At 42.4% G+C, this 126296-nt stretch overlaps 3 protein-coding genes and 1 non-coding gene across 10 annotated transcripts; 3 read left to right on the forward strand and 1 right to left on the reverse strand.

Moving 5' to 3' along the window:
• Positions 1–5211: 5211 nt before the first annotated feature.
• FABP3 (fatty acid binding protein 3) lies at positions 5212–13323 on the forward strand. Its single transcript, XM_025448359.3, has 4 exons — positions 5212–5537; positions 8779–8951; positions 10864–10965; positions 12358–13323. The coding sequence occupies exons 1-4, from the start codon at positions 5465–5467 to the stop codon at positions 12409–12411; spliced, it is 402 nt and encodes a 133-aa protein (XP_025304144.1). The 5' UTR covers positions 5212–5464; the 3' UTR covers positions 12412–13323.
• Positions 13324–13396: 73 nt separating this feature from the next.
• Positions 13397–76048, reverse strand: ZCCHC17 (zinc finger CCHC-type containing 17). 7 transcript variants are annotated; one of them, XM_035713251.2, is made up of 9 exons: positions 75913–76047; positions 64853–64973; positions 57519–57576; positions 43014–43114; positions 41177–41268; positions 33700–33800; positions 31808–31953; positions 23867–23900; positions 13397–14314 (listed from the first exon to the last, which is right to left on the reverse strand). In XM_035713251.2, exons 2-9 carry the CDS (start codon positions 64916–64918, stop codon positions 14292–14294), a joined length of 621 nt encoding a protein of 206 aa, XP_035569144.1. In that variant the 5' UTR covers positions 64919–64973; positions 75913–76047; the 3' UTR covers positions 13397–14291. The 7 variants fall into 7 exon arrangements, with proteins under 7 accessions (XP_035569144.1, XP_048961173.1, XP_035569143.2 ...); XM_049105216.1 differs by lacking the exon at positions 75913–76047 and adding an exon at positions 75273–75429; XM_049105188.1 differs by lacking the exon at positions 13397–14314 and adding an exon at positions 22616–22772 and having other exon boundaries at positions 75913–76048.
• On the forward strand, positions 75535–115510 carry SNRNP40 (small nuclear ribonucleoprotein U5 subunit 40). Its single transcript, XM_025448354.3, has 10 exons — positions 75535–75736; positions 77941–78070; positions 79946–80039; positions 81741–81906; positions 100143–100265; positions 106066–106186; positions 108282–108364; positions 109659–109720; positions 114156–114259; positions 114994–115510. The coding sequence occupies exons 1-10, from the start codon at positions 75593–75595 to the stop codon at positions 115041–115043; spliced, it is 1077 nt and encodes a 358-aa protein (XP_025304139.1). The 5' UTR covers positions 75535–75592; the 3' UTR covers positions 115044–115510.
• On the forward strand, positions 107409–107515 carry LOC112660705 (U6 spliceosomal RNA). Its single transcript, XR_003137145.1, has one exon. It is a non-coding gene; the product is annotated as a U6 spliceosomal RNA (small nuclear RNA).
• Positions 115511–126296: the final 10786 nt, after the last annotated feature.

Here is a 126296-nt window from a genome sequence, read left to right on the forward strand (position 1 = left end):
CGTGAATAAATACATTTTTAAAAATCTTAAAAAAAAAAAAGAAACTATTAAAAATAAATAAATAAAGAGAGCTACAGTTGAGATCCTGGCTACACCTATGCGCTAAGAAAGCCAATTCTCACCTGGGAGTACTTGGAGCCCCACCACCCACTGGAAATGACCCCGTCTCATTGGCCCTCAGGGATGGAATGAGAAAGCCAACACAAGACTGGATACTTCAGCAGGAGAAAAGTTAAGAGTCATAGGAAAGGGGGGCCAGGGGCAGAATTTTCAAACAGAACAGGAAGAGGACAGGTGGTTTTCTTCGCTCTAGAGAGACTATCTCCTCCACAGATCCATGGCCTGGCAGGCCCTGTACTAGGCTCCGTGGACACGGCGGACAGCCACAACAATGGGGTCCTGGCCCTCGCAGGGCTTCCAGTGTAACAGGAAAGGCGGACTCCAGGCCAAGCAAAGACACGGCTTCTGGCCAGCCCTTTCCTTTTCACTCATTGAACAACTAAACTCATTAAGCACTTGCTGTGTGTCCTAGCCATCATCCTGGGTGCTGCAAATACTGTGGTGAACAAGACACACAAAACCTCCCTGCCTCAGTGTCAGACTGCAAATTTTAAGCAATAGTAATAAAATATTACCTGTTTTTTTTGTGTGTGTGTGAAAAAAAATGACCACATGAAAGCAGCGTCAGTGCTCTGATAGGGAGGATGGGGCTTTTTAAGCTGAAGAGTGAGCAGGAGTAACTGCAGAGTGGCGGCAGTGTAGGGCTGGGAGAGGCGGGCGGGGCCGGAGCCTGGGGGTTGTGGAGGGCCGCAGCCTCAGGGGAAGGAGGCTGAGAAGAGGAACAATTAACCTTTGTAATGCATTCCCAAGCTCATCCTGCCTTATCTTCCCAGAGTCCTTGGGAGGTGGCTGGGTAGGAATTGTGATGTGCTTTTACTCAGATAAAGAACTATAGACCAGAGAGATGGTGACTTGCCCGAGGTCATACAGCTGGTCTGTAAGTAAGCACCGGGTTGGAAGTGAAATCCCACTCCAGAGCCCCTAAAGCTACAGGGGAGACAGATTTACTCTCTCACTCACACATTCATTTACTAGTTGTTCAATATTCCATATACTCATTCATTCATTCATTAATCCATATATTCATTCACTCATTCATTCACCCAATATTCCATATACTCATTCATTCATTCATTCAATATTCCTTCATTTACGCCTACTATCTGCCAGCCACTATTCTTGGAACAGGATTTCAGTAATAAATTCGACTAATCAAACAGATAGAGCAAGGCGGAACAGTTTGGCCTTTATTCTGCCAACAGGGAGGACAGCTGCTTTCTGGGAAAGCAGAGGTGACTGCCCCACAACTCTGAACTGGCCCCTCTCCTCCCTGGGCAGAGACAGCCATTGTGCTCCTTCCAGGGAGCATGTGCCACAGGCAGCAGTTTCTCAGAAGCAAACTGGTGTTGAGTAAATCCCTATCTTTTACCATCATTTGTTCTCTCAGCTCCGGAGTAGCTAGAACTCTTGGGGAACGAGGAAGTGATTTCCTAGTGGCAGAAAGAACACTGCATTCCTGCCACAGTGGCTGCAATCCCCCACCCAGCGAGCTCAGGGAGGGTGGGGGCTGTGGCTCTCCCCTAGACCCCCCACTGAGCCCAGCACAGTGTCTGGGCACAGGAGGTGCTTGATTAAGATTGGCAGAATGAATGGATGGATTATTGAAAGAGAGAAAGGGAGAGATGTGCAAACTTCTCTTTGGTATCTGAAGGCACTCAATTAAGTGAGGAGACAGATATACTTGGATCCTTTGCTGTTGATTCAATGTCTCAAAGAGCCTTGGCTAATTCATGTGTATCTCTGGGACAACTGCCCTGGGGAGACCCAGAGAGAGAAAGGAATCACCCTTCATTGAGTATTCATGTGTGTTAGACTTCCACATATCACCTCTTTTAATCCGCATGTCAACCCTGAGAGTAGATGGCCTTCCCCTTTTGGGAGGAAAGGAGAGGAAGGGGAAGTGAGAAGGGACTGGCTCCTAGTCTCTAGCTAGTAAGTGGCTGGCTTAGGATGTAGAACTAGGCTTCTTTCCAAAGATCCTGCTTCTGAACACATCCTGCACCAGGGGAGGCTGTGGAGGGTGTGTAGAGAAGGGTTAAAAGCTTGAGTCCATGGCAGAGAGCCGCACCACCACTACTATCCAAAGAAAAAATTCTCAGTTGCAGGTACTGGGGGTGGGGTGAGGCATGGGCAGTCAGCATTCACAGACTAGGCCCTGAAGGGGCGAAGGAGGGTCTCCATGTCCCTGGGTCAGTGGAGGCTCCAGCTCAGCCTCCTTGGCCTCTACCTCCCACATCTCTCCCCGTGCCAGCAGCACATCCCCTATTTGAGATGTCCAGATGGCAGGGAGGGTCCAGGAAAGAGCCAGAGATGCTGAGTAGGCCTCCCTGCGTTCCCCCGAGCCCCGCCCATGGCCCCATGGATCATCCGGTGCAGCTGGCCCATCTCATTGGCTCTCTCATGGTTACTCAGCTCTCCTCTTCTCCATCTTCCCAGCCGGTGGTTGCCATGGAAACACAGAACAGTGACATCATCATAAGGCGAGGGCTGGGGAGATGCTGCTCTTGGCAAGGACTGGTCCTGCTGCCTGCCAGATGTTGTATCTACATCTGGATCTGCCAAGGGCAAGAGAGAGGGGCAGGAAGAGGGAAGGGCTCGAATTCTTTCCCCTTGCCCCTCATTCCCCAAGGTGGTGAGTAGAACAGGGCAAGGAGGATGCAGGTAATGAGAGGAATGAGAAGGTGTGCAGTGCACACTTGGGAGGGAGAATGAAAGTCCAGTGGAAAACAGAGTGTGGCTTAGGAGTTCACTTCAGTGACCCAGATCGGGGTGTGGTGGGGGGTTGGGGGTGGCGCAGCAAGGCTAGTGGGTCTAGGCTTTGTCTCCATAGTGCTCGGCCAAGGCAGGACCCGAGAGAGGGGGCAAAGGACTTTCCAGCAGTGTCCCCCCGCCCAATCCATCCTTTAGATTTCTGCAGCCCCTTCCTCACCACTGCAGCAGGTTCTAATCCTGTCTCAGAAGCAAGAAAACTGAGGATTAGAGAAGCCAAGCCATCTGCTGTGGGTGGCCTGGCAGGTGAAGGGCAGGGCTGAGAGCAGGTCGGAGAATCCTGCACTGTCTGAGGACAATAGGAACAATAACAGCAGTGGCAGTGAGCATGAAGTCCACCATGCTCAGCATTTTAAATGCATTATCTCATTTGATCCCCAAATACCACTAAGGAGTAAATACTGTCATTACCTACATCTGCAAGATGAAACTGAGACTCACAGTGGCTTAAGTGAATTGCCCACAACCACACAGTGAGTATCCCAGGGAATCAGAACTGGCACACAGATCTACCTGCCCACAGCTACCTGCCCCCACTCTGGCTCTCCCCATCAGCAGTGGTGGCATAAGGACCATGTAGGGTGACAGCTCTGGCCACCGGGCCTCCAGCTACTCAGTCCTTGAGAGAGGAGGCTCAGTGTCTAAATGTTGTGACCTTGACTTAGAAACCATCCCACTCTCCCCCCTACCCTCCCTTGCACCTGTTCCAGCAATGAGGTCACCAGGGCTCCATGCCCAGCCCTAAGGCCTGTCCCTGTAGCTTTGGCAGAAACAAGCCCCTGTCTTCTGGCAAGTGGACATGTCCCAAAGAAACAAGACCTTGGGCAAGAGAGGGCTCTTCCTCCCTGGCTTCCCCAGAAAGTCAGAAGTAGGGGTGGATGCTCTCCACTTCCACCTGGAGAAACAGAGGCCAGGCAGGAGGGTCCACCACACTGTACCCAAGTGGCAGAGCTGGGGAACCCTGGGGCTAGTGTGCCTGCGGCTCTGTCAAGCCTCCCCCCGCCTCCTCTGGACCTCTGCTGGCTGAGGTTCAGCTGGGCACCACTTCCTTCTGCAGGGCCTCCTATCTGTTAGGCATCCGCTTACCCCTCACTTCCTCTGGGAAGTCTCCCCTGAACTCCTAGATCAGGACAGGTCTCCCCTCAAGAGTCACATTAGTTCTGTGCCTGTGTACACAGAAGTGAGCAATGGGAGTATGTCTCATTCATAGTTGTCTCTCCAGAGCCTAACCCCAGGCCGGGCAAAAAAGTAGGCAGTTATTAATAACCAACCGCTGGATTAAGAAATGAATGGACTCCTCCAGGCTTCAGTTTGCTCATCTGTAAAACAGGGGTAATTATAAAGCCTACTTTGTTCTGAAAACATGGACTTTGTTCTGAAAGTTCAATGAGAAAATGTACTTTAAGGCTCTCAGCATGAAATAAATATCAATACAAGGTGATCTTACTATTAAAAGCGCTTTGTAAAAAAAAAAAAAAAAAGCGCTTTGTAAAGTGTCCACCGCAAGGGAGGCTGTTTGAAGGAAGTGGGTGACATTTCGTGAAACTGCAAGAGGCCTGCCTGTGTGCAGAGGTCAGGGAAGGGAAGCAGGTGGGGAACTGCCCTGGGGCCTGTAAGAGCATCTGGAGGGACAGAATTTCTGCAGGAAGGTGTGGGGGGAAATTACCTGATGAAATGCTCGGCCCCACACTCTGGTCAGAGGACCCCAAGGTGAGGGGGAGGAGCATGGCAGGGCTGAAAGGCGCGCAGGCGGCCTTCCACAGCGAGGGGCGAGCACGTGCGGGCGGGAAGGGCAGGAAGGGCAGGGCGGGATGCGTCATGCCCTCTCCTCGGGCGGGCGGAGGGCACAGGGGCAGCTCAGCCGCGCACGGTGCCCCTGCCGACTTTTCCCGCCACCGGCGAGTGGGGAGTGGCGTGGGGAGTGGTGAGACAGCCACTGCTTCCGGGGCCAGCCAGACCGGGCTTGCAGGCTGGGTTCCAATGAACCCTCGCCTCATTTCCTGTGACCTTGCAAGCTCCCCGCTGCGCCTTGGACTCCTCACCTGCAACCTGAGGACCAAGATGCCTGCGCCACGGAGAGCCAGCCGAGCTGTCCCGGCGTGGGCATCAGCCCAAGGGCGTTTCCTTTCATCTCTAGTCTCCCATCTCTGCTCTGACCCCCAGCTCGGGGAGACACTGGGGGACGACGATGTCGGGGGCGCGCGCCCTAGCTCGCGGGCACTGTGCCCCCGGCTGCTTCCTTCTCGGATTGCGAGGAGCGCCTCGAGGCCAGGGAAGGGAGCAGGTCCTGCCAGCGCGGGGCAGGGACTCGGAGGCCGGGCCCCCGCGCTGACGCAGGCGAGCCAGGCGCCACTGGCTGCCCCCTCCCGCCTGGCGGGTCGGGGGATGGGCTGCCAGCTCCCGGCGGGTGAGCGCCAGCGGGAGGCTTCCTATTTCGGGAGCTGCGGGTGTGGGCCACGCCTCGCCACGTGACACCGGGGCTATTTAAGGCGGCAGCGCGGGCTGGGAACCGTGGGTCCTGGAGTCCTTGCACGCTTCTTTGTCGCCTGCTTTCTCGGCCTAGCCCAGCCTCACCATGGTGGACGCTTTCGTGGGCACCTGGAAGCTAGTGGACAGCAAGAATTTCGATGACTACATGAAGTCCATTGGTGAGCGTGACTCGGGACCCCGTGCGCGGCCCGGCGCAGCGTTCTGGCGCTGGCTAGTACCCTGCACGCCTGCTGCGTGCGCCCCTGCTGCTCACGGCTGGGGGGTAGGGGGACGCGGACCAGGCGGCAGCCTGGGTTAGGGCACGCGAGGCCGTTGGAAGGGGGGCTTTCTGGTCTGAATTCGGCCAGAGAGGGATTCCCAGGTAGGGAGGGGCAAGGCGGTAGATGTGCCTGCCGGTAGATGTTGGGGCGGGGAGGCGCTTTCGAGGAAGAGGATCTGGAGATAGATGGGTTTGTATAAGAGAGCATCCATCGCAGAAGGTGGGAGGCTAGCCGGAGGAGGAAAAAAAGAGGAGCACGGGTGGTTTTGGGATTGGAAAATGTGAATACAAAAAGGGAATGGGGTGGATGGGGAGTGTACTATGGCATAAAGAAGTGGAAACTCCTAGGAGGAGGGAGATGGAAATAGGGGAACAAGGGGTGAATGGGATATGAGGAGGCAGTGAGATAGGGGCTCCTCACGGTTAGCAACAACCCCTGCCCCTCATGTTGAACTAGAGAAAGGATGGTTGCTGGAGGATGCCCTCTCACCATCCAGTCTGTGACCTTGTGCTGCAGTGGTGTGTAACCAGGCTTTAATCACTGCCTAGTGGTAGGGCGCCGCAAGAGGACCCATCACCTGCTGGTTCAGCCACTTGTTGGGGCGGGGTCTGGTGGGGAAAACCACTGGGCTCCCAGGGTGCAGCAGGGTCTTGGAGGAAGGCCAAGATCTGCTAAAGACAAGGAGGGTCTTTGGTCTAGGAAGGTGTGGTTGTTTGGAATAAAGAATAAAGATTCAGACTCCTTAAACATGAGGTCCTTGGAGATCCCTCCTGTTTGCCTAGTTTGACAGATGGGGAGACTGAGACCCAGAGAGAGAAACTGGTCATATAAACCCCATGGCAGGGCAGATATGAAAACCTAGATTTCTAGATCTGCAGCCCAGAGTAGTTTCCACTATAGACCCTGGGGGTGGGAGTGGTAGGAACTGCTAAACTAATGATTGACCTCGGCCCTTCCCCTCCTCAAATGGGCTTAGATGAAAAAGGTGATACCCTTTCTCTTAATTCCCAGCTATGAGATTATCCTAGTGGCCCAGGCTGGGACAAGGAAACCAGAATATTGTTCATAGTTGAGCTACATTCCATGCCTTCCTACCAGGGAAGGGGGGCTGATTCTGGCAAACACCCAAATAAGGGGTTCCTAACCCTTTCCTGAAATAGGAACAAGTGTTGACTTTTGGGGTCACAGCTCTCATGCCCCCACCATAGCATGCTGGGTACTATGCCTACTGACTCCAGGAAAGTAGCCACTCTTGGAGCAGTGGGCCCTGGGCAGCTGTTGGGAAGTTGGGATGCCCCTCCTCCCAAAGCGGACATTCCAACTGAAGTCCTGTGTCCCTGAAGTGAGCTGCAACATCCTTATCACACTTGTTCCCTTATTTTGACCAAAGGGGCAAATTTGAGCTACAGGGCTGAGAATACATCCAGCCTGCTTTTCTCCATACACAGATGGAAAGGATGAGAGGTCCATGGAGGAGAAAAGATCATCCTCAGCTCTCTGTAAATAGCTTCCACTTCATTTCTAAGTAAAACCCACTCTTTCGGATCCCCCAAAATTATCAGCCCCATTTTTTGGTCTCATTTTCTCTTGACTCAGTCCCTCACTCACCCCCACAGTGGTTTCCTTTCTCAAACACACCACACCTCTGGGTAGGTCCTTAGCAAACAGAGCTCCTTGTATGGTGACAAGGCCGTCCGTACAGGGGAGTGGGATCAGCCTGACTCACTCTGATAGTTGGGGCTAAGGCCAAGTCCCTTACTGGCCAGGGCAGAAGCTGCCCTCGCCCCTCTAGTTTTAGACCAAGCTCCCTCAGGGGGCAGAGAGACCCAGCCTAGTTAGTACCAGTGATCACAGGCCCACCTGGTGGCCTCAGTGCCGGGAGGAAGCACATGCTGGAAGAATGGCCCCGGAGGAAGAATGAACAAGTTCTGGAGCCTAGATTCATACTAGGTCCATCACTCCCCCTCCTCCAAAATCAAAATCTTTGACTTTGGGCAAAATCACCTTTCTCCAAGCCTAATTTGTGAAGTGGGGAAAATAAAGCTTACTGTTCAGGGCTGTTATGTGTTCTAAGCATTAAGTGAAAGGACCCATGCGGGACATGGGCTAAGAACCTAGCTTCCAGCAAGTGCAGTGTATGTAGCCTGGCACGCCAGTTCGCCACACTGGGCTGCTTCTGCCTCACCTCTACCCTGTGACACAGCTAACCACAGCTGCTGGGGGCAGAATGGCAGGCAGTTGTGATGGGAGGTTGGAGGCAAAAGGCCAGATCACGAGGAAGCTATAACCTGAAGGGGTTAAGGCTTTGCTGTTCTTTCACTCTTGCAGGACACTGAAGGCTTTGCCCAGCAGCCAGGGAAGAGTGCTTTGTTCCGGGATGGGAGGGGGGAGTCCCCTGAGGGCCTCAGACTAGGAGCCAGGAGACCTGGATTCGAGTCCTAACTGCATAGCTCTCAGGCCTCTCCTAAAGCTGTACACGGAGACACACTTTCCCTTCTGCCTACCTCCTAAGTCCTAGAGAAGAGGACTTGGAAATATCCCGCTGCCATACATAGGGGACAAGTACACCAGTGCGTTTCAAGGCAAAAACTTCCAAAGGTGGGAAATGCTTGTCCCTCAGGTTTTGGAAGGCAAAGTCTGCATTTCTCTTTCCTTAGCCTGTGGCTGGAAAACTCGAGGGTCCGGGAAAGGAGCCCTGTGCTCCATCCTTGGGAGACAGTATAGCTAAGCAGTTGCATGAGTTTCTTCAGTCAAACAGTTCTGGGTTGGAATTCCAGACCTGTGACCCTGGGCTTGAGTGTGAAGTGGAGATAACTACATCGTGCCTTCAAGGGAGAATGAAGGGCTAAATGAGGTAACACAAAGAAAGTAGCCTGCTCTAATCTCAGATCTGCCATGACTTGCTGTGGTATGCCTGTCCCTTAAACTCCTTACACCTCTCATCTGCCCAGTGAAATCAAGTGTCTCTTTGCCACACAGAGCTAACAGGAAAGCCGAATTTAAAAAAGAGCCGGAGTCTCTGGAAGTTCTCGTACTCCACATCCCTATGCCCCACATCCAAGCCTGACAGTTGTGCAGAGATCCTCAACCCTGCCTTTCTGTTCCACTCATATGCTTATCCTCTTCCCCCTGCCCTCAGGTGTGGGTTTTGCTACCAGGCAGGTGGCCAACATGACCAAGCCTACCACAGTCATCGAAATGAATGGGGACACTATCATCATAAAAACACACAGCACCTTCAAGAACACAGAGATCAGCTTCAAGTTAGGGGTGGAATTCGATGAGACAACAGCAGATGACAGGAAGGTCAAGGTGAGTCATGAAAGGGGTGTAGAGATTGGAGACCTTAAGACTTGCCACCCTATTATTGTACCCTGAGGGGTAGGTGATTTGGGGGGATTGAAATGAACAAGGTGCATAAAGCATGTGTGGTGCTGGGATGCCCCAGCCCTGTCCTCCTGCATTGCTCCCCCCTTGAGGAGCATCTGGGGCCTTTGGGAGTGGGCAGCACAGAACCAGGATGTTCTTCTGACCTCTCAGTGTCAACTCCAGCTCCAGCCGGGTGACGTTGTGCATGGCATGCAAGAGCTCTGGGTTTCTTTCCAATCCATAGACGGGAGAGTTATGTGACCATGGCTGTGACCTCAAGTACTTTAGGAACAATGCCCAGGAGGATTCAGAGCTCTTCCCTCTGAGTGAGCAGGTCATTCTGGCCTCCAGCAGCAAAGGAGGCAGCTAGGGACAAGAGGTGGAGACTACTCAGATGCTTCCTTTTTGTCAACATCCACCTTGGAGGTCTCCTTCCAGGCTTGGCCAGGGAGCCTGAGGAATTATTTCTAATTCTGCCGGCCCGCAGGCAAGAAAAGCTATGTTCTGGAAAGAGCGTTGTCTAAGATGTGTTTCTGTGTCTTCCCACGAAGACTTAGCCCTCTCCTCCTAAGGAGGGAGGGGACATCGACTTCTAGTCTCAGGGCTTGTCACCCTGTGGTGATTCTGTCTTTGCTGCCCGCCTCAGGACTCCCAGCCCCTGGGCCAGGCATGGCAGAGAGAGAACTAAGGGACTTGACCTCTAAAGGGAGTCAGTCCCTATAGCAGTATCCTCCAGCAGACCCTATTAGTCAGCCCCTCAGCTGTTTTAGCTTCTTTACAACTGCCTCAAGAAAGACACGATAGGGGCTGGTCTCCTTGTGGAGGAAGCTGGAGCCCTGTCCAGAATCAGTAGGAAGCTGGCAGCAGAGTTGGGATGGTACCAAAGATATCATTCTACCTTAGAGAAAGGTATCGGCCCTATCACATGCGTCTGTGTCCTTGACTAGCCCACCTTTTTGAGGGACAAGAACCCTAATTAAACAGTAGTGCTCTGGGATGCCTAAGCTGAAAATAATCTGTTCTGAATAGACAAAAAGCTTGGGGGAAGGACATGAGTAAGGTGGTAGCAAGGATGAACACCCACTCCTCATGCAGCCCCAAACATATACACAGCCTTCTCAGATTCTCCTACTGAACCTTGCTCAGCCAGGGTCCCCTAGCCTGACCTAGAGCCCCCAAATTCCTAAAGAGACGAGACCCAGGAAAGCTGCCAAATGAGAACCAGCTGATGCAGGCTGGCAAAGTCCAGAAGACTAAGTGGGCATCTGACCAGGGCTTTGGAACACTCCAAGGGCATCCGGTCCCTGGACCTGGCAGTTGCTGTCTACTTGTCAGCTGAAAGGGCCACATGATGTGGACCAAGAAGAGGTAGGAATAAAACGTGGGAAGTCTCATTTTCCAATACTTTCCATCCCCAAGGTCTGTTAGATGATATGTGTGGTCACCACTAGGCAGGAGAGTCTCAGGACTCCTCCTCACTGATCTTCCCCAGGGATATAGGATGGTAGGGCTCTAGGGCTATGGGTATCATTTAGAGGATGAGGTAAGTACCCATTCTGAAGGTTGGTAGCACTTCTCAGAGCCAGGCTGTCTGGTTCCACCATATTGCCTGCCTCTCCCTACTTGCCCAATACCTGGAGGCCCCTGCTCCAGTCAGGCAATCCTGGAGCAGAGCTGGAGGTGAATAAGACAGCCTGTGGGGCCAGGTTGGAAATAGGCCACCTGAGCGCTGAGGCTGGCACCATCATTAGTTTGGGGCAGAGGCGGAGTCCTCTGTGGCTCCAATGACTAGACACCATCTTGTCCCTCAGTCCTGGCTCAGATCACAGCTCAGGTCTCTACCCTCTTTCCACAGTCCACCGTGACGCTGGATGGAGGCAAACTTGTCCATGTGCAGAAGTGGAACGGGCAAGAGACAACACTTGTGCGGGAGCTAGTTGATGGGAAACTCATCCTGGTAAGATGGACAACTCTGGAGCCTCACCCAGTTGGTTACCATTATTGCCCTTTCAGTCAAGCCTGTTGTGAAAGCCAGGGTCTTCCCCTGGGAGTAATCAAAGGTAGAGGCAGGGCTAGGGTGGGATTAGGTAGGAATTTTCTCTGCAGTAGCTTTGTACTCACACAGGCCCGGGTTCAGATCTCAGTTTACAGGCTACATGACTTTGGACAAGTCACCTTCTCCAAGTCCCACTGTAAAATGGGCATTAACACCACCAAGATTGTGGGCTGCTTGGGTGGCAGGAGACCATGGTGCAGAGCACAGGGCATCACAGAGATGGGACAGAGGGCTACCGCAGCTGCTCCACAGCCTTAGTGTCCTCTTGGGTTGCTACCCTGCCCCACCCCAGGAGAGGTAGAAAGCAAGGCCAAATTGGATCACAGGCCCCCTAGGAAAGGCTCCCGTCTCCTCCCTCAGACTATGCTGCCACATAGAAAGACTCTGGGCAAGGACAGGCTGGTGATGGTGGGGCAATGACAGTTCAGTCCTTTCCACCTCATTCCAGCCTCATTGCCTCTCAGTACCTTCCATGCCTGGCCTACTACAAGTACCCTGATTGCAGCCTGGGTAGGAAGGGACAACCAGGCTGGCACATTGGTCTGTTTAAGGACAAACTTGGGGACTTCACTAGAAGAATGTAGCCATGACTGAACCACCCCCAATCTGAGGCAAAGAGAGCAGCCCCTTCAGTCTCTGCCTCCTAATTCTGTAGGATCTCAGGTTTTCGCCCCAGCATCTTCGCTACAGACCTTCTTGGGCCGCTATAACCTGCTTTCTGCCTTCTTGCATCACCATGGGGGTAAGGAGCCCTGCAGACTTTAGAATGAGGTGTTTAGCTTTAGTGGGCCTGTGATATGCAGGACCAGCTACTCACTGGGCAGTCAGACTATGGTGAGACCATGAGCCTGGCTCTATGATGCTAGGCTGGATGATGGTGGCTCAAGGCTCTGGCACTACCCTAATTCAGGGAAGGAATGGAGAATTGGTAGCCTAGCACAGCACTTCCTGGACATTCTTATTCACCTATTTGTCTACGATGTACCAGGCACCATCTGAGGCACTAGAGGAAAGGTGCAAGAGAGAGACACCCTGAGATGCTGACCAAGTCAATTCACCTCTCACAGCTCCTTTTCCCAAATCTCTAACAGAGCAATTAAGTGCCCAATTAAACTAAAAGCTTGGTGTAAGTATTCGAAAAAAATACATGTAAAGTACCTGGCACGTAGTAGGTGGTTAATAAATGAATACTACTGGGATGAAGATAGAAGCTCTCTCCATCAGAATGGAGAGTGCCACAGTACCCTAGGAGCCCTCACCCCTGCCCTAACCTGGCTCTGTCTTTCCTTCCAGACACTTACCCATGGCAGTGCAGTTTGCACTCGTACTTACGAGAAAGAGGCATGACCTGCCCACTCCTTCACTGTCTGCTCCTCTGCCAATCGGCTAGCCCTGGACTCAGCACCGGATTGCCTCATTTTTTTCCTCTGGCATTTTGTATAAATCCGCCTTGGTTGGGTTGGGGAAATTCTTCTGCAGTCAGGTGGCACCAGCCTGGGTCCACTTCTGGCTCCTACTGTGTATGTTTGTTTTTTTAACTGCATCCGAAGGGTGCTCTAAGGTCAATAAAGCAGAGCCAAGGTCACCAAATTGCCTTTTTGCCTTTGGTGACATGACTCTGGGAATCTTGGGTTCCCTGGGTGTCGGAGAACAGGCAGAAATGACTGCCTGAAGGTCACTTAGACGCAGCCCTGCATGAGACTGAAATGGACAGTCTCCGGGACAGTGGTAGCTGGTCACTTAAGACACATAGTAATAAAACAGCTGTACCTACAATTTGCTTTTACACTGCCGCTCCGCATGGCCAAATGAGCTGGTCCAACCTGGAGTAATCAATCAGTGACAGGGTTTCCCCAGGCTCAGCTACTAAACTGTCACCTCAGGCCCATCCTGCATTGTATGCCCTTAGGTTTGGAAAGTTGCTCTTTGTAGGATGCCAGGATGCTGTGATCTCTCTTTCCAATTGAATGTAGGCTCAGGACACAGGATGCAGGCTTGTGCCTTAGAGGTGGGAACAAATGCCCACTGGCCAAGATGACTGCTAAGCTCCCATCTATGCCCTTGGCCATCCATGGTTACAAATTCTTACTGGTTCTCTAATCAGCTCTGGGGGAAGAGGTCATCTAATCATATGGAACGGAGGGCTTATAAGTGATCTCCTAAGAAGGCTATGACCTGTTGGTGCCTCTGGCTCTGTACCTCATCTGGGCCTCTCTCCAAGATCTGAAGTAACATATTAAATGTTTTTCTGTCAACTAATGCAGACTCAGTGACTTGTAAGTCTGTAAATTACCAAGGAAGAGGGATTATAGCAATATGAACATTCAGTAAATTTAAAACCAAACACACTTCCATTTATGCCAGGAATTTAAGCAGAGACCTGAAGTGGAACCAATTGACTCACACAGTAGTAAATACAAAGTAAAGCAATGATCTTGGCTTGAGCTATGTGGTTCAGGGGTCTGGCCGAGTGTCCCACATAAGCTCAGTCGCTGCAAACAATGGTTTTCGGGCTGTCCCTTGTAGCCTGGTAGAATCACACTGGGGGAATGGAGAAAGTGAGCACCACTTCTTACCATGTTCTCCCTCCGCCTGCTGGTCTCCCTCGGCCCCTGTGTCGGACGCCGCAGGGATCACTCACCAATCAGCCCAGGGCAGACCCGACGGCAGGGGGGCCCATCACTGTTCTCCCAACTACAGCCAGACTCGCCTCCACAGCAGTACCTGTGGCTGCAGCCTGGACTCCCTTGCAGGAGTCCCGTGAATCTGGCTCTGGCAGTGGCAGCTGGAGAGGGTAATAGGACCTCCTGCTGAATGAAGGAAGTTGAGTGAATGAATGGGTGAGCTGCAGGGGTCACTTGCAAAGGGACCAGGAACGATAAGTTAACAACAACTCATTCAGGCAGATGCTTTGACATCTAACTCCCAAACCTGCCTGCTGCGTAAGGGGAAGCCATCTCCCTCGGGTGAAAAGTCAGTGGGGTGGGAGGCCATATTCACACTACTGAGTCTTTCCCGGAGCCAGGGCTTCAAGGCACAAGGCTCCTGGTTCCTCCTCCTCTCACCACCCCCTCTACTCTTTCCACTCTCACTCCTTGTGTTTCTTCTTATGCTTCTTCTTCTTCTTCTTCTTCTTTGCTGCCTTGCTGTCTTTTGATGTGTGCCTTGCCCTCTTGCCTGTGTCACTCTCAGAGTCTGAGCTGTCAGAGTCAGATGACTTCCTGTCTCTATGTTTTTTTTTCTTCTTTTCCTGAAAAGAAAATTTAAAAGCAATGTTGCATGTATACATTTAAAGTATCATGGCGTAATCAATAGGAGACCATTTAATAAATTATAATGCATTAATTAAAAAGAATAAGTTAAGAGGCGCCTGGGGAACTCAGTTGGTTTGGTGTCTGCCTTTAGCTCGGATCATGATCCCGGAGTCCTGGGATCAAGCCCCGCATCAGGCTCCCCGCTTATTTTTTTTTTTAATTTTTATTTATTTATGATAGTCACAGAGAGAGAGAGAGAGGCAGAGACATAGGCAGAGGGAGAAGCAGGCTCCATGCACCAGGAGCCCGATGTGGGATTCGATCCTGGGTCTCCAGGATCGCGCCCTGGGCCAAAGGCAGGCGCCAAACCGCTGCACCACCCAGGGATCCCAGGCTCCCCGCTTATTGGGAAGTCTGCTACTCCCTCTGTCCCTCACCCCGCTCTCTCATTCACTCTCTCTCCCTCAAATAAGTAAATCTTAAAAAAAAAAAAAAAAGAGTAAGTTAAGTCTTCAGGTATTAACAAGACAATATGCCTCAAATGGGTGAAAGGACCAAGTCATGATACAGTATGTATTCTAGATTCTGGTGTGCTTACCATACTACATATGTGTATAATAATATATACACACATACACATTTACTCATACCTGTATATATTTAAAATACACAGAAAACAATAGAAAGGACACAAACTGGCAACAAGCTACCTCAAGAATGAATGAATGAATGAATGAATGAATGAAGGAAGGAAAGGATGGAGTCTTTTTTTTACTTCATATAATTCTGCCAGTTAGATTTAAAAAAAAAAAAGGCATTCCTACTTTTATTTTTAAAAAGCAGAGGATATTAAAAGGTGGAAGGAAAAAAAAAGTGGAAGGAGTCCTTAGAGGTCATCCAGTTTACCTGGAGACAGTGCCTCACATGCCCAGGGTCACAAAATAAGGGGGTGAGAGCTCCAGGACCCTGGACTTCCACTCTGGTTTCTAGCAGAGCCCGCTGCCAAGGAAAACAGCTGCCATCAATTAGTAAGGCTCCAGCTATGTATCATCTCCAACACAACAACCTTTTAAGATTATACTGATAAAGAGAAAAGCCCAGAAAGAACTTTCTCCAAACTATAACCACCATACTGTGCTGACAAAGTAATAACACAAACACACAAAAGAAGGGAGGCAGGTTCCTAGGCTTCTGTGTGGGGCTTCAGGCAGCTTTTAAGCAATGCATAACCTTTCTTTTAATTTCAAATATTTATACTGCCTCAATAAGGTTTCTAACAGAGAGAGATTAGGGGAGAAGAGAGAGACTAAGCTGAAGAGGCGTGGCTCCTGCTCCCCCTACAGGCTCCTAATCAACACACAGAGAGCTATTCGTTTGCCTGAGTGCTACACAAGGTCTTAGGAAACAGCCATAAGAAAGGAGGAACAGACCACCGAACTCGGCATTAGACCCAGACTTGAGTTCTGGCTCTGCCACTGCCAGTTACTATACTGTAACTTAGGGCAAGTCATTTTATCTCATGAGGCTCATGAGGCATACGTAGTCTCCTCAAATGTAAAATGGAGATGAGAACAGCACCTATGCCACATGTCTGTGGTGAAGATATAATGAGATGTTATCTGTGGCTCAAGAAATTGAAAGCCACTTGCCCCAGATCCCATGGGCAGGGTTGGGGTTTGCATGCACATTACTGGAAATCTCTTGAGTTTTCCTCTGTAGCATATGGCCCCTCCTCCTGTAGAGCAGTGGCAGGCCTTGTGGTACATTGGTCAGCGCCAACGATTTTGGAATAAGAATAAAGTTCAAATTCCAGCTGCCACTTAATAGCTGTGTCACTTGGAATACAGACTTAACTTTAACTTTTTTGTTGTTTCTTTTTTAAAATATTTTATTTATTTGAGAGAGAGCAAGTGAGCGAACACAAGCAGGGGGAGCAACAGGCAGAGGGGAGGAAGAAACAGGCTCCCAGCCAAGCAGGGAGCCCACTGTGGGGCTCAATCCCAGGACCCTGGGATCATTACCTAAGCAAAAGACAGACACTTAACCAACTCAGCCACCCAGGTGCCCCAAGACTTAACTTTTTTGAACCTCTGTTTTCAGTAAACTACAAATAATAAATATTTACTTCAAAGGATGCCATGAGGATTAAACAAGATAAGTATTAATTATCAGGCACTTGGCAGTAGCTTCAAGTATTATTCTATCATTTCAGAGAACTCCCAGAATGTTCTGACCGTCTACCAAATATCCACAGGAGATGAGTCAAAGGTTTGAGAGGAGATTAGACCACAATTCTTTCTTGAAGTCTCCAGTGGAGTAGGAAGAGGGGAACAAAGCTTCCCAGCCCCTATTACCAAGCTGTAGGAAGCACAGCTCGGGGGAGTTGAGAGCTAGCAAATCGCTGGTTTGGCTTATGGCACTATACCTTCCTAATGACAAGATCATGGAAGCCCATCACAGGATATAAGGCCTGGGGAGCCTCACCAGGTTCTGCCCCTGAGGTGTAGAGTCTGGCACATGGCCCCTCCAAGCTTGGCCCAGCTTGGATAAATAAATGAGGGAGGAGAGTAGGAATCTTTTTTACATCGAAATAGCACTTTAGTTTATCAAGCTTTCTGCATCCTTTATCTTGTAACAATAATCTGATAAGGCCAAAATCCAGGAATTATTATTCCCATTTTATAGATGAGAAAACTACAACTCAGAGAAGTAAACTGGGGTGATCAAGGCTCAGGTGACAAAACAGTGTGCTTCCTAACTCAGAGTCTGGCATTATTTCCACTTTCCTCCCTCTCAGAGATGCAGGTTCAAGAGGAGAAAAGAGGAAAACAAGTCCTAGGCTGTAATGTGGACTCCAGCTAGAAAGGAGGACTCAGTGAGGGGAGGAGAGGAAATGGCCTTCCAGACCTCAATCTCCATGCAGAAGCCCTTTCACAAGTTGAACAAAGAAAATCTAGTCCTCCAGCAGGTGGCGTTGGTCTCTTCAGCAACTGGGAGTTGGGAGGGGGAGAGATGGAGTAGGAGAGGTGATGACAGCTTCTGGTCCCCTGACTTCATTGGGGAGAAGTAAAACAGAAGATAAAGGGAAAAAAAAAAAAAAAAAAAACAATTCTGGGTGTGAGCCCCTGCCAGACAAACCAGGAGGGTAATGGGAAAGAAGTCACTACTCAAACTGCTCTCCAGGAAAAACCAATGTCTGGTGACAGCAGCTGGCCCACTCATTTTCTCTTATTCTGCAGCAGGTTAGCAGCAGCCCAGCATGAGAAACACACACACACACACACACACACACAGAACTAGGAAAGGGGAATAACAGCAGGTAACATTTATTAAGTACCTAATTTTCTAGATGCTGAACTGGGCACCTTGCACACATACCTCCTCTACCTTTCACAAAAATGCAGTGGATATAATTATCCCTTATCTCCAGGAAAGAAAATGGAACTTCAAAGAGGCTGACTGAGATGAAGTGACTTGCCCACGTGGTAGAACCTGGATCGGACTCAAGCTGGGCCCAAAGTAGATGTTCATTTTAGCCCGGTCTACATTACAGGTAGCACCTAACTTAGTATCTCCCAATCAAAAGGCACTGATCTTGGCCCAAAATCAATTAAGCAAGCATTTATTCATTTTTATTTATTCTTTTTTTTAAATTTTTATTTATTTATAATAGTCACAGAGAGAGAGAGAGAGAGAGGCAGAGACACAGGCAGAGGGAGAAGCAGGCTCCATGCACCGGGAGCCTGACGTGGGATTCGATCCTGGGTCTCCAGGATCGCGCCCTGGGCCAAAGGCAGGCGCTAAACCACTGCGCCACCCAGGGATCCCTGTTTATTCTTAAGAATTACTCTTCAGAGGCAGCCCAGGTGGCTGAACAGTTTAGCAACACCTTCAGCCCGGGGCCTGATCCTGGGGGCCCGGGATGTGTCAGGCTCCCTGCAGGGAGCCTGCTTCTCACTCTGCCTGTGTCTCTGCCTTCCTCTCTCTCTTTCTCTCATGAATAAATAAATAAAATATTTTTTACTCTTCAGAAATGACTGATTCTCAAACTGAGAGGTTCACTGGCGTAAACTTTCGGGAAGTAAAACAGAATGTGATTCCTGGATAGAATTTACCTATAATGTACTAGTTTACCATGGCTTGGAAAGGTAAGACCAGAAGAAAAAGGTTTATCAATCAACTCACAAACATTTAATTTTACTACCTACAAAGCACTTTAGAGAACCACAGTTGCATCCAGTGTTTCTTAGGAGACCAGGAAAACATACCAATTTTTAATAGAATTCAGAGTACCCACTATCCCAGTGAGTAGTGGAGCCTGACACCATTTCTCCAAACCTGAGCCAACCTCATCAAACCAGGGAAAGAGTAACTCCTTGTAACTATATAGTATATTCATTTAACAAATATTTATTGAGTACCTTTTAAGAGCCAGGAATATCTATTAATTAATCTCTCTTAAAATAGTTGAGTGAAGTCAGAAATCAAAAATAATGAGCCTTCAAGAAACCAATTATCTAATCAAAGATAAAAATTAGGGATGCCTGGGTGGCTCAGTGGTTGAGTGTCTGCCTTCAGCTCAGGGCATGATCCCGGGGTTCCAGGATCGAGTCCCACATTAGGCTCCCTGCAAGAAGCCTGCTTCTCCTTCTGCCTATGTCTTTGCCTCTCTCCCTGTGTCTCTCATGAATAAATAAATAAAATCTTTAAAAAAAAATAAAAACTTATTAAGATACTAGGGAGTCAATGGCAGTAATGTAAGAAAAGCACAAAAAAACATGCCATTAACACACAGGGAAAAATCCAAAAAAAAAAAAAAAAGAAAAATCCACCATGTCTGAGGAATCTGAGGCTGGCTTCATGAAAGATATGTAAAGCATTATACTTCTGAAGCATGAATATGGCTTTGGCAGGTAGAATGATGGTGGTAGTGCTGATGGAAGAAGAGAAGTGGGGTGGGGGCCTTCCAGCCAGAGGGAAGACAGAACAAGGCAAATTCTTGAAATATCTTTCAGGGAGTGAAAAATCACATTCAGTGTAGCTATTTACTATGCACTGGATCCCATCCTTTCTCTTGTACTAAAAAGCCATGGATCAGAGCCCTTCTCTCCTGTATCCCCTCTTCACTGGCTCACCCCCACCAATAAACAAATAGGCGGTAATAGTTCCCATTGGAAAAAAAAAAAAACCCTCTGAACAACTTTAATCACATTGTCACCCTACTAGTCTACTGAAATAGCTCTTGTCCAAGTTACCAATGACCTCTACGAGGCCAAATCTGTGGTCCTCATTTACTTGATCAAAGAGTCGCATCTTGACACAGTCTATCTTTCATAGAACACACTCCTTCCTAACTTCCACCACATTCTTGTACTTCTCTGCTGACTTCCCTGGCTGTTCCTTTTCAGTCTCCTTTGCTAGGTCGTCCTCACCTCCATAACCTCTATAAGCTGGGACCCTTTGGGGCTCAGGTCCCCCAAGCCCTGCCTTCTCCCTATACTTACTCTCCAGGTGATCTCATATATTTACTTAAATGCCATATGTATGCACTGACTCCCAAATGTGTATCTCTTACCGCTGAACTCCAAACTATACCTCCAACTGCTTACCCTGGGGAGGTGCACATGGATAACTGACAGGCATCTCTATCCCCTCCCACCTCTGCTCCCTTCCAGCTCTCTTTCCTGTCTTCACTTTCTTTCCTTGCCTTCTGACCACCTAGTTTCCACAAAGAGTAATTCTCCCAAAAGAGAATCCAGATCACATCGTCCCTCTGGTCAGACTTCTAAAGACATCCATCTCCCTTTATTTTTTTTTATTTTATTTTTTTCCATCTCCCTTTAATAGGAGGACAGCTGCAGTCCTTGTGTTCTCCAGAAGGCCCTCCATGATCTGGTTTCCCCCTAACTTCCTCTCTTGTTACTCGCTTCACTCCAGCTACTCTGGCCTCCTTACTGTTCCTTAAACACGTCAAGCTCATTCCCAGCATCTGGCTATTATACTTGCTGAAATAATCTCTTTTCACTTATAGAAAGAACTTGCTTCCTCTCTTCCTCCAAATATCCATCCCAATGACGCTTTGAGAAAGGCCTGCCCTCACCATTCTATCTCCCCTCTACTTTCATTCCAGCACTCCATAGCTCTCATAATCAAATTCATTTTTCCCCACAGCACTTATCACTAATTGGCGTATTATTATTATTTTGTATTTGCTTACCAGTTGATTGCCTGTGACCCACATTAGAGTGCAAGTGCCATGAAGATAGGGACTTTACCTGTTTTATTCACTACTGAGTTCACTACCTGCAGTGACTAGAACAGAGCTTGGCACATAAGATGCTCTTTTAATGAATAAGGTTAAAGAAGAGTTGTGTGTAGGAAGGAACTGGTCAAAGAGGATGCTGGGAAGTTGGGAGAGATTGTGGAGAGTTTTCAAGGAACTCAGACTTTATTCCATAGAAGGGGAATTATGCAAGGCTTTTGAGCAGACTACCCTGAACAACTCTGTGTTCTATCAGAACGGGCCCAGGTCTGACAATCTCTCTCTCAGACAGGCACCTGAGGAAGTTCTCTGGACAAGATAATAAAGCCAGCGCTGCAGCCAAGGGATGACATTCCTGTATCTGTCCTTTTATATATATAGTATAGCAGAGAGTAATTATAGTAGCCACATTAGAAGAAAATTATATTCTGGATTAAGTATAGCTATATATCACTATAATTAGTAGGCAGCCCAATCCTCAATGCATGCTTTCTCATAAATAGCACTGATTCAGAAAGATCCATGATGGCATACGATAAGTGAAAGAAGCCAGCAATGTACAGACCACAGACTCAAGGAAGATTACCCAGGGCTTCACTACAAAAATCTCTATTCCTATTTTACCAACCACTTCATATCCCACTTCCATTTTCAACACATAGTTTCTTCTTGTTCTAATTATGCCCAATAAAAATGACTTACAATTTTCAGACACTTGGACAAAAACTGTCATGATATTGAATGGGTATATAGGACCAGACCAAGGCATACTTGATGTCTGGACAATACGTGCATTCTATACATGTATGTTTGATAAAAAGAGGTGGGGGCCTCAGGGCTACGAGGATCCCATGCTCCTGCCTCTGTTCTTTTCATTATTACCTACCAGTAGTAACAGGAGTCAGTCTCTGTCACCCTCCAAATTGAGGGCAGGTCTCAATGAGTGAAGGATCCTAAGGAGCTACAAATGGTAGAGATTACGGACACTATCTCTTCAAAGACAGCTGGTGCAAGCCTATTATGTGCTAGACATTATGTGAAACAGGTGACATCCTTTCTTTGTCCTGGGCCATTTCCTGGGTTCCCAACATGCGTACTACCTTCTCCAGTCTTAGAAGCTTTATATTAGGGGTGCCTGGGTGGCTCAGTCAGTTAAGCATCTTGGTTTCAGCTCAGATCATGATCTCATGGTCCTGGGATTGAGCCCCACATCGGGCTCTGTGCTCAGTGCAGAGTCTGTTTCAGATTATTTCTCCCTCCCCTTCTGGCCTGCCCCGCTTATATACTCTCTCTTTCAGATAAATAAAAATCTTTAAATTACAAAAAAAAAAAAAAAAAGAAGCAGCTTTACATGAGACATTCTCTTCACCAGACTGCAAAAAGAAGTGGGACAATGAAGCAGTCTAATAAAGAATCAGAAGTGGAAACCCAGTAGCCCGTTTCTGACTTTCTGGTTCCAGTTCTTTCTGAGGGGCCCAACCACACTTCATTCCCTGTCGATGGATTTCTATGTGATCTAATAACCCCCTTGGAGTGGATGTCTGTCTTTTCCCCCCCAAGAAATAGATGGGGTGTTCATCTTTCTCCTCATGCTATTAGTTGCTTGAGTGTTATAGGTGTTGTGTATAACCTTTAATTCATGTGACTGGCCTATCACATACATAGGCCTTCCACACACTAGACATTTCTGCTACCCACTAATTTATTTGGCAACATGGACTGCTGAAGGCATTTCCCTTCAGATGAACCTACTCAGTTCCACTTATGGTTCCCAGAGCCAATTAGTTCTGGAACAGGTATCTGAATCTACCTACTCTCACATATCCCAAAACACCCATTTCAAGTACAAGTTCCCATTGGTAAGAAAAACTAATCTCTTGTTGGAATCAAAGATTCAGAGGACAGGTGGAGGAGCATGCGACGCTTGATCTTGGGTCAAGAGTTTGAGCCCCACATTGGTCTCAGAGATTACTTAAGGAAATTTTTAAAAATTATTTTACAAAAAAGATTTAGAGGGTAAAAGGAAACAGGAGGATCTTTATTTATGGAATCTTTATTTATGGTTGTGAGCAGAAATAGATCCACAGGAAAAAAAAAATATATCAATAGATAACATCAAATGGTCACTAAGGGTAGCTGGCAACGCAGAAAACTGGCAAAAAGGTGATCATGAGTCCTGATAAATCAAGTACCTACAATGCACAATAGATATGTATGAGGCACTCAATACATATTTGCTAAGTAAATAATTGGAGCACTAAATGAATTAATGGTTTAAGCACAGAAAAGAACACAAGGTTAGCAATCTGAAGCCTGAGTTCTTATTTTAGCTCTATCTCTGGTAGTTGTGTAGCTTTAGGTAAGACCATTTCTCTTCCTCTCCATTTTCCTAATGTGTAAAATAGAATAATAACACCTATTCTGCCTACTGCACAGGAGTGTATACAAGTATATACGAAACAAAATTAAAAAATATGAAGATAGTTTATAAACTGTCAGCACTAAACAAATATAAAGCATAAAAGATCAGAAGGGATTAACAATGAGGAGAAAAGACAATGATGCTAGATGCGATCTTGGTAGAAATGGGATGAGAAAAATCAAGGGAGATGTTTTAAATGTTTCAACTCCCTAGAGCACTTTTCAATCAAAGACAATTCCTGAGTTAGAAGTTCAAATACACAAAGGTACTTTAGGAAATAATAAGGTATGATTATTGCTGCCGTGGCTCATCAGACCATTCCTCTAAGTAAAGAGCAATGGGGAGGTAGGATAACAGGCTGACTAAGCAGCTCAGAAAAAGCCTCATATCTAGCAGACCCTCAGTAATTGTTCTGGTGAAAGGAAATACATATTTCAAAACAGCTTTAGAAATAAAGCAATAATTGGGGCACCTGGGTGGCTCAGTGGTTGAGTGCCTACCTTTGGCTCAGGTCGTGATCCCGGGGCCCTGGGACTGAGTCCCACATCAGGCTCCCCATAGGGAGCTTGCTTCTCCCTCTGCCTATGTTTCTGCCTCTCTCTCTGTGTCTCTAATGAATAAATAAATATTTTTTTAAAAATAGAAATAAAACAATAACTAATTGCACCAGATGCATTAAGCAGTGCAAACTAACTAACTAACTAAGAACCAGAAGTGAAATATCCACAGAACTACTTTAGGAATCTGAATCTGAATCTAAAATATTGTTTACTCACTAAAAAGGTTAAAAGAGAATGAACAATCTTCGGAACATATAAATAGAATCGCTGTTAAATATCTAGCTCTATTAAAAAGTCAAATTACCTGTTTGTAGACATGATCCTAAATGCAGAAAATCCTAAAAATTCCATAAAACAATTGTTAGAATTGATAAGTGAATTCAGCAAAATTGCAGGATACAAAATCAACACCCCCAAATCAGTTGCATTTCTATACACTAACAATGAGCAATCCAAAGAGAAAATAAAGAAAATAATTCCACTGACAAAGCATCAAAAAGAATAAACTTAACCAAGGAGGCAAAAAAACCTGTACACTGAACACTACAAAACACTGCTGGTGCCGGTGGCTCAGATGGTTAAGCGTCTGCCTTCAGCTCAGATCATGACCTTGGGGTCCTGGGATGGAGCCCCACATAAAGCTTCCTGCTCAGTGAGGAGGCTGCTTCTCCCTGTGCCTCTGCCCTTCTCCTCAACCTGTGCCCTCTCTCTCGGTCTCTCAAATAAATCTTTAAAAAAAACCAAAACACTAAACCCACAAAGGAAAAAGAAAAAAAAATGTCCAAAAATAATTAAAACAAAACAAACACTGATGGAAGAAACTAAGAAAAACACAAATAAATGGAAAAATATCCATGTTTGTGGACTGGGAGACTAATACAGCTAAGACGTCAATACCACACAAAGTAATCCATAGACCTGAGGCAATCCTATCAAAATCCCAATAGTATTTTTTGTAGAAATTAAAAAATCCATCCTAAAATTCATCTGGAATCTCAAGGGGCCACAAATAGTCAAAATAATCTTGAAAAAGAAGAACAAAGTTAGGGGACTGATATTTTCTGATTCTAAAACTTACTACAAAGGTAGAGTAATCAAAAGAGTGTGGTATGAGCATAAACACAGATGTACAGACCAATGGAATAGACAGCCAGAACTAAACCCTCACATATATCATCATTAAATGATTTCAACAATGCTGCAAGACCAGTAAGTAGGGAAAGGACAGTTCTTTTAAAAAACTGGTACTGGGAAAACTATAGAATCACATGCAAAAAAAAAAAAAAAAAAAAAATGAAGTTGGAGCCACATCATATACAAAAAAAAAAAAAAATTAAAATGGATCAAAGACCTAAATGTACAAGTTAAAACTATAAAGTCCGGGACACCTGGGTGGCTCAATAGCTGAGCGTCTGCCTTTGGCTCAGATCATGATCCCAAAGTCCCAGGATTGAGTCCTGTGTCTGGCTCCCCAGAGGAAGCCTGCTTCTCCCTCTGCCTATGTCTCTGCCTCTCTCTCTGTGTCTCTCATGAATAAATAAATAAACTCTTTAACAAAAAAAAAAACAAACAAAACTATAAAACTCTTAGAAGAAAACAGAGGGTGAAAGATTCATGACATTAAATTTGACAATGGTTTCTTGAGTATGACATTGAAAGCATAGGAAACAGGAAAAAATAGGTAAGTTGGACTTCAACAAAATTAACATTTTTGTGCATCAAAACACACAATCACAAGAATGTACTTAACACTACTGTGAAAAGCCACTTAAAAGTGGCTAACATGGTAAATTTCAGTGTATTTTTTAAAAATGTAAATCTGGGGATCCCTGGGTGGCGCAGCGGTTTGGCGCCTGTCTTTGGCCCAGGGCGCGATCCTGGAGACCCGGGATTGAATCCCACGTCGGGCTCCCGGTGCATGGGGCCTGCTCCTCCCTCTGCCTGTGTCTCTGCCTCTCTCTCTCTCTGTGTGTGTGTGACTATCATAAATAAATAAAAAAATTTAAAAAAAAAAAAAATGTAAATCTGGAATAAAAACAGGACACTACGGGGATCCCTGGGTGGCTCAGCGGTTTGGCACCTGCCTTTGGCCCAGGACCCAATCCTGGAGTCCCTAGATCGAGTCCCACGTTGGGCTCTCGGCCTGGAGCCTGCTTCTCCCTCCTCCTGTGTCTCTGACTCACTCTCTCTCTCTCTATCATAAATAAGTAATAAACAAACAAACAAACAAATAAATAAATCTTTAAAAAAAAACAAAAAACACAGGACACTATTGGGGCAGCCCAAGTGGCTCAGAGGTTTAGCGCCACCTTCAGCCTTGGGCCTGATCCTGGAGACCCGGAATTGAGTCCCACGTCGGGGTCCCCTGCATGGGGCCTGCTTCTCCCTCTGCCTGTGTCTCTGCCTCCCTCTCTCTGAGTCTCTCATGAATAAATAAAATCTTAAAAAAAAAAAAACAAAAACAAAAAAACAGGACACTATCAACAGAGTAAGGCAATTCACAGAATGGAAAAAAATATTTGCAAGAAGTCAGGTATCTAATCAAGGATTGGTACCTAGAATATACAGCAAACTTCTTGAACCTAGGGTCTACTCAGACCCAGTCTCTGACCACAAAGCCTCTGTTTTTAAGCATCAGCCCCTCGTAGCTGACATGCACTGGGCTGTACTGTATGTCACCCCGGTGCTCAGAGTTTTATATGCATCCTCATCTTAACAACCTTATGAGGTAGATGCTTATGATTCCTCTTTTACAAATAGGGAAACAGATTCAGAGAAGTTAGTAATTAGACTAAGTTCCACAGTGAGGAGGTGGCTGAGCTGAGATCAGAACCTGGGCAATATGTCTCACAGTCAGGTTCTTAACTCTACTGCCTCCCCAAATCCCTCTGTAACCACCTGACATAATACTATCTAGCACTACAAATGAGCATTATAAGATGGTGGCAAAAATGGAAAGATGCTTAAGACAAAGTAAAAAAAATAGGAGAAAAACATACATAGATTTTTATTGCATCTAGGTAAAACTGCATCTGAAAACAGCTGGTAGAAAATACGTGTCCCAACAGTACAGATCCTGGTAAAGTAGTGTGGTTATGGGTTACCTCTCTTTTGTACATTTCAATAACGAGGTTATAAATAGTGGAAACTTTCCTTTTCCCTCTTTAAATCAAGTCCTCAGACCTCTACGAAGAAGGCTCTAGAAACATTAGCATGAAAAGTAAAAGCATGTCCAAGCAATGTGTTCATAAATAAGCAATCCACTGCAGGATGGGTCTGGCACTGCCTCTGGGAGGGTGCTGGTCTAAATCTGGCAATGTTGAAGGTTTGCAGAGGTCTCTGGAAGCAATGCTTGAAGTAGGTAGGGGCTTTTGTAAATTTATATTTCTTTGGTTCACAGGAGAATAGTACCAAACTGAAATAATATCCCCACTATTCTAAATCAGTGTTTTCCACATGCCAATCATTCCTACAATATTGCCACAATTTTATTCCATGTGTTTACAACTGCTAACTTTTTACTTAAAAATTTTTTTAGACTTATGTATATATTTTGAGAAAGAGAGCATGCACAGGGGGAGGGGCAGGAGAGGGAGAAAGAATCTAGAGCAGACTCCCCACTGAGTGAGGAACCTGACACAGGGCTCAGTTCCAGGACCATGAGATCATGACCTGAGCTAAAATCAAGAGTCAATGCATAACTAACTGAGCCACCCAAGCACCTCGTAAAATTTTTCTTAAAATTTGATTTCTTTTTACTTTAAGAAGTTTTACTTAAAAAAAAAAAAGTTTTACTTAAAAGGGAACTTTATAACAACTATAAACAGAAAGCCTGCATCCCATGCTTTAAGTAGAAGGTAATGATAAAAATAAATATATAAAAAAGACAAAACAATGCTTTGGCTAGATATAATTTACTGCCTGCTAAAAGCAGTAGTTGGTGGGGTTAGACAGTTTGTTTTCACAGGAGGCAGTTTGAATTTTATTTTAAGTACAGTGGAAAATCACTGAAGGATTTTAAATAGGAAGACACGTGGTCTGATTGGATTTTAACAACCCTCTCTTGGAAATTTTTTTAAAAATGAGAAAAGACACAGAAGAACTGAACAACTAACTGAACAATACCATCATCCACTTTTACCTAAATAACAATCGCCAAACCCTACACCCTAATGGAATCCTTGTGCACTACTGACAGGAGTGTGAAATGATGTAGTCACTATGAAACACAGTACAGTGGTTCCTCAAAAAAAAAAAAAAAAAAAAAAAAAAATTCAGAACAGATTTACCACATAACCCTGCAACTCCAATTCTGGGTATATACCCAAAGGAATCGAAAGTAGGTTTTGAAACATTTGTACAACTATGCTCATAATGGCATTAATTACTATAGCCAAAAGGTGGAAGGAACCCAAGGTGAACAAATGAATGGATAAGCAAATGTAGTGTGTGCACATAAAAAACTATTACTCAGTCTCACAAGGGAAAGAAGATACCCATGCAATAACATGGATGACTCCTCAGGACACTTTACGAAGTCAAATAAGCCAGTCACAAAAAGACGAACGTGTTATTCCACTTATAGGAGGTACCTAAGGAGTCTAAATCATAGAGACAGAAAGTCATGTGGAATTGTCTAAAGTTTCTAGACATAAAAGATTCCATTTTCCTTTCCAAACTGACGGACTCTTGAACAGAGACAGAAGCAGGAAGTGCGGGGATCCCTGGATGGCTCAGCGGTTTAGCACCTGCCTTCGGCCCAGGGCATGATCCTGGAGACCTGGGATCGAGTCCCACATCAGACTCCCTGCCTGGAGCCTGCTTCTTCCTCTGTCTGTGTCTCTGCCTCTCTCTCTCTCTCTCTCTCTCTCTCTCTCTCTCATGAATAAATAAATAAAATCTTTAAAAAAAAAAAAAGCAGGAAGTACTGTACAAGCAGTTGCTCATAACATTTCAATAGAGCAACTGGTATGCGAATCACATGAGGACAGTGAAATTATTACATACCAGTGACAGTTTTACTTGACAGCACTGATAAAATAATCGAGAAGATAGGAATCAGAAGTGGCTCAGCCACTCAGCACCAAACTAGGAGGGTTCTGTCTTCTTTTCATCATCTAACTTATGGAACTACCCCTTTCCTTTTCTCTCAGAAAAAACCCTGGCTTTCCCTAAATGAGTGAGGCAAATCTGTGGTCCCCGAATTACAATTCTGAGATCCCAAATAAAGACCTTTGTTCTTTTTCAGTTTCGCCTCCTTTTCTCAGTTGATGGTAGAATGGTGGTTCCCAGATGCCAGGGAAGGAGAACGAGTAGATAGTGTATAATGGGGACAGCTTCAGTTTTGCAAAATGAAGAATTCTGGAGATGGATGGTGGTGATGATTGCACAACAATCTAAATTCATTTAATGCCAAAGAATTGCACACTTAAAAATGGTTAAGGGGCACTTGGGTGGTGCAGTCGGTTAAGCACCGACTTTTGGTTTCGGCTCAGGTCACAATCTCAGGGTTGTGAGATCAAGCCCCTTATGGGGCTCTGCCCCAGCATAGAGTCTGCTTGATATTCTCTCTCCCTTTGCCCCTCCCATTCATGCGTTTTCTCTCTAAATAAATAAATAAATCTCTACACACACACACACACACACACACACACACACACACAGGTTAAGATGGTGGGTGCCTCGCAGGCTCAGGTGGTCAGGAGTTCAACTCTTGATTTCAGCTCAGGTCCTGATGGGTAGTAAGATCGAGAGCCCTGAATTAGGCTCCAGGCCCAGCAGGGAGTCTGCTTGAGATTCCCTCCTTCTGCCCCTCCCATATACATGCATGCAAGAGCACTCTCTATCTAAAATAAAATAAATATTTAAAAAAAGAATGGAAAAAAAAATAAAAAAAGAATGATTAAGATGGTAGGCACCTGGCTGGCTCAGTTAGAAGAGCACATGACTCCTGATCTTGGGGCCATGAGTTTGAGCCCTACACTGGGTGAACAGATTACTTAATTTATGTTATGGATATTTTACCACAATTTAAAGAAAACAACAGTTACACCAAACCCAAAGCCTATAGATTTTGGCTTGAGTAACTCAGTAAATGATCACCTATTTACTATGAGTAACTCAGTAAATGATCACCTATTTACTAAGATAGGGCAAAATGTGGAAAGAGCAGCTTTGGGTAGAAAAATTAAAAAGTTCTGGGGTGTGTTAAGCTTGATGCAACTTGACAATTAGATGAAGATGTCAAATAGGCAGTTGGATATCTAAATTTGAAGTGTCAAAGAAAAAGTCAGCAATAGAATTACAGATTCGGATAAAAATAAGGATATGAATACTTAATTTGGGGATTATTAGCATGTAAGTAGTATTCAAAACCATAGGACAGGATGAGATTACCTGGAGAGGAGATGGTTAGAGAATAGAAGGGAGTAACAAAACAGCCCTGGAGCACCTCAACATTCAGAGTTAAAGCAGAGGGCAAAAAATCATAATAATGCAGAGAATCAAGCAGTGAGATGAAGGAGATGCTCTAAAAAAAAAAAAAAAATCGGATGCCTAGACTCAACCTCAGGAGCTTGGAACTAAGAGGTGAAGGGCAAATAAAATGTCCCAGGGCTAGTTCAACAGTCTGTTGAATAAGAGATGGGAGGGAGTACAACACACAGTAGGGGGAGTGGGAGGAAGGAGAAGAAAAGAATACTTAGATGGTACCACCAGTAAGACTGGGTATGGGATGGTGACTAGATATGGGATGGAAAGCAGAGGAAAATAAATGACATGCTGGTTTCCTTCTGGCAGGTTATTGTCATTAAAACAAATAATACAAGATAGAAAGATAGAAACAAAGGTCTTGATATTGTTTTTATAGTGGTGTGTGTGTGTGTGTGGAGGAGTGTTGCAGAAGAAAGAATGGTAGTCCTGACAGCCAACATTAGTTAAGCAATTAACTTGTCAGTGCTTTCTATCTATCTTGGGGAATGAGACATCCCCTCACAAGGCACACTGTCATCAAAGACTACAACAACCCTACTTTGAAAATTAAGAAACTGAAGTGAGAAGGGCCCAAAGTGACACAGGTGGTTTGTAGCACAGAGGGCCTCCGAGTCTGATGGACTCTGAGCCAAAGTCTGAGGTACCCGTGGGATACTAGTTAGGGATGTGGGAGTCATCGAGGCAGTTAACATCTTAGGAGGTCACCCAGGGAAAGAATATACAGATCAATAAAGTATTATTCATATACTTGGCTAATTCTTATAATGGTACAATGGGCCTTTTTCTCACCTATAAATGAAGTAATGATTCATTATAGTAATGAAACTATGTGTAAACTGCTTTTCAAGTTTTTGAACACATTATAGTAATGAAGCATTATTTCATTTATAGGGAATGCCCACTGAGGGCAAGGACCTGATCACAATTTTTGTATTCCCACGCTTGTGCTACCTGGAATAAAAAGACCACTCAACAAAAGACTGTTAAAGCACTGAAAAAAAAAACAAAACAAAATAGAAGCCCAATAACTGGACATTAATAGAAAAATACTACACAATATGAAAATAACCATTTCCTGACCAAACTACAGCATACTTTTCTTCTGTTCCCTCTCTGGGTGGCATGTGGCAAATGCCCTGCCTTTTACTGCACCACAATAATGTCTGTTTTATGAATTGTTCTGTTGTTAGTACTACATAGGACTCCGAGAGACAGGCACTCGTATCCACCCCTGGGCACAGATAAATACTTTCTGGAAAGACAATTTGAAAAAATGTATCAAAAGCCTTAAAGCCCCAACTCAGTAATCTTATTTAGGGATTTATCCAAAGAAAACAGTAAGAAATATGGCAAAAGATTTAGGTTGGAAGTAATAAAAATATCCAACCATAGAAAAATTAGTAAATAAACCATCATACAGCCATAGGGTAGAATATCTTATGTTGTTCTTAAATCAAGTTTTTGAACACTTAAAAATAGAAGATGATTTTGATAAGTATGATGAAAAAAGTAAAATATAAACTAGACCATAGTACGACCATAATTTTGTATCTAAATGGAGATGTAGCTATCTACATATCATTACCTCGAAAAAAGATGGGTACGTACCAAAAGTACTGTAAGAAGTCTCTCTGGTGGAAAGATTACAGGAGATCCTATTATGTATTTCAGGATTCCTAAAATTTCTGCAAAAAGTACATCTTTATTTCAAAACTCAAAAAAATATGGTAAGTAAAAGCAAGATAGCACTCACCTTCTTTCTTTTTCTAGAAGAATTCCTTGTGGGGTCAGGCTTCTCAAATTCTGCTGACTTTGCCTCTTCCTTCTCCTCTTCCTCATCCGGTATCAGAGAATACTTGGTCCCTCCTGGTTGCATAAAACAATCCTTTGCAAAGTGGCCTGCAGAAGAGAGGTAGAAAAGGTAGGGAGGGGAGAAGCAGCCTCTCTTAGCAGGTGGATCTTCCCCAGAGGCTCCTGAGAGGGGCTAGCTGGTTGAGGAAATATTACTGAGTTCATTCAGAGCAGCTGCTGGATTCAGAACAGATTTTCTGTCTCCTCAAGATGGCATTGCCTACTCAACCACAGCCAGACCAGCAGCTGGTCCTAGAGCTGTGGGAAATACTGGCACCACTCTGGAAATGGCAGAAGAAGCAGGCTTGTGCTGCCTTCCATTAGCAATGGGGCTTAGTAATTTTTAAAGATCTGTTTGGAACTCACTCCTGACATCGAAAGGCTGCTCCAGAGAGCAGGATGCTTAGCAGAGGGAGCCAAGTGGCAGGCCAAGCACTACAGGAATATAGCTCTTAGGCAGCTGGCAAGAAGGCAGCATTCACATCCAAGCTAACACACTGAGAGACAGGCAGTCGCCTAGGGGCACTCAACATTCAGACTGTCAGATCTGGCAAGCGCCTTAGAGATCATCAAATCCAACACTGCATGTGCAGAAGATATAAAGGCCCAGAGCAGAGAAGTAGCTCAAGGTCACAAAGAGAGCAGCAGAGCTAAAACTTACCCCAAGTCTCATGCCTCCCTGCTCTGAGCTCTTCCAGCTGCACCAAAACCAACCACCTTCGCTTGACCTTTGCTGACTAGGCCAAAGTCCATCTCTCATTATGCTTCTCTGCCTCATGTGGTACCTGGTAGACATAAGCTGAAGGTAAGAGGACCTCACCCTCCCTGTGCTTTTAGTGCTATCAAGGGGCCATTGAACAGCTGCTACAAAGCTGGTTTTGTCTAAGCTTGCACAGACCCTGTTTCAGGGGCACAGACAATCCCATGAGATCATCAAAAAGCTATGTGTAAACGGCTTTGCAACTCTGAATCCAGAAGCTGGATGATGCCTGGAAGGGGAATACAGCATACAGTTTTCCAAATATTTGGAATGTTCCCACGATTCCCCTGAGGAGGTATTCTTTCAATTTTATTTTTCCCTTCCTCCCTCTACATTAGTGGTTAGTAGAGGCTTAATCCCCACAACATCAATCAGGGCACAAATATGCTACCAACTGTTGTAGAAAAATCAAGAGAGCAGGGTAAATGCAAGGCAAGGGAGGTGTGACAAATTGAGGTCACTCTGAAAATGAGACGCTGGCAATCCCTCTCATGATAGCTCCAACGAGAAGTCAGGCTGAGAGCACTCTTGAACACCTGAGTAAGACCAGAAGAAACCTGAGCAGGCGGCTAGGCTGTGTTCTTTATTACTAAAAGGCTACTGTATTCAGAAGTCTGAAGTTAAAGAGACAAAGAGAAGCAAGAAAGAGTTTAACTTGGATCCTTGAGGAACATATTTCAAAGTCACTTCAGTTTTGCAGAATAGTAATGGTCCTTAGAGATAAAAGTTTTGGAGTGTTAACCATAATCCAACACTCTCACTCCTCCTGACATAGTACATAGGGATCTTGCCCACACAGGACATCAATAGCGAAGAGGGGAAGCGGGGTGACAGTAGAGTATCCAGCATTCAGAAGAGGACACAGAAAGGGAATGAACTCTGCTAAGAGCCAAGCACGAGTTACAGCATGAGTAGGTGAGGCCATCATTTGACTAAAAAGCAGGGTGAGCCACACCCAAACCAGGTGGCCTCCCCCACCTAGTAAAGGTCCATCACAGGGAGGAAGGACTGGCATGGCAGAGGCTTCACCTTACCTTTACAGCCACACTTCTTGCAGGTGGTGTTCAGGACAGCCTCGAGGGTGATCTTCTGCCCAGTGTAATCCTGGAAGGACCGCCGCCGCCTCTCTTCTTGCCTGTAATGAAAAGGATACCAACTGTTGGCCCTCTCAAGAGATATGGCCAGATATACTAGAAGGTAATGCTGTATGCTGGGTTTTTGTTCTGTCTTTGGCAGGTAGAAGGAAAAGCGTCCTGCATGGGGAGACAAACAGTGAAAGCAGCAACTTGAAACACATTATTTCATTCAGGACAGGCTCTGAATTAATAATCATGAATGAGACAACTTCATCTCACCAATGCACAGAGGATGAAGATACAATTACTCCCCTCGCTAAGCCCCCTGTAACCCTGATGAGGTCACACCCAGGTTTAAGAGACCTTCAAAGACTTCCTAGAACATCAAGTCCAAATTCCTCACTTCGGTACTCAAGGCCTTGCAGAGTCTGTCTCTAACCTGCTTCTCCAGCCCCAACCTTACTTGCACGAGATGCTCTAGCCAAACAGGACTAGTTGAGCTTCTCCAAATGGTTCACTGCCTTTGCTTGCACAGTTCCCTCTCTCTGAAATGCTGCTTCCCCTCTTTCCTCCCACCTCACCACCCCCAAACATTTCAAGGCTCAGTTCAGTCACCACCTCTCCTTTTCTACCAAGCCTTCTCCTGAGCCCCTCAGCCAGAATTTGCCTCTTTGTTCACATTCCTGTAGCATTTCTTAAAAATTCTAAACTTATTACTAAAGTATAATATAATATACGTATAGAAAAGTGTTCATAAGCATATAGCTCGATTGGTTTTAACAATTTGTTTTTTAAAGATTTTATTTTTGTGTGTGTGAGAGAGCAAGAGAACAAGCACAAGACAGGGGGAGGGACAAAGGGGAAGCAGATTCCTCCCCTGAGCAGGGAGTCCGATGCAGGACTTGATCCCAGAACCCTGGAATCATGACCTGAGCTGAAGGCAGACTTTTAATCGACCGAGCCACCCAGGCACTGTGGTTTTCATAATTTAGACATACCCAGGAAACCATCACTCAGATAGGAAACAGAACATTGCCAGCATCTCCAAGGCCCCTCTAGTCATCAGGCCTCCCCCAAGGGTAACCACTATGTTGATTTCTAACAACAGAGATTAGTTATATCAGTTTTTGTAAATTATATCAATAGAATCATAGAGTATGAACCTTCTGTGTCTGGCTTCTTTCACTTGTTTGTGAGATCCATCCATACTGTTGTGTAGTTGTGGATCACTGATTGTCACTGCCATAAAATATTTTGCCATTGATCTGAGTAGTTTCTACTATGAACAGTGCTTCTTCTGTGAACTTCCTAGCATGTCTTTCAGTGAACAGATACATATGCATATGGTGGGAAATGCCTAGTTCAAAGTAGGAGTAGAACAGTATACTGGGTTGTAGAGCATTAGCTATCACAGACACTGCTACCAGTTTTCTGTAGTGTGTTTACCAGTTACACTCCTGCCAAAAGCAGAGCCTAAGCACCCCAGCTGTCATGGCTTTTTCTTTGACCTTTACTATAATACACGGTACCTGCACAGAACAGGTACTCAGAAATGTTTGATCAAAGAGTGTCACCCTCGATCACTCTTTTTATCAAACTCAAACAGTAATCTATACACACTGCAGTCCTAGCACATATCACACTTTATTGCCAATACATTCATGTTTCTTTTCTAGATTGTAAGCCCTTTCTACAAGATTTTACTTATATGTGTTTCCCCAGCACCTTAGCCCAAGGCTTGGCAACAGCATCAATAAATGTTTATTGAAATTTCTGTGCTCATGGGGCCCTGGGTGGCTCACTCAGTTGAGCGTCCTTCTCTTGGTTTTAGCTCAGGTCATGATTTCAGGGTCATGGCATCGAGCCCCTCACTGGGCTCCGAGGTCAGCAGGGAGTCTGCTTGATATTCTCTCCCTCTGCCCCTCCCTCCACTCATGCTCTTTTTTCTCTCTCTCAAATCTGTAAAGAAAAAAATTTCTGTGCTCTTGGCTCCAAGTATTTTTCCTTTACCTGAACCTTTTTTTTTTTTTTAAGATTTTTAAATTTATTTATTTGAGCAAGAGAGAGAAACAGGTGCCCCCTTAGCTGAACCTCTTTAACTTTGAATTCTGACTTCATCTAAGCTTTTCCAACTACTTGCCAGGTCTCTATAGAGTCCAGCAGAAACAAATATTTTGTCAAAAAAGCCACATTACCCAGAGAAATGCAGGATGACAACACTGAAGCAGAACAAAGTACCCACCTCATGTTTTTTAGCTAACAGTTTCATAGGATACACTGGTTCGAGAGAAACAGAAAAGAACCAAGATAGTTCATATTCTGTTCCGGTCATTCTTCAGCTCACCCCATCTTCTCTAAAATGATCCCTACCACCACAAGCATTTTGTGTTCCCATAGCATTTTACTCACTGGTCATTTTTTTTTAAATATTTTATTTATTTATTCATGAGAGACACACAGAGAGAGGCAAAGACACAGAGGGAAAAGCAGGCTCCTCGCAGCCCATGTGGGACTCGATCCCCGGACCCAGGATCATGTCCTGAGCTGAAGGCAGACATACAACCACTGAGCCACCCAAGTATCCACTCTCTGATCATTTTGTTAGATTTGTTCACCTTCTGGCTCACCCTCTGTGCCATAAGCAGGCCTCCAAAGATAAAGTCTATGTCTGGGGCACCTGGGTGGCTAAGCTGGTTAGGTGTTCAGCTCAGGTTATGATCTAGGGGTCATGGAATCAAGCTGCACATCAGGTTCCACGCTCAATACAGCATCTGCTTGAGATTCTCCTTCTCCCTCTGCCCCCCCACTCCCGCTCACACTCTCTTTCAAATCAATCTTAAAAAAATAATAATAATGTCTTCTTTTTTCTGTATATAAGCAGTAAGCACACTATCCAGCATACTACCAATCATATTCCACAGAATATGATGGAAAAATTCGTTGTTTTTTTTTTAAATTCTATAAATTTATGTTTGTATGCTAATATTTAGGTCTAGGGCTACTGACTACTTAAAATGTGGTTAGTGTAACTGAAGAATTAGACTATTTAATTTTCATTTACATTTAAATAACCGTATGCAGCCATATGCAACTTAGTGGCCACCCAGTGGGACAGTACAGACAAGCATATGATTTAAGTCTTGAAAATGCTCCAATCCCCAGGTTTTGCCCAGCATAATCTTACTCAAATGACAAGGGGGTCAGCTGTCTGCTCTGCTAGTCAACAGTACTATACTGTACATTAAAAAATTTTTAGGAGGGTAAATCTCATGTTAGGTGTTCTCACTACAATAAAATAAATTAAAAAAACAGCAAGATCTTAGGGGTATAAATAGGACAAGTCACCAACTCCATGGCTTTCAGATGTCCTCATTTGTGGAGCTGAGTTTCAAATGGCTTAAATTGCAGTTTAAATAAACTCTCATTTTAATCCATTCCAATATTCTGTGGATTCTAACATATGACAAGCCAAATCATAATTCCCACCTAATACTTAACTCAACAAATGTATCACTTGCCTACACCCTCCCTTTCTGTGCTCACTGCCTTGCTGGTTTAGGCTTCACTACTTTGTATCTAAATAGTAACAAATTTCCTCCTCCAATCCATCTGGCACACATAGTTGAATTAACCTTTCTTTTATTCAGTTCAACTACTTAAGTGGCAAGCACCAGGGCTGCTGATGAGTAAGTGAGTTGAAACAAAGTTCTTCTCAAGGAGCTTACAGTCTAGTAGTGGAGGGAGACATACACATGGCTAATTATGGTGGTGACCCATAAGCACTCTTCTAGGGGCACCTAGGTGGCTCAGTGGTTGAGGGTCTGCCTTTGGCTCAGGTCGTGATCTCAGGGTCCTGGGATCAAGTTCCCCATCAGGCTCCCCACAGGGAGCCTACTTCTCCCTCTGCCTATGTCTCTGCCTCTCTCTCTGCATCTCTCATGAATAAATAAATAAAACCTTTTAAAAAACAAACAAAAACAAAACAAACAAAAACACTCTTCTAAAAGACTACTATGCTGGCTAAAACTACCTGGAAACTGCCTTTCCCTCCTTCCATCTACAGACTTCCTCTAATGCTCTGGGACTGAGGGGATGAAATGTATGACCGATATTGAGGGAAAATGAAAGGCAGTTGACATATTGTGGGTGGCTGGAGACAGCTCAAAGATACTGAGCATAACAGGGCAAGGTCAGAGATTAATCTGATCAGGAGCCTCTCCCCCTCAAGGGCTTTAAAAAAAAAGTTTGACTGAAAGTCAAAGTTCTCCACAATCTGCCCCAATATACCATTCAAGCCTTACGCTCTAGTACCTGGCTGCACCCTCCTCTTTCCTTAAATAAGACTCTGAAACATGCCCTGTGCTTTCCTGCTTCATGCCTTTCTTTAAATCATTTCTTCTGTCAGGAATACCATTTCTTCTCCTGATGTCTGACAAAATCTTACCCGTTCTTCTAGAACTAGTTTAAATGTCATCTCTCTTCTAGCCATCAGAGCCCAAAATCCATTCATCCTCTTCAAGCTAATTCCTAGAAACTTTTCTTTAACCTACTGTTAGCATTTAAGACATTTGCCTTATATTAAAGTGATTTGCACAATTATCTCACTACACTAGTCAGTAAGGCCCTTAGGCAAAAACCTTGGTATTGCCATTGTACCAAATGTAGAATATGAACCCCCAAAATATTTGTTGAATAAGTGAGTTAATGAAAGCACTAACAACTGCTACACATCAGGCACCCTGGGAGATAAGAAAGAGCTGTGTCCTCTGTTCTCCCAGGTCTTCTAAAAAGAAAAGGAAAAAAAAAAAAAAAAAAAGAAAAGGAGTATTCATATGGGGAATATAAAAAATAGTGAAAGGGATTATAGGCGAAAGGAGAGACAATGAGTGGGAAAAATCAAAGAGGGTGACAGAACCTGAGAGACTCCTAACTCTGGGAAACGAACAAGGAGTAGCGGAAGGGGAGGTGGGTGGGGGGATGGGGTGACTAGGTGATGGGCACTGAGGGGGGCACTTGATGGGATGAGCACTGGGTGTTATTATATGTTGGCAAATTGAACAATAAAAAATATATACAAAGAAAAAAAGAAAAGGTGTGAAAATCACAGAAGAAAAACAAAGAGATCTTCTAAAACAATAACCATAAGTAGCTACCATCTATTAAGTTTCTACTATAGACTAGACACAAATCTGGCTCTTTACAAACAAGTCCATATTTAAATCATTCCATCATTTCTAAGATATAGGCATCATCTCCTCCAATGATAGTAAGAAGCTGAGGGTTAGAGAAGTGAGGGTGTCTGCTCAAGGTCAAACACTAGTTTGTAGCAGAACTAGAACTCTTTCTGATTTACATCTAACTCAAAACCTCACATCATTCTACTATATCATGCTCCTTTCCTGGATGCAGCTCTAGAAATAGTTTACAACAAAAGTTACTGTTTGGCCACTTGGTAATTACCAGAAATAGCCTCTACAGAGAGACCTGTAAAGCCCAAAATCAGGGAGCCCTTTCCCCTCCCTACTCTTATTTTAAGACAGAGAAGAAGTAGCTTTTTTATTTTACTTGTTTTACATTTTACCCCTACAAGGGTGACTTTGGGAAATTCCATTGCTTTTTAATGAGTCTGTATATAGCACAGGATTTCTTTGGAGCAGAAGTAATTTATTATAATGTAATCAGTAAATGCCAGACTTAAATAACATTACTGAGCTCTGAGTTATAAAACATTTCTACTACAAATGAAAAGTGTTTTGTCAATAATCAGACTTATAAACATGTCAATATTTAAGGATAAAACTACAGAAATATGGAAAAATCCTAAGTCACATGCAACAGCTAGAAGAATCATATAGTAAAAAGGGCACTAGCTTCAATGTCCTTAGTTCAGGTCCTTAACTCACTATAATTTCTCATTAACCACATGGAAATTTCTTATCACCAAGCATCAAGATAGAAACTAGGAATATAAAGACATCTGGCAGGCTTAGTCAGTGGAGCATGTGACTCTTGATCTTGGAGTTATGGGCTCGAGCCCCAAATGGAGTATGGAAATTACTTAAAAATAAAATCTTTTTTTTTTTTTTAAGATTTATTTTAGAGAGAAAAAGAGGGAGTGAGCACATGGGGAGAGGCAGAGGCAGAAGGAGACAAGCAGATTCCTCCCTGAGTGGGAAGCTTGACACAAGGCTCAATCCCAGGACCCTGAGATCATGACCTGAGCCAAAATCAGAGTTAGATGCTCAACTGACTGAGCGACTCAGGCACCCAAAAATAAAATCTTAAAAAAAAAAAAGGAACAGAAAGAAACAAACTAAGTAACTAAGGGGGTACCTTGGGGGCTCAGCCAGTTAAGCATCTGTCTTTGGGTCAGGTCATGATCTCAGAATTCTGGGATCCAGCCCCACATCAGGCTTCTCTGCTCAGCAGTCTGCTTCTCCCTCTCCCTCTGTTCTCTCTCTCAAATAAATAAATAAAATCTTTAAAACAAACTAGGAATATAAAGTAAAATGGAGAGATAATATCCACTAGGAATCAGATACATAAATGTACATAAATTGCCTTGCATAATGCCTGGCACATAGTACGAAACCAATAAATATCAATTTCCTCCCTTTTGGGTAAAATTATTTTGCATCCACAGTGATTTTGCTTAGAATTCTATAAACAATAAGGTTTCCAAATTTTTCCTACCAAATCTGAAACATTTTTTTTAATTAGTCAATAACTGCCACTAAGATCACCTGATTAGCATGAGATAAACAATGTGATATTTTAACATCAAAAGCAATACAATAAAGTCATGGTTAACCTGAAGGTAAATGTATGACTTTGCTTACGTTTTCTGAAACACTGGAAACAGTTCAGAAACCATTCAAGGAACCTTAGGGAACTAGGAACCCCTGACCAGAAATTACCAGCATACATTCAAGAAAGACTTTCAAAGAGATAGCAAATTCCTTGTATCACCAGACATTGGCCTACATGGATAGCAAATCCTCCATTCCTATATGAAAGATCAGAAGAGCCAATGAAAGTAAAGATGTTATATTCAGAACACAGTTATCTGAAGATGCACTAAACCCCACTTGAGTGGCTTCTAGATCACTCTACCCTTCCACATGGTCTCTATCTTTTTGGAGCCCCTGTGCTAGGAGAGAGACAAGTAGCAGATGCTTCATGAGCTTGTTGGCTAACTGGTTAAAGGGCAAACAAAGAATAAGGGGAAGGAAACAAAACCACTGATGGAGCACTTCAATGCTTTGCATGTTAGCATTCAATCTTAGAACTCTATGCATATTCAAGGATCACCAGGGCTACAGAATTCATCAATATCACAGACTATAAATGGTAGAGTTCTTAGGTCAGCTTGATTCACTATAGCATTCTGTAGTTTGAGAAGTAGGATGGTAACCTTTCTAAACCTTTTACCTACTCAATGATAACGTTGTTGGGGTCAAGGTCTTTCCCAGTTCCTTGGTTGACGACTTTCATGGATAGGGATACTTTTATCCTATCATTTTTCATCTGTAAAAGACAAAAGCAAAGTCACCAAAAGCTAAGAGTACACCATTTGGACTTCTTGTCTAAAATTATCTAACTAAAGGGGCAGCCCGGGTGGCTCAACGGTTTAGCGCCGCCTCTGGCCCAGGGCCTGATCCTGGGGCCCCGGGATCGAGTCCCATGTCGGGCTCCCTGCATGGAGCCTGCTTCTCTCTCATGAATAAATAAATAAATAAAATATTTTTAAAAATAAAAATAAAACAAAACAAAATATAATAAAATAAAATATAAAATAAAATAAAATAATCTAACTAAGCATCAAATCTTTTATCATCATAACAAACACTGAACTCCTCTAATGGCTGAGGTCCTGTACTAGGAACACTGGGGGTACTAATGAGCATTATAAATAGATCTTGTGGCAGAATAACTTTAGGAAATGGTTTTTTCTCATTCTTATCCCTCTGGGGAAGAAAGACAGAAATGATTGCTAAGAAATTCAAGGCCTATGGAGGTAACCAGGCAGAAAAAATAAGCTGTTTTTTTCCAGATAAGTTCAGCATAATGATGAGTTCATAGATCCCTGAGCTCAGAATGCATTTCCCAAACATTCCAGACTAGAGTAGATCCCCTTTTAGATTTGGTGTAGAGTATTTTTATTGTGGTGGTTTTTGTTGTTGTTTTGTTGGGGTTTTTTTTTTTTTTTTTTTTTTTTTTGCTTTTTAAAAATTGTTATTTATTTTTTTAGTGCATTTTTAAACATGAAGGCAATTATTAGCCATGTTGGTCTTCTTTTGCTTCCTCCAGCACTTGACGCCCTTTCCCACTTCAGGATCTCTGCATGTTATTCTGCCTGGCTGGAATATGCTTATTCCAACTCTTCCATGACTGAAGCCTTTTCCTTTAGGTCTCTGCTAATACGTCATTTCTGCAGAGCCTGTTCCTGACCACTTTATCTAAATCTACCTCTGATACTGGCTTGAGACCATTACAACACTTACTATAATTTATAATTATTTTATATGTGTGCTTGCTCACTTTTATATTTGTCTCATCCTGTTATACTCTATGTAAGTTCCATAACAGCTGAGGTCACCTAGGTCTGGCCTAACTCTTACATCCTTCAGACTAGAACATGTTAAGCACTCAAGGATTAAAGAATAGTATCTCTTTCAGACCTATCTCCCCTGCCATTCTCTGATGGAAGAGCAGGCCTCAGTGTATAATCACATTTGTCCTGGAGGTCTACCTACATCTACAGCCCTTATGCACTCAAGTGAACTGCTGTTAACAGGGTCCTTCAGGCCTTTCTCACTTCCCTCACATTGTATGGTGCCAGGTATTAGGAACAATAACCGTAAACTCTGTGTCTTTTGTTTTGTTTTGTGTTGGTCCAAACTGAAGTGTACCCGGCAGCTATTCTTCGAAATTTATGGTAAAGACTAGTCCCATAAATTAAGTTTTCTTCTCTCTTTTTTTTTTTCCACCCCAGATTTGGATAAACTTCAGGGAGTTTCTATAAACATGTTCTATAAACATGTACTTATTGCAGCACACTTATTATAGTTTACACCACATCCTTTCTGAATTTACAGGACAGCTAGCCAGAAGGTTTCAATTCAGGACAGAATACAGTGGCAGGGTTTAAAAATAAGATCATCAGCCACAGTTAACAGCATACACACACTGGTCATTATAAAATACCAACACTGCCTTCTCCAGCCTTTCCTCAGTCTTTCTAACCACATGAAAGTTGCATAGAACCTTACCTCCCGGCCAATAAGCTTCACCCACACTTTGTCTCCAACATCCACTATCTCAGAGGGCTTATCCACACGACAGGATGACATGTGAGTTCGATGGACCAGACCTGAGCACAAGAAGAAATGAAATAAAGCACAGGGTGTATCTTGTATTTATAATTCTAAATAATGAGGTAAGGAGAAGATGGGACTTGAAGAGTCACTAAAAATGCCAATTTAAAATTTTTTTTTTAATTTTTTTAAACTTTTATTTATTTATTTATTTATGATAGGCACACAGTGAGAGAGAGAGAGAGAGAGGCAGAGACACAGGCAGAGGGAGAAGCAGGCTCCATGCTCCGGGAGCCCGACGTGGGATTCGATCCCGGATATCCAGGACCGCGCCCTGGGCCAAAGGCAGGCGCCAAACCACTGCGCCACCCAGGGATCCCTAAAATTGTTAATTAAAACAATTTGAGATCACTTTTTGTACTTAACCAACATATATTTTTAAAAAAATTTTTTTTAATTTATTTTTTTTAAGATTTTTTATTTATTTATTCATGAGAGAATGAGAGAGAGGCAGAGACACAGGCAGAGGGAGAAGCAGGCTCCATGCAGGCGTCCCCCAACATATATTCTTTAAAAATAATGGCTAATGTTAGCAAACATGTGATACATGAACATCACTTACATTAGTAAAAACAGAAGTCAGTGAAAGTCTTTGAAAGCAAGGGTGTCAAAATGTTTATACCTTTGATACAATAATATTATTAGAAGTTTTCTAAAAGAAAAAAGTCAATAGAGGCAAAATCCAAAAACCTACGGGTATATAAAAATACCTGTAGTATTATAACCTACAAAGGTTTAGGGATGCCTGGGTGGCTCAGTGGTTAAGTGCCTGCTTTCAGCTCAGGGTGTGATCCTGGAGTTCTGGGATCTAGTCCCACATGGGGCTCCCTGAATGGAGCCTGCTTCTCCCTCTGCCTGTGTCTCTGCCTCTGTGTGTGTGTGTCTCTCAAGAATAAAATCTTTAAAAAAAAAAAAAAAAAACTACAAAGGTTAAAAAAAACTATAAAGCAATCTAAAAGACCAATAATTGGAAAATTAGCTTGTAAACTATGGTAAACCAATCAAATGGAAGAGTAAGCAGTCAATTAAATTACAATTACAGCAAATAATTATGATAGATGTTAAGTGAAAAAAAATCTAAACAAGGTGCCACTTTTTAATATATTAAATTAGCAAAATATTCAGAAAATAATGCCCATGGGTGAGAGTATAGTAAAATAAGAAATAGTGCCAGGGCTAGTATAAAATTTTAGAAATCATTTAGCAATCACTATCAAGAGTGGCAAAAATACTTAATAAAATTAATTAAAAGTTAAATGATGGTTTAGTTATTAAATAACTTTAAAAAACATTTATAATAGATATCCTTTCCTGTCTGTCCCAAAGACTTTTCCTAGGAAACCACCTTCCCTACTTTTTTTTAACGGATCATTCTAGGTTTTTGTGAAAAAAATTACTTAAGTATTTATCAACATCACCTTCTACACATTCTAAAATAAATCCGGTCTTTCTATGTGATTTGGTTGAAGCTGAGGTAACCCCCAACTGTGGGCATATGACACATGCTTAATTAATCAAGATACTTCACCCCACTGAGTGATTAGCTAAATCAATTCATCTTTTTCAAAACATCTGTCAGGATTATCAATCACAAAAATTTACCAATGCCCATCTTTACCACCAGGTGGCAAGAGTTGGCCAGAGGTAAGAGACAAAGCCCTAAGGGTGCAATGTGAGCACCTGCTACAACCCTGAGGAAGCTAGATTTATCCTGCATCCCCCAGTGAGAATAGTCAAAACATTTCCTATGTTTCTGTCCCTTGGCACCAAGAATTCTGACTAATAATTAACTGGACCCATAGTCGCTTTTGGGTATCTGTTCTAAAGAAATAATCATATACACAGAAAAAGAAAAAGCTATATGCATCAGAAAGAGTGACGTATATAAAAATATTCACATATATAAAAATATTCAATGTATTTAATGGTCCATCAAAAACGATGCTCAGGGGTGCCTGCGTGGCTCAGTTAGTTAAGCATCTGCCTTCAGCTCAGGTCAAGATCCCAGGGTCCTGAGCTAGAGTCCCACGTCAGGCTGCCTGCTCAAGAGGAAGTCTGCTTCTCCCTCTCCTCCTCGCTCATGTAGACATTCTCAATCTTTGTCACTACCTGTGTCTCTCTGTCAAATAAATAAAATCTTTTAAAAACAACAACAAAAACGATGCTGGGGACACCTGGAGGGCTCAGTTGGTTAAGCACCTGCCTTCAGCTCAGATCATGATCTCAGGGTCCTGAAGTCCTGTGTGGGGCTCCCTGTACAGCAGGGAGTCTGCTTGCTCCCTTTCCCTTTGTCCCCTCCCTCCCCCTCTCCTGTTCTCTCTTGCTCACATTCTCTTTTTTTTTCTTTTTTAAAGATTTTACTTATTTATTCATGAAAGACACAGAAAGAGAGAGGCAGAGACACAGGTAGAGGGAGAAGCAGATTCAGAACTCGATTCTGGGACCCCAGGATCATGACCTGAGCCGAAGACAGACATGTTTAACCGCTGAGCCACCCAGGCTTCCGTTGCTCTCACTCTCAAATAAATAAAATTAAATTAAATTAAAAAAATTTTTAAATGCTCAAGAGATTATGTAAAAATATGTCCATAATTCATCTTTAGTAAATATTTGACTGCCTACTCTGTCAAGCACTGAAGACACAGCATTTTCCCATGTAAATAACAAAAGTACAACACAAAATTGTATACAGTATAATTACAAATGCTTAAAAAAGACTTGAAAAATCAGAAAGAATGATCTAAAATGCTGTAACAATGGTTATACTAGGGTACAGTATTACACATGTTACTCTTTTTTTTATTTCAAGTGTTTTAATAATAGAGAAAATTCTTTCTATTCTGGGGGAAATAAATACAATATATAATAATTTTTTTAGATTTTATTAGATTTTTTAATAAGAGATTTTTTAGATTTTATTTATTTATTTGAGAGAGAGCAGGAGCAGGGAGACCTGGGATTTGATCCCAGGACCCTGGGATCATGACCTGAGTCGAAGGCAAACACTTAACCACTGAGCCATCCAGGCACCCAGTTATTTTGAATGAACATAAACTAGGAATATAAACTAGAGAAAAAAATGACTAAGTCAAAGAGTTACATCTAAGATATATGTCCTCCCTTAAATTGTTTGGGAGAGGGGCATCTGGGTGGCTCAGTCAGTTAAGCATCTGCCTTCAGCTCAGGTCATGATTCCAGGGTCCTGGGATCGAGCCCCACGTTGGACTCTGCTGAGTGGGGAGCCTGCTTCTCCCTCTCCTTCTGCCTGCCACTCTCCCTCTTGTGCTCACTTGCACTCTCTGTCAAATAAATAAAATCTTTTTTAAAAAATTGCTTGGGGGAATTATTAGCCTATATTCTCTCACATGTGTGGATCCCCAAGGACATTGGCACAGCCGGCACATATCTGTAATTAGAAGTATCTGCTCCCTGCTTGGAACTTCTATTGGAAGTCACTGCTTGCTCTGATCATGGTCACTGGGTCTCACATACCTATTTCACCTCATTCTGGAGGTTGACAGCCTATCTCTGTGAATAATTCTGGGGCCTCCAAAATGTGTTATATACCATCATATAACTTATGTTTTTAACTTTACACCATATTGCGTAATCTCCAAATTAGATAAAATGAAGCTGAGGTTTCCCCCTCAGGATGGTATAATGGGCAGAGCAGCCTAATTGGGAAGTCTGAAGAGGAAATTCAGATGCCCTAAAAGGGAAACCTTATACTTCGACATTTTGGGGTTGCAACTGTCCTCTCATTCTAAAATTCACTTCCTTCCTCTATTACTAGTGAAAGTTACAAAGGAAATTAATGTTGGGTGGCTTAGCTGTTGAGCATCTGCCTTCAGCTCAGGGTGTGATCCCGGTCCAGGGATCGAGTCCTGCATTGGGCTCCCTGAGAGGAGCCTCCTTCTCCCTCTGTGTCTCTGCCTCTGTGTCTCATGAATAAATAAATAAAATTTTTAAAAAATTTAAAAAAATTTTTAAAGTGAAGGAAATTAATGTTGGATCTACTAATACTTGAGAGAATTTTTTTTCTTGAAACAGAGGTCTGTACCACAAATAAGGAAATAATATTTGTCCTCCCACCTGATCCCAAACTAGGATATTCTTTGGTCTGTGCACCATTCCTGACTCAACTCGCACTTATCAGTAATTAAAAATTGGAACTTTAAAATGATTGTGTACACCCCAGGTGGCTCAGCAGTTTAGGGCCACCTTCGGCCCAGGGCCTGATCCTGGAGACCTGGGATCGAGTCCCACGTCAGGCTCCCCACATGGAGCCTGCTTCTCCTTCTGACTGTGTCTCTGCCTCTCTCTCTCTCATGAATAAATAATAAATTTTTTTAAATTTAAAATGATCATATAGGGGCCCCTGGGTGGCTCAGTCAGTTAAGTGTCTGCCTTAGGCTCAGATCATGATCCTGGGGTCCTGGGACCAAGCCCAACATCAGACTCTCTGTTCATTGGGGAGTCTGCTTCTCCCTCCCTCCTTCTCTCTCTCGTCCCTCTTAAGTAAATAACATCCTTAAAAAAATAAAACAAAATAATCATGTGGCACATCTGAATGACAGACTCTTTAAACGTTTGCAAAAGTATGTTAAAATATGGAGAAATGTTTAAGGTTCATTAAGTGTAAAAAGCTAAAAAATACATATATACAGAATATAAATTTCATCTCATTGTTAAATTTTATGTATGTATGACTTATAAAAAAAACATACCAAAATGTCAATAGCATCTATCTGTGTGGTAGTAGTAACACATAATTTTAGAGTTTTTCCCCTTATTTTTCTATAATATGCATGCAATATTTTTAATCACGAAAATATCTTGGGCAGCCCAGGTAGCTCAGTGGTTTAGCGCCACCTTCAGCCCAGGGCCTGATCCTGGAGCCTTGGGATGGAGTCCCATGTCAGGCTCCTTGCATGTAGCCTGCTTCTCCCTCTGCCTCTCTCTCTCTCTCTCTCTCTCTCTGTGTGTCTCATGAATAAATAAAATATTAAAAAAAAGAAAATATCTTAAAATAGAAAATGATATGTACACTATTATTAAAATAAAACTGTCTCATATGGACAGAAACCAAAGGGAATATAAAAATAGTTATGCTAGGGTGCAGGATTTTTATAATTGAGACATTAGTGGCTTATTATCCAAAGACCTTAGTTTACAGCTTCCCTTGTTCCCTTAAACAAGAGAAATTGGTCTAGCCCTCAGTCTTGAAGGCAAATGTCAGGTGAGGAGTTGGGTATTTAAGTCCATAGCTCAGAGGAGGTGTATGAACTGAAGATACAAATATATGTAGGAGTCTGCAGCACGTAGATGTAAATTTATGTACTAAAATATACTACCTAGATTGTCAATTTAGAGATTGGTACAGGAACAGACACATTTTGCCAATTTATTAATTTACAACCGAGGATATACTTTTTGCTTTTATTCCCAGTCCTTACCTAATAGTTAAACTACCCACTGTTCCCAGTATCAAATAACTAAAAAATTGGATAAGTGATCAGAAATTGCTTCAAAAAACAATCAGAACAAAATGGATGGGGTGCCTGGGTGGTTCAGTCGGTTGAGTGTCTGCCTTTGGCTCAAGCTGTGGTCCCAGGGTCCGGGGATCAAACTCCCAGAGCTTCACAAATGGGTACTCTGCTCAGTGGGAAGCCTGATTGTCCCTATCTTTCTGCCGTTACCCAGTCCTCATGAGTGCACATGCTTTCTCTAACAACAAAAAAAAAAAACTCTAAAAAAAAAAAAAAAGTCTCTAAAAAATAAAAAATAAGGGGTACCCGGATGGCTCAGTGGTTGAACACCTGCCTTTGGCTCAGGTCGTGATCCTAGGGTCCTGGGATCGAGTCCCACGTCGGGCTCCCATAGGGAACCTGCTTCTCCCTCTGCCTCTGTCTCTGCCTCTCTCTGTCCCTCATGAATAAATAAAATCTTTTTAAAAATAAAATAAAATAATAAATAAAAAGAACATAATGGAGACAGATGTTTTAAGATAGGTTTCCAGTCTACAAGTTTAATGGACTATCACTTCCTCATAAAAGAATCCATCTCTCTCTAGTTCCTAGCATCAGATTCATTTCTTCCTAAATAAGGCAAGACAAACACCACCAACTTCAGATTCTCAGGCTTTCTTTTATTGTGATCCAGGCTGACACCAACCCCCATCACCATTCATGTAATCTCCTCTAGACAGAATGACACAATTAGATTTCAGTTTCCTAAATTATAATTTCACTCCAATCCTTTTTCTCTGGAATCACACCCAAATTATCTTGTCACCATCTTGAGTGCTCTCATCTCTTTAGTCACAGATTTATAGGCAATTACCTGATATATTTCTGTCTATGGCTATCCCATACACTGTATGGAGAATTCATCACCAGTTTCATTCTCAGAAGACAGTCTATATTCTTGGGAGGTATTTCACTGCTACCTACATAAACCACCCATAGTTGGATTAAGTGGATATGGTAGAGGGCACCAAATACCACACTTGAGGCACACTCTGTGCTGAATACCTCACTAAATATAGTACGTCTACCCATTCCTTTAACCCTCATATCAACCCTGTGACATAGGGTCACATGAGGAAATACTATAAAGTTAAATATATTGTCCAAGATCACAAAGCTGATACAGAACTACAATTCAAATAGGAGTCTGTCGCATCTTCTACAACATATTTATACATTTCCATTTTTTATTATTGATCTGTGTTATCTTTTCAATTAAAAAAAAGAAAGATGGTCTCATCTACAAGTAGTAAAAACACATCTAATTCTGCTCCAGCATAAGCTTCAAAATGAACAGGAACAATGAAAATGTTTTGCTTGTCTGTCTACGTGCTACTCAGAGAAGTCTGTGCCTGGATTTCTGACATAAAGCCATAAATGCCCAAAGGGCATATCAAGTCCATCAACACGTTCAGTAAACCCAACATGACACTTAAACAGGCTGAATCCCATCTGAGTGACTGCTGGTAAAAGAAGAAAAGAAATTTTGACAACTTGGAAAGAGCCAGCATCTCAGTCACTATATATAAAAAACAAACAGAGATAGTGTATTACTGTTCTCTTAAAAGTATTCTCCTGTGATCCCCGGGTGGCTCAGTGGTTTAGAGCCTGCCTCCGGCCCAGGGCGTGATCCTGAAGTCCCAGACTCAGCCTGAGTGCCACATCAGGCTCCCTGCATGGATCCTGTTTCTCCCTCTGCCTTTGTCTCTGACTCTCTCTCTGTGTCTCTCATGAATAAAATCTTAAAAAAAAAAAAAATATTCTCCCAAATGTGTTGTTCAACCTTAATTTCTTTTACAACTTCCACTGACTATAAAGGAAAGAAGTAAAAATTACAAACCATTAGAGGACAGCTGCAGCCCCAAACTGTCAAAATAAAAGGTCTCCTTTATATTTGGGGGATCTGAATTCCCTTTCTAGAATTTTTTTTTTTAAAGACTATTTATTTATTCATGAGTGACACAGAGAGAAGGCAGAGACATAGGCAGAGGGAGAAGCAGGTTACCTGCAGGGAGCCTGATGTGGGACTCGATCCAGGAACTCTGGCATCACACCCTGAGCCAAAGGCAGACACTCAACCGCTGAGCCATCCAGGCATCCCCCCTTTCTAGAATTTTCAAATAAGTTATCCCCAATCAGTGGTGTATGACAATAATGTAAACCCACAAGTTAAAGTGGGCTTTAACTTCATCTTGCTGGGATTATGCATTCATTCAAATAGTTACTAAATATCCACAATATTATAAGTAAAAAAGGATTTAAGGACAAATAAGACATGATCCTGCCAGTCAAGAAACTCTAATATATGCACCTCATTCCCATTTCACAGATAAAAAAAACTAAGGCTCAAGTCCAAAGCAACTGGAAGTCAACAGCCAAATAAACGGTAGAGCTGGGACTAGAATTTATTCATTTAACAAAAGGTATTGAATACCCACTCTTCCTCAGTTACTGTTCTGGGCCCTACATTTCACAGCTTAGTGGATAACTGTAATCTCACTTATATTATTACACTACATTGTAATTTGTTCATATCTCTAGACTATGAAAAATCTGAGAGCAGGGCCTATGTTTTCTTACCTCTGTGCTCCCACCTAACATAGTGACCAGATAATAGAACTCAATAATTATTTGCTTAACTAACTTCATTGCTAAAAATATTAGAGCCTCAGGGTACCTGGATGGCTCAGTTGGTTAAGCATCTGACTTTGATCTCAGCTCAGGTCTTGATCTCAGGGTTGTAAATTTGAGCCCCATGTTAGGCCTACTTAAAAATAAAAAGGTAAAAAATAATTGAGCTTCTACCATAAACAAGACACTTTAAAAGTATAACACTGAACACTCTCTTTCATGTGCTGGTAGGGGAAAGGACAGTAGAGAAAAAAAAAAGAATTTCATAAGAAGGTGTACTGACACTATGATAGTCACTAGCTACGTTGTTAAGTTTATATTTAAAATAAAGTTAAAAGTCAGGGATCCCTGGGTGGCGCAGCAGTTTAGCGCCTGCCTTTGGCCCAGGGCGCGATCCTGGAGACCCGGGATCGAATCCCACGTCGGGCTCCCGGTGCATGGAGCCTGCTTCTCCCTCTGCCTATGTCTCTGCCTCTCTCTCTCTCTCTCTCTGTGACTATCATAAATAAATAAAAATTAAAAAATAAATAAATAAAATAAAATAAAGTTAAAAGTCAGTGGCTACACTATGGGGCAGTGCAGATGTGCTATAATACACAAATATATTTGGTCTTTGTCCCTGGTTCCTACATAGTCTGCATAGAACTCCTACAATTCTTGGAATCTCTCCAGTGATAGGAAAATCTTTCGTTATTTATAAGACCCTTCTGATCACACCAGAGTTTGTGCCAATGAGGTGATTTCGGGTAGGCACACTGGAATTTGTGCCAATGAGGTGATTTCGGGTAGGCCCCCTAGATGTTTCTGGATGGGGCAAGTCTCCAAAAGATTAAATGATGAGAAGGTTGGAACCTTCAGCCCTACTGGTCTCCAGGAAAGGGGGAGGAACTGGAGATCAAGCTCTATAAAAACTCCTTTAACGATGAGTTTCAGAGAGCTTCCAGGTTAGTGAACACATCAGCTTGCTGGGAGGGTGGCGTGCCAGAGAAGACATACAAGCTCAGAGTACATCCCCCACCCATACCTTGCTGTTCTAACAAATTATCAAACTTGAGGAGGGGGGCGTGGGAACTCTTGCTTTATAGCCCACCAGTCAGAAGTATAGATGGCTCAGGACTTATGAGTGGCATCTGAAATAGGGGCAGTCTTGTGAGTCTGAGCCTGATACTCCAGGTAGATAGGGTCAGAACTGAATTAAGACACCTGCCATTGGAATCTGGAGAACTGCTTAGCGTCAGAAAACACATTGGAACAGATACAGAGCATCTCCATCATCACAGACAGTTCTATTAGGCACCACTATGAGATGGGGAAAAAAATCCAGATTTGAGTACTAGGAAGGGGTCGTCTTTTTTTTTTTTTTTTTTTTTAAGATTTTATTTATTTATTCATGAGAGACAGAGAGAGAGAGGCAGAGACACAGGCAGAGGGAGAAGAAGCAGGCCCCACGCAGGGAGCCCGATGTGGGACTTGATCCCGGGACCCCAGGATCAGGTCCTGGGCCAAAGACAGACACTAAACTGCTGAGCCACCCAGGGATCCCTAGGAAGGGGTCTTCAATTCAGTAGTGGTAAAAATTCTGAGAATAGAAAGCTGAGAAAAACAACTCAAGTTAGTCTTCCTTCCTGAGTCAGAATGTTAAAATCTGGAGACCAGAATTTCTTATAGCTCAGTCCTTTTGGCATGGGACTTAATGGTCTCCCAATTTCGAGAGCAGAGAAGCTAAAATGTAACTGCTCGAGTTATGCAGTAAACCCACAGAAAAGCCCAGGATTAGAGAGTTCCCACCTAATTACTTGGCTTCCTGAGCTCTCCCTCTGAGGCTTGTCTCACCAGCTGTCAGACTAACAGATCACTTGTAAGCAGGCAGCCACAATCAGAGGCATCCCCTGACAGGGCATGGACACGAATGAGTTGAGGACTGACTGCTGGGAGGTGGTAGGCCTTTCATCTCTACATAGTCCCCAAAGTGCCGCATAAATGCTCAAGTAAGGATGGGACTTTTCAGGTACTGGGAGCTATGGTGAGTACACTACCAAGAAAATCTGTCTTCAGACCAAAAGAGGTACATTCCTGTAGGGACCAGGATGAGTTCCCTCTCATTAAATCCCAGACAACACAAAATGAGAAACTTTATTATAGATTGCTGACTGCTAGCTTGGAAACCACTGTGAGCCCTTTCTAATTCCAAGATGCAATTTGTGGCACAGTAGTCTCCAAGGTTAGAAGCATGGCTTTATTATCCAAAGATCAGCTGTTGGACTTTTTTTTAAAGAAAAAGAAAAATTCTGTTTGGGGGTGTCAGGGTGGCTCAGTCTGTTAAGCATCTGCCTTCAGCTCAGTTCATGATCCCAGGGTCCTGGAGTGGAGCCACACTGAGCTCCTGGCTCAGCGGAGAGCCTGTTTTTCCCTCCCCCTCTGCCTCTCTCCCAGCCTGTGCTATTTCTCTGTCTCTCTCAAATAAACAAATAAATAAGAAAAAAATCTATTTTAAAAAACTTCACAAAGGAAAAGTCCCTTTTCTGCGTCCATGGCTCTTCTAACAAACTGAACCCTCCAGAGGTGACCACTGTCAACGGTTCATTGAGTATGCTTCCAGCCTTTCTTCTAAACATATGCAATAATTCAAAAACCATGCAAATATACACATGCTTTAAAATGTAGGCAGGGAGGGGACACCTGGGTGGCTCCGCAGTTGAGCGCCTGCCTTTGGCCCAGGGCATGATCCTGGAGTCCCGAGATCGAGTCCCACATTGGGCTCCCTGCATGGAGCCTGCTTCTCCCTCTGCCTATGTCTCTGCCTCTGTCACTGTGTCTCTCATGAATAAATAAATTTTTTAAAAAAATAAAAATAAAGTAAAATGTAGGCAGGGAGGGTCATGTTATTCAAACTGCTACAACATGCTTTTTCATCCTATCTTGGACATCTTTCCATTTCAGTAAGTTGGGATGTACTCATTTCATCAATTCTAAGACGTACTTTCCCACCCTCACTTTACCATCTCTAAAATCAGAAGGCTTCTTAGAACCAGCACTATCTTACAACAGCTTTCAGTCAGACATCAGTGATGGGGAGTTGTATCAAAACTTTCCACAGATCCTTTCTGGTAAAATGAAGAAGGCACCAGCATCAAAGTAACATGCTTCTTGGGCAGCCTGGGTGGCTCAGCGGTTTAGCGCCACCTTCAGCCCAGGGCGTGATCCTGGAGTCCCAGGATGGAGTACCATGTCAGGCTCCCTGCATAGAACCGGCTTTTCCTTCTGTCTTTGTCTCTGCCTCTCGCTCTCTGTGTGTCTCTCACGAATAAACAAATAAAATCTTAAAAAAAAAAAAAAAAGGTTAATATGCTTCTTTATCATCTGCACAGTACACTGCAAAAATGTACATAATTTAACTAAATCTATGCTACAAACTAAATCCCCTAAAGGACTGCTGGATTAAAGGGAAGCACATTAAAATGTGAATAGGCATTGCCAAAATCTATAACAATTTATGCTTTCAACAGTAAGTAAAACTATTTTTGGAAATACCCATTTCCAAAATTGGGTATTAATAGCAATTTTTTTAAAGTTTTTATTTAAATTCCAGTTAGTTAACATACAGTGTAAAAGCAGTGTTTTTAATATTTGCCAGTCTCAAAAATCTTATGAGTGTTTTAAATCACTTTATTTTTTTTTAAGATTTCATTTGAGAGCGTGAATGGGGGGGGGGGGGGGGAACAGAGAGAGAGAGACCGTGCACAAGCTTGGGGACAGGAGGCAGAGAGTGAAGCAGATTCTCCACTGAGTATGGACCCCTGATGTGGGGCTCGATCCCAGGACCCTGGGATCATGACCTGAGCCGAAGGCAGGTGCTTAACTGACTAAGCCACTCAGGCACTCCTTAAATCACTTTTTTTTTTTTTTAAGATTTTATTTATTTATTCACAAGAGACACAGAAAGAGAGAGGCAGAGACATAGGTAGAGAGAGAAGCAGGCTCCTCGCAGGGAGCCCCATGTGGGACTCGATCTCGGGACTCCAGGATCACACACAGACCCAAAAGCAGATGCTCAACCACTGAGCCACCCAGGTACCCTTAAATCACTTTTAAAAACTATTTTGAGGGGTGCCTGGGTAGCTCAGTCAGTGAGGAGTCAGGTGCTACCTCTGGGCAGTTAGTGTCAAAATTGAATTGAACTGTAGGATACCCAGCTGATGTCAGAGAATCCAAGAGATTTGGAGAACTGGTTAATTACTTGCCACATTTTGCAATGGCTCTAACAACTGCAGAACTGACGCATGCCACAGAATGGCAGACCTTCAAACATGCTGAATGAAAGAAGCCTGTCACAAAGGACCACATGTTGTGTAACTCCACTTAATACGAAATGTCCAGATGAGGCAAACATAGAAAGACAGAAAGTAGACTAGTTGCTGCCTGAGGCTTGGGCAGGCAAGAAGATAATTTGGAGTGACTGCTAATAGGTACAGTTTCTTTTTGGGGTGATGAAAATGTTCTTGCATTAGATTATAGTGATGGTTATACAAAAAAAGAAAAAAAATCACTGAACTGTACATTTGGGTGAAATGTATGGTACACGAATTACTTCTCAATAAAACTGCCAAAAAAGGGGGGGGGGTATTACACAAAAGGAATCATAAGATATATAACCTTTTGGGACTAGCTTTTCTCACTCAACATAATTCTCTGGAGATTGAACCAGATTGTTGTGTACATCCATGCTTCATTCTCATTCCTTTTTATTGCTGAGTAGTATTACATTACATAGACATGTCAGTTTGTTAGTTTTATTTAAATTTTTTTTTAAATTTTTAACTTTTAAAAAATATTTTATTTATTTGACAAAGAGAGTACAAGATTGCACAAGCAGAGGGAGCATCAGAGGGAAAGGAAGAAACAGGCTCCCCATTGAGCCTGATGCAGGGCTCGATCCCAGGACCCCAGTATCATGACCCAAACTGAAGGCAGATGCTTAACCAACGGAGGCACCCAGATGCCCCTCTCTTTATTTTTTAGAAAGATGTATTTCCTTTAGAGATAGAGTGCATGAGAGAGCACACACATGGGGAGGAGTGGCAGGGGGAAAGTGAGAGAGAATCCCAAGCAGGCTCCACCTTGAGCACAGAGCCAGACCCAAGGGCTTAATCCCACCACCCTGAGATCATGACCTGAACCAAAACCAAAAGTCAGAGCTTAACCGAATGAGCCACCAGGCATCCCCTAGGTTAGTTTTATTTTGTTTTTTCCCCTTAGTTTTAAATCAATCTGGAGAATGAGTATCTCTTAAGATATTTATCAATGAATTGCTATTCTTTCTCCTGTGAATTCTTTCCATCTTCTTAGCCCCTTCTCCTACTTTCCCTTTTTTTATTAGTCTTTGGTCATGTGTCCCACAAATTCTTTCTTCCAACTAAACTTTGTGATTTTTTGAAATAAAGTTTTTTTACTTTTATGCAGTAAAATATTCTATATTTTTCTAATAATACCCTTGTAGTTACATTTTTTATATTAAAATCTTCAATAAATCTTTAACTTATTATAGCACAAGGAATTAGCAAGTTGAGTTTCTGGATCTACTAGCACTGTGATATGGTAGAAAGCCCACTGGACTAAGAATCAGGACGCTCAGGTTCTAGACCTAGCTGTGCCATTACCTAGCTGTGCCATTACCTAGCTAAATCGCTATGAGCAGGCCACCAGTCTATGGAACTTGTCCTTTCTACTTAACACAATTATTTTAAGAAACAAATAAGATTATAGATATGAAAGGATTCTCAAAAAATAATCAACAAATGCTTATCAGTTTAAAAAGAAAAATTAAAACATGATATGCAGAATATATTCATATTGGTTACAACACTATTCCCATTTTATGTGCCATATACTAGAAAATTCACAGTGTCAGTGTCAAAGAGGAAATAGCTTGCCCTATCCCAAATCCTAAGACCAAAGAAGCCAAGTGCCTTGCCTAGGGCCACAGGTAAAATTTAGGCAAGAGCTGGTTCCAGAAGTGAACCCAAGTAGCTATGCCCAGCCCCCCACCAAATCAGAGAGCACCATTCTTCTGAGTTAGGACGTACGAAAACATGGACTGTCATCACCTGCCTATATTCATATCTCTATGCTAAAGACAAAAACAAAACTACTGTTTGAAAAATAGAATCTATAATCAGGATGTGGTAGGGGGTAACAGAGACAGTGGAACGGGAGGGCTGAATTTCAAATGATAGGCTCCCACCTTGCTTCCGACAGCCAGGGATTTTGATGAAGGCTCCATAGTCTGTAACCATAGCAACCTACAAAGACAAAGAAAAAAAAGGAATCAATGCCACACAAATGAGAATCTCTCTTCCATAGCATTTAACCTAGCCTCTCCGAATTTCTACTTACACTGCCTGCTGCAAAGCTGCCTAAAAGTTATGTTCTGTCAAATATTCTGTTCTTTTTGAAATTTAGACTGGCAGGTATGTGTGAACACATTAAAAATACTGGTGAGAGTGGAGTGTTGTCAGATGGTATGACAAGATCTAGAAATGTCCAAATCCCACACCTACTAAAATTCCCAAAGGAGATATTTGAAGAAAAGGAACACACAGCAGAAAATCTTGTAATAATGCTACATTTTCTTTTAGATGGAACTGAAGCCCCCAATCCCAATACAGAGAACTTTAATAATTCGGGATGGATTATATAGGACATCCCTTTTTCCTAAATTTCAAGTCAAAACAGACCATATAGGCTGCTCTATTTAACTCCAAACCAGTCTTGGGTTTTATAAGACAACTGCAGAAAAAGCTAATATGTAGACATCTGACAGAACCTAAAAAGATATAATTAGAAAAAGAGCTGTCCCAGAGTCTTTTGTGGAGTTGACCTAGGATGGAGAAGTTAAAAGCTTAATGGGTCGATTTAATAGGTAATAGTAATGAAAGGCCTGGAACCTCTGCCAGATAAATCATTATCCTAAATTCTATCTCTACCTCCCATCCATCCTCTAGCCCACCCACCAACCTGGACTAGAATTAAAATTTTTGCTACATCCTGTATTTATCATTAAATTCATTATTATTTATAAAGTATTCAATACAATCTTATAAACTTTATTTTTTTCAGTGACTTTAATTCGTTGTTTCATCTTAGTACTCACTGTTTCAGCTTTAGCATAACTAAGAGGAGTGAAAAGGACAAGCCCTAATGCACTGCTCTTCACTAATACGTATTGATTACTCACTACGTGTAAAACACTGTTCAAAGTCTTTACATATTCCTTGTGATACCATATGATATTGATACTCTTACTATTCTCATTTGATAGATGACAAAACTGATGTATGGACAGACTAAGTAATTTACCCAGTGTTCAAAGTTAGTAAGCAGTAGAGCTGGGATTTCTACACTAGAGCTGCTCATGCATTCCCTTTAACTATAAAATTCTAACGCAGAGACTATGTGACATTTGACGTTTTATCTGCTCCTGGGAACGATCTTCAAAAGTATACATGGTAGGTCTCCATGCTGCAAATGAGGTAGAATAGTACAGGTGTGGAAAGAGTACACGCTTTGGAGTGAAAGATGTGGCTTCTAATCTCACCTCTGTCACTCCTTACCTGTGGGATGTTGAACACAACTTACCTTTCAGGGCCTAAGTTCCCAAGTATATTTTCTTTCCTGCTGCAAATAACAAATGATGTACACAAAGTGCCTTGAAGTGGTATCTGCCACCTAATGTACATTCAATAAATTGTGGCTTTTTAACAATTTAACAGAATTCAAGACACTTTAACAGAGTTCAAGACACTGACGCACAAAAAAAGTTAGTGACTAGTAGAAACACAACTAACTTAGACACAAGGCACAGACCATAGATCCCTTGATGCCTAGTCCAATGCCCCTTACTCCACCATTTATCATTACTCACCTCAATGCTAGGATGGATATAGACAAAAACTTCCATTTGCCACATTTTTTAAATGGACACTTGAAATAACTCTATGATACAACATTAAGGAGTTAAGAACCCAAAGCGTTTTAAAAAAAGATTTTATTTGAGAGTGTGCATGAGCACGGGGCGGGGGGTGGGGGTGACAAGCAGACTTCCTGCTGAGCAGAAAGCCCCACATGGGCCCAATCCCAGGACTGTGAGATCACAACCGGAGTTAAAGGCAGATGCTTAACCAACTGAGCCACCCAGGAGCCCCTAAAGTTCTCTTTTATATTGATGAATATGCTATAGTGGGGTAGGTACCAGACAGTCCCAAAGAAACAGTACAGTGAAGCAGATACTAGTACTTAAAATCAAGGTAAGGTGAAACTGGTGGAAGGACGTCAGAGATTAGCTGGTACAATCCTATCATGTTTTAAATGAGGAAAGTAAAGACCAGAGACACAAAGATCTTACCCAAGTTCATAAAGCAAGTCATTTTTTATAAAACAAGGCCAACCAGATAAAGATAAGACTGTAAATTTTTAATTATGATAAAAGCAAATCCCTAATTTCTGGACCAATTAAAGGCTTTTGCTTTTCAACTTTTTTTTTTCTTTTTGAGAGAAAGAAAGCATGTGCAAGAGATGGGGAGGGGCAGAGGGAAAGAGAGAATCCTAAGAAGGCTCCACCCCCAACACTGAGCCTGATGGGGCTGGATCCCACGATCCTGAGATCATGACCTGAGCTGAAATCAGGAGTTGGACACCCAACCAACTGAACCACCCAGGAACCTTGGCTTTTGCTTTTAATTTAACTGGCTTCTGCTTCACAGTTATAGAAAGATAGCTGAGGTGTTTCATACTGCATAACAACATTATTAAGGGCATAGTTATCTAACGAACTTCAAAGAAGCATCTAGATGTTGGAGCCCAACACACTTTACTGATATAAATTAAGACCATCTCACTTTTCAATTCTGAAACTCCAGTGTCACGTTATGATCTTTTGAGGAAATATCATTAACAGACCTTAATTTGGCCTCTCCCAAAAGGAAAAGTTAATGTGCTCCAGAATGGATGCACTCAACTGTTAAGTCAGGAAAAGGCATTCTCACCTAATTCCAGTACCAGGTGTTTCCATCACTATGTCTCCTAGGATGCACTCAGAGTTGAAATTAACAGAATGGCACCTGTTGTAGATGATCGTGTCTGCCTGGTGTCCCAAGAATAATTAGTCAAATAACTCAGGGGAAAAAATTCAGTAATTATCTCGACTGAACTCCAGGCTGAGGTAAAATGAATTTACCATCTTTGGAGTAGAGGTTGCACTGGCCTTGAAACTAGTTAGCCCATAATGTGAATGAGCAACTTGAGGCTCAGAGACCTAAGATACTTGTCCCAAGTCACAGAAGTAGAAAGCAAGAACAGAAATCTTTTTACTTCTAGTCCAATGCTAGTTCCACCTCACCAACACCAATCTCCCTTCAGCATTTCTTTGGCTATGGTTGGGCTGAGCCAAATCCCAACTCCCACTGCTACACTTGTACCGGCTACCATGCTTCACTGACCCCAGCACCAGGATAACCTCTCAGAGGATGAGAGGATGAATACTGGCTTCTCAGATATTCAATCACTGACCTCCCCAGCCCTGCTGAGCCTGCTAAGAGAAGAACTGCTAAGTTATGGGTTGCATCACCAGTTTCTTCAAGGGTGATTGGTCCTATGAGGCTTTGGTTCAATTTTATTCAAACATTTGCTGAGTACCTATATGTAAGATACCATGATAGGTACTGTGAAATAAAAACCCTTAAAAAAATGCCCATCTATTTTTAAATGAATTTGAAGTAGTTACCAAGATATATGAGATAACCATGGCCCTTGCTTTCCAGTAACTCACAATCTAGTGGAGGAGACAAATACATACACAAGCAACAATTATACAAAACAGACTGTGATAAATGCTGTAATTGAGAACCAAACAAATGACTGTGAAAGAACCAGATTTACCATTTACCCTCCTTTGTACCTCAATTCACTTAAAAGAGTTCTCTTGAGAGGCCTGGGTGGCTCAGTGGTTGTGCGTTTGCCTTCAGCTCAAGGCATGATCCCAGAGGTCCTGGGATCGGATCCCACATTGGACTCTCTGCAGGGAGCCTTCTTCTCCTTCTGCCTATGTCTCTGCCTCTCTCTGTGTGTCTCTCATGAATAAATAAATAAAATCTTTAAAAAAAAGACTTATCAAATAATAAATAAATAAATAAATAAATAAATAAATAAATAAATAAATAAATAAATAAATAAAAATTTAAAAAAGACTTCTCTTAAGGTTCCTCTGGTTCCTCCATGCATTTATGTATAGCTGGACAACGCCATGTGCAGTTTAGCAGAAAGCAGCCTTGGAGAGGACCTGATTTAAAATCCCAGTTTGGGGAACTCTTGGTTTCAAGATCTCTAGGTCGTGAGACCAGCCATAATGGAGCTCTGTGCTCAGTGGGGAGTCTGCTTCCCCTAACCCTGCCCCTCCTCCCACTCATGCACTCTCTCTCTAAAATAAATAAATACATCTTTTTAAAAAATAAATAAAATAAAATCCCAGTTTTGTTATTTATTAACCACTGGGCAATTACTTAACTTTTGAGAGGAGCTTCCTTACCCGTAAAACACGGTTAACAATTTTTTTTGGAGTCAATGACACAGAATGTGTAAAAGTGCTGACCTATATTAGACTTACAAATTTTTTTGAATTTTAATGTAACTGGGTCTTCTTTGAAATATTAGGCACTCATTAAATGTTTGTGGATGAATATTCTGAAAAATAGTTTCTTCCTTCCGATGTATCAAACTTCTCTCTCCCTAATTCCAATCATTTCTAAACCATCATTTTTCATAATGCGTTCCTGAAATACAAAGCTAGAACTACTGAGTTCTCCCCCAAACATTCCCTTAGCCCATCCCTCCTTAATAGTAACATTTAAAACCTACATTAATTCAAATCCCACCTCATTTAAGCAGATGTCAGGCAGGAACCACTGTAGAAATCTGACTCAGTTTGTAAAGGGCATGGCACACTTCTCTGTCTTTTGTGCTTTTGTGTAACACCTGACAAAAGAACTTCATCATCAGAAAAATTCATCCCCTCTTTTTTTTAAAGATTTTATTTATTTATTTGAGAGAGAGAAGAAGCAGGTTCCCTGTGAGTAGGGAGCCTGACATGGGGCTTGATCCCAGAACCCAAGACCACAGCCTGAGCCAAAGGTACATGCTTAACCAACTGAACCACCCAGGCACCCCAGAAAAATTCACTTTGTCTCTAGTGCTACCCACTTCCTTTTCTGAGCCCTAGTAGTAACTCACTGATCTTTGGAGATGCCACAGGCCTTAAAGAAAAAGGACAAGGCTCTGAAAGGCAACTTTGTTCACTATTTGCTAGAATGTTATTATCTTTTGTATTTTGAGTTTAGATTACAAGTTAGGATGGACTTAACAGAAGTCAAGCAACTGACAGATAAAGTCTGCAACTGACAGATAAAGTCTGCCCTCAAAGGCCTCCCATCATTAGATGAAACTCTTGTCAACCATAAAACAAGTAAGAATAATACTGTTAAAATACTACAGGTACTCATAAGACACTGAAAACAATTTTTTTTGGCTCTACTCTTGCTTTGAGAAGAAGATGATAATGGTAATGAATTCCTACTCTATCTCAGGCATAGCTTTTATAGATAATAGCTTATTTAACCATCACAGCAATCCTATAGAAAAAGTTATTATCTCCATTTAATAAATGAGAAAACTAAGGCTCAGAGAGAGTAAATGGCAGTTTCAAGAATCACACAGTAAGTAAAAGGACTATGACAGGAATCCAGGTTTGGTCTGTTCTCCAAATACAATGCTTTCTTCCTCAAAAGCTGATCATTTGGGATAACTGGATGCCTCTAATTAAGCATCTGCCTTTGGCTCAGGGCATGATACCAGGGTCTTGGGATCAAGTCCCGTATCAGGGTCCCTATGGGGAACCTGCTTCTCCCTCTATGTCTCTGCCTCTCTTATGAATAAATTAATAAAATTAAAAAAAAAAAAAAAAGCTGATCATTCAGTCACCAAAGATGTAATGAGTACCTATTATTTTCTACCCACTTACCTGGGACTAAGATCTACAACCACAAACAACACCACACAGGGCTCTGCCCTTATAAAACTTAAGCATCCTGTGAGGAAGACAGACATTACACAGGTACACAAATACAGGGTGAGCCTATTTATTTATGGTGAGGAAAAGATCCTTGAGGAGACATTAGGGCTAAGACTTAAAACATGAAGAGAAGTTAGTGGGAAAATGGAATAGGTAAACATAGCATGTGCAAAAGTCCTGAGAAGGAAGCAGGCATTGAATGCTTAGAGTGAGGCACGCGTGGGTGGCTCAGTCAGGTAAGTGTCTGCCTTTGGCTCAGGTCATGATCCCAGGGTCCTGAGTTCGAGTCCCACATTGGGGTCCCTGCTCAGTAGGGAGCCTGCTTCTCCCTCTAACTGCTGCTCTCCTTGCTTGTGTACTCTGTCAAAGGACTAAATAAAAATCTTAAAAAAAAAAAAAAAATGCTCAGAGTGGTAAAGAGGCCAGAATGGCTTGTGTGTGCATAGAATAGAACAAAACCACACTGTCTGGGTAGGCAAAGTTCAAGTCATGTAGAGCTCATGAAACAACTTTGAATGAATTCAAGTACAATGAGAAGCTGTGAGAAAGCAGCATATTTGATCTGTTTATTAGATGTTATTCTGGCTACAACAGAAAGAATAGGTTGAAGAAGGACTACCATAGATGTAGGGACCCCAATAAGGACAGGCAAGAGATGAAGAGCTTGAACTAATGGGGTGCCACAGGGATAAAGAAATATACAGACAAGAGATATATTTGGGAGGTAGCAATGGTACAACTTGCTGATGGACTGGAGGGAGAGAGAAAATCAAGATCAAATCAAGAGGAGAAATGAAGGGATGCCTGGGTGGCTCAGTGGTTGAGCATCTGCCTATGGCGCAGGGCATGATCCCAGGGTCCGGGGATCGAGTTCTGCATCGGGCTCCCTGTGAGGAGCCTGCTTCTCCCTCTGCCTGTGTCTCTCTCTGTCTCTCATGAATAAATAAATAAAATCTTTAAAGAAAAAAAAGAGGAGAAATGAAGGATGACACCCAGACATTTAGCATGGATACCTAGAAGGATAGTGGTTTCATTTGCTGAGATGGGAAAGACTAGAAGAACATATTTAGTTAGAAAATAAAAAATTTAGGGGCACCTGAGCTGGCTCAGTTGGTGGAATAAACTGACTCTTGATCTTGAGATTATGAGTTTGAGCCCCATGCTGGGTGTAGAGATTACTTTAAAAATAAATAAATTTCTCAAAAAAAAAATCAGTTTAAAACATAAACTAGACCTGCTGTGAGGTATCCAAATGAAGATGTCAAGTATGCAGTTAGGAGTCTGGAGCTTAGAGGAAATACAAATAATAGCCAGATGCTCCACTAGCCCCTTCTGTTTGAACTGTGATACTCCACATATTCTCAAGTGGACAGGAGTTCCAAACCCAGCTGCTTTTCACCTCCCATCTATGCTTAACATAAATGGTAGGTTTTCTTTTCAAGGTCAAAAGAGTATACCTCTCCTTGGAAAATAGTGTAGAGAGCAGGCAAGTTCTCCATGGTCTCGGGTCTTCCTGAATTCATCCTTAATGTTCTATGGCTCCTCCATTTCTCTTCTGCCAAAGTTAATTCAAGTGTCCTATCACAAAGAAATAAGACAGGCAACAATGTGAAAGACATCTGCATTAAAAAAGAAATGTACATATAATCCACAGCTAGTCTCTACAGAATAACAGCATTAGATTTAACACTATGCACTTTCATCCACATCTCTTTTGCCCACTGTGATCTTGAAGAGTTGTGGAAAATTTGATCTTATTTTTTTCAATTTGATACTTACCCAAGACCATTAGTCTGGGGTTTTTTTTCCTTTCTAATTGCTATTGTTACTATCCTTTTGTCAAGGGAAGGCTTTTGAGATGTGTGTGAGACTGTATCTTTAAAAAGGGAATAATAATAGTAATAAGAGCTAACACTTATCAAGAACATACTATGTCCAGGTACTTTGCTAAGCACTAGACATCTAATATCTCATTTAATCCTCAAAACTCTCAAGATGTAGTTTTTTTTTTTTTAAGATTTTATTTATTTATTCATGAGGGACACAGAGAGAGAGAGAGAGGCAGAGACAGGCAGAGGAAGAAGCAAGCTCCATGCAGGGAGCCCGACATGGGACTCAATCCCAGGTCTCCAGGATCAGGCCCTGGGCTGAAGGTGGCACTACACTGCTGAGCCACCCGGGCTGCCCTGTTTCTTATATAAATGAGAAAACCAAGGTTTCCAGAGGTCAAATTACTAGGCCTATGTCAAAAAGCTAGGAAATAGTGGCGTCAAACTCTGGCTGACACCTGAGTCCCTGCTTTTAAGCCCTAGGCTAGGTATTAGTCTGAAGTAACTTCAAAAAGAGAGAATAGCTTACTTTTTTCCTTATAAAGTTAAAAACACACATGTTCATTTTAAAAGTCCAGACAATAATACATTCATAATAAAGAAAAAAATCACCCAAAATTCAATTTTATTTATATTCTTTAAAACTTTTTCATTTGTAGATTTTTATTTATTTATTTTTAAAGATTTTATTTATTTATTCATGAGAGACAGAGACAGAGAGAGAGAGAGAGAGAGAGAGAGGCAGAGACACAGGCCAAGGGAGAAGCAGGCTCCCCACAAGGAGCCTGATGTGGGACTGGATCCCAGATCCCAGGATAACACCCTGGGCCAAAGGCAGATGCTCAACCACTGTGCTACCAGGTGTCCCTATAGAAGAGACTTTTTAATTGAATTATGAAATTACAAATCATTAGCAGCCATTTTCTTATATATTTTAGTAATTCATATAGACACATACACTTTTTTTTTTTTACAATTTATTTAATTTGAGAGAGAAAGAGAGAGGGCACACATGCGCCACACAATGGGGAGGTGCAGAGAGAGAGGAAGAGTCTTAAGCCGACTCCAAACTGAGTGTGGAGCCCAATGCAGGGCTCAATCTCACGACCCTCAGATTACAACCTGAGCCTAAGCACCTCTACACCTCTTTTTTTTAATACCTACATAATAATCCATTCTTAGATGCACCAAATCTACTTAACTATTTATGAATCATGTTAAAATGCAGACTGCAATTCAGGAGGTCTGAGGTGGCACCTGAGACTGTACATTTCCAGCTCCCAGATGAGGCTGATCCTGCCTGAGTAGCAAGTCTTACAGCTTTGGAATTGGAAGGGAGCTTAGAGATATTCTTGCTCAGTCTCCTATTTTAAACAGAGAGGGAGGGATCCCTGGGTGGCGCAGCGGTTTGGCGCCTGCCTTTGGCCCAGGGCGCGATCCTGGAGACCCGGGATCGAATCCCACGTCGGGCTCCCGGTGCATGGAGCCTGCTTCTCCCTCTGCCTGTGTCTCTGCCTCTCTCTCTCTCTCTCTCTGTGACTATCATAAATAAATAAAAATTAAAAAAAAATAAACAGAGAGAGAACTAGCAGTCTAGTGGCTCTTAATCATGCTACTGTACCTGCTGGATAAATCACTGCTACATAAAGATAAATCCAATGGTACTGCCCTCGGTTCTCGTTTTCCTCCCAATTACAACTGATGACAATAAGACTTGAAATACTATTTTCCTTAGGTTTTTATAACCAAATACTTTCTTCTCACCTCAATCTCCTCACTTTCACGTTTTTGTTTTTTTTTTAAGATTTCATTTATTTATTTGAGAGTGAGAGAGAGAAAGAGATCAGGGGAAGGGGTAGAGGGAGAAGCTGACTCCCAGCTGAGTAGGGAGCCTGATGAGGGGCTCAATCCCAAGACCCCAGGATCACAACCCAAGCCAAAGAAAGATGCTCAACCAATGAGCAACCCAGGCACCCTGACCCCACTCACTTTCATAAGACAACTTCAGGTCCTAGTTTTGGAAAGTCTTCCCTTTTTTAAAAAAAAAGATTTTATTCATGAGAGAGAGAGGCAGAGACGCAGGTAGAGGGAGAAGCAGGCTCCATGCAGGGAGCCCGATGTGGGATTCAACCCTGGGACTCCAGGATCACACCCTGGGCCAAAGGCAGGTGTTAAACCACTGAGCCACCCAGGGAATCCCCAAAAGTCTCCCTTATCTACAGGACCATCCATTACTGAATTGCCTCACTTACAAGAGAAATGAAAGAAAATACTATCAGCCTTCCAAATCCTGGTGCTAGTATCATCTCCGGGTTCCTACATCCTTATTGTTGAGTTCCGTAACACAACTTCGTATCCTTATAACAAACTTGCCCTTTTCGGCTTAGATCACCCACAGGTGGTTTTTATTACTTCACTAACAGTACATAGAATGAAGGCAGATTGGTCAGTTCTTGAGAAATGGCTGATAAACAGGTTAAATCCAAGTATCACCACCTGGTTGGATTCTGCCTCTTCCACTTCCCAACTATGCAAGATCAACTCCAATCTTTGCCTCTCTCTGACTAGCACTTCTCACATCTTAGAACAAAGGTTACTGACCTGAAGCCAGTGGCTCTATCAAGAGACCTTAATTCCTCCAGCTCTTGGAGCACTAGTGAAGTATAGAATCCATTTGGCATCAGCAGCTAGGACACCTAAATTGAACTCAAATATCTTACTCTTAACACCTGTCATGGAAAGAGCAATAAAAGTAGAAATAATCTTTAGTTTCTTGATTCTTACATATTTCTGTTTGTGGTAAGTATATGGCCACGTAACTTAAAGCTCTCCTGTTGGCTCCTTCCATAGAACAGTAGCTGAGAAACCCTTTGCAATTCTTCAAGAAAGTGGCATGCATTATTGTTCATGAAACCCTGAATAGATAGAACAGTAACAGGTTTAGAAATTCAGTAAAGTAGAAGGTTGCCATTTTAAAAAATGGAACTTAAAACTTTCTTTCAAGTTATGTTCTGTAGAAACCTGGAGTTCTATGGTGGTTATTCAGAAGCTCCTTAGTTATCTAGAGTTTTTTTTAAAGATTTGAGAGAGAGAGAGAAATGTGCACACCAAGAGTAGTTGTGAAGCTAGCAGGCCCTCTTCAGTAAATTTTTTTTAACGATTTTATTTATTTATTCATGAGAGACAAGGGGAGAGAGGGGGAGAGAGAGAGAAAGAGAGAGAGAGAGGCAGAGGGAGGAGCAGGCTCCTTGCGGGATTCGATCCTGGCACCCCAGGATCGCGCCCTGAGCTGAAGGCAGGAGCTTAACCACTGAGCCACCCAGGCGTCCTTCTCTTCAGTAATTAAGCACTGACTGATTATTGCTATTTCCCACCTGTTTACCCAGCCTTGGGGGTGGACCTTGGTAACAAGGAGGAGTGGGGGTTACAGGAGGAGGGCCTACTTTTAATAATGTGTATTCTGCTTTGATCCAAATTACCTATTAAGCGTCTATATAAGAGTTCATTTGGGGAAAAAAAAGAGTCCTGCTGTTTTGGAAGTTTGTAAAACATTGAAATAGAGTCCACTCAAATAGGGCCACATCTGTAGACTTTAAAGAGCAAGTAAACTGAAAAGATTGAGGTACACCACAGAGTTGCTTTGCAATAATTCTGGAAGCAGAATATCTACCTTAAGTGCTTGATTTTCCTTGAATGTTTTAAACAACAATATAATATGCAGGGAGGCAACAGGGACCCAGTTACCAGCCACCTACTTCCCAAAGCAAGGGACAGAGCAAGGAAAGTACACTGTGGGAATGAGAGGTGTGGCAGAGGAATAGTGGCCCAGAGTGAGGTTAGAGCCTAGGTTGGTGAGGAATAAATTTGCAAAGAGCAACCAGTGTGGAAAGGAGCAGGGTAATGATGACATCCACATATTGGGCTGTCCAGAATGATGAATCAGTACCCAAGAATGGAGAAGCAGGGCCTGGAAACTAGAGGTAGTAATGCAATGTTAACTTTCTGATTATACTAGTTATATTGTGGTTATTCGGGAGAATGTCTTTGTTTAGAGGAAAATTAAGTATTTAGGAAAGATAGAGGCATCTGGTTAGCAACTTAACTCTCAAATGATTCATAAATGTTATTTGTATTGTTCCTCCACAATTTTGTTATTGTTTCAAAGTTGTTTTTTTTAATGTACATGCAATAGAAAAAGAAAAAGAAAAAAACATATCCTGCTCTCCCTTTCTCTCAAGCAATGAGAAGTCCATAGAACAATATTAAATTGGTAAGATACTTCAAAGTACCTTTGGAACTCCATTTCATGTGTCACCTTACTGATCTGGCCAAGATTTCTGTTGTTGCATTTAAGTTTGTTAGGATTTAGATTTATTATGGTTGCTACAGAATAGAACTAACTGGATAGAACCTTGAGAATTGAAGGAATTCTTATTGATCTTTAATCTGTGTATAAAAATTGAGAGGAGAATCAATTGACAGGTAAAAATACTAGGATATGAGCAAAGACAGAATAATGACTGCAGAGCCTGCATTCTCAACCACTATTCTACACTACCTTAAAAAGAATTTGCAGTGTACATCTAAAACTTATAAGAATTTCTAACACGAATTAAGTCCCAACATTAGAGATTCTAATGGAGAGTCATCATCAGAAGGGTATCATTCATGGAGGAGGTAATGATGAGCTGGATTCATTCATCCAAACATGTAATCAAGGACCATTTCTCATTTGGTTGTCTGTTCCCAGTTTCTGGTATACAGTTGGTACTGAAAATTTTTTTTTAATAAGTGAATAGAGCCTCACTATGTGCCAAACACAGGTAGAGAAAGAAGGGAGAAAGCATTCTGGTCTAAAGAATGCAGAGGGGATCCCTGGGTGGCACAGCGGTTTGGCGCCTGCCTTTGGCCCAGGGTGTGATCCTGGAGACCCGGGATCGAACCCACGTCGGGCTCCCGGTGCATGGAGCCTGCTTCTCCCTCTGCCTGTGTCTCTGCCTCTCTCTCTCTCTCTGTATCTGTCATAAATAAATAAAATGTTTTAAAAAATAAATAAATAAATAAAGAATGCAGAGGAGGGGTGCCTGGGTGGCTCAGTTAAGTGTCTGCCTTTGGCTCAGGTCATGATCTGGGAGTCCAGGGATCAAGGCTTGCATCAGGCTCCCTGCACAGCGGAGAGTCTGTTTCTCCCTCTGCCCTTCCCCCGCTTGCTCCTTCTCTCTCTTTCCCAAAATCTTAAAAAAGAAAGAAAAGAAAGAAAAGAAAAGAAAAGAAAAGAAAAGAAAAGAAAAGAAAAGAAAAGAAAAGAAAAAGAAAAAGAAAAGCAGAGGAAATGAGTTCTGCCCAATATACTGGCCAGATCAGGTGGGAGTCTTTCAAATGTTAAACTGGAAGCCAAACTTCCTCCTTCCCACCAATTTATTGAATGACTATCTTAGATAGATGTTTCTTCCTTTTTAACTTCAGTCATGATCAATTGAGAAAATGTCCAAAAGCAGGAGAGAGAAAGAACAGTAAAACACAAAACAAAGCAAAAACAAAATCATCTCACACACACACACACAAATAGTCTCATAAAATGTGAAAGCTGAAAAGGAATTCTGGAGTTCATGCAGCCCTCTTATTTAACTGAAAATGAGGCTAACTGAGGTCAAGTGACTCGACAAAGGCTATTGGCTCTAGACCCCATGACCAGTACTCACTCTCCCATCCCACACTTATAATCAATAAACCTAGAGAGGTCTTATCCAAGTCCTCTGATAACAGCTAGTATTTGAGTGGTTTTTTTTAAGATTTTATTTTTTATTTATTCATGAGAGACACAGAGCGAGCGAGAGAGACAGAGAGAGAGAGAGGGGCAGAGACACAGGCAGAGGGAGAAACAGGCCCCATGCAGGGAGCCCGATGTGGGACTGGATCCCGGGTCTCCAGGATCACACCCCGGGCTGCAGGCGGCAATAAACCGCTGCGCCACCGGGGCTGCCCTATTTCAGTGTTTATTTGCCATCCATTACCATAAAAGTTTTACTTCTCTTAACTATTTAATTCTTTTTGACCCCTCTACAAGATAGGCAATTATCGTTGACATTCCATAGATGAAGAAACTAAGACATGAGAGTTTAAGTAATTTGCCTAAGATTACAAAACTATGAATGGAGAGGAGATTCAAATACTATGAACATCTTTCCTTTTCTTTCTAGACTATGAAATTCCTCTGAGCATGCCCTTGTGTTACACATTGTCACTGTCCCCAAATCTCCAGTGTTTAGCACAATGTAAAGCATATTGAAATTTATATCTGAATACTGAAGTACTTCATTTTATCCTATTTTAAATGGTTAGTTAAGGAGTGCCTGGGTGGAGGCACCTGGATGGCTCAGTCGGTTAAGCATCTGCCTTCGGCTCAGGTCATGACTTCAGGGTCCTGGGATTGATCCCCTCATCAGGCTCCTCTCTCAGCAAGGACTCTGCTTCTCCCTCTCCTTCTCCCCATTCAAGCTTTCTCTCTCATTCTCTCTCTCAAATAAAGAAATTTTAAAAATTAAAAAAATATATATATTATTAAACTGTTAGTTAACTCATCAATTCAGCATATTTATGATATTTATGTCAGGCTCTGTGCTAGGCACTTCATAAACCTTTCAATCTTTAAAGCAACTTATAAAGTAGATAGCCCTGTTTACAGAAATGAAGTAATTTGCCCAAAACTCATAGCTAAAAAGAGACAAATATTAGGCCATTTCAAGACCACATACATGCCACTAAATCACCTCTTTTAACACAGTCCCTGCCCTCAAAGACTTCCTAGTCTGGTAGGGATAACGGTAACCAATTACAATGCAGTGTGATCAGAGCTATAGTGGCTAGGTTCAAAGTACTGGGAAAAAAGAGAGCAAGGTTTTGGGGGACACAGGGAAGTTTAAGAGGTGACAACCGAATAGGACTTCAAAGATAAAAGGAAATACTGTAGCAGAGAATACTGTTCTTTGACCTCATTAGAACCTAATCTATTGAACTCTACTTTCTTCCAACCTATTAGCCCTCTCCAACTTGGGTTCCACAACCCATCATTTCAGTAACACCCTGACCTCCTTTTAACTCCGTGCCTTTACAGCTCACCTATCTGGCAGGAGTAGAGTATAGCTGCAGACAACAGAACTCATGCTAACTAAGTTAAGCAGAAAGGGAGTTATTGCCAGGTATTATGTGGCTTACAAAATTACTCAAAGGGCTAAAGGAGCAGGTCTCTTAGAACTTACAGGAAGAAGTTGTAACTCACAAAATAAGTCTTTGCCATGATCAAGAAAGTTATGGCTATCATTGCAGAAAGTCACTGAACCAGAAAGTTGTTGACTAAAAAAATCTACTGCCTCTGTTATGACACTTGCCAGCAAAACTGGATGGCTCTCACCCTCTTTGTCTCCACATCTAACTCAGTTCCAAATTCAATTCTCCCCTTAGGTACAAAGGAATCTAGGAAATCATTTTTAGCATCCCAAACTGTTCAGTAATAGAAAGCACATTAAGAGGTAGAAAAGTGTGTTGAACATGTCAAATCCACAGTCCTCACCATACCTGGATACATTTTCTCCATGCCCACACTGAACAGCCTACTGTTGCTAGGAAAAAACATTATGATCTCCAACCTCAAATGGGTCCTTAATTTTGCAAGACAATTGTACATTTCTCTCGTCAACTCATTCTCCCACAATCTACAATGACTTTCAGACTTTCTGCAAACTTCTAAAATTTCTGCCCTCCTCTCATTCTATGTATATGGTCCCACCACCTATGTAACAGAAAATATAAAAGCTAAGAGATAGGAACTAATTTTACCAGTACAAAACACACAAACAACCTGTATCTGTTGCCTTCATTTTCTTCTTCCTTTCTATTAACTGGACAAACTGTCCTATTTCCTAAGGTTGCTCTCTCTAACTGTACTTTGGATCCCATCCATTCCCATGTTCTCAGAACAGTATCAATGACCCAATTTCTTTCTTGTGTTTTCAGTTTCTCCGTCACTCTGGGTCCTTGGTGACTTCTCATCTCCTTCAGCTTCCACATCCTTTCCTCTACAATTGTATGTATGAAAAATACTCTCTAGATTCACTGCCTCCATTTCCTTCCCTGAATCTCTGCCTCATATCTGGCTTCTAGTCCCATCACACCAACTTTCACGAAGGACACCATAAGCTCCACAATGATAAAGCCCGTAGGTATTTTTCAGTTCTCATATTTTCTAATACAGACCGTTTCCTGTTGCTGAGACAACATTCCTCTGGTCCTCCACCCTTGTGCTTTTGTTTCTCTTGTGGACTCATGCTCCCATTCTTGACCATTACATGTTGGGACCACTCACGGCTCTTAGTTGATCTTAACCACACCCATGGCTCAATTATCACCTATATGCAAATTACTCCCACTAAACATTTCCCAAAACATCTCAGAGTCCCAACGGTGTATTTCAAACTGCCTCCTGGATGTCAGGAATGACCTCTCCCTTCCCCTTCCAAAAAAAGAACTACCTTGTTGTGGGGCGCCTGGGTGGCTCAGTCAGTTAAGCATCTGCCTTTGGCTCAGGTCATGAGCCCAGGGTCCTGGGATCGAGCCCCACACTGGGCTCCCTACTCGGCATGGAGCCTGCTTCTCCCTCTCCCCCTCCCCACTGCTTGTGCACTTATTTAAGTAAATAAAATCTTAAAAACAACCAAAGAAACACAAAAAACTACCCAGTTGCATAAGCCTAAAACCTGAGATTTGATTTCTCTCCTTTCACTCCCTGAATCCATTCTATCACTAATTCCTGATTTTAGCTCCTTTTTATCTCTAGCATCTGTCCAGTTCTCTGTAGTTGTACCAATACCTCAGTCCTCATTGCTATATCTCTCACCTAAATGGTCGATCTGCATCTATCTCTCCTCCAATCTGTTTATGCTACTGAGTGATCAAGCCACCACCTGTCCCATCACACCACTCTCTCCCCCCACCAAAACAAAAACAAAACAAACAAACAAACAAAAAGCTCGGTCGTTTCCCATCAGTCCTGAAGTAAAAATCCTGCACCTCTACCCACCTCCAGCTGCATCCTGTACCAGACCCTCCTTCATTCCCTCTGAAGTAGCCATAGTGGCCTCTTTCTGCCGTTCAGTCATTTTCCTCCCATTTGCCGCAGGGCCCCTGCACATGTTGTTCTATATGGAACGCTCTGCCTTTCTCCCTTGACCCAAATAATTACAATTCTTCCTTCAGGTATCAGTTCGGGCATCTTTTCCTCACAGAGGCTTTTCTGCTTATTGCAGACACTCATAACATCAGGCACCTCTCCTAGGCAGCACGTATTTTAAAGCTCTTAGTGAGATCACTGTTTAACATGCTTGCCCTCAATATTCAAATATTTGAATTGTTTGTTTGTTTTAATTTATTTATTCATGAGAGACGGAGGGGGGGTGCAGAGACACAAGCAGAGGAAGAAGCAGGCTCCATGGAGGGGGCCCGACGTGGGACCATCTTTGGTTCACAATGTATCCTCTCAGGGCTCTTTCCAATAAACACCAGTTGGACAATTAAGGAGACCTAGTTCCCAGATATGATTCCGAATTTCTCCACAGGACTGTGCTCTGGAGAAGCAGCAGTCGGATACTCCTCTCATCCCTGTCTCTCCCAGAGGCACTGAGCAGGCCCTCGTAAAAGGCTGCATGACCAGTGGCAGAAACAAGCCGGCCTCCTCAGTCAGAGAGAGGAGCCTGGTGGAGCTGGGAGACAGGCCCTTCCTCCCTGGGGGCGTTCGGCACAGGCACAGGGCTGGACACGGCAGGCGCTGGACGAACGAGTCGGCGGACGAGGGCCCCGGGCGGCCGCAGAGACCCCAAAGCCCTGCTCCAGCCTAGAAGGGGAACCCAGGCTGCTACGCGCCGACGCTGGGACCCCGGGGCCCGCCTCAGGCCCCTGCAAACCTTCAGCTGAGAAGAGCCAGGCTCACGTCACACAACCGAGGCGCCGTCTCTAGATGCCGCAGCCACCCACCCTCGACCTTCCTTCCACTTACTCTGGGTCAGCTCCCGGTCTCCCGGCCGCAGCATTGCGCGAAACGCCAAAACCAGACAACGCTTCCACCCACAAGACCCAGCGCGCCTAGGTGGGACTCCAGCTCCACCCACCAATCCCAGCACCGCACTCCCGTGACGCCAGAAAGAACTGACCAATAAAAGAAGAGTATTCAGGGAGGCGGTGCAGAGGGGATTGCTGCAGACCGATTGGTTACTCCAAGCCGGAAGTTCTGGGGGAAGAACTAAGTCGGAACCAATCGCGCGCTGCCTGAGGGTGTCGGCGCGGTCAGTGGCGGCGCTGAGGAGAGCGGTTGCCGCCATGATAGAACAGCAAAAGCGCAAAGGCCCGGAGTTGCCACTGGTCCCAGTCAAGCGGCAGCGGCATGAGCTGCTGTTGGGAGCGGCGGGGTCGGGCCCCGGAGCTGGGCAGCAGCAGACGGCGCCGGGAGCTTTGCTACAAGCGGTAAGTGGAGTCGCGGGCGGCCCTCGGGCCTCAGCTCATCTTCCCCTCAGGGAGCCCGCCCCCGGTGATCCCGCAGTGCGGGGTAGGAACGGGAATAGCTGCCTGCAGTTCACACAGGAAACACTGTAAAAGCGGTCGACACCCCCCCTGCCCCCCCGGGACGCTCCACTCGTTACCTGGTTGGACGCCCGCTTTCAGCGTCTCGACCACCCTGGGAGGTGGCGTTACGTTTAGCGTTAAGGACCTTGAAGTCAAAACCCGCACCGGGGCTTTTTCGTATTAAATCTTCCACAGGGACCCAGCGTGGAGTAAACATTCAGAAAACTTTGTAGAACGGCTGAAAAAAATGAATGAATGAATGAATGAATGAATGAATAGAGAAAGGAATGAGCCCGGCTTGCTTTGGTCAAGATGCCCCCCCCCCCACCATGTCTCAGCACTAGTACTGTTACTAACAACAACCGAACGAGAGCTGACCTTCATTTAATACCTGTCCTAAGGGCTTTGTGTATGAAAACCCCATTAATCTTGGTAACAGCTTAAGAGTTAGGAACTCTCAGTGCCCTTTTTTATAAGCTCTTAACCCGGTAAATGATAGGAAACAGATTTTAAAGCCGAATCCATGCTCTTAACTGCATTTCTTGTAAGATGAAGGTAATAACGATCACCCCTCTGCTGGGCTGGTAGGCTCCGATCAAGAAGTAAACGTCTCCACTCTCAACCTCTCCACCAGCCGGTGAGCAAATCCTGCTGGCACACCGTCCTCAAAATAGATGCCAAATTGCTAATCCTTGTGCCACCTCCATCACTCGCCCCTGGTCTAAGCCGTTATTTTTCTCATCTGGCATTATTGTAGTGAGGTCCTAACTGGTATTTCCTGTTTCTATTCTTTTATGGTCCATCTATTCTCAGTCCAGTGGCTAGAGAATCCTGCTAAAGGTCAGCTCGTGTTACCCTCTGCTGAAAACTTTTGATGGCTTTCCATTTCACCCAGGGTTAAATCCTTACAATCCTTAAAATCTTTTGCCCATTTTCCCTTTACCTCTCAGATCTACCAATTTTCCATTACTCCCCCTGCTCCAGTCACACTGGCTTCCATGCTCTTGCCTCAAAGCCTTTGCATTTGCTGCACTCAACTGGAATGCTCTTCAAAATATCCACGTGGTTTACACACTCAGCTCCTCCAAATCTTTGTTCAGATATCACTTTTTCAGTAAGGGCCTTCCTGACTACCCTGTTTTAAATTGCAATACCCCATATGTATTAATCCACATCGCTTTTTTTCTTCCGTAGCACATACCAACCTGCTATATGTTTTGTTTTCTCTCTTCGTCTCTTCTCTTCCTCCTTTCCACGGGAACACAAACTCCATTGTTTATTTTGTTCAGTACTGTTTTCCCAACGCCTAAAACAGTGCCTGGCACGTTAATTTTTTTTTTTTTTAAATAAATGAGTAAACTGAAAGCTATTAAGGATGTTTGGGGATTATCAATAGTGTACCAGGTCTTCTCTCTGACCGGAATGTCAGCCCAGGTTCCAGTGAATTGTCCAAGCCTAGGTTTAGTGTCAAGACCATAGTCAAAACTACTTTCCTGGGTAATATGTACCTTGCAGGGTTGTTGGGAAGCTCAGTTCAGGCATTAATTAAATGTGCTAGAGACTGGGAAAAGTGTTGAATGCAGGGTCCCTGCAGTCACAAAGCTGCTTTTCTACCGGGGAAGAGGACAAAATGTGTAAACCAATACAAAGGAAGGTGATTTCAGGTAGTCTTAAGTGCTGTGAGGAAATACAGTAGGATTAATGGAATACAGAGGGGAGGTGTGATGCTGCTTTGAGTTTGAGTGATCAATGAAAGACTTTCTGAAGAGGAAACATTTGGAAAGAGCTAAACACAGGACGATCAAGGGAAGAGGATTCCGATCAGGAGCAAGAAGTGTAAAGATCCTGAGACAGAAATGAGCTTAGCATATTTGAGCAATTTAAAGTTGGCTATGGGACAGAAGGAGCCTGAGGGAGTAGTCAGTATAACTGGTAGACACTGGACACTTGAGTAGGAGGGTATCAAATTGGAGGCCTAAGTTAATGTGAGAAGAGTTACCATTCTCTAAATCAGGAGAAATCTACTCAATGATTGTTTACCGTGTCTTTTGTAGTCTCCTTTGCCTGTATGTAGTAACTACCCTGTACTTCTGTCTTTTGTTTAGGGACCTCCAAGGTGTTCCTCCCTTCAAGCGCCAATCATGCTTCTCTCAGGACATGAAGGGGAAGTGTACTGCTGCAAGTTTCATCCCAATGGATCCACCTTAGCATCTGCAGGCTTTGATCGACTGATATGTAAGAGATAGTTTTTGAAGTTGGGATAATCACTCTCTGCTAAATAGTGATTATTTTTTAAAACCTTTAGTGCCACAGAGTGTATCAGTCTGGATTATTCGCATTACAAACTGCATAGCTAAAACAGTGTAAGGAGAATGTTGAATGATCTTGAATATAGACCTCAAGATCCATGTGGTAAATACAGAGGAGATTATGTTACTAGTTGAAAAGTGAGTTGCTCTTCTTTGAGAATATCTTCCTCATGGAGGCAAATCTTGAACTTATTCAGCCAGACGATAGAACTAGGAATAGTAGATTAATGGAAGTAATGGGGAGAGAGATAGCTTTTCGTTCTCCCAAGGATGTAAGGCCTTTCTCTTGATTCACTCATAGAATCCTAGCATATGGGAAAGGAGGGGGAGGGGATCCTAAAGTGGCAACTCTCTTGGATAATTTACCTGTACATTATTAGGATCTACATCCAAGAGGCGCTTGGCTGTCTCAGTCTATAGAGTATGCAACTGTTGATCTTGGGGTTGTGGGTTCGAGCCCCATGTTGGATGTAAAGGTTACTTAAAAATAAAATCTTAAAAAGGTGGGGGAGGGATCCCTAGATGGCGCAGCAGTTTGGCGCCTGCCTTTGGCCCAGGGCGCGATCCTGAAGACCCAGGATCGAATCCCACGTCGGGCTCCCGGTGCATGGAGCCTGCTTCTCCCTCTGCCTGTGTCTCTGCCTCTCTCTCTCTCTCTGTGACTATCATAAATAAATAAAAATTTATTTAAAAAAAAAAAAAGGGTGGGGGAGATTTATATCCAGATTCTCAGCTACTAGTTGGGAATACTTTGAGAAATAAGTTGAAAAAAAATCACTTTGGAAGAGTCATGAGAAAAAGCAAGAGAGAAGATATCAGGACTTTGTTTTATTCTGGCATCATTTGTTACATTGTAAAATGAAGCAAGTCCTTTAGCTTTTTGCTTTGAAGTCTGTACCTCAGGGTGGATGATAGCTGTCTTCACTGTCTTGATTTAGGTTTTCTAGTTCTGTGATTCTAAACAGTGACCAAGCATTTGGAAGACTTGGAATGTTAGCAAAACATCCTTGAATCAGCATGCTTATTTCATCAAACAAAAAAAAACCGTTTATCAACAGAAAAATAATTTATGTATATACCTTATTATGTATAGAGGTGCTCCTTTTTTTTTTTCTTTAAAGATTTTTGTTTATTTATTCATGAGAGACAGAGAGAGGCAGAAACATAAGCAGAGGGAGAAGCAGACTCACTATGGGGAACCTGATGCAGGGCTGGATCTCAGCACACTGGGATCACAACCTGAGCCAAAGGCAGACACTCAACCACTGAGCCACCCAAGTGCCCCTAGAGGTGCTCGTTAATAACACTAATCAAACTTCAGTCCCTGCTAGACGAAGCTCCCTGAGGAGCTGTGTCTTGTTTACCCCCATTTTACCCCAGCACCTAGCATGTTATAGGTACATAGTATATGTGGAATGAGTAGACATAGCATAGTCCTTGCCATGTGACCTTCAAGTCAGTCACAGCTTCGTGGGTTGTCTATAAGTGCCATCATTTTGCAGTCTGCTTATACTCAACCAATATGTAGTAGTGAGTACTAACTTTTTTCACATTACAGCAAAAAATTTAAGATTTAAAAAATTATATCATTAACTAATTTTTCAACCTTATTAAATATGAAAGTATTGCATTATTTTTGTTTATAGTGCCAGGAATATTGGTCCCACCAGTAGAACCAATAGTGTTCCAGAGGAGTATAATCTCAAAACTGTTGTGGTAAATTTGTGAGTACCTTTTCTATGCCTAATGATGAGTTTTCTTTTGCACAATAATGATCACAGAACCCCCGTCTCCCTAACAGTGTTGTGGAATGTCTATGGTGACTGTGATAACTATGCTACATTGAAAGGACACAGTGGGGCTGTGATGGAGCTGCACTATAACACCGATGGCAGGTGAGTAAGTAGTCTGCATAGTGGAATGATGGCTGCTTCTCATACTAATCTTTTTTGGCATACTTTCACATTTCATCCTTAAGTTTTCTCTCTCAGGAGTCTTTGCTGTCAAAAATAACCGCATTTTGGGCAGCTACTTTATTATCCTATTACTATTACTGTCAATCCAAGTAAGGTGTTTTCTTGTTCCATGTATGCATTTATAAATACATCTTTAATATCAGCAGCCCATACAAATTTGTTTCTTTTTTAAGACATAAAACAAAATGTAATTTTTATATGCAGAAATCAGCTAGTTTTACTATAAAAACAGTAAAATATTAGTTTTGAGAAACTCAAAAACAAAAAATAGCCCATATTGCTACCACTCCAAGAATAATCACTGATATTTTGATATGTTTTTCCTAAGTTTTTTTTTAAGTTTTTTTTTTTTTTTTTTTTTTTTTTTTTTTTTGAGAGAGAGAGAGAGAGAGAGAAAGCGTGAGCCAGGGGGAGAGGCAGGGAGCCTGATGTGGGATTCAATCCCAGGACTCCAGGACCATGACCTGAACTGAAGGGAGATGCCCAACCAACTGAGCCATCCAGGCATCCTCAAGTTTTTTTCCTATTTTTTTTTCTTTTAGATTTTTTATTTATTCATAGAGACACAGAGAGAGAGGCAGACTCAGGCAGAGGGAGGAGCAGGCACCACTCAGAGAGCCTGATGCGGGACTTGATCCAGGGTCTCCAGGATCACGCCCTGGGCTGCAGGCGGTGCCAAATTGCTGCACCACCAGGGCTGCCCACGTTTTTTTCCTACTTAAAGCTCTTCGGTTTACGTTTATATTAGAGCTTTATGTATGATCTTCTCCACTGCTTTTTTCCTTTAACGTTATTCACCTAATAAGTCATTTATTATAACATACATTTATCATAAACGTTTTAACGATCACATAATTTTACAATTAACTGTAGGTAATACAGAAACGTGATTATACCAAATTAATTAATCCGATTAGGTATTTCAGTAAACATTCATTGTTTTATAACTGACCTGTAAAACTCTAAGGTCCCTGAAATCAACTGGTACATAGCCTTGTATACATTTTTTCCTGTTAATATTTGAGTAAAGAAAGCCTTATAAAATCAGTTATAACTTGAAATCATTATCATGGGCTCCTAGCTGGCTCAGTCTGAGGAGCATGTGATTCTTGAGCTTGGGGTCATGAGCTCAAGCCCTTGTTGGGTGTAGAGATTACTTAAATAATAAAGCTTTAAAAAATCATTTTCAGAGATGAAATAAAAACCTTTGATTTTTAGAGAAAGGGCTAGAATTACCAAGTCACTGGGTCAGGAATTGCCACAGTCTGTCTTCTCTCTATAGCAGGAGTGATTAAACATTTCCAGACGGGAAAATGTCTAAAGTGTTGTGTATCACAAAGGAGGAGAAGATTGAGACAACTACTATATTAGCTTGGAATGTATAATGGGGACTGACAGAAGGAATTTTTTTTACATTTTCATAGGGTAGACCTCATAACCGGGTCTAGAGTACCAGTAGGATTTTGGTAGGTAGGGTGAGGCATTCCTGCATCATGTGTCACACTGTCAAGAGTACAACATGTCAGTGGCCTTAGAGAGTTTGGCACATTTTGGCAAGTGGGGAAGATAGAAGGCTATTGTTCATCTTCACTTACTTGTTTTTTGTTCTTCCTCTCGTAGTATGCTGTTCTCTGCATCCACAGATAAAACTGTGGCAGTGTGGGATAGTGAAACAGGTGAGAGGGTTAAAAGGCTGAAAGGACATACTTCCTTTGTGAATTCCTGTTATCCGGCCAGGAGGGGCCCCCAGCTTGTCTGCACTGGAAGTGATGATGGAACAGTTAAGGTGGGTGTTTGTGTTACAGTTCTGAGGTTCTGTAATGTGAACTTATTATATATACATATATGTATGTATGTATATATATATATATATAGTGAATATATATATATAATGTGAACTTATTATAACTTATAGCCTTCCACCTATGCTGTAGCTTCCTCTCCACAACTTGTTTTAGCAGTTATTTCCCAAAACAGAGGTCTTTTTATTTTTACTTTTTTTTAAGGTTGCTGAGTGTGGAGCCCGATATAGAGCTCAATCTCACAACCCTGAGATCAGTGAACTGAGCTGAAACCAAGAGTTGGACACTTAACTGACTGAGCCACCCAAGCACCACAAAAACAGAGGTCTTTTTAAATAGCAGGCAACGAAATGGGGCAGCCCCGGTGGCTTAGCGGTGTAGTGCCACTTTCAGCCCGGGGTGTGATCCTGGAGACTCGGGATCGAGTCCCGCGTCGGGCTCCCTGCATGGAGCCTGCTTTCCCCCACCCCTGCTCTGTGTGTCTCTAATAAATGAATTAAAAAAAAAAAAAAAAAGTCTTAAAAATAGCTAGCTAGCTAGCAGGCAATGTTTTTAAATATCTTGTAGAATGTTAGAACCATATTGAGCCACTATAACTTGGAATGAAATGGACCACCTGAACTGCATTCTTGACTCAGCTGTTTACCTAATTATGTGATCTCAGGCAGTTCATTTTTCTGATCCTATTTCTCAGTCTTTAGGACAGTGACAGTAATATACATGTCTTACAAAGCTGTTGTAAAAATAATAGTCACTATATGAAAGCATCAGTATATGATTTAGTACCAATGTCACTTAGTCCAGTGATTTCCAACTTGTCTTCATGTCAGACTACCTGAAGAACCTGTTTAAAATACCCAGATTCTAGTTTTAATAGGTATAGAATGAAAATTTTTGTTTTTAAATTAAGACCCTTTTTTAACAGCAGTTTTAGGTTCACAGCAAAATTGAAGGGAAGATAGAGATTTCCCGTGTACCCATTGCCCTCATACATGCATAGCCTACCCTATTATTGCCTACCAGAACAGTACATTTTTTACAATTGATAAACCTACACTGACACAGAATCACCAAAGTCCACCAAAGTTGTGGGTTTTTGTTGTTGTTGTTGTTGTTGTTGTTGTTGTTTTATTCATGAGAGACACAGGGAAGGGAGAGAGAGAGAGAGGCAAAGACATAAACGGAGTAGCAGGCTCCATGCAGGGAGCCGGATGCGGGACTTAATCCTGGGTCTCCAGGATCAGGCCCTGGGCTGAAGGCGGCACTAAACCACTAAGCCACCCGGGCTGCCCCACCAAAGTTTATATTAGGGTTTGTGTTTAGTGTTAATACATTCTTTGGTTTGCGACAAACATAATGACATGTATCCATCACCGTGGTATCATACAGGGTATTTTTGCTGCCCTAAAAATCCTCTGTGCTCCTTCTAGTCATACCTCCCACCCCTGGCAACCACTGATCTTTTTTTTTTACCGTCTCCATAGTTTTTGCCTTTTTTGAGATTGGCTGCTTTTACTTAGTAATATGTATTTAAGATTTTTCCGTGTCTTACAGGCAGCCTCTCCTCTGCTGTCCTGCCTACCACTCCCCCTGCCGTGTATTCAGTAAACTTCTGTCTCCTTTAAAAAAATAAATAAATAAAGATACTTCCGCATCTTTTTATGGCTTGGTAGCTCATTTTTTTTTAGTGCCAAATAACATTCCATATTCTAGATGTGCCACAGTTAATTTATCCATCCACCTCCTAAAAATGTCCTAAAGGACATCTTGGTTGCTTCCTAGAGTTGGCAGTTATGAATAAAGCTGCTGTAAACATCCATGTGAGAGTTTTTGTGTGGACCTAAGTTATTCGACTCTCGAGTAAATACTGAGGACCATGATTGCTAGATCATATGGTAAGAGCATATTTAGTTTTTAAGAAACCACCTGGCTGGCTTAGTCAATGGAGCATGCAACTCTTGATCTTGGGGTTGTAAATTTGAGCCCCACATTGGGGGTAGAGACTACTTAAAAATAAAATCTTTTTTAAAAAAAGAAAGAAAGGGGATCCCTGGGTGGCGCAGCAGTTTGGCGCTGCCTTTGGCCCAGGGCGCGATCCTGGAGACCCGGGATCGAATCCCACATCGGGCTCCCAGTGCATGGAGCCTGCTTCTCCCTCTGCCTATGTCTCTGCCTCTCTCTCTCTCTCTCTCTCTCTCTCTGTGTGTGTGTGTGTGACTATCATAAATAAATAAAAATTAAAAAAAAAAAAAAAGAAAGAAAGAAAGAAACCACAAATCTGACTTCCAGAGTAGCTGTACCATTTTGCATTCCCACCAGCACTGAATGAGAAGTCCTGATGCTCCACCTCATCATTTGTTGGTGTCAATGCTTCAGATTTTGGCTTCTCTGATAAGTATGTAGTGATAACCTTGTTGTTGGTTTAATTTGTATTTTCCTAATGACATATGATGTGGAGCATCTCTTCATATGCTTTTTGTATCATTTATCTTCATTGGTGAGGTGTCTGTTAAGATCTTTAGCTCATTTTTTAACTGTGTATTTTGTTTTCTTTTTTAAGATTTTATTTATTTATTCATGGGAGACACAGAGAGAGAGAGAGGCAGAGACACAGGCAGAGGGAGAAGCAGGCTCCATGCAAGGAGCCCGATGTGGGACTCGATCCTGGGTCTCCAGGATCACACCCTGGGCTGCAGGCGGCGCCAAACCGCTGCGCCACCGGGGCTGCCCAATCGTGTTGTTTTCTTTTTGTTGAGTTCTTTGTACATTTTGGATAATAGTCCCTTATCAGATGTACAGATATTTTCTCCCTGCCTTGTGGTTTATCTTCTCATTCTCTTGCCATTGTCTTTCATAGGCAGAAGTTCTTAATTTTAATGAAATCTGGTTTATCAGTTATTTCTTTCATGGATTGTGCCTTTGGTGTAGTATCTAAAAAGTCATTGCCATACCCAAGATCATCTGTGTTTTTTTTCTGTTACCTTCTAGGAGTTGTGTTTTACATTTAGGTCTATGATCCATTTTGAGTTAATTTTTGTGAAAAGTGCAAGGTCTGTCTCTAGATACATGTTTTTTACATGTGGTTATATAGTTGTTCCAGCACCATTGGTTGAAGAAACTCATTTGCTCCATTGCCTTTGCTTCTAAGTCAAAGGTCAGTTGGCTCTGTTTATGGGGGTCTATTTCTGGGCTCTCTGTTCTCGCATTGATATATTCAACAGAATACTGTAACTTTTCAGTAAGTCTTTTTTTAAGTAATATCTACACCCAACATGGGGCTCAAACTCACAACCCCAAGATCACAAGTCACATGTTCTTCCAACTGAGTCAGCCAGGCACCCCTACAGTAAATCTTGAAGTCAGGTAGCATCAGTCCTCCACGTTTTGTCTTCTCCTTCAATATTGTGTTGGGTCTTTTGCCTCTCCATAAGAACTTTCGAGTAAATTGCTTATTTCCACAAGACCACTTACTAGAATTTTGGTTGAAATTGCATTGAATCTATAAAGTTGAGAATGACAGTATTGAGTCTTCCTATGCACAAACGTGGACTATATCTCAATTAATTTTGTTCTTTGATTTCATTCATCAGAGTTTTGAGGTTTTTGTCATATAGGTGCTGTACATATTTTGTTAAGTTTATACGTAAATATTTCTCCTTTTTGGTTGCTAATATAAATGGTATTGTGTTTTTAAGAACTAGAATTTTTAAACCTGTTCCTCATATGATTTGATGTAGCAGGTCTCATAATTTGGGAGCCATTGATCTCACCCAGCATCCTCATTATACTTTTTTATCATTATTTTTATTTGAGTATGTTGATACATAATGTTACATTAGATATAGGTATACAACAGTGATTCAACAAATTTATACATTGTTAATATTCACCACTGCACCCTCAATTTCAGAGGAGGAAAATGAGGCCTGAAAATGTTAATTTATTTCAGGGGCACATAAGGACGCATTACTTTGTAGAACCAACCATTTTATTCTTTCTTTGGCACTAATTTTGGATTCTGGGTAGTCATATAATGATTAAACCAGGAGGACTTGAAAGAAGTATATCTGAGAAACCACACTAAACCTATGATTGTTGTTTTTTTAAATAAATTTGTTTTCTTCTCATAGTTAAAGGTGGTCACATGGACATAATGAATCATCTACTTTGAGATATTTTTCTACTAAATCTTTTTTTCCTACTAAATCATTTTTATAATAAACCCAGTCGATTGGGGCCGCTTGATGTTTGGCTAGGAGGAGAGTCTGCAGCTTAGGAATGATTCCAAAGCCCTGAGCTCCTAACCTACATGTGCCATATTTAGAGAGTCTTAACAGTAACTGATTTGCTCATTGGCCTTTTGAAAGGCAGTGAGATAAGAATACCCTGAATTTTGTTTAAATTCACAAGCGCCTGCTATAATAAACATCTAGGAACTTAATCCTGTTTATTTCCAGCTTTCCTTTCATTACCTTTTCTCTGACTTTCTTTTATTTTGTCTTTTAATTCTTTATCTCTTTCCTCATATTTATCTTTCAGTCTTTACTTTGCTTTTGTTTTTTCAACTACTCTCCATTGTGAATGTCTGCCTGGTTTTGTTTTTTTGTTTGTTTGTTTTGTGGGTTTTGTATTTATTTGAAAGAGAGAGAGGGTGTGAGGGAGAGAGGAGCTTAGAGGGAGAGGGAAAAGGAGAGAAGCAGACTCCCTGCTGAGGGCAGAGCCCTACTCAGGCTCCATCTCACCACCCAGAGTTCATAACCTGAGCTAAAATCAAGAATCAGGTGCTCGGCTGACTAAGCCAGCCATGCACTTCTGTATGTCTGTCTTTTCTTTCTTTCAATTTCTTGCTTTTTATTTCCCTTAATTAAACATAAATATTTTAAGTTTATTAGTGAACGTTATATTTAGCTTAATGTGTCACATCACCTAAAGGTGACTGCTTTTTAACTAGTTCCTTATTCTTAATTTCAACATACTATTTATAATTAATTCTTTGTTGAACAGCCTTTTACATATGCCATTTAGTTACTTGCCAAGTTGGAATGCTTTGTTAATTATTTTCTGTTCTAGGTTTATAAGTGTAGGAATTTAATAACCTCTGCTTATCTAAGGGGAGAAACACTGTGTTACATTTCACTCATAAGAATTCTCAACAGAAAACAAAGCTTTCGGTAATTCTTGCATTTTCAGTCTTGAAGTGGTATCCTGAGCATTCTCCATGCTAGTAGTTTTCATACTGTTTTTAGCAATTCGTTGTTTCTAATAAAGCTATTAGGAAATCATTTTTATATTACCTATATATTTAATGCATATTATTTTATATATAATATTTGTGAACATATATATAAATACAAATTGTTACCTTTTATAAACAATTCAGTTCTGGTGCCATTACGTAGACCAAAGTGGGGAAGGTGTTCAAGTTAGAGGTGAGAGTGGGCTATCGTGGCCCAGAGTGGAGTGTTAGGGCCCAAGTGAGGTAAGGAGAGCATCCATGCAGGATGGGAACAGTCCATTATAGGGAGATGGGGACTGACAAAGGTAAGGAGGGCATCCACATGACACAGAGTAGGGAGCCCAGCACAGGGAATTAGAGATGGGGGAGCAGCCCAACATGGAGAATCCTTGCCCTAGCGGGATAAAAGGGTCATTTACACATTGGTGGGGGAGAAAGTAGGGGTGTCAGAGCTTGAGCTGAGGGTGTCCTGCATGGGTGGGAGCAGTTTAGGTAGGGAGTCTGAGGCTGAGAATAGATTCCTGAGGAAAGGCAGCCTGGAGAGAGATATTAGAGGCAGAGCAGAGTGAAGGGGGCATTCATACAAATGGATAACCCACATGGTGTGAGGAGGAGATCCACATAGGGAATGGGAGTCACAATTCAAATAAGGAAAGGAAGACATCCACGTAGGAGAAGGTAGAAAAGGATATGGGAGATTGGTTATATATGTGAAGCTTGATTAGACAAGTAAATATAATAAAGAAAACAGGAAGCAGGGCAGCCCCAGTGGCGCAGCAGCCTAGGGCATGATCCTGGAGACCCTGGATCGAGTCCCACGTCAGGCTCTCTGCATGGTGCCTGCTTCTCCCTCTGCCTGTGTCTCTGCCTCTCTCTCTCTCTCTCTCTCTCTCTCTCTCTCGCTCTGTGTGTGTGTCTCTGTGAATAAATAAAAAATTTAAAAAATAAATAAATAAATAAAACAGGAAGCAGATTTTTCATTGTCAGAGAAAGGAGTTAACCAATGTAGGAGAGAGAACTAAAACGCATCTTGAGGTGGGTACCTGGGTGGCTCAGTCAGTTAAGCCTCTGCCTTTGGCTCAGATCATGTATGATCCCAGGGCCCTGGAATTGAGCCCCACACTGGGCTCCCTGCTCAGCAGGGAACCTGCTTCTCCATCTCCTGCTCATGCACATGCGCTCTTGCCTGCTCTCTCTCTCTCCCCAACCCCCTCCGTGTCAAATAAATAAAATCTTTTTAAAAAATAGAAAGAAGGGATGCCTGGGTGGCTCAGCAGTTGAGTGTCCGCCTTCGGCTCAGGGCATGATCCCAGGATCCAGGATTGAGTCCCACATCGGACTCTCTGCGAGGAGCCTGCTTCTCCCTCTGCCTATGTCTCTGTCTCTCTGTGCCTCTCATGAATTAATTAATTAATTAATTAAAAATTAAGAATAAATTAAATAAAAAGAAACACATCTTGTGTTGTTGGCATTAAACTGGAAGTATTAGTGTGAACTCATGACATTCAACATAAACAGGTATAGAAAAAATAATAGATGTAAATGTATGTTTCCAGATATGTGTGTGCCTGTGTATGCATATATTGGCAACTGTCCACTAAAAGGGCTTAAGAACAATACCCTGATAGCAGTGAATACATCTACTATGTACATCTTGGCCTTTAAATACCATTTTCCACTAAAGAAACCAGGACTCCTTATTTCAGGCTTGGGCAGGGAAAGTACAAGTTGAACCTGGAACATCTTGTGCAAGAATGATTGTCAAAAGAACATCTTAATCAAATGATCAAACTGAACATTATCCATAATGGGACAAATCAAAATTATGAGCCACTCAATAAAATACAGTGAAACTGCAGCATCACTCCAGTGAGATTCCTGCCAAAGAGGAATAACTTGAATCTAATTGTGAGGAAACATTAGACAAACCTAAACTGATGGACATCCTACAAAATAACTGTCCTTTAATGAGAAGTGTCAAGGTCAAGAAAAGTATGAGATACTCTTTCAGGCTGAGGGAGACCAAAGAAACATGACCACTAAATTCTACACATGATTCTGAACTGCGGTTTTATTTGTCTTTTATTTTATTCTGCAATAAAAGACATAGTGGGACAAGTGGTGAAATTTAAATGAGATCTGAGGACCAAATAGTAGTAATATCTTGGTGTTAACATCTTCATTCTGATTGGTTAAGATTATACAGAGTTTTATATATGTCTTCTGTATTAGATATATCTTTATAGGCAAACACTCATGTATTTAGGAGTGATGAAGCATTAGGTCAGCAATTCTTAAATGATTTAGGCAACAAAAAATGTTCTTTTACTACCAACTTTTTGGGGTTTTTTTTTTGTTTTAATTTTTTTTTTTTTTTTTTTTTTTTTTTAATATATGATAGTCACACAGAGAGAAAGAGAGAGGCAGAGACATAGGCAGAGGAGAAGCAGGCTCCATGCACCGGGAACCCAATGTGGGATTCTATCCCGGGTCTCCAGGATCGCGCCCTGGGCCAAAGGCAGGCGCCAAACCCTGCGCCACCCAGGGATCCCTACTACCAACCTTTTGTATTTCAAAGTAAAATAATCTCTTAAAAATGATGGTTGTCTGAAACTAATAATTTAAAATATTAGACTTGGGAGTGCCTGGCTGGCTCAGTGAGTAGAGTATAACTCTTGATCTCAGGATTGTAAGTTCAAGCCCCACATTGGATATAGAGATTACTTAAAAATAAAATCTTTTCAGGGCACCTGGCTGGCGCAATTGGAAGAGCATGAGACTCTTGATCTCGGGGTCATGAGTGGGAGCCCCACATTGGCTGTAGACATTACTAAAAATAAATAGACTTTAAAAATAAAATAAAATCTTTTTTAGAAAATGTAAATCCATGTTATATATGTCTATTTAATTTTTTTTGTATATTTTTTTATTGGAGTTCAATTTGCCAACATATACTATATAACACCCAGTGCTTATCCCATCAAGCGCCCCCCTCAGTGCCCGTCACCCAGTCACCCCCACCCGCCGCCCACCTCCCTTTCCACCACCCCTTGCTCGTTTCCCAGTTAGGTGTGTCTCATGTTCTGTCACCCTCTCTGGTATTTCCCACTCATTTTCTCTCCTTTCCCCTTTATTCCCTTTCACTATTTTTTATATTCCCAAAATGAATGAGACCATATAATGTTTGTCCTTCTCCGATTGACTTGCTTCACTCAGCATAATCCCCTCCAGTTCCATCCATGTCGAAGCAAATGGTGGGTATTCATCATTTCTAATGACTGAGTAATATTCCATTGTATACATAAACCACATCTCTTTATCCATTCATCTTTCGATGGACACCAAGGCTCCTTCCACAGTTTGGCTATTGTGGACATTGCTGCTATAAACATTGGGGTGCAGGTGTCCTGCCGTTTCACTGCATCTGTATCTTTGGGGTAAATTCCCAGCAGTGCAATTGCTGGGTCGTAGGGCAGTTCTATTTTTAACTCTTTGAGGAACCTCCACACAGTTTTCCAGAGTGGCTGCATCAGTTCAGATTCCCACCAACAGTGCAAGAGGGTTCCCCTTTCTCCACATCCTCTCCAATATTTGTTGTTTCCTGTCTTGTTAATTTTCCCCATTCTCACTGGTGTGAGGTGGTATCTCATTGTGGTTTTGATTTGAATTTCCCTGATGGCAAGTGATGCAGAGCATTTTCTTATGTGCTTGTTGGCCCTGTCTTTGTCTTCCTCTGTGAAACTTCTGTTCATGTCTTTTGCCCATTTCATGATTGGATTGTTTCTTTGCTGTTGAGTTTAAGAAGTTCTTTATAGATCTTGAATACTAGCCCTTTATCTGATAGGTCATTTGCAAATATCTTCTCCCATTCTGTAAGTTGTCTTTTAGTTTTATGGACTGTTTCTTTTGCTGTGCAGAAGCTTTTTATCTTGATTAAGTCCCAGTAATTCATTTTTGCTTTTGTTTCCCTTGCCTTCATAGATGTATTTTGCAAGAAGTTGCTGTGGCCAAGTTCAAAAAGGGTGTTGCCTGTGTTCTTTAGGATTTTGATGTATTCTTGTCTCACATTTAGATCTTTCATCCATTTTGAATTTATCTTTGTGTATGGTATAAGAGAATGGTCTAGTTTCATTCTTCTGCACGTGGCTGTCCAGTTTTCCCAGCACCATTTATTGAAGAGACTGTCCTTTTTCCAGTGGATAGTCTTTCCTGCTTTGTCGAATATTAGTTGACCATAGAGTTGAGGGCCCACTTCTGGGTTCTCTATTCTGTTCCATTGATCTATGTATCTGTTTTTGTGCCAGTACCACACTGTCTTGATGATCACAGCTTTGTAGTACAACTTGAAATCCGGCATTGTGATGCCCCCAGCTCTGGTTTTCTTTTATAATATTCCCCTGGCTATTCGGGGTCTTTTCTGATTCCATACAAATCTTAAGATTATTTATTCTAACTCTCTGAAGACAGTCCATGGTATTTTGATAGGGATTGCATTAAATGTGTAAATTGCCCTGAGTAGCATTGACATTTTCACAATATTAATTCTTCCAATCCACGAGCATGGAATATTTTTCCATCTCTTTGTGTCTTCCTCAATTTCTTTCAGAAATGTTCTGTAGTTTTTAGGGTATAGATCCTTTACCTCTTTGGTTAAGTTTATTCCTAGGTATCTTATGCTTTTGGGTGCAATTGTAAATGGGACTGACTCCTTAATTTCTCTTTCTTCTGTTTCATTGTTAGTGTATAGAAATTCCACTGATTTGTGTGCATTGATTTTGTATCCTGCCACACTGCCGAATGGCTGTATGAGTTCTAGCAATCTTGGAGTGGAGTCTTTTGGGTTTTCTATGTACAGTATCATGTCATCTGCAAAGAGGGAGAGTTTGACTACTTCTTTGCCAATTTGAATGCCTTTTATTTCTTTTTGTTGTCTGATTGCTGAGGCTAGGACTTCTAGTACACTGTTGAATAGCAGTGGTGAGAGTGGACATCCCTGTGGTGTTTCTGATCTTAGGGGAAAGGCTCACAGTGTTGCCCCATTGAGAATGATATTTGCTGTGGGCTTTTCGTAAATGGCTTTTAAGATGCTGAGGAATGTTCCCTCTATCCTTACACTCTGAAGAGTTTTGATCAGGAATGGATGCTGTATTTTGTCAGATGCTTTCTCTTCATCTATTGAGAGGATCGTATGGTTCTTGTTTTTTCTCTTGTTGATATGATCTATCACATTGATTACTTTACGAGTGTTGAACCAGCCTTGCATCCCGGGGATAAATCCCACTTGGTCGTGGTGAATAATCTTTTTAATGTACTGTTGGATCCTATTGGCTAGTATCCTGTTGAGAATTTTTGCATCTGTGTTTATCAGAGATATTGGTCTATAATTCTTTTTGGTGGGGTCTTTGTCTGGTTTTGGAATTAAGGTGATGCTGGCCTCATAAAACGAGTTTGGAAGTATTCCGTATCTTTCAGAACAGCTTTAGTAGAATAGGTATTGTTTCTTCTTTAAATGTTTGATAGAATTCCCCTGGGAAGCTATCTGGCCCTGGACTTTTGTGTCTTGGGAGGTTTATGATGACTGCTTCTATTTCCTCCCTGGTTATCGGCCTGTTTAGGTTTTCTGTTTCTTCCTGTTCCAGTTCTGGTAGTTTGTGGTTTTCCAGAAATGCTTCCATTTCTTCTAGATTGCCTAATTTATTGGTGTATAGCTGCTCCTAATATGTTTTTTAAATCGTTTGTATTTCCTTCGTATTGGTTGTGATCTCTCCTTTTTCATTTGTGATTTTATTAATTTGAGTCTTTTCTCTTTTGTTTTTAATAAGGTTGGCTAATGGTTTATCTATCTTATTAATTCTTTCAAAGGACCAACTCCTGGTTTTGTTGATCTGTTCTACAGTTCTTCTGGTCTCTATTTCATTGAGTTCTGCTCAAATCATTACTTAATTCTCTTCTGCTTGGTGTAGGTTTTATTTGCTGTTCTTTCTCTAGTTCCTTTAGGTGCAAGTTTAGCTGGTGTATTTGAGTTTTTGAGGGATGCTTGTATTGCAATGCATTTCCTTCTTAGGATTGCTTTTGCTATATCCCAAAGATTTTGAACAGTTGTATCTTCATTCTCATTAGTTTCCATGAATCTTTATAATTCTCTAATTTCCTGGTTGACCTTTTCATCTTTTAGCAGGATGCTCTTTAACCTCCACGTGTTTGAGTTTCTTCCAAACTTATTCTTGTGATTGAGTTCAAGTTTCAAAGCATTATGGTCTGAAAAAGGAGACAATCCCAATCTTTTGGTATTGGTTGAGACCTGATTTGTGACCCAGTATGTGGTCTATTCTGGACCACAAAGTTACATGTGCACTAGAGAAAAATGTGTATTCAGTTGCGTTTGGATGTAAAGTTCTGTGAAATCCATCTGGTCCAGTGTATCATTTAAAGCTCTTGTTTCGGGGATCCCTGGTGGCTCAACAGTTTGGCCCCTGCCTTGGGCCCAGGCCGTGATCCTGGAGTTCCGGGATCGAGTCCCACATCGAACTCCCTGCATGGAGCCTGCTTTTCCCTCTGCCTGTGTCTGTGCCTTTCTCTCTCTGTCTCTCACGAATAAATAAAATCTTTTTTTAAAAAATAAATAAATAATAAAGTTCTTGTTTCTTTGGAGATGTTGGGCTTAGAATATCTGTCATTTGCAGAAAGTGCCGTGTTGAAGTCTTCCAGTATTAGTATATTATTATCTAAGTATATCTTTACTTTGATTATTAAAGATTTTTTTTTTAATTTTTATTTATTTATGATAGTCACACAGAGAGAGAGAGAGAGGCAGAGACACAGGCAGAGGGAGAAGCAGGCTCCATGCTGGGAGCCCGACGTGGGATTCGATCCCGGGTCTCCAGGATCACGCCCTGGGCCAAAGGCAGGCGCCAAACCGCTGCGCCACCCAGGGATCCCTACTTTGATTATTAATTGATATACTTGGCAGCTCCCACATTAGAGGCATAAATATTCATGATTGTTAGGTCCTCTTGTTGGATAGATCCTCTAAGTATGATATAATGTCCCTCCTCATCTCTTACTACAATCTTTGGGATAAACTTTAATTCATCTGATATAAGGATTGCTACCCCTGCTTTCTTTTGAGGACCATTTGAATGGTAAATGATTCTCCAACCTTTCATTTTCAGGCTGTAGGTGTCCTTAGGTCTAGAATGAGTCTCTTGTAGACAGCTAAAGATGGGTCTTGCTTTTTTATCCAGTCTGAAACCCTGCGTCTTTTGATGGGATCATTAAGCCTATTCACATTCAGAGTTACTATTGAAAAATATGAATTTAGTGTCATCATAATACCTATTCAGTCCCTGTTTTTTGTGGATTATTTCTTTGGGTGTCCTCTTTCTTTTACAGAGTCCCCCTTAATATTATCTTGCAGAGTTGGTTTTGTGGTCACATTCTTTCAGTTTCTGCCTATCTTGGAAGCTCTTTATATCTCCTTATTCTGAATGAGAGCCTTGCTGGATAGAGTATTCTTGACTGCATGTTCTTCTCATTTAGGACCCTGAATATACCCTGCCAGTCCTTTCTGGCCTGCCAGGTCTCTGTGGAGAGGCCTGCTGTTAATCTAATATTTCTCCCCATATAAGTTAGGGATCTCTTGTCTCTTGCTGCTTTAAGGGTTTTCTCTTTATCTTTGGAATTTGCAGGTTCACTATTAAATGTCGAGGTGTTGAACGGTTTTTATTGATTTTAGAGGAGGACCTCTCTATCTCCTGGATCTGAATGCCTGTTTCCCTCCCCAAATTAGGGAAGTTCTCAGCTATGATTTGTTCAAACATGCTTTCTGGTCCTCTGTCCCTTTCGGCACTGTCTAAACCCCAGTTAAGTGTAGATTTTTCCTTCTGAGGCTGTCATTTATTTCCCTTAACCTTTCCTCGTGGTCTTTTAATTGTTTTTCTCTTTTTTCCTCAGCTTCCTTCCTTGCCATCAACCTGTCTTCTATGTCACTCACTCTTTCTTCTACGTCATTAACCTTGTCGTTAGGACCTTCAGTTTGGATTGCATCTCAGTTAATTGATTTTTAATTTCAGCCTGATTAGATCTAAATTCTGCAGTCATAAAGTCTCTTGAATCCTTTATGCTTTTTTCCAGAGCCACCAGGAGCTTTATAATTGTGCTTCTGAATTGGCTTTCTGACATCAAACTGTAATCCAAATTCTGTAACTGTGGCAGAGAGTATTGTTTCTGATTCTTTCTTTTGTGGTGAGTTCTTCTTTCTAGTCATTTTGCTCAGTGCAGAGTGGCTAAAAACAAGTTGTACTTGTTAGAAGTGCAAACTCTTCTCTTTGTAGCGTTCCAGCTGTTCTCCTTAAATCTCGGCCGAATTCGTAGGTTTTCAGGATGATTTGAAAGTTATCTAGGTAAGTTGGTGGGGACAGGTGACTTGGGGACCCTACTCTTCTGCCATCTTCTATATATGTCTATTTAAAAAAAAATAGAGCCTAGTTGTTTAGAGTACAGGGTTCTAGAATTGTTCTACCTAATCTTTATCATCTGTTATTAATAAATCAGACAGCAGGCAGCCCTGGTGGCTCGGCGGTTAAACGCCACCTTCGGCCCAGGGCGTGATCCTGGAAACCCGGGATCAAGTCCCACATTGGGCTCCCTGCATGGAGCCTGCTTCTCCCTCTGCCTGTATCTCTCTTTCTCTAATAAATAAATAAAATCTAAAAAATAATAATAATTTAAAAAAACATTAAAAAATAAATCAGACAGCCATTGAAAATAAATGTTGACTTTTTAACAAGCATATATTACTTTAGTAATTACAAGAAATTAACACACATTTTAGTAAATACAACAGGAATGTAATGGAATCAGACAGTACTAAATTCTAGTCCTTGTTTTGTTATTGACCTGCTGGGTATTTTTCTTCAAGGTAGTTGATTCTTTAAGCTTTAGTTTGCCCATCCATAAAAGTTGAGATTAAACTAGATGGTCTAGGGCAGCACCAGTGGCCCAGTGGTTTAGCACTGCCTTCAGCCCAGGGCCTGATACTGGAAACCCGCAATCAAGTCCCAGGTCAGGCTCCCTGCATGGAGCCTCCTTCTCCCTCTGCTTGTGTCTCTGCCTCTCTCTTTCTCTGTGTCTATCGTGAATAAATAAATAAAATATTTTAAAAATAATAAAAATAAAAATAAACTAGGTGGTCTAAGCATAGTAATTTTTAAATGTTTTTTTAATCACAATCCGCATTAAGGAATATATTTTATACTATGACCCAGTGTATATTCCCTTTAGTACGTCTGTGTTTATGAACCAACTCTTTGTATATGGGATGTTTTCTTCTATATATTTTTTAACTGGGGTAAAATTCACAAACATAAAATACACCTTTTTAACCATTTTAAAAGGTGGACAATTCAGTGGCTTCCAGTACATTCACAATGTGTGTGCTCATCACCATGAGCCAATACCAGAACATTTTTATTACCCCCAAAAGAAACCCCATGCCCACTTAGGAGTCAGTACCTTTCTCCCTTTCAGTCCTGGCAACCACTAATCTTTCTGTCTCTATGTACTTACTCTTCTGGACATTTCATTTTGTGTCCAGTTTTTTTCACTCAGCTTAATATTTTCAAGCTTCATCCTTGTTATAACGTGTATTAATACTTCATCCCTTTTTAACACTGCTACAAAGATTAGTGCACAAGTTTTTGTTTGAATACCCATTTTCACTTCTCTTGGGTATATATCTAGGAACAGGATTGCTGGGTCATATATTAATTCTACTTTAACTTTTTGGGGAATATCCACGCTTTTCCACAGTAGCTGCATCATTTTATATTCCCACCAGTGATGTTCAAGGGTTCCAACTTCTCCACATCTTCACTGGCACTCATTAGTTTCTGTGGTTCCTTTTTGTTGTTGTTAATCATAACCATCCTAGTGAGCGTGAAGCAGTCTAATCATTTTGATTTGCATTTCCCAAATGATTTATGATGCTGAGCATCTTTTCTCGTGCTTATACCTTCTGAAAAGAAATGTTTACTCAGGGCCTTTGCCCATTTATTGGGCTCTGCATTATTGTTGTTGGACTATGGGTTCATTATTCTAGATACTAGATCTTTATCAAATACATGATTTGTGGGACGCCTGAGTGGCTCACCGGTTGAGCATCTGCCTTCGGCTCAGAGCGTGATCCTGGAGACCCGGGATTGAGTCCCATATCGGGCTTCCTGCATGGAGCCTGCTTCTCCCTCTGCCTGTATCTGTCTGTCTCTCTCTCTCCCTCTATGTCTCTCATGAATAAATAAATAAAAATCTAAAAAAAAAAATACATGATTTGCAAATATTTCTCCCACTGTTGGTTGTTGTCTCATCTCATTTTCTAGATACCATCTATCCTTTGATGTACAAAAGTTTCTATTTGGGATCCCTGAGTGGCTCAGCGGGTTTAGCACCGCCTTCAGCCCAGGGCCTGATCCTGGAGTCCCAGGATCGAGTCCCACGTCGGGCTCCCTGCATGGAGCCTGCTTCTCCCTCTGCCTGTGTCTCTGCCTCTCTGTGTGTGTGTGTGTGTGTGTGTGTGTGTGTGTGTGTGTGTGTGTCTCATGAATAAATAAAATTTTTTTTAAAAGTTTCTATTTTTATGAAGTTCAATTTATCTGTTTTTTTCCTTTGGTCACTTGGTGCTTTTGATGTCATATCTAATAATTCATCACCAAATCCAAGGCCATGAAGATTTACCCTCATGTTTTCTTCTAAGAATATCATAGTTTTTTATGTTTAGATCTTTGATCCACATGGAGTACATTTTTCCATATGGTATAAGATAAAGGTGTGACTTCATTATTTTGCATATGGTTATCCAGTTGTCCCATCATTTTTTTAAAAGACTTCATTTCTTTTTTTCTTCTGTATAGGCCATACTTTTTTGCTTCTTTTTGTGCCTCATAATTTCCTTTTTTTTTTTTTTTTTAAGATTTTATTTATTTATTCATGAGAGACACAGAGAGAGAGGCACAGACACAGGCGGCGGGGGGGGAAAGCAGGCTCCATGCAGGGAGCGCATGGGACTTGATCCCTAGTCTCCAAGATCACACCCTAGGCTGAAGGTGGCACTAAACCGCTGAGCCACCCAGGCTGCCTGTGCCTCATAATTTCTTCTTAAAAACTGGACATTTAAATGTTATAATGTGGTAACTCTGGAAATTATATTCTCCTCAGGGTTTGTTCTTGCTGCTTGTTGTAGCTATTTGTTTAATGAATTTTCTTTCTTTTTCTCTTTTTTCTTTTTTCTTTTTTTTTTTTTTTAGATTTATTTATTTAGAGAGAGAGCATGAGCAGGGAGAGAGGCAGAGGGAGAGAGAGAATCTCAGGCATACTCCCCACTGAGTGTAGAGCCCAACACAGGGCTGGATCTCAGGGTCCTGAGATCATGACCTGAGCCAAAACCCAAGAGTCGGCCACTCAACCAACTGAGCCACCCAGGCACCCCTGTTTAGTGATTTTTCTGAACTAATTTTGTAAAGTCTGTATTATTTGCCATGTGTAGCCACTGAAATCTGTTTTATTTATTTTTTATTTATTTTTTTTTTATTTTATTTATTTATGATAGGCACACAGTGAGAGAGAGAGGCAGAGACATAGGCAGAGGGAGAAGCAGGCTCCATGCACTGGGAGCCCGACGTGGGATTCGATCCCGGGTCTCCAGGATCACGCCCTGGGCCAAAGGCAGGCGCTAAACCGCTGCGCCACCCAGGGATCCCTGAAATCTGTTTTATTAGCTTAGTGACTCACTACTGATTCAGCAGAGTTTTTCTTAATCGCTTATGGTAAAAAAAAAAAAAAAAAACAACTCTGCCAGTCTTTACAGATTCACTGTGGGTGTGTTGGGTCTGTCTTTACCAGGCAATTTACAATTTTGCATTAGCCTTCACTCCCTGCTTGTGCAGAGCCCAGCAGATCAGTGAGAAGAGAACTTAAGGCCTTCTCAGGTCTTTTCTGAGCATGTACCAGACACCGGCATGCAAATGGCCTTCTAGAGTCCTAGGAATACTTCAGCTTTGCAGAGCCCTCTTTCTCCAAGATTGTCTCATTCCTAGGTTTCCTCCTGGGCTTTTTGGTTTATCTGTGGTTTGCCCCAACTGTCATCCTTGGCCTCAGACAGCAGAGGCTAATGCATTTGCCTTTCAGTGTTTTAGACAAATGCCTCTGCCCTGGCACAGTTCCAGATTAGGCAAAATAAAGTCAAACTCTTTAGGTTTATCCTTCAAGGAGCCACCAGACAGTGAAAAACAAGCACAATTCTTTGAGAATAAGGTCCATTCTGCTCCCTCTGGTACTAGGAACCAATACTGGGAATATGGGCCATTGTCTTCAAAGCTCTTGCTGAGTAGGAGATAGAGACAGAGTAAGTTAAAACACTATAAAACTCTCTTACTAAGACTCAGGAGGGTTTTTCCCCTCATTAAACATTTGCCTGGTTGCTGCAAACTTTTGATTAGTTTCTAGAGTTCTGATAAAGTTGATTCTACCAATTCTTTTGCCATATAATTCTCTGCTTTTGTAGGACAGCCTTTTAGCTTTCCTTACTTTGCCATTTTCGCTTATGTAACCCCTCTCTATTTTTTAATGTAAGCCATAGCCCATTGATCTACAATTTGAAAACACTGGTCTTACATCCTTGCTGTGCTAAGAGCATATGAACTAAGCAAGTAGAGGATTTCCATTCTGAGGGCATGTTGATGAGCTATGTTCATTCATACTTTACCAAAGGAGTCTGAAAATATGACCAAAATGATTTGTTCTCCCAACTTTCAGATATGTTGGCAAAATTGTGGTCACTTCTCACCATGTTACTAGAATATCCAGACAAGTTTCTGAACAGAATCCCTGTTAAAAATATGTTTGTACAAAGTCCTTGAACTTCAGCATGTATTATGCAATTACTTCTTAGAATTATGTTTGACTATAGACCCTCCTGTTCTTCTGCTTCAGCTTTGGGACATCCGGAAGAAAGCAGCCATCCAGACATTTCAGAACACCTATCAGGTGTTAGCTGTGACCTTCAATGATACAAGTGATCAGATTATTTCTGGTGGAATAGATAACGATATCAAGGTATGTTTAATGTTTGTGTTACATTTCTTTTTCACCTGTCTCTATTCACAGAGGTAATCTCTTCAGACTTCTGAGATTATGGTAGCTTTGCACTTTGTACCAACTACAAGGAAAATAGTAACTTAAATCTTGTTTTCTTTCGTCCTATCTTTGTTGACTTCTAAGTCAAGAGTTGCATTGCAGCTCATATACATACCATCAGGGACCAGACAGTTATGTGAAGTGTGAAGTCCCATATATGGAGCCTGTGAACGTGAAGAATGCGTTCCCTGCCTAAAGACTTCCACAGCCTTTTTTTTCCTCCACTTTGTTGGCCTGCTGAGATAGCATTGAGTCAATTTGTGATTCTCAACTCTGATCTCTCAGTGTGTCTTTCTCTTTGAGACTGTGGAAAGGAAGTTTTGGGGCATCCACAGCCGAGAAAGAGAGAAGGTGGTAATGATGTGAGAGTGGCAGCAGTCCATGCAGCAGGATAGTGTAGCTCATGCTTTTGAGTAATTGACTTGGATTCTAATCCCAGTTATATCATATTCTAGTTTCTTAGGACTGTAAGCAAATTCTTTAACTTCTATAAGCCTCTTAATAACAATACACCTACCTCATAGGGTTGTTGTAGAGGTTAAATGAACCTAATGCATTAGAACAGCTAGCAGAGTTTCTGGACATAACAAATGCCAGTGGATATGAAGTGTTTGGGGGATAGAGGAGTGGGTACAGTTTGTGTCTGTTGGCTTCCTTAAGTGTTTCAAAGATTTTGACTTCAGCTTGTGTTTTACCTTTAGAGTGGTAACCAGTGGGTAAAATATCCAGCTTCCTGTTGTCCCTACCTAAAAATTGTGCCATGCACCCTTCCCTCCCTGCCTCCTCTGCTGCTACTATGGATGAAATGTCCTTGCTTTTGTGTAAAGGTAGTCCCTTCAGTGGAAGGATTTCAACTTTCCTATCTGGGTCCTAAAACTATCTGTTTTCCCAGATCCTCTGTTTTCCACCTGCTCTTCTGCTGTCGTCTTGTCAGCATCATGCTCAGGCTTTGGTGTTGAATAGGAGAGTCTTCCTTTTGTGCCACTTCCTCTTGTCATTGCCCTGTCAGTCTTCCCTTTCACAGCCAGGCTTCTTTTGTGGTGATGGTAGTAATAATGTTATCATTACCATGTGACATAGTGCTACCTCTGTGTCAGGCATTGTTCTTAGAGCTTTCTATTATTCATTTAAACTTCACATGAAATAAATGGTATTAATGCCATTTTACAGATGAAGAAACTGAATTAAGAGAGGCCCAGCAAAACCCAGACTTGGGTTTCAGAGTCCTGCTCTTAATACCTGGGAGAAATGCCCCCTGATGATTGTTTTACACTCACTGTCTTCAGTTCCTCGCCTCATCTCATTCCTCCACTCCAGGTCTCCTGATCACCCCTCATTAGTCTGGCTTTTGCCTCCATTGTTTCACTAATACTCTTCTCCTGAAGGTCACCAGTGATCTTCCTCTCTGTTCCTAAATTCAGTAGATAGTCATCTTGTCTTTTTCTTTGTCATTATTCCCCAAGGTCCTATCCTAGGTGCTCTTCTCATATATACCTTTTCCCTGGATAGTTCTCATCCACGTCTGTGACTTTGATATCTCTATGCTGATGACTGTATTCCCAGCCTGGATCTTCAGGTCTAGACCCATGTATACAACCAGCCTCTCAGCATTACCCCACTTGGATGTCCCATAATACTTGAAAATTGACCATTTCGAAAATTTAACTTTCCATCGCTTTTCTACCTTATAACTGTATGGAGAATGTGGAATCAGAGCATGGGAACTTAATCTGATTGTCTTAATAGCTAATACAATATTTCCCAGAGAGAAGTTTGGGAGCCCATTAGCTTTAGAATCACTAGAGGGCATCTTATACATGTGACAGTAAGTTAGTGTCATTAAGCTATCATAATTTATATACTTCTAAAATTATTATTAAGGGTGCCTGGCTGGCTCAGTTGGTAGAGCATGCAGCTCTTGATCATGAGTTCGAGTCTCCCACATTGGGCATAAAGCTTACATTTAAAAAAAATTCCCATTAAAAAAATAAAATAATTATTATAAGGTTTGCATATGGCAAAATTGTGTTTGTTTAGTGTACAGTTCTATGAATGTTTATGCTTGCATAGATTAGTGTGCTACCACAAACAAGTACAGAACAATTTCCATCACCCTCAAAATTTCATAGTGTTCACTTAGGTCAAGCCTTCTTTCTCTTCCTAACTCCTTCCAACCATTGATCTGTTCTTTGTTCTGTAGTTCCTTTTCTAGAATATCATACAAATGGAATCAGACAGTATGTAGCCTTTTGAGACTGGTTTCTTTTACTTAAGATCTGAGAATTTGATGCCACTCTGGGGATAGACTAGCTTAAGAATAATACTCTTGTGCAAGGAAGGCCTTCTTACCACATACAATGTGGCTTATTCTTCCTTCCTTATCCTAGACTGTTCCTGGGTCTTCTATAAACAGATATATTTAATTATGCTATAGTCCTTAAGGGATACTCAATCCCTTTCTAGGATGTGAAGGTTTTCAGTGTCCTCTGAGTTGTACACTGTATGTTATTCCTTCTCTTGGGATAGACAGTTTCTACAGGTAGCTAATCTCAGTCATGCCAGTTTTGTTCTGAAGGCCAAATTTATCTCATATATAGAGAATGTGTAAATAAAGTTCCATAAGTACAATAATTACATATATCATTAGCTTTTTTATAAAAGGATATTCTTTAGGAGTGCCTGTGTGGCTCAGTCAGTTGACTGACTCCTCATCTCAGCTCAGGTCTTGATCTCGGGGTCATGAATCCAAACCCTGCATTGGGCTCCATGCTAGGTATGGAGCCTACTTAGAAAATGAATGAATGAATGAATGAATGACCGACCTTCATATTTCTTTGAGAAGATCCCTTATTCTAGTTTTGTATAATTTGGTGAATAGTTCCTACTTATCCTATATGTTGTGTTTTTCTCTTTTCCTTTTTTTTTTTTAAGTTTGTTTATTTTTTATAATCTCTATACCCAATGTGAGGCTTGAACTCATGACCCCTAAGTCAAGAGTCATATGCTTCTCCAACAGCACCAGCCATGGGCCTTGACACTATATGTTTTATAAGTTTACATCATAGCCTTGTAGTCTTTATCTTTTTAAACTAAAAAGTCTGATTTATCTATAAACATTCCAATATTTTTCTGCCAGTGCTTTGTTTTCAGGAAATATTTTTTTATCAGAGTGTACACAGTAGGGTGCCTGTGTGGCTCAGTCAGTTGAGCGTCTGCCTTCGGCTCAGGTGGTCCTGGGATCAAGCCCCACATCAGGCCTCCCTGCTCAGCGGCAAATCATCTTCGCCCTCTCTCTCTGCCCCTCCCCCACACTCATGCTTGCACTCTGTCTCTAAATAAATAAATAAAATCTTAAAAAGAAAAAAGTAAACAAGACTCCAAAAACTTGGGAAAACTTTCTACTCTATACTGTTTCTAGCATGAAAACAGAGTCGATGCCCACTAACCAGATGCCCAAACATTCACTGAACAACTGATTTGGGCATTTGCAAAACATCTTGCTTAAATTAGTTCTTTCTGTAACAAATCCCAGATACACATTGGCTGTACACCAATAGTGTGTGCAGGCCTCAAGAAGGAAGGTTTGAAAATGGTGTCCAAGTGCTACAAGGGATGGCACATTATATTCTCCTAAAAAGCTAAAGACTTCAACAATGCCTTCTCTGAAGAGGAAGAACAATAGCTTGAACAGAAAACGTCAGCCATTTCAAGCTTTCCTGATTATTGAGGCAGCAAACATCCTGACACAAAAATGATTGTTGGGTTCCACACATGAGTGAGTTATTGATGGGGAAAGTGGAGTTGTCTAGCTTATGTATCAACATCAAACTCATTTCTAGGTAAGAGAAGTGCCTTACTTAAGTAGGGAGCAAAAACATTTATTTAATTTCACTTAGAAAAACTACATAGCAATATTAAATCAGATTTGGAGGAAATTCTATATTATACCAATGACCTTAGCAAAATTGCTATTCTTTTTCCATATGACATTCCAGACTATTTATATTACCTTTATATTTTTTATATACTTTCCGTCTATGTAAATATAAATACTGTTTTGTATCTTCCTATTAGCTTAATAACTTATTATTGGAACATTTTTGTATTTGGTCTTCAGAGTTATTTTTAGGAGTTGCTTAATAATAGCTACCAATTATTGAGGGCCTGCTGTGTACCAGGCATCTGCTAAGCCTTCTATTTGTAACCTTCTCAACAGCCATAGGAAGTAAATGTTGTTATCCCCATCTTACAGACCTGAAACAGGCTTAGAGGAGGGTTAGTGGCCCAATAACACATAAGTCTTACAATTTACCCTTTCCACTCTACTATCTCTAGCATAAGGTCATACAGTGTTGCAGTGTGTTTATGGGCCATAACTTAATGAACCATTTATTTTCCCTGTTTGACATTAGGTTATTTCTAGCCACATTTTCTAATGAAAATTTTTAAGCAACTATATTTCTGTGTATTGCCTTGTTCTATACATGTGTGTTTCATCATAATGCCCTTTTCAAATGATGTGTTCACGTATTTTTCTGTAATTCTAAAAGTTAAGTCTTAATTGCTAAGATGCATAGTTTTTTTTTTTAACTTTTTTTTTTTTTTTTTTAAGATTTTATTTATTTATTCATGAGAGACACAGAGAGAGGCAGAGAGAGAAGCAGGCTCCATGCAGGAGCCTGATGCGGGACTCAATCCCGGGACTCTAGGATCATGCCCTGGACCAAAGGCAGGTGCTAAACCGCTGAGCCACCCAGGGATCCCTAAGATGCATAGTTTAAGCTTTTTTTTTTTTTTTTTTTAAGATTTTATTTATTGGAGAGCAGCCTGGGTGGCTCAGTGGTTTAGCACCACCTTTGGCCCAGGTCATGATCCTGGAGAGCCCGGATCAAGTCCCACATTGGGCCCCCTGCATGGAGCCCTGCTTCTCCCTCTGCCTGTGTCTCTGCCTCTCTCTCTCTCTCTCTCTGTCTCTCATGAATAAATAAATAAAATCTTAAAAAAAAAAAAAAGATTTTATTTATTGGGGATCCCTGGGTGGCTCAGCAGTTTAGTGCCTGCCTTTGGCCCAGGGCATAATCCTGGAGTCCCAGGATCAAGTCTTACATGGGGTTCCCTGCGAGGAGCCTGCTTCTCCCTCTGCCTGTGTCTCTGACTCTCTCTCTCTCTCTGTCTCTCATGAATAAAAAAATAAATCTTTAAAGATTTTAGTTTTTAAAGTTTTAATACATTTATAATTTGAAAAGAACTCCTGTAAATTCTTAATTTTTGTTAAACTTTATTATAATATTTGACATTAGTTTATAGCCCTTTAGTCAGACATAGTCACTTTGACTCCCTTTTCAGAAAAACAAGAGGGGTACCTGGGGGTTCAGCTGGTTAAGCATCCGACTCTTGATTTCGGCTCAGACCATGAGCGCAGGGTCATGAGATTGAGCCCCATGTCAGGTTCCCTGCTGGGTATGGAGGTTGCTTAAGGTTCTCTTTTTCCCTCTCCCCCTCCTCCCACCCCCCTCTCATGTTTGCTCTCTCTCTAAAAAAAAAAAAAATTGCAAAAGATAAGAGGTTTTTTTTTTTTCTCTCTTGGCCCATAGCCAGATTGAGAAGGGATGCCAGTTTCTCAAGGCAGTTGACTAGTAACTATATTTTTTTTTTTTTTTTGCTATTCTCAATTTGATTTCTGGGAGTACCTCTTTTTTTTATTTTTATTTTTTTGTAGGTCTGGGACTTGCGCCAAAACAAGCTAACCTACACCATGAGAGGCCATGCAGATTCAGTGACTGGCCTGAGTTTAAGTTCTGAAGGCTCTTATCTCTTGTCCAATGCAATGGACAATACAGGTAACTTTGGAAAGGAAAGCTCTTAAAGGGCCCAGTCACTATAGACTACAAGGAAAGTGGGCATTGGGTTTAGAAATGTATACTGGGATAATGTGGATCAAAGGAAAGAGTCAAGGGTGGTTTGCAGGTTTCTACAAGGGCAATTAGGAGAACACATGGTAATAGAAAAAGCTTTAGAAGATATGGTCAAAAAGCCACGATTCCTGTCCCAGATCTGCCATCTAATCCCTAAGCAACTTTGCACATAGCTTTTAAGACCTGTTTCAGCTCTGGTATGCTGTTGAGCCATGCAGTGTACTAAACTCTTGATAATTATTAGTTTGTTGAGATCCATCCAAAGCAGTTCTAGAACACCGAGTGCACCAAAGTTGGATGACCTGTAGAGCTGTTCTTAGAGTTGCAGTCTTTCTGCCAGTGTGTCCTCCCTCCCCATGCCAAAGCACTGGTAGGATGGAGGTCCTCAGTAAAACATCACAACATTCTGCATTCACGCAAACAGACTTGTCTCTGCTTGTTTAGTGTTGCCACGTGGGAGAATGGGCTTACTATGGCAAAAAGGAAGATGGATTATATGCTTAGTATTGGGAGAGCTGAGAGATGTCCACTCACCTCCCCATACAAGTTCAAAGGCTTGTCAGAAACTGAAATGCTGGGAATCCCTGGGTGGCTCAGCGGTTTAGCGCCTGCCTTCCGTCCAGGGTGTGATCCTGGAGTCCCGGGATCAAGTCCCACATCAGGCTCCCTGCATGGAGCCTGCCTCTCCCTCTGCCTGTGCCTCTGCCTCTCTCTCTCAGTCTGTGTCTCTCATGAATAAATTAATAAAATATTTTAAAAAAAGAAAGAAAGAAACTGAAATGCTTTTACTGACATTTTGTAATGAAAACCGTGCTAGCACTCAGCAGGTGCTGAATAAGTAGTTCTTGAATGAATGAACATCCTTACTTTCTAACTGTATTCTCAGCTCAATAGCAAACTTTCACACCTACCTTCACCTTTCTATGCCTGTCTGAATCCTAGGATTGTTATGTTTATTACACTCAATTAAAATGACATCACTTGAATTCCACTATTGAAAAAGCATTTGTTAACAACAGCTGTAGCCACTGCTTACTGTGTGTGTTTATATCCTGATTTTGATGTGTTTACTATTGACTAATTCGAGTATTGTTCACAGTGAGGAAAGATGAGGTTCTCTAAATGGCTATTAAAGTAATAAGAATTTGTGCTCGCTTCGGCAGCACATATACTAAAATTGGAACGATACAGAGAACATTAGCATGGCCTCTGCGCAAGGATGACACACAAATTCGTGAAGCGTTCCATATTTTTTTTTAATTTTAAAAAATAAAGTAATAAGAATTTTTTGTTATAGCTATTTAATAAAATGACAAAATCCTTATTTTTGTCTATTGCCTCTACCCTTTTAGAGCCCTGTCACATATATCTTCTTATTTGATACTTACAGTACTCTTGTAAAAAAAAAAAAAAAAACAAGTAGTATTCTTATTTTATAGAAGAGACCAAAACACAACCTCACTTTTTACCTGATACTACCCATATGTATAACAGAGCTAGAATGAGAATCAGAGTTCACCTTTTCTGATTCTTAGTATAATGCTCTCTTGATATATTTGACCTTGCTCAAATTTAGACTGTCAGGTATCCCTATGAGCAAAATTAATCAGTCCTGAGTTTGGATTTTATAGATTGAATGTAGTCAGTGGTATTTATGTTGTCATAGTAAAGCTTTGTCAGATGTGACTTTTGGGGTTGGTAGAGGAGTCATTTGCAAATGTTTTGTTGAAATTAATGTCACATCCAGCTACTTTCTGTTGCAGACCCCCTAGCCATGCATTTGGCATGTCCCCTTCCAGCCCCCACAGGTTTCCTCTGTGGTCTTAGACCCTTTTTAATGGAATTTTAATGCATTTCATGTCTGTTGGGGGTGGCAGTGTGAAAGCCTTACCGTGTACCTTATAGTATACCATGTTGGCCTTCCTTCACCCAGAAAATAGCATTTGTCATTGACATGACACTGATCTCAGGTGGGTTCTCAGGAGGCCTCTGGCCCATAACTGTTTTGCTCTGTTTGTAGTGCGGGTCTGGGATGTCCGGCCATTTGCTCCTAAAGAGAGGTGTGTGAAGATATTTCAAGGAAATGTGCACAACTTTGAGAAGGTGAGTTCTGGGGCAGCCCAGGTGGCTCAGCAGTTTAGCGCCACTTTCAGCCCAGGGTGTGATCCTGGAGACCCAGGATCAAGTCCCATGTCAGGCTCCCTGCATGGAACCTGCTTCTCCCTCTGCCTATGTCTCTGCGAGTTCTGCATGGCAAAAGAGTTTACTAAGTTTGCTGTCAGTTTGACTCAAAGATATATTTAAGATAATGCTAAGACTAGTATTTACATACATCAAATCATTGTGTTATACACCTAAAACTAAAACAATGTTCTATGTCCATTATATCTAAATTTGTTGGTGTGGGGAGGGGGTCTAAGGATAGAGGGCAGTAGCTTTACTAAGAAGGGGCTGCATTCCAGTTAATACTATTCTCCATCAAAATTGTTCTTGCCAGAAATAAAATTAATGGAAACATAGTGCAGAAAGCAGTCACATAGGTTGGTAGTGATAGGGCCCCCTTGCAATTTAAGACTTCTGACTTCAACAAGATATTCTTATCCTTTTACTTACTTAGAAACTTTGACCCTCTTGGGTCTGTTTCATATGGGACCCAGACTTCCTGGCTGTTACCCAGTGGCTCCCCTCACCTTCCCAGTGATCAGCTCTTAGAGCCCTGAGAATAATATATCCCTCTCCTCAGGAAGGGCCACTGCCCAAAGTTTGAGAGAAATTTTTTCTTTACTCTCAAGTCCTAGCTCACCTCTTGATAGCAGCTTTTCTTCCAGATAATTTGTTAATAGAGACTAATGTTTTTATTTTGAAAGTCCATTTGATTCAGTTTTACTTTATAAATCAAATCTTATTTTTCATTGAATTCAGTTTTATTTTTATTTTCCTTCAAGATAAAATTATTAATGAGGATCAAAATAAATGGAGCAAAGGGAACCTTCATTTGTAGGTAAAATAAAATTTTGTTGCCAGGTCTACTGTTAATTTACTGTAAATTAATCATTTTCTGCAGTTGGTTTGTATGTTATATGAAATACAGTATATTATCTTAGGCCACAAAAAATATAAGATAATTGCAATTTAATGTCTCAGGGTGCCTGGGTGGTTCAGTGGGTTAAGCTGCTGACTTCTGATTTCAGCTCAGGTCATGATCTCAGAGTTGTAGAATCAAGCCCCACAAAAGGCCCTGCACTGGATGTGGAGCCTGCTTAAAATGGCCCCTCCCCCGGACCCCCTCCCTCAAAAAAAAAAGAAATTTAAAGTCTTCCTTTCAGTGATTTTATAGTCTAATAAGGGTTTGGTACATTATTGTATTCATTGAATTACTGCTTATTCATCTTTATAGAATCTTCTGAGATGTTCTTGGTCACCTGATGGAAGCAAGATAGCAGCTGGTTCAGCTGACAGGTAAGGATTACCGGGTATGAGGTAAAGAATGATGGAGTTCTGCAGGTACCTTGTCGTGTGTAATCCATTAACTGCAGATACCAAGCTGGAGCAGACACTTAAAGCTGTCCTTAGAGAGGAAGCTGTGTGCAATGTGAGGGGCCTACAGATCATGTCAGACAAGCACATCATTTCTACTCTGCGGATATGTTTTTGACCTGGAGAGTAAACACTTTACTCACTTCTGTTGGATTCCCTTTGCCATCAAAGTAAAATCTAGACTCCTAGTCTGGTTCCAGTTTCCCTCATCAGATTCTTCTGCCGTGCTTCATTCCAATATGTGTCGTGTACTCACCTCCCCAACCATCGCCACAGTGCTTCTCTCACATGCAACTTTCCCTCTTCCTACACCCCTTGTGCCTCCAGGCTTCTCTCTCCTATCCCCTCTTCTCTATTCTCTAGACTTCTCTATCTTTTTAGAAATCATCTCTGTTCTGTCTATAAACTTTGCCTGGCCCTCTCCCTTTCCCTAGCACTAATCACTCTCTACTCTACCCTGTCATCATACCTTATACATCTAACCTTTATCAGCATTCATTACATCTTACAGTAAGACAAACAGAGTGGGGCACCTCACTAAATTATTTGCTCCCAGGGGTCAGAGGATGAGTCTTAGTCATCTCTGAACCCGGGGTGGTATTTGACCTATTCTAAGCACTTAGTGAATATTATATGAATGAATTCCTAGCTGGAGGACATCAGTCACATCTCAGTCACATCTAGCGTGTCAACTCAGCTATACATAATGGCTGTCTGTTTTGAGGATTCAGAGTGGGGTGTGGGTACAATAGGAAAGGTGTTGTGGGGGATGCCTGGGTGGCTCAGTGGTTTGGCACCTGCCTTCGGCCCGGGGTGTGATCCTGGGGACCCGGGATTGAGTCCTGCATCGGGCTTCCTGCATGGGGCCTGCTTCTCCCTCTGCCTGTGTCTCTGCCTCTCTCTCTGTGTCTCTCATGAATAAATAAGTAAAATCTGTAAAAAAAAAAAAAAAAAAAAGAGAAAAAACAGAAAAAGGTCCCATGATTGCTAGATGCAGGTTGTGTCAGCATGTGAGCCAAGTATTTTCTGACCCTGGGCGGAATTCAGAGACTATGAGACTTCCTTAGCTGTCAGTTTAGACTGGCTCAGCCATTTGGTGATGAATTAGAAAGAGAAGAGGGAGAATTCTTGTGTCAGAATGCTGCATTTGGTATATGTGGTGACCCATCCTTGGGAGAGAGTCAGAGGTGGGGATGCGGGTGTCCATGCCCAGGCTGTTGGGCCACAGGTACAGAACGGTAAAGAGTGATAAGGCCCTCTGATAGCAGACTCTAGCTTCCATTGGAAGCTGTCTAAACCCTTTTTAACTTAACCCCATCTTTCTATCTGTTTAAAGATTTTCCTACTACCCTTCTAAAACAGGCACCATCTTATAAACATAAAGCCTTTCCTGGGCTAGCTTGGGCTCTCAGCATATTCCAGAGTTTTCTCCTCTACTAAGTGCCCTAGCACAGCCATAGAGAAGCCTCACCTTGATCTGTTCCCACACCGTGTTGCTTGTGAATAATGACGAACACACCTGAAGATTCCAGAATCCACTTTTTTAATTTCCTATGGCAATCTGAATGCTGAGATAAAGGGACAAGTAGTGGGCTGTTTCCTAGGAGTAAAGGGTCTAGGTGCCACATGGTGGCATCCTGGTGGTGTAGAGAGGTGCCTTGCAGAGAGAATCTAAGGGATTTTCAGTAGTCAATTGCTAAGGAAGACCGTAAGAAACAGGCCCACAGGCTAAGGTGCATTTGACAGGGGAAGAACCATTCTAAGTGTTTTTACATAATTTTCAGCAGAGATATCTTTTTTATGTAGTTAAGCTTTGAAATGATACTTGCCTAAGCTTTTCTTCTGAGCAGTTTGTTTCTGCCATTGGCCCTTTCTGATTTTCAGTGTCCTCTTACCTCTTTCCCTCCCCACTGTCCCCTAAACCTTACATATGGACAACATGGCTCCGGTCTGGGCACAGCCTGCGTGGCTCCCTACTGGAGTTGGCCACATCTCAGGCTACCTCGCCAGTTAGCCCCAAGTGAGCAAGCAGCTCTGTTATGTAAGGAACCCGGTTCCTGCCCAATGTGGCCGTGCCAAAGCAAGGGGAGGACAAGGAACCCCTCTAAATTTAGCATCTAATTGGCAGCCATGGAGAGTGAGGCCTTCAAGTAAACCCTTGGAGATCTGGGGTTCTGCTGGCTTTTATGTGCCTGGGAAGTGTATCCTCAGAAAACTGCTTTTCAGCTTGTCCTGGATTTGGCAAGTTTCCCCCTCTCTTCTTGCAAATCACGTCCCTCCTCATGTTCAAAATCAAAACCCTTCAACAGTTCCTGTCCAGGACTATGGGAAGACTAGTCTGTCTGCCATGAGTACGTTAGTCAGCCTGTTGTCTTCATGTTCTTCTGTTGTGATGATGAATGTATCCGTCATGATAACAGCTGTTGTCCTGCATGCCAATTGCTTTGCATGTATCATCTCATTTGTCTCAACCAAGCTATGGGATCAGTGTGGTCTCCTATCATCACAACTAAGGAAAGAGGAGCTTAAAGAAGTTACTTGTCTGAGATTTCTTAGTGAGTAAATGGGTGCATGAGACTTGAGCTCAAGTCTTTCGGACTCCTGAGCTCATAGACTTTGTTACTGTACCATATCATCCTGGGCTAGGTTCATGAGGGCGTTATTTGTGCATAGCAAGAAAAAACACCTATAGGGAAAATATGAACATCAGAACCAAAGAGTCTGGAGGCAGATGGGCTTCCTGCTTTCCTTCCATCTTGCTTGGAACTTTTATTTAGTTCCTATGGAGCCTAGTCCTTGAGAGCTAAACAGTGCAAATAAGAAGCTCACATTTAGTTGTATTTTAGACCAAAAATGTAATGTCACATCAACACTAGGCATTTTTTTCTTTTTAAGATTTTATCCATTTATTCATGAGAGACACAGAAAGAAAGAGAGGCAGAGACACAGGCAGAGGAGAGGGAGAAGCAGGCTCCATGCAGGGAGCCCAACGTGGGACTCAATTCCAGGTCTCCAGGACCACGCTCCGGGCTGAAGGCGGTGCTAAACCGCTGAGCCACTGGGGCTGCCCAGCACTAGGCATTTTATAAACAAGTACTGGTGACTGTACCCTTTTAGGTGTTGACTAAACAAAACAAATATGTAAATAATGTTTATAACCTGTTTGAAAACCACCAGCCTTTTAAATTTACCAACAGATTATTTTTGCATGGTCATATGAAGATCATGTCTCTTTATTTTACTCTTCAGCCCAAAATGATCCAAGCAAGGTTAAAGGTCAAAAGAACTTCTGAGGAGTGATGGGAAATAGAAGATGTTGGAGGGTGGTAAGAGAAAGGAAAATACTGGAATATATTGAGTTTTCACCTTAGTTCTGCCACTGAGTCAGTGATGAACTGTGTCACCTTCGAAGAGTTACTGTACCTTAGTTTTCTTATCTGTAAAATGAATTTAGACTAGCTGGTCTGGTCATGGGATTCCCATGAATTCAGTGCCAGATTGAGTCAAGTATATATATTTGGGTTGTGTTATCGCACAGAATTTTCTGTCCCTTCTCTGGGCTCTGTGATTTGAATGCAAAACTGAGCAGCTCAAGTGAATCTGCAACCCTAGGCTCCCAACCTCCTATAAGATATCCTAGATGAATATCAGGCATTCTTTGAAGATTTCTGTGTGGGGACCATAGGAAAAACTATCTTTCTTCTCCATGTTCTTTCCTATTCCAAAAACTTATGTTTAAAATACCAGTAATAAAAAAAATAATAATAAAATAAAATAAAAATAAATTAATTAAATTAAATAAATAAATAAATTAAATTAAATAAATGAATAAATTGAAATAAAATAAATAAATAAAATAAATTAAATAAATAAAATAAAATAATAAAATAAAATAAACAAAATAAAATAAAATAAAATAAAATAAAATAAAATAAAATAAAATAAAAACCAGTAATGCGGGCAGCCCGGGTGGCTCAGCGGTTTGGCACCACCTTTGGCCCAGGGTGTGAGCCTTGGAGACCCGGGATCGAGTCCCACGTTGGGCTCCCTGCATGGAGCCTGCTTCTCCCTCTGCCTATGTTTCTGTGTCTCTCATGAATAAATAAATAAAATCTTAAAAATAAATAAAATACCAGTAATGCTTATAGTTTATTCCTGTATCTCTATTCAGTTACTCAAGGGCAGGATCCATCCCTTATTCAGAATCTATATTTCTAGTTTCTAAACATCAGAACACAGTTCAGTAAATATGGAGTAAATAAATAAATCTCTGCTTCCATTTCTCTTAAAAAGCCATGCCTCTACCCTACTCTCAGCTCTAGGAAGCTTTAGCATTGCTCCTCATGATACCTTGCAGGTTTGTGTATGTGTGGGATACCACAAGCCGGAGGATTTTGTATAAGCTGCCTGGACATGCTGGCTCCATCAATGAAGTGGCTTTCCACCCTGATGAACCAATCAGTAAGTCTGTCCTGACTTTGGGGAAAGGGAAACTGTGGGAATCTCCCTAAAGGGCCCCTGAAAATAGAAAGGCAGAGGTGGATATCTGTCATATGTGAATTTCCAGGTAGTCTTTATGGCTGTCCCTTGATTGTCTCACCATAGTTTTAAATGGTGACAGGAAGAGCATGTTCCATTTTCTTAATCTCAAAGGGAGACTGGTTAATCTGTTTCTAGTTCTCTTAAGTTTACTTGTTTCAAGTCTGTGTTTCAGTGATGTATTTGGATTTTTAAAAGATGATATTTTCTAATATTCAGCTATAAATTGCAACTTGATATTTATTGGCTAGCTAATTAAACAGTGGGCCTTGAATTTAAGAAGAAAGTATGACTTTCTCCAGGGCTAACTATAACAAGCAAAAACACATTTACAAAATGACTGGCACAGACATCGATTCTTCCCTAGAATGGCTGAGAAGGTCTTCTTTATGGGGTTTGGCTGATGTGGGACATCAGGGTTTGGACCCTGATAATGCATTTTCCATAACACAGTCCACCCTTGTGGTTTCAAGAGGACTTGGATTGAAAAGCCAGGCTACAGTTTCCTGTGAGTGGTGTTGAAGAGGAGGGGAATTTAAGCTAAATCCAATTGCTCTTTTATACCAAAATTGGCTCTTGACACAAGAGCCCTTGAGCACCAAGTCTCCTTGAGCCTTCATTAGTTCCAGTTATCTTCTTCATTCTCTTCACCTCAGTTCTCTCAGCATCCAGTGACAAGAGACTGTATATGGGGGAGATTCAGTGAAGATACGGAATGGAAGACACCCGCCCCAACGGCTGCTTGACCCCTGAGACCTCAGGCGTCATAAGTGGCATCCAGCAGTGCCCAGGCTAGCAGCCTCCCTTCAGATGAAGACCATTCCTAGGAAAAAGCAAAGAGGAGGTGGCCATGTTCCAGCAACCACTGGTACCCCTTCCACCAGGATGATTAAGACAAGCTGACAGTGGCCTCTAAAACCACCGGCCAGATTTCAGGAACTGTTTGGGATTTTTTCCTCTTTTTTTTTTAAGTAAGATTTCTTCAAAGAGACAGACACAGGTTGGTTTGTAGTTTCTTGTTTCCTAATACAAGCCAAAGACAGGGAATGTCACTGAAATTTGTTCATTGGGGATTTTTTTTTTAATTCAATAACTGGCTTGTATGATATTTTTCTTTCTGTGTTTCTCTGAGTCATTTTGTATTAAAAACCAAATAGATGCCTTTTTACAAGAGCCATGTGGATTGGATTTATTGTGTCTTTTCTTTGAAGCTTGATCGCTATAAATCTGACCTGGATATGATGTGGCTGGGGGGATACATTCCATTTAAATTTCCAAGATACTATTTTACAGGGATGTTTAGGGTTTTTTTTTCCCCCCTTCTCATCTTTTTAGATTTACTCCCAGAGTAAATAATTCCCAGAGAATAATTATCCATAATAAATGATTTCTCTCCTGCTAGAGACATACCAGTCAAGTGGTGATCAAGTCTAAAAGAACCCAGTTTTTGTATACTTTGACATGATCTTTAATAAATAAGGTCTGTTTCTATTCTGCCTCCTGCCAAAAGCACCTTTCTGAGCAGCAGTCCCTATTAGTCAAGGTCCTTAAAATGGGCATTAGACTGGGGGCTGCCTCAGCCAGTAGGAGTGGCTAGCTGGAATGCTGCATCAAAGTCAGCTTGAGGGGGGCAGGCCCGGTGGCTCAGCGGTTTAGCGCCTGCCTTCAGCCCAGGGTGTAATCCTGGAGACCCGGGATCGAGTCCTGCAGGGAGCCTGCTTCTCCCTCTGCCTGTGTCTCTGCCTCTCTCTCTGTCTCTCATAAATAAATAAATAAATAAAATCTTAAAAAAAAAAAAAAGTCAGCTTGAGGGGATCCCTGGGTGGCTCAGCGGTTTAGCGCCTGCCTTTGGCCCAGGGCGCGATCCTGGAGTCCCAGGATGGAGCCTGCTTCTCCCCCCTCCTGTGTCTCTGCCTCTCTCTTTCTCTATGTCTATCATAAATAAGTAAATAAATAAATCTTAAAAAAAAAAAAAAAGCTTGAAAGGAATAGGAGCAAGTTGTGTAACTGGACCATGACATCCTCTGAGACTTTTTTGTGCTTCTGCTTCCTTGTCTGTCTTTCTTAAACAGACAGGGACATTAAGAAATGCTGTTAGTTCCTCAAAACAGGTTATTATCTCTTTGGATCATTGGATGACTGCACCCAGCACACAGACTGGCACTGATGAATCCCATCTGGCATAGGAGAGGTGTGTGTCTTTCTAAACCTCCTGTTTCAACACGGAGGTCTTCACACCTGCAGCCTATTTGGAACATGTTTCATTTTATACATTTAGCTCCCAAACCCAAGTCACCTATTTACCTCAAATTGTAAGAGACAGGGCAGCCTGGGTGGCTCAGCGGTTTAGCGCTGCCTTCAGCCCAGGGTGTGATCCTGGAAACCCGGGATCAAGTCCTACGTCAGGCTCCCTGCATGGAGCCTGCTTCTCCTTCTGCCTGTGTCTCTGCCTCTCTCTCTCTCTCTCTCTCTGTCTCCAGTAAATGAATAAAAAATCTTTTTAAAAAAATTGTAAGAGAGGATAGTTTTTAAGTGAGCACACACCCAAGATTCATTTAAGTCATTAATGAAGGAACCAACAGGACGGTAAAGCTGTCAAAGCAATTACTTTTAATACAGTGAATGAAATTTGAATAAAATGCACTGGAAACAGTAATTTCTTGTACCTGCCAGAGTTAAGGAAGTTGACTTAGGGAATGAGTAAGGGTGTTGCCAGGTAGACAAAGAACATGTGCATTCCAAGAAACTACAGGCACGAGCTTTAAAGTTGAGCGCCTTTCCTGAACCAAGGGAATTTCAGCTTGGTCAGAGATGGGGACAGGAAAGTTGCAGAGTTAAGCTGGAGCCAAATCCTGGAGTGTTTGTCCTTCATGTACTAGATCCTATAGGTTGAGGTTTCCTAAAATGCATTCAGCCAGTTTCCCCAGTTAGGCACATTGGGGCATGAAGATCCCATGCTCAGATAAGTTTGGGGGAAGCTGAGTTAAAGTGAAACCTGTTGGGGATCCCTGGGTGGCTCAGCGGTTTGGCGCCTGCCTTTGGCCCAGGGTGTGATCCTGGAGACCCGGGATCGAGTCCCGCATCGGGCTCCCGGCATGGAGCCTGCTTCTCCCTCTGCCTGTGTCTCTGCCTCTCTCTATGTCTATCATAAATGGATAAATAAATAAATAAATAAATAAATCTTTTAAAAAAAGTGAAACCTGTTTCTTTGCTGCAGGACTGCTCAGACTTTAAAACACAAAATATAGTGGGATCTTCAAAGGGAATGGTGACTCAGATTTCAGGCATGAGCAGTAATTCTATAGAAAGTTATGCCTTTAACCAGGACAGATTTGCCCTAAAGTAGTTTGCAAGCTACTCTTCATACCTCTAGCACCATCACTTACTCCCTGATCCCTCTTAAGTGCCAGGCCCCTCCACCCATCCTCATCTCTTGGCTTGGGGGAGAACAAGGCTTGAACCTTAATCCTGCACTTTCAAAGCCTACCAATCCCTTGAGAAGTTGGCTGTGATTGGGAGGAACCAAGGCCCTGGAAACTGTAAGGGCTTTCCTCTAACCTCAGCCTCTTGGCTCCTCCCAAGTGCGTTCTTCAAAGGCTGGAGAGAAGCCATTAGCAGGAAATAGCAGCACCACTTAGAATTTGAAGGGAATAGTGGCCCTAGCTTGGGGAATAAAGATTTGAGTATAAAACATCCCCAGAGGTGCAAATTGTATTCTCACTTTGGGAGAGATAGATTGCTCCCGAATGAGTAATGGCATCTCTGGTTCTCAGTTAATTTCCCTTTATGACTTCCACAGTCTCTAGCACTTAATACCATTGGCACTTAAAGAGCCAAATCTTTTTTTCCGCTGGGTGGTTGAGTTTTGTGGGCTAAGCTCTGAGGGAGGTGGATTTGGACAAGTCAGGAATCTTACCAGAGTTGCTTCTTTAACAGCAGAACTCCAGTTATTTGTTTCTCACTGATAGACCTGGAGTCTGCTGCTTGTTGATATCTCGGGAAACTGAAGTGTGTTGAGAGCACACACGAGTGCGTGCTGAGCAATTTGAGGTTGTAGGTAGTAGGGAAAGGCCATTAGGCCATTTGGGTTAGGAGAGAATTGCTCCTTCCAAGACACTAGGGATTGAGAGCTGTGTTCCAGGACAAACGGAGGGGCCAGACTTAACAGATAGCTCCTATTCCTGTGGGACTAAATGAAGCCAAGTCTGAGCTGTGAGTCTGCCCTCTGGTCAACTGTCTCAGGACCCCAGACCCACCCCCTCTGCATCAAGCCCTAAGCTATCCCAAACTCTTCCTTTCTTCTAGGCTTCAACTTTTTTTCCTCATTTGCCTCGGACACCCATCTTCCAGGTTTCACTTTAACCCAGCTTCCCCCAAACATCTGAGCATGGGATCTTCATGCCCCAATGTGCCTAACTGGGGAAACTATTTGGCTGAATGCACTTTAGGAAACCTCAACCTATTGCTCAAAGAATTAGGTGCTCTGAAATGTCAGTGATGCTCTTGAGAAACCCTGCGCCAGAACAGTGATTCTCCAAGTGTACTCTGGGACTTGAGAACATGCAGCACCTGAGAACAGCAGCAGCACCTGAGAACATGCTAGAAATGCACATTCCAGAGCCCCAACTGAGACCTACTGAACCAGAAATTTAGGGGGAAGGAAGTCTTCAGCAATTTGTTTTCACAAGCCCTGCAAGTGATTCTGATGCAAGCTAGCAAACCATGGCTCCAAGGACTCAGAGTCCTAATCATTCCTAGGGGAGCCACAGAGGCTTCTCCTGTTTACTCATTAATAGCTACCCCTAAGTATTTATTTAGCGTTCTTTCTGGCTCCCTGCTGTACATGCATTATCTCATTTGATTGTCACAAAAAGGGCAACAGTTTCAAAAAGAAGCAACACCCAAGATTAACTAGCTAGTAAGTAGGAAAGCCAGGATGTAAACCTAGCTGGAGCTCTTATCCCATCACCACAGTGTAGCCTCAGTAGCTTTTAACCTTGAATGCACATTAAAATCAGCTGGGGAGTCTTTAAAACTCCAGATGCTTAGATCATAGCCCAGGCCAGTTAAAGCAGAATCTCCGGAATGACCATGAACATTTTTTAAAGCTTCCTGGTGATTGCAATATGAAATCAAGGTTAAGGACATTAGCATTAGCCATGGCTACAGCAATAGCCAGAAGGGCAGCATAAAGCCAAATTGACTTCCCTTGCCACCCCTTGGCTCTCCAGGGAACTTCTGCTCCGACTCGTGGTCTGTGTGAGCTTACACTCACTTCTCCCAAGTCCGTGGCTGAGCTAAAACTTCAGATCTTAGCCAGAGAGTAGAGGTGGATCCACTGTGATCGTCTCTGCCTGACGACTTTGGGGCTTTGCTTAGAAAAAAAGACCTGTGGCTTCCCTTTGGAACCCCAGGGACAGCATCCAAAGGTGCTAGAGGAAGAAAGGGCCTTCCAGGTGCTCCTTCTGTCCAACCTCAGTTTACAGGAGAGGAAACAGAGAAAGTACTGATTTCCCAAGATCACGTGCATATTATTAAGTCGGGTCTTACTCAGGAGGGAGTTATTTAACACCTCTCTGTGACAGGTGCTGTGCTGGGTTCTAAGAATACAGAAATGACAGGGCAAAATGGTGGGGAGAAAAACAAAAGCCAGGGTCTGTCATAGTTTTCCCCTTAAGTGTCCTCAATGCCAGAGGAGAATGAACTGGGGCAGAAGGAGAGACTTGAAATTAATAACTTTGAAATTATACCTTGAATCTAAAATGTAAAACCCTCCCCCATTTCAAACAAAAATTTAAAGATTAGGGCAGCCCGGGTGGCTCAGCAGTTTGGCGCTGCCTTCAGCCCAGGGCCTGATCCTGGAGTCCTGGGATCAAGTCCCACGTAGGCTTCCTGCATGGAGCCTGCTTTTGCCTCTGCCAGTGTCTCTGTCTCTCTTTCTCTCTGTCTCTCTCATGAATAAATAAATAAAATCTTTAAAAAAAATTGAAAGATTAATATAGTGAATATATACCCCACCCAGATTCAATAATTCAGTAATCTCTATCTCTGTCACACACACATATACACAACTTTCAATGATGACTGAGAATAAGAGACATCATAATTCTTCACTCCCAATATTCCCTAATTTTTGGGACTCTCCTCAGCATATTTTCCCATAACCACAGTAACATTACCAAACCTACAAAAATTAGCAGCAATTTCATAATACCATCTAACAATCGTATTAAAATTGCTTCCATATCAAAAATGTCTTTGATGGGCAGCCCCGGTGGCTCAGTGGTTTAGCGCCGCTTTCAGCCCAGGGCATGATCCTGGAGACCCGGGATCGAGTTCCGCGTCGGGTTCCCTGCATGGAGCCTGTTTCCCCCTCTGCCTGTGTCTCTGCCTCTCTCTCTGTGTGTCTCTCATGAATGAATAAGTTGAATCTTAAAAAAAAAAAAAAAAGTCTTTGATACTTATTTTTTCAATCTGGAAGCCATCAGGTTTCAGGTACCTGGCTATTCCGTCCCTCTCTAGTATCTCAACTCAGAGCAGTCCCCCCACCTTTTCCCTAGTGAAACTATTTATATGTATGTGTTTTTGCGTGCTGCTTCATAATGTAGCTGTGCTTGTTTTACATTAATAAATGTTTTAAATGACTGAGCACACCAAGTAAAATTGACACTCCAGGAAAAGGTACCACATATATCTGCTTTGTGTCATCTCATGTACTTGTTTTGGGAACAGATACAAATAAGTAACTCAATTAGAATCTAATCTGTCGGGATCCCTGGGTGGCTCAGCGGTTTGGCCCCCTGCCTTGGGCCCAGGACGTGATCCTGGAGTCCCGGGATCGAGTCCTGCATTGAGTCCCGCATCAGGCTCCCTGCACGGAGCCTGCTTCTCCCTCTGCCTCCCTCTCTCTGTGTCTCTCATAAATAAATAAAATCTTTAAAAAAAAAGAATCTTATCTGTCCTGTCAGAGGCGTACCTACAACCTAGGATGCAGTGCCTGAGGAATTAGAGGAAGTTTTACTGAGGATCAGAACGTGGGGGAGGAGAGAGAGAGCGGGGAGCGGGGAGGCACAGCCTAGGTAGTGGGAAAAACAGATCACCAAATTGGTTGTGTTCAAAAATGACACGCGGCACCGGGTAGAAACAGCATGTTGGGGGAGTGGCAGGGAGATGAAGAGGAGCCTGGGGAAGCATGGAGCCAGATTGCAAAGGGTCTTGAAAGCTAGGGTGGCAGCTCTGGGCTCCTTCTGTAGAAAGGGAGCCAGCGGGATGCCTGGGTGGCTCAGCGGTTAAGTGTCTGCCTTCAGCTCAGGGCGTGATCCTGGGGACCCGGATCGAGTCCTGCATCAGGCTTCCTGCATGGGGCCTGCTTCTCCCTCTGCCTGTGTCTCTGCCTCTGTCTCTGTGTCTCTCATGAATAAATAAATAAAATCTTAAAAAAGAAAGAAAGAAAGAAAGAAAGAAAGAAAGAAAGAAAGAAAGAAAGAAAGAAAGAAAGAAAAGAAAGAAAGAAAGAAAGCCAGCCAGCTGAGATTTCTGCCTACCTGGCACAGGAGGACGACCACACCTGAGGATGCTTGCGGTTCGGGGTACCCTCCCTGAAGACCGTTGTGAGGAACAGCTGTGGGAAGCAGGGAAGACAGATCACCGCTTCATACATCAAATGGCCACACTGGAAAAGAGACAATGCTCTTATTCTGGGAGGCCTCAAAGTGCAGAGCCGAGACGAAGTGGACTATGAGAAGGCAGGTCCTCACTCGACAAAGAAAGCCACTGAATCAGAGCTGCCCACAGACAGCTCGATAGACGGTTCCTCCCCTCTGGAGGTGTGCAAGCGGAAGCTAGGTGACCACTAGACAGGAATGTTTGTGTTGTATTCCCCAGGGAGTATATTACAAAATACCTGTAAGCAGGTCCTGCCTGCAGACATTGTGTTTGACTGGGCTGGCGTGGGGCCCTGATTCGGGCTCAGGTGGTCTGCACGTTGGGAGCCACGCTATTAGAGGACTCCCTTTCCAGCTCTACTCTTCTAGGATTGTAGATTCTTTTTGCCTCAGACTCAAAGATAGCAATTTGAGGATCCAGTGAATTGTCTGTGGTGAAAGGATGCCTGGGTGAGGGGTGGGGAGCCAGAGGGGGCTGGGAATCCTGTCAGGGTCTGGGGGACCTACTAGAGGCATGAGGCCTGAGCTAATCCTGCCGTCTTCCTATCCGAGGGGCTGGGGTAGGGGGAGCCTCTGGATGAATGCAGCCCCCAGGGTAGCATAATTAGGCCCAGCCAAGTACGGGGCTGATGGGAGAGGCCATCATGGAGAGGCCATCTCGCCATGTCCCCAGCTCAGCTGGCCTGAGGGCAGACCTTAACTGGAAGCCCATGTGGCCACCACGAGCTAGTGGAGAAGGAGATTTGTCTTGGGTATCCACAGATGCTGTGCTAGGTGTTCTGGACCCAGACATGGAGACGACTAGACCCTGCCCTATTCAGGTACACCCTGTTCCATCCTCTTCCTTTTCTCTCAACCATTCCTTCTTATCAAAGATTTCTTTTTCTTTTAAGATTTGCTCTAAAACTGAGATTTTGAAGCCAGTTGGTTGGAGAGGAGTGGTGTCAGTAAGGAGGCAGGAGGAAGTAAAAAGTACATGCAGAAGTTAAAGAAAAGAAGGGGTCATAGTTCCCAAAACACACCTCCCTGTTCGCTGTTCGACGCTTCTGTGTCTGCACTTCTTTTTCTGCCTGACAGCCTAAATCTGAGTCAGCACCATTTTTTCTCTAAAGTGTTCCATCACTAACCAAGCCCAAGGAGAGTTAACCATTTTCTCCACCATCCTGTCTCTGCAACTTGTAGGTGCTTTGCCACACTGCATGGCTGGTAACTACCTGCTTATCTGTTCAGCCTCCCCAACAGGCCCAAGAGTCCCAAACTCAGATGCCATCAGGGGCCAGAGAGGGAAGGCAGATGGGTGAAGCTGCTGGGTTTAAGAAGATAAGCTGTGGCGGGGGCGGGTGGGGGGGCACCCGGGTGGCTCAGTGGTTGAGCGTTTGCCTTTGGCCCAGGTAATGATCCCAGGGTCCTGGGATTGAGTCCCTCATTGGGCTCCCCTCAGGGAGTCTGTTTCTCCCTCTGCCTGTGTCTCTGCCTCTCTCTGTGTGTCTCTCATGAATAAGTAAATAAAATCTTGTAAAAATAAAAGAAATAAAAGATTCTACTGGTAAAAAAAAAAAAAAAAAAAAGCTTGAAAAGCACAAGAACAGAACAGGAATGTTATAAGTCAAGTGGTTCTGCTTGGGGGCAAATCTTGATTCTCCCCTGTGCCTGTTGTGTAACCCTGGGCAAGTGATCTAATCTCTCTGAGCCTCAGTTTCCTTGTCTGGAAAAAGGGGATGATGATGATTGCACCAACCTTAAAGGTTTGCTGGGAGGTTTAATGAGTTAATGTAGAGAAATCACTCAGAACAGTGCCTGGCCCAGAATGCTTAAGAGGTGTTAGCTATTGTGATACAATATAAAATATATTTGGTCTTTGTCCTCATTTCTGAAAGCTCCTAAAACTCCTGGAACTTCCTCAGTGATAAGATTGCTTTTTTTTTTTTTTTAAGATTTTATTTATGCATTCATGAGAAACACACAGTGAGAGAGGCAGAGACATAGGCAGAGGGAGAAGCAGGCTCCCTGTGAGGAGCCCAACATGGGACTTGATCCCGAGACCCCGGGATCATGCCCTGAGCCAAAGGCAGACAGACACTCAACCGCTGAACCACCCAGGCGTCCCTAGATTGCCTTTTCCTATTTGTGAGTCTCCTTGGATCACATCTGCATTTATTCTAATGAAGTGACTTAGGATGGGACCCCCATCTGAATCAGGGTATGGCTGATCACCAGACAGACCAACTGATTACAGTGGAAACTTTCAGTCACTTCCACTCATCTGTGGGAAAACCTGGGTTTAGGGGTACCCTGCAGACTGACCTCTATAAAATCTCCTGAGCAGTGAGATCCAGAGCAGTTTCTGGGCTGGTGAACCTGCTAGGAGGGTGGTGCACCCCAACTCCACAGGGACAGAAATGTCCAGGAACCTTCCAGACATCGCCTTATATACTCTTCACCTGGCTGTTCATTTGTATCCTTTACATGAAGCCAATGAAGTAAGTAAAGTACCTTCCTGAGTTCTGTAAGTTGTTCTCAAGCAAATTATGGAATCTGAAGAGGAGGTCATGGGGACCCCCTGACTTGGAGCTGGTTGGTCAGTAGTAGGGGTGACCGGAGACTTGCAACTGGCATCCAAAGGGCAGGCGGTCTTGTGGGACTCACCCTGAGGCTGTGGGTCTGTGCTCAGTCTGAGTAGTCAGTGTCAGAATGGAAGTGAATTGTTGCACACACAGCTGGTGCTGGAGAATTGGGTTGGTGTCAGAAAATACCCCAGAAACTATCGTTAGTGAGCACGGCCCATCCTCTAACGTGGAAGGAGAAATTAATAGGCTTAACATTTCAGCTATCTTATGAGTGAACTTTCTCGGGAGCTTTCAGTGTTGAGCCTCAGAGGGACTATGGTGGAAGATTCAGACCCTGTGACTTCAAGTGGTTCTGCTTGGAGGCAAATCTTGATTCTCCCCTGCCTGTTTGTTGTGTGACCCTGGGCAAGTGAGGGCAAAGGGGGAACTCCTTACCACCTCATAAATCTCAAGCCTGCAGCAGCTCCTCCTGTGCCTCTCTCCAGGCCTGACCATGACTGCCTCCTCACTCAGGAAGCGTGGGTATGCTCTGAATCATCTCTGTCCTTTATTTCTAAATCCTGCTTCGTTTGCCCCAGTCTTTCCCTACTTGAGGGGTTAGTCATCCGTCATGCCGGCTATTACAAGCCCCTCTGGACGTCATCCCCAGCTCCTAAACCTCCCGCCACATCTTTCAAAGCTGTTTCTGGCTATTCCTACAATTAGACCACCTTCCCCTTTAGAGCCCTGGACTTTCCAGGTGGTAGAGAGGGTACAAGGTGTGCTGAAGCTTGAGACCAGGAAGGTCATTCATTCACCACATATTTGCTGACTCCTACCACGATCCAAGCCCTGTGGCATATAGGGATAGCTTATGACACAGTTGCTATTCCCATAGAGCTCACATCTATTGGAGGAAACAAGCAAAATCCGACAAGTACAGTAAATCCCTGGGAAAACTCTAATGAAGGTAGCACAGACCACTGCCAGCCCAAAGGTGGAGCACTGCCCTGGGACACAGGGTATCAAGGAAGGCCTCTGAGAGGAAGTGACTATTGAGCTGAGACTTGAAATTTGAAGTTCTCCAGGCTACAAATTTGGATGGGAGATGCACTCTAGGCAGAACAGAGTGTGCAAAGCATAGAAGAGGTCATGGTGTGGGCATGGTTTCATCCGGACAAGGCTTGGACTAAATGGAATGACCGAGGGCCAAGAGGCTAATTCTGCTGAGGTCAGACAGGCCATCCCTTGTCCCATGGGACAGACTTAAGAGTGACTCAGCCAGGCCTTGGAACAGGGTGTCCCAGGTGTGATGTGATACAGGCAAGGGCTGGTCACAGCGCCAGTGGAACCCACTGTTACTGTAAGGATTAAATGAGATAATGTGTGTCAAGCGCCCGGCTCAGAGTCAGCACTCAATACATGTGGCTATTATTGCTAATATTATTGAATCACATTGTTAAGCTGGCAGAGGCTCATCTGGAAGAGGCCCCAAAGAGGATCTGCTAGAGAACCATTACATCTGCACCGAGGCTTCGTGGGGCTAGTTCTCATTCTTTTGTGGGAAACAGACTCTTTGAAGAATCTGATGAAAGCCGTGGAGCCTCTCCCCAGAAAAAGGCACATCTGCTCACATGAAGCTTTGCATATTATTTCAGGGACTTCACAGACTCCTGGAAGCCTGTCTAGTCACAGAACCTGGTTGGACACAGCTGTTACTCGCCAAGCATGGCTGAGAAAAGTTCCCAC

Source organism: Canis lupus, chromosome 2 (assembly GCF_003254725.2).
Source record: "Canis lupus dingo isolate Sandy chromosome 2, ASM325472v2, whole genome shotgun sequence".
NCBI lineage: Eukaryota > Metazoa > Chordata > Mammalia > Carnivora > Canidae > Canis > Canis lupus.

Excerpts from the sequence above, each read along its gene's own strand:
- FABP3 (XM_025448359.3), top strand. The coding sequence starts at position 5,465 with ATGGTGGACGCTTTCGTGGGCACCTGGAAGCTAGTGGACAGCAAGAAT. Across the intron at positions 5,538-8,778 it reads TGACTACATGAAGTCCATTG|GTGTGGGTTTTGCTACCAGG; the intron begins GTGAGCGTGACT and ends CCCTGCCCTCAG. Across the intron at positions 10,966-12,357 it reads TTGATGGGAAACTCATCCTG|ACACTTACCCATGGCAGTGC; the intron begins GTAAGATGGACA and ends CTTTCCTTCCAG.
- ZCCHC17 (XM_035713250.2), bottom strand. The coding sequence starts at position 64,918 with ATGAATTCAGGAAGACCCGAGACCATGGAGAACTTGCCTGCTCTCTAC. Across the intron at positions 57,577-64,852 it reads ACACTATTTTCCAAGGAGAG|GTTGCTATGGTTACAGACTA; the intron begins GTATACTCTTTT and ends TTGTCTTTGTAG. Across the intron at positions 43,115-57,518 it reads CCCTGGCTGTCGGAAGCAAG|GTCTGGTCCATCGAACTCAC; the intron begins GTGGGAGCCTAT and ends TCTTGTGCTCAG.
- SNRNP40 (XM_025448354.3), top strand. The coding sequence starts at position 75,593 with ATGATAGAACAGCAAAAGCGCAAAGGCCCGGAGTTGCCACTGGTCCCA. Across the intron at positions 75,737-77,940 it reads CGGGAGCTTTGCTACAAGCG|GGACCTCCAAGGTGTTCCTC; the intron begins GTAAGTGGAGTC and ends TCTTTTGTTTAG. Across the intron at positions 108,365-109,658 it reads ATGTGCACAACTTTGAGAAG|AATCTTCTGAGATGTTCTTG; the intron begins GTGAGTTCTGGG and ends TCATCTTTATAG.